At 40.0% G+C, this 144179-nt stretch overlaps 2 protein-coding genes and 1 long non-coding RNA gene across 4 annotated transcripts; 1 reads left to right on the top strand and 2 right to left on the bottom strand.

Annotated features, from left to right (window-relative positions):
• Positions 1-35302: 35302 nt before the first annotated feature.
• On the bottom strand, positions 35303-66739 carry SLC30A10 (solute carrier family 30 member 10). 2 transcript variants are annotated; one of them, XM_043486109.1, is made up of 4 exons: positions 66289-66739; positions 47611-47688; positions 38991-39230; positions 35303-36567 (listed from the first exon to the last, which is right to left on the bottom strand). In XM_043486109.1, exons 1-4 carry the CDS (start codon positions 66737-66739, stop codon positions 36080-36082), a joined length of 1257 nt encoding a protein of 418 aa, XP_043342044.1. In that variant the 3' UTR covers positions 35303-36079. The 2 variants fall into 2 exon arrangements, with proteins under 2 accessions (XP_043342044.1, XP_043342043.1); XM_043486108.1 differs by lacking the exon at positions 66289-66739 and adding an exon at positions 48326-49051.
• Positions 66740-77400: 10661 nt separating this feature from the next.
• Positions 77401-138395, bottom strand: EPRS1 (glutamyl-prolyl-tRNA synthetase 1). Its single transcript, XM_043484881.1, has 32 exons — positions 138209-138395; positions 134142-134226; positions 130842-130941; positions 129843-129999; positions 128396-128535; positions 127034-127128; positions 123081-123207; positions 122168-122360; positions 120562-120733; positions 119931-120164; positions 118952-119036; positions 118476-118535; positions 113617-113727; positions 110329-110465; positions 109089-109296; positions 108522-108634; positions 107330-107447; positions 105955-106311; positions 99279-99512; positions 94656-94918; positions 92689-92740; positions 92008-92217; positions 91494-91566; positions 90178-90257; positions 89819-89920; positions 88628-88783; positions 87935-88132; positions 87295-87468; positions 84616-84776; positions 81911-81989; positions 78563-78627; positions 77401-77763 (listed from the first exon to the last, which is right to left on the bottom strand). The coding sequence occupies exons 1-32, from the start codon at positions 138252-138254 to the stop codon at positions 77613-77615; spliced, it is 4536 nt and encodes a 1511-aa protein (XP_043340816.1). The 5' UTR covers positions 138255-138395; the 3' UTR covers positions 77401-77612.
• A 329-nt stretch (positions 138396-138724) lies between these two features.
• On the top strand, positions 138725-139299 carry LOC122451857. The gene is made up of 2 exons (XR_006272520.1): positions 138725-138783; positions 139062-139299. It is a non-coding gene; the product is annotated as an uncharacterized LOC122451857 (long non-coding RNA).
• Positions 139300-144179: the final 4880 nt, after the last annotated feature.

Raw genomic sequence — 144179 nt, 5'->3', positions numbered from 1 at the left:
CTTTATTAAGATGTAATTGACATGTAACATTGGGTAAGTTTAGGGTGTACAACGAGATTTTATCTTCTTAAATATTGCAAAACAATTACCACCATAGCATTTGTTAACACCTCCTGCACATCACATAGTTATCATTTCTTTTTTGTAGTGAGAACATTTAAGATCTACTCTTTTATCAACTTTCAATTATATAATAAAATTATAATTACCACATTGTAAAATATATCACCAGAATTTTTGTCTTATAACTGAAAGTTTGTACCCTTTGACAAACATCTCCTCATTTCCCCATACTCCTACCAACTCCACCTCAGCAGTCACCAATCTGCTTCGTTTCATTCAGTTTGGTTTTCTTAGAGTCCACATATAATGTGATATCATATAGCATTTGTCTTTCTCTATCTAACTTATTTCACTTGGCACAATGCCTTCAAGGCCCATCCATGTTGTCACAAATGACAGAACTGCCTTCTTTTTATGGTTGCAATATTCCATCATATATATGTGTGTGTTATATATATATATCCACCTGTTCTTTATTTGTTTCTGTATCAGTGGACTCCTGAGTCACTTCCTATCTTGGCTATTATAAATAATACTGCAATGAACAAGGCTGTGCAGAAATCTTGAGATAGTGATCCTGTTTCCTTTGAATATAAACCCAGAAATGGAATTGATGGATCATATGGTAGTTCTATTTTTTATCTTTTGAAGAACCTATACACTTTTTTCTATAGCTGCTATGCCAATTTACATTCCCATCAACAATGCATAAGGTCCCCTTCTCTCCACATCATCTCCAACACTCATTATCTCCTGTCATTGACAACCATTCTAACAGACGTGAGATGGTATCTCACCGTGGTTTTGATTTTCACTCTCCTTATGATAAGCGATGTTGAGCACTTTTTCTCGTGTAACTGTTGGCCATTTGTGTATCTTCTCTGGAAAATGTCTATATAGATCCTCCGTTCATTTTTAATTGAATCATTGGGGATTTTTTTGCTATTGAGTTTTATATATTTTAGATATTAAGCCCTCATCAGATAAATGATTTGAAAATAATTTCTCATTTCATAGGTTGCCATTTCATTTTGCTGATTGTTTGTGCTTTGCATTAGCTCTTTGTGTTTTGGGTATCATATCCAAAAAATTATTACCAAAACCAACATCAAAAAATTTTTTCTCTGATTTTCTTCTAGGAATTTTCTGTGTTTTTAATCTTACGATTAAGTCTTTAATCCATTTCAAGTTAATTTTTTTAAGTGGTGTAAGTTAAGAGTCCACTTTCATTTTTCTGCATGTGATTATCCCATTTTCCCAAAACCATTTATTGAAGACCCTGTCATTTCTCCATTGAATATTCTTGGCTTCCTTGTCAAATATTAGTTAACCATATGTATGAGAGTTTGTTTCTGGGATCTTGATTCTGTTCCACTGGTTTAGATGTCTATTTTTATTCCAGAACCAAACAATTTTGATTACTGTAGTTTAGTAGAATGCTTTGACATTTAGGATGTGTGCTGCTTCCAGTTTTGCTCTTCTTTCTCAGGATTGCTTTGGTTACTGTGAAGCTTATGTGAAACAGCTTACAAATAGAACACTCTATTTTATGGCGATATCAGCTTAACTTTGATCACTTAACTTACCCCTTCACTCTCCCCATTTTTATGTTTTTAATGTCACCTTTTATATCTTTTTATACTGTGTACCCATTAACAAATTATCATATCTATAGCTATTCTCAATACTTTTATCCTTTAATCTTTATACTAGAGTTAAGTAGTTACAACATATTCATTGGAAGGACTGATGCTGAAGCTGAAGCTCCAATACTTTGGCCACCTCATGTGAAGAGCCGATTCATTGGAAAAGACCCTGATTCTGGGAAAGATTGAAGGCAAAAGAAGAAGAGGGTGGCAGAGGAAGAGATGGTTGGACAGCATCACCAACTCAATGGACATTAATCTGAGCAAACTCTGGGAGATGGTGAAGGGCAGGGAAGCCTGGCATGCAGCAGTTCATGGGGTTGCAGAGTCAGACGCTACTTAGCAACTGAACAACAAGTAGTTACTGAATTTCACAACATGCTGACCTTTACTAGTGTGCTGTAGATAGACATTTTCATGTTACTTTTAGTATTCTTTCATTTCAGCTTGAAGAGCTTTTCTTCCTGCATTTTTCTATAAGGCAGGCTTAATGGTGAAAAATTCTCTCAGCTTTCGCTATTAGGGAAGTCTTTATCTCATCTTCACTTTATATCTCAGCTTCACTTTTGAAGGACAAGTTTGCTGGGTAGAGTGTTCTTGGTAGGCATTGTTTTTTCTCCTTTTTGTTTTCCAGTAGTTTGAATTTATCATCCCATTCTTTCCTGACTTGAAAGGTCTCTGTTGAGAAATCCACTGATAACCTTATGGGAAATTCTTTTGTATGAGAAAAAAAATTTTTTTTCTCTTGCTACTTTTAAAATTCTGTTTTTGATTGGAGAGAGTTTTATAATTATGTGTCTTGGAGAAGTTGATTTTGGATTGAAATTTTGGAGTGACTTTTTAGCTTCATGAACTTGGATGTCCAAACCTCTCCCCAGATTTAGGAATTTCTCAGCCAATTTTTCTCTAAGTAAGTTTTCTACCCCTTTCTCCTTCTCATTCTAGGACTCAAATAATGATTTGCCAGAAGTAAATATATGCTTACAGGGTAACAATTCAACTTCAAATCCTTTCAATCCATAAACTGAACTGAGGTGATCTAGATTGCTAATGCCCCCTAGATAACTAGAAAAGGCAAAATGATATCTTCTCTGTAGGACGATAAGATTAACCTAGCTTCAAATTATTGACACAAATAATTTTGCCATGCAATAGAGAGCATACGATCAAAAATAAGCAGACAAACAAGGAGACAATATGATACGAACAAAAACCAGCAGGAAAAAATCAGACAATATAAATAGATCAACAGGGACTCCAATTACTAGGTTTCCAGACACAGACTTTAAAATAAATATGCTAACAACGTTCAAAGAAATAAAAGACGTTAAAAATTTTAGCAGAAGATAAGAAAAATATGTATGTACATAAATAAATGAATATTCAAGAATTAGAAGGTAAAATAATTGAAGTAGATGGATAAAACAGCTGTTTAAATATATCTTAAAAAAAGAAGCAGTAAACTAGCACATAAATCAAAATATTCAGAATAGAGCACAGAAAGATAAAAAGATGGAAATTACACAATAAAACAAGAGGTACATTGGATGCAATGAGAAAGTTTAATATATGAATACTCATAATAGAAAAGGAGAGGAAGAATAGAACAGAAGCAATATTTGACAAGATAATCACTGATGGAAAACTACAAATGATATGAACTTCAAGCAGAAAAAAAAAAAGAAATCCACACAGTAAAGCTGATGAAAACAGATGATGATGAGACTAGGTCAAGAGAAATATCTGAATATAAAAGGGAAAGGAAAAAGAAAGAAAAAGGTCAGACAACATCTGATATTTTTATAGAAACAACAAAAGCCAGAAGACAAAAAATACCTTCCAAAAGAACATGACTGCTGACCAAGAATTCTATACCTGCTATAAAGACTCATGATGAGGTTACAGCAATTAAAACAGTGTGGTACCAATCCAAGGATAAAAAAATGACCAATGTAATAGGACAGGGTCATGAAACAGACCTACATATGTAAACATACTTGATTTATTGCAAAGGGGACATTGCAGATCAGTGGGGTATCTTTTCAATAGATGGTACAGAGTCAATTAATTAGGCACATAGAAAAAAATAATACTTAGCTGCAACCTCACACTCATTATATGTATATATAAATTCCAGGAGAACTGTATATCTAAATGTGATTTGTCAGACAAAGTTTTTTGAAAATACCATAGGAGAGTCTTTGTGCTCTTAAGGTAGAAAAAGCTACTTGAACAGCACACCAGGGACACCACCTCTACAAAAGGGGAATAATTGATCAATTGAATGGCATAAAAATTAAGAACTCCTGTTAATCAAAGACATGAATGATTAAGAGGTTAAAAAGGTAAGCACCAAGTGGGAAAAGATACTCCTAGCACATACGATTAGGACGACTGTAGTTGTTGATTGTAAAGTGATGACATTTGTTTACCCACTCCTTGTGTCCCTTCAGCCTTCACATCTGCATTTTAGCCACTGACAAAGAAGGGGGACAAATTTTGTACTGACTACTTCTCCATAGATTCCATTTTCTAAAACTTAAACAAGGCTACGTTGATCTGAAAGGGACACTGGGAATGTAGTCTTTGCTCTGAGTATCTGTGTGCCCAGTTAATATTCAGGGTTCTACTAATGAAGAGAAAAAGGAGAATGGATACTCTGCTATGGTTTTGGGTTTTGTTTTTAATTTTTGGCCATGCTGGATTTTTGTTACCGTGTGAAGGCTTTCATGGGCTCTAGGGCATGCGGGCTACAGTAGTTGTATTTAATGGGCTTAGTTGCCCTGCAGCATGTGGAATTTTTCCTGGACCAGGAATCTATCTAATCCATGTCCTTTGCATTGGCAGGCAGCTTCTTAACCACTGGACTACCAGAGAAGTCCCCTCTGCTATGCTCTTAATTAGAAAGATTCCTTCCAATGAATTCAACAGTGATAAGATCTGGGTGGTTGACATTAATTTCTTAAGACTCTGACAAGCTTCAGTTCTTTTTCACTTTCCTATTTTTCTCTATATGTTTTTACCAGATATGAAACCATTATAAACAATCTTGGGAAAATCTATTTTTCACAAATTATAATTGGCTCATTGATGTAGATCATAAGCCAGTTTTTGCAAATGTACTGAGCCTGAAAAATATTGATTTCTACTTTGGGAAATGTTCTGAAAAGAAGAAATGGATGCTTACATTATAATCTGCTTCAGCAGTCAGATTAGATTCTTAAATTGGTGTTTCATCTTTGGGTGCTAATCTCAAGAGCATGGAACTAGACCTGCATATTGGATGTCCCAAGAGCCTTCTGGAACTAATAGTTTAGCAAAACCAAATACACAAGAGAGAAAGTTGGGAGTTCCCAGGAACACTGTACAAAGAGTGCTCCAGTGTCTGGATATCAAAGCAAAACCCTTAACCTCAAACATAAAAGTCATAGAAATTTTTCTCAGAAACAAATACAGAACTCCCTTTCATGATATTATAAAACCAAAGTTCAAGACAAATTTAAATACCTAATAAAATATATTTCAAGAAACACACATCATTTTGCTGACTTATTCCATGCTAAATATCAACTCACAATAAAAAAATGACAAGGAAGGAGAAATTAAGGCAATCTAAATATTTTGAAAGCAAGTAGAAAACGCATCAATTTTAAGAATGACATTGTTTTGATTTTATATATGTATAATTTGTCAGTATATGTTATGTAAGTCAATCAGGTTGTATATTCATGAGTAGGCTAGGGTGTCTGAATGCCTGGGTTTGTTCCTTGGCTCTCCCACTCAGCACTTGTTTGGGGGAAAATTACTTACCTCTCTGATTTTTACTCTTCTCAACTTAAAGTAGAGGGAAAAAAAATAGGTAACAACAATATCAAGTTCACGCAATCATTTGGAAAATTCACTGACTCAGTCTTGCAAAATGCTTGAAACAGTAATGATAAATGTTAGATATTATTATTGTACTTATTCAAAGATCAATACCCAGGCCATATCTAAGACCAATTAAATCGGAACCTTTAAGAATGAAACCCAGACATAAAATCTCCCCAAGTGATTCCAGTGTGTAGTCAGGGACAGTGGTGCTATGACCATGAACAGATTGTACTATAATTTAAGGCTTCAGTTAGAAACTTATGTACTAATATGTTAGCAATCTTATCTCTTATGGCTATAATTCCTAGGGATTTTTATTTTCTTTTTATTCATGTGGGGGGGCGGTGATTTTCTGTGGTTTCTGGTTTTTCTGTAGTGCATATATTATCACTTTATGAAAAATGTCATTTTTAAAATATACTTACCTATGAGAGAAGAGGAGGGTGGGATGAACCAATGAATGACAATGAACAGTATTGTCATATGTACACTACCATGTGTAAAATAGCTAGCTAGTGGGGAGCTACTGTTTAACACAGGGAACTCAGCTCAGTGCTCTGTGATGACCTAGAGGGGTGGGATGGGGGTGTGGGAAGGAGGGAGCTCAATAAGGAGAGGATGTATGTACACATGTAGCCAATTCACTTCCTTGTACAGCAGAAACTAATATAACATTGTAAAGCAATTATATTCCAACGATAAAACTTTTAAAAATAATAAATATATTTACATATAATATATAAATAAATATACGTATATATATATATGTACCCGCACACTTGTAAGTTATGTGCTAGCTGCCAACACAACATCCTTGCACTCAAAAATTGTGCAAAATTGAAATCCGATGCACAAAAAGAAAATTGTGAAATAAGGCCTATATCATAAATGCCAGAAGTGAGATTCAAATAAAGCACTACAGGAGTTCAGTTCAGTCGCTCAGTTGTGTCCAACTCTTTAAGACCCCATGAACAGCCAGGCCTCCCTGTCCATCACCAACTCCCGCTGCTGCTGCTGCTGCTAAGTCGCTTCAGTCGTGTCCGACTCTGTGCGACCCAATAGACGGCAGCCCAGCAGGCTCCCCCATCCCTGGGATTCTCCAGGCAAGAACACTGGAGTGGGTTGCCATTTCCTTCTCCAATGCTTGAAAGTGAAAAGTGAAAGTGAAGTCACTCAGTCATGTCCGACTCTTAGCGACCCCATGGACTGCAGCCCACCAGGCTCCTCCATCCATGGGATTTGCCAGGCAAGAACACTGGAGTGGGGTGCCATTGCCTTCTCCACACCAACTCCTGGAGTCCACCCAAACCCATGTCCACTGAGTCAGTGATGCCATCCAACCATCTCATTCTCTGTCGTCCCCTTCTCCTCTCGCCTTCAATATTTCCCAGCATCAAGGTCTTTTCCAATGAGTCAGCTCTTCACATGAAGTGGCCAAAGTATTGGAGTTGCAGCTTCAGCATCAGTCCTTCCAAAGAACACCCAGGACTGATATCCTTTAGGATGGACTGGTTGGATCTCCTTGCAGTCCAAGGGACTCTCAAGAGTCTTCTCCAGTACTACAGGAGTTCAGAGAGAAACAACACTTCAGGGCAGGGGGTCACTATCAGCTTCGTGCAGCTTCTGGGTGAAAGGAAGCCCAGTCATTCCAGTCACAGAGACAAGGTGAGCAGATAAGGGCACAGAGGTAGGAAAGAGAAGCTGAGGATAAAGAAAGAGCAGATAATTCAGTATGACTAACACAGAAGGTGAGAAGAGGGCCATGACGAAAAAAAAAAAATAGGGCTGAACAAAAAGATGAAAATAGTTCACTTGACCATTAAATCAGAAGCTGAGACTTTTCCTATAGACTTTGGGAACATTTTTTTTTAATTTTTATTTTATATTGTAGTAGAGTTGATTTACAATGTCAGGTAAGTTTCAGGTGTACAGCCAAGTGATTCAGTTATACATATACATATATCCATTCTTTTTCAGATTCTTTTTTACGACAGGAACAATTTGAGGGATTCTGAGGCCGGAAATGGCACGATAAACTCTGTTCTTTGTAAAGATAATTCTGGAAACTTTGCACAGGGTGAACAAAAAGCAGACATGAACATCTGAGAGACCAGAGATATGACAGACTGTGGAGCACTCTGATGCTACCGGGTATCACCACCTCTTACTTGTCCCCTTGCCTATCCTGTACCCAATCCTTGGTCTCTCCCCTTCCTTGCCATTATTTTATAAAAATGTGACACCTGTTCACCACCTTCTAATCTTGCCATCATCCTAGAGAAATAAAGCTCTCACTGTTTGCAGATGACATGATACTGTACATAGAAAACCCTAAAGATAGTATCAGAAAATTACTAGAGCTAATCAGTGAATTCAGCAAAGTTGCAGGATACAAAATCAATACACAAAAATCACTTGCATTTCTATATACTAACAATGAAAAGTCAGAAAGAGAAATTAAGGAATCAATCCCATTCACCACTGCAACAAAAAGAATTAAATATCTAGGAATAAACTTACCTAAGGAGACAAAAGAACTGTACACAGAAAATTATAAGACACTAATGAAAGAAATCAAAGATGGCATAAACAGATGTTCCTGGGCAGGAGGAATCAATATTGTGAAAATGACTATACTACCAAATGCAGTCTACAGATTCAGTAGACTGCAAATTACCAATGGCATTTTGCACAGAACTAGAACAAAAAATTTCACAGTTCAGATGGAAACACAAAAGACCCCGAATAGCCAAAGCAGTCTTGAGAAAGAAGAATGGAGCTGGAGGAATCAACCTTCCTGACTTCAGATTATACTACAAAGCTACAGTCATCAAGACAGTACAGTACTGGTAGAAAAACAGAAATATAAACCAATGGAACAATATCAAAAGCCCAGAAATAAACCCATGCACCTATGGGTACCTTATTTTTGACAAAGGAGGCAAGAATATACAATGGGACAAAGACAGCCTCTTCAATAAATGATGCAGGGAAAACTGGACAATTACATGTAAAAGACTGAAAGTATAACACTTGCTAACACCATAGACAAAGATAAACTCAAAATGGATTAAACACCTAAATGTAAGACCAGAAACTATAAAACTCTTAGAGGAAAACATAGGCAGAAGAACACTCGATGACATAATTCAAAGCAAGACCCTCTATGATCCACCTCCTAGAGTAATGGAAATAAAAACAAAAGTAAACAAGTGGAACCTGATTAAACTTAAAAGCTTTTGCATAGCAAAGGAAACTATAAGGTGAAAAGACAACCCACACAATGGGAGAAAATAATAGCAAATGAAACAACTGACAAAGGATTAATTTCCAAAACATACAAGCAGCTCATACAACTCAATACCAGAAAAACAAGCAACCCAATCAAAAAGTGGGGAAAAGACCTAAACATATTTCTCCAAAGAAGACATACAAATGGCTAACAAACACATGAAAAGATGCTCAACATCACTCATTATTAGAAAAATACAAATCAAAACTACAATGAGATATCACCTCACACCAGTCAGAATGGCCATCATCAAAATGTCTACAAACAATAAATGCTGGAGAGGGTGTGGAGAAAAGGGAACACTCTTGCCCTCTTGGTGGGAATGTAAATTGATACAGCCACTATGGAAGACAGTATGGAGATTCCTTAAAAAACTAGGAATAAAACCACCATATGACCCAGCAATCCCACTCTTAGGCATATATCCTGAGGAAACCAAAATTGAAAGAGACACATGTATCCCATTGTTCATAGCAGCACTATTCACAATAGCTAGAACATGGAAGCAACCTAGATGCCCATCGACAGATGAATGGATAAAGAAGTTGTGGTACATATACACAATGGAATATTACTCAGCCATAGAAAGGAATGCATTTGAGTCAGTTCTAATGAGGTAGATGAACCTAGAACCTATTATAAAGAGTGAAGTAAGTCGGAAACAGAAAGATAAATATTGTATGCTAATGCATATATATATAGAATCTAGAAAAAGGGTACTGAAGAATTTATTTACAGGGCAAAAATGGGCCTTCCCTAGCTCAGACGGTAAAGCATCTGCCTGCAATACGGGAGAACTGTGTTCCACCCCTGGGTCAGGAAGGTACCCTGAAGTAGGAAATGGCAATCCACTCCAGTATCCTTGCCTGGAAAATCCCATGGATGGAGGAGCCTGGTAGGCTATAGTCCATGGGGTCCCAGTCAGACACGACTGAGCAACTTCACTCACTTAATGGAGAAACAGACATAGAGAATAGACTTAAGGGGGAAAAAAAGTTGACATCTGTTCACCACCTTCTAATCTTGCCATCATCCTAGCAAATTCCACTGTGCAGTGGATTACCCATCTGGATGCCCATGTTTCAATTCATGATTGAGTCTAATAACCTTCAGCTGCATTGGATAGCAGCCACTCACTCTTATAAACCACCCTGTTTACCGGGATCCATTCCATCTCTGCAGTCTGAGACTTCAATTGCCCACTCTTTGATATTTATCTTTTATTCCCTATCTACACCCATCTTGCCCTTTCAAATAAATTATGCCTTCCCCTCTGGTCCTCCCTAATTCTTCTCTACTTCAGAGCAGCTGTGCAAATTTCTGCCACTCTCCTTAAGCCTCACCTCATGGCTACACCTTCTTGATGGAAGTCCCCCAACTTCGGAATGAAACAGAGACCACTACAGAGGGTATCTCTCAACTTATTTTTCATCAGCTACTAATTCACCTATCTTTTATCTTCTCCTCTTTCCTACTTCAAGATATTTTTCCTCCTAAAAAAATGGATAGTGTTATTCCCATTTTGGCTTCCCTGATAGCTCAGTTGGTAAAGAATCCGCCTGCAACAGAGGAGACCCTGGTTCAATTTCTGGGTCGGGAAGATCCGCTCGAGAAGGGATAGGCTACCCACTCCAGTATTCTTGGGCTTCCCTCATGGCTCAGCTGGTAAAGAATCCACCTGCAATGCAGCAGACCTGGGTTTGATCCCTGGGTTGGGAAGATCCCCTGGAGAAGGGAAAGGCTACTCACTCCAGTATTCTGGCCTGGAGAATTCCAAGGGATCAGAAAGAGTCAGACATGACCGAGCAACTTTCACTTCACTTTGCTTCACATTCACATTTTACATTCTAGGAAACCTAGGAAACATGGTTTCCTAGGAAACCATGCCCAAGGTGACCACAACTAAGCTGTTGAGAAGCTGTTACAGGGAGCCAGGTCTCTCTGGTATTCATCATCAGCCAGGGATATGGAAAATGAGGAATGAACTAAAGAGCCCTGCTCTGCAGGTTGTGCTAAGCTTCTGGAAACAACATAAATATCGTGCACAAGTTCTCATTACATGAGAGCTTTTATTATTAGAGTGCCTTGGTGGGCTGGAGGTTGGTGATGTTACTGACAAAGTTAAGGAGGTCAAGACGAAGAGATGATTTGGCATCAATGGACAATGAGATTTGCTTTTAACATGTTGAGTTTGAGAAGCTGATAAGACCTCTATCTGGGAATGTTCAATAGAGCTCTAGTGCTTAGGAAAATAATGAAGTGTGGAGATAAGATTTGGAGCCATTCATGGGGTAGAAACCATGACATAATCAAGTGAAAACAAGGACAGAAAGAAGGCAGGGGATAGAGAAACCCTAGAAAAAGAGATGCCACGAAGACACGGAGGACAGGTAATGAGAAAGATTAGAGCAGCATCGTGGAAGCTGAGGAAAGAGTTTAACTCATCAATGACCTGAAGGCATGTCATTGAATTTCTCTGTAACTTTCCCCTCGTATACAAAAGGTGAATAATAACTTCTGACACTGTAGTGTAGGTCACGCTTTGCCTTGTTGCATGCACGATGCCATATGTCAATATTTTATACTTTATCCAAGAGTACTTTGCAAACTATAAGGTTCTGTTCAGATTTACTATTATCATCAATGGTAGTCCCACAAAGTTGTCTTAAAATAATCCTATAATTATTCAGTCTCTTGCATGTATAATTCAGTTCGGCTTGGTTTCTTGCCTATGTAATTCTCTAAATGGGACTAATTCCATTATACTGATATCTTAAGAAGAAAGAAAAAGCCCTTGCTGATCTATTAAAATCAATTTACATGTGTAATCATTTAACTTGAGCTGTGCTAATGGCCACTTTGCATTAGCGTTCAAGGGCTCACTTGACATGTAGTTTAAAAAATAATAATAATAAACAACCTTAGAAAATGAAATTATCCATCTTATCACAATTTTGTGTCCCAGTTGCCCTATATTCATCAACTGGCTGAAGTCACCCCTCCATGAAGTTTTCATCCATTAATACCGCCCAGGCTGTCCCCTCTGCCTCTAAAAAATAATAACATCTGTACCACTCATTTGACAAGACATCCTCACTCTAAAACATGCAGATGCAGTAGATTCAGATCATTTGCCAAATGGATAAGTCAAAGATGAGATAAAACATTTTCAACAAATGGAGGCAGTAAGAAACTAAATCACCATTTGTTCATGGGAGATATAAGGCTAAATTTAAGGGACTTCCCCGGTGTCTTCCAAGGACAAGGTCTCAGAGGTGGGATTCAAGCCCTCCATAGAGGGTCCCCTGAGCTCCTTCCACTACCTTCTTTGCCTCCTGATTCCCCAGTCAGACACCTGATCACAGACAACTTTCACATTCTATACATAGTGTCACTGGCAGAATGTTGTGTTGTTGTTTAGTCAGTAAGTCATCTCCAACTCTTTGTGACCCCATGGACCAAAGCCCGCCGGTCTCCTCTGTCCGTGGGATTTCCCAGGCAATACTGGAGTGGGCTGCCATTTCCTTCTCCAGAGGATCCTCCTGACCCAGGGGTCAAACCCATGTCTCCTGCAAGTCTCCAGCTTTGCGGGTGGATTCTTTACCACTGAGCAATCAGGGATTCATTAAACATTTTTTTTTCTTAAAACAATAGACACTTATTCTTTAAGAGTTCTGGAGTCCTGAAGTCTAAAATCAGCATCACTGGGCCAAAAGTGAGGTGTCAGAAGAACCAGCCCCTGCTGGAGGCTCCAGGGGAGAATCTGTGCCTTGCCTCTTCTCAGCTTCTGGAGCTGGCCAGCATCCCTTGGCTGTAGGTGCCTCCCTCCAGTCTGTGCCTCTGTAGCCACAGTGCCTCCTCCTCTTCTACATGTAAAATCTCTCTCTGCCTCTGCCTCCTTCTTTTACAAAACCTTTTATTTTGTATTGGGGTGAGAAGGAAATGGCAACCCACTCCAGTATTCTTGCCTGGAGAATCCCAGGGACAGAGGAGCCTGGTGCGCTGCCATCTATGGGGTCGCACAGAGTCAGAGTCGGACACGACTGAACCGACTTAGCAGCAGCAGCAGCAGGGGTGTAACCGATTAACAATGTTGTAATGGCTTCAGGGGCACGGCCAAGAGACTCAGTCATACATATACACGTACCCAATCTCCCCTAAACCCCACTCCCACCCAGGCTGCCACATAATATTCAGCAGAGTTCCTTATGCTGTACAGTAGGCCCTTGTTGGTTATCCATCTTAAATGCAGAAGGGTGTACATGTCCATCTCAAACTCCCTAACTTTTCCTTCTCCCCGTCTTTTCCCCCTTGCAACCATAAGTTCTTTCTCTAAGTCTGTGAGTCTGGGATTCATTAAGTATATGTTTACTGAGGAAACAGTTGCAAATACTGAATCACTAGGGGAAAAAATTTATACTGTAAATTGACCAAATGGAGGAAAGAAGATTGTCTGGTCAGATTCCACCAAAGTTACCTTCACCTTTACTCTTTCTTTGGCTTTCTCAAAATTATATTAGTTTGAACTTTGTATCTTATTCAAAGAAGTTTCAAAATATATTGAAGTTGAAGCCTGATTACTAGATTATATAGTTAAATTGAGAGTTATGACTAATGCAATTCTCTAAAGATTTCGCAACTGGTAGAGTACTGGGTAATAGGACTTCTTACTATCATAATTTGCTATAAATTAATTTAATATATCCATATAAGCAGACCCAGCAGAAATCAGTCTTAGCCTAAGACCTAGTTCAATAATTTCTTTTTTTTTAACAATGCACCAAATGTTTAATTTCTCTCAGTAGCTCATATGCAAGGAAATAATTTCTTCTGAAAAGTGTTTTCTAAGTTTACTACTGACTATTTATAATTCAGCCATGTTCTCTGACTCAGTTAATAAGTTCTGAAGTTTTGTTGGGTTTTATAAAAATCACAGACCCTTTGAGGACCTGACTGATAAAAGCTACAGATTCTCTCTGCAGAAAGTTTATACATGAACATATGTACAAAACTGGGCAAGGACTCCAAGAAAAGCCACCTGTGGACCTTTTAAGAAGCCCGTGCACCAAAATTCATGAAATTTCATTTTCAGTTACTATAGTAACTGAAATTATTATGGCTATTCTCAAAATGCCTAGCAAATCAATCTTTTTCCTTAAAATGCAACTACCCTTGTATTAGTCATAGAGGTTTAATAATTTGTGAAGAATATAATGGCCCTATCTTTACCAAATGCCATTGTAATCACTTGGGTAAATAGTCTGGAGCCATCTGTATTATTCTTTACAGGATAATGGTTTCAAAGTTGTAAAATCTGGAAATATTTCACCACAAGAATGCTGCTGTAGGCATTTCCCACTCTGAACCTCAGTTATATCTTGCAGGTCAAGATCTTCGTTTTATGATGATACATGTAGTGAACAAACCGATTCTGAGGCTACCCACATGTAGACTCATAGACCTGGAATGGACCTAGAGAGGTCACCTTCATCTCCCACTCTTTTCTCTTCTGATGGAGATGCAACCCCTCATGCATCAGCCCAGCTCCAATCAAGAATGTACTCTCTTCCTGGCCATAGTTACCCTGCATTCTGTGCTCTTTCCATTGGGCAACCTGGCATCAGTGAAATTCACCAGATTGACCCTGTGTTGGTCACTGGTGGGGAACAAATGAAAGGGCCCCTTTCTTAAAGCACTTGGGGATCATAAATGTCAAGTTGCCAACTATGAATGATCAGCAAAGCAGAAGACATGGAAAATATCAATGTATCTTTTCAAACACTTACCATGCATTAATAGCTATTACTTCATTTAATTTCTCATGTTCACTGATCTTGACGTTGTATGGTTAAAAAATTGAGATTTTTATGAAGAAGGAAGGGAATTAATATGTGTTAAAACCTATGGAGACCTAGTGTATAGTAAGCACATGGAGTTCTGCTCAATGTTATGTGGCAGGCTGGATGGGAGGGGAGTTTGGGGGAGAATGGATACATGTATATGTATGGCTGAATCCCTTCATGGTTCACCAGAAACTATCAAAATATTGTTAACCAGCTATGCCCCAATACAAAACAAAAAGTTTTTTTAAAAAAAAAAAAAAACTTATGATACAGGATTATTTTATATCTTTTCCAATGTTTTAATAGAGGTTAAGTGATGTGTCTAGAAAAACACACAATTGATCAATAATAATCTAGCACCTGCAGGTTCTCTGAAGCCAAAGCCCACGAGCTTTCCATTACATGGAAGCTTTTGAGTTTCAATCATTCAAAACCACTCTCATGACTTCTGCTAAAATCTTGTGCCATGTACTCTATTACTTTCTTAGAGGCAGCCTGGTTTCATGATTAGAACACAGTCTTGAAATCAACCTTCCTAAGTTCTGATCCTGGTGCTGCCTCTTACTTGTTTTACGACTTTGGACAACTGACTTGACCCCTGCCTCTTTCCTCATGGTTATAATAGCACCTACCTCAAAAGACTGTTTTGAAGGTTAAATGAATTAATATATGTTAAAGCACTATACTAAGTGGTCAAAGTCAACTCACATTACTTCAGAATTTTCTTTAAATCAGGCATTTGCTACTTAACAAAATGTATTTCAAAGGAGAGTTTTTATAACACAACTATGAACCTACAAGTTTTAAGTGATAGTTATAATTCAAGAAACACTCCAACCAATACACAATATTAAAATAAAAGGTGTTTGTTCATGTATCACCTAAAATAATTTCCTAGATCCTGTTTTAGGAATATGGTTCCACACCAGGTTGTTTGCCACCCATGAAGAGAATATAGGAAGTTGAGTTTTTAAAGCTTGAAATCAATTGTAGAGAACGGTTTAAGCTTCCTAGATATAGGGGAAATAAGATTTAAAAATAAAACAAAATAAATAAATAAATAAATAAAACCAAAAGATAGAAGTGAAATGTAATAGAGCAGATGCCAAAACCATCTAGCAAAGGAAAAAAACAGCTTTTGCATGCCTTCTATTTCCTTGGATCAGCTATCTCCCGTGGGGAAGACATCCTGAAAGAACACAAGTGGCCTTCAGAACAGACCTTAAGCCACGCTTCTGATACTCAAGTTACAAAGAGGTCCTGTGTGAGGGAGCTACGGGGGGACAGGAGCCCAGAAAGAATTCAGTGCAAGAACATAAGGGAAAAGGATGTGAGATAAAAAGTCTTTGGACAAAGGAAACAAGGGGAAACTGAAAGGAAATAGAATTAGCCAAGAACATAACTGCAATAACTCCTCAGGTGCCACAGATGTACAAGCAGAGAAGGACACCAAAGCAAAGTAGCAAGACATATTCAAGATGCTCAAGAATAAGACAAAAACTTCAAACATGAACCATGAGACCCCAAGATAGACACACTGGAGATCATTCACCCAATGACCTCATTTCACAGAGAGAGGCAAGAAGGTCCAGGGGAAAGACTTAACCAAACTCTGGAGCCCAGCCCAGGGTCCTGTCTCTAAGTTCATACCCAACATCCAAAATGTGACACCAAAATAGAAACCCATTCTTTAATTAAAGGATAAAAGAGAATGCACTTATATGACAAAGGAAAACCTAAGACATGACTCTTAAAGAGACGTTTACTGTTCTTCTTTTCAGTTTTTTGCATCTCCAAATGGAATTTACAATAAACTCAATTGAGAACAGGCTACACAAAGGCTGAAAGGATAGAGTTAAAAGAAAATAAATACAAATTCAGAAATAAAGACAGAAATATGGAAAGAAGGAAGAAAGGAGTGTAGGGAAAGGAAGGAGGGAGGAAGGGCATAGAACTACAGGGTGAAAGATAAATTTAAAAAGTGTATTTCTGTAAAAACCTAACAATCCACATCCCAGAATACTTTAAACATCCAGACAAAATAAATCGAGGGCCTCTGGCACCTGTTAAAAATCTGTTAAAAACATAAAAAGTGAAGAAAGTGCTGAGGGTTCCTAATATAATGCAAAAGTTCTACTATTCCCCAAAATCTGTTTTGCTGTGAAATTTTATACAAGAACTTTACTATTTAAGTCCATTTTCCCACCTATAAAATGAATAGAATTCCAGCATACCATCTTACATCAGAATTTTAGGATGAGATGAGGATTTATACAGAGTATTCAGCCTCAAGTATTAATGAGACTCTGAAAACCCTTGACATAGACAGGCTTTTCCCTGACTTTTACAAAATATTTTTGTTCTCTTTCAATATGAATCCTCAAAAAATAATTTTGGGTAGATAGAACAACCTATAGCAGCGGTCCCCAACACTTTTGGCACCAAGAATCGGTTTTTTATTGAAAAAATTTTAATTTTTTTTATAGAAGTTGAAATGAGATTTTAAAAAATTAAGAAGGAATGCCCTAATAAATATTTTTTGTGTAGTTGTTCAGTTGTGTCCGACTCCTTGCAACCACCTGGACTGCCGCCCACTAGACTCCCCTGCCTGCAATTCTCCAGGCAAGAATACTGGAGTGGGTTGCCATTCCCTTCTCTAGGGGATCGTCCTGATCCAGGGATCAAACCCAGGTTTCCTTCATTGCAGGCAGATTCTCTACTGTCCACACCACCAGGGAAGCCCAATAATTTTATATACATAAAAATAAACCTATGAAGAAAATACCAAACATAGACAGTAGTCATCCTATTATAATTGCAAAAAAGTAATAAAGATGTATTATTTCATGTTATCATTTGCTTGCTAGAAAATATTCATGAGCTCCTTCATTTTGGAGACAACCTTGTAGACTCATTTTGAGGTTTTGTTTTTCGTTTTTCTTAAACAGAAAAACCTCATACTGCTAGACAATTTTTCCTGAGCCAAGTGTGCAGTGCCTCTCCAGTGTTAAGACCTGCAATTGTTAACTCTTGGCTTTCAGGGCCCATCCACTCACCCCAGGCTTTCTGAAAGTGCAAGACTTCAAAGTAACATTTCAATGCAAATGTAGGAAGCTTTGGTTCACCGGTGGGGGCTGGGTTTTGTTGAGTAAATATTTCGCAAGCCCCTCTCCCAACATCCAGCCTTCTATGACCTCAGCAATTCTGGTCATTCCAGGACCCCTGGAACGTTCCATAACCCCTGCCCTCACTTCGTCCTGGCTGTTCTCAGATACACAAGTGCGTACACAATCTCAAGGCCAAGGTTAATTTCCTTCATTTGCTTTTATCTAAAAATGTCCTTGCAAAGAGCTCTAATTCTTGCTGTGTCAACTTTTTCTAAGACCCAGCTCCCTCTTTCAAAATTACCCCCACAGGAGTTGGCATGCAATTACCTTGCCCTAAAATCCAAATTGTTGCAGATGTTGAAAGGGAATACATTATCTTTATGTTAGAATTTAATGAAATAAGAATTTGTAGTTAAGCACAGATTATTATACATCTAACATACTTATATGTTTATAAAGAAAAACACCACAGATAAAGAAGAAAAACCACAACTAAACTGCAAGACATGACTTGCTTTCTAGAAGCCTGGATAAGATCACCATGAGATGTTTGTTGGTTAACTTCCTAAGGAATAAATGCTCAGTCACTCAGTTGTGTCCAATTCTTTGCAATGCTATGGAATGTAGTCCACCAGGCTCCTCTGTCCATGGATTTTCCAGGCAAGAACACTGGAGTGGGTTGCCATTTCCTACTGCAGGAAGGAATAAATAGTGCATTTAAAAACACTTAAAAGTCCAGAGTTTTTGCTTTCCCAGCAATTCCCAGTGCAAGCCCTCTTTTATGACAAGGCAATTATGAATTCTAATGAACAACTGTTAGATAAGACAGCTAACTAAAAGACACCCCCACATTTCAATGTCAATAATCAGGGCTCTACAGTAGTCATTCATTCTGATCTACTGCATTTCACTCCGTTTTCTAGCAAATGTTTGCCTCCAGAATTTCCCCAGTTGCCTTTTCTCCTTCTATGCTGTGATGTCTCAAGTCCAATATGCTGAAGAGAATTCAGTAACTGATACTATAAAGGAATTACTAGTGGATACACATGACATCAGGCCAAATCATACAGACTTGATCTTTGAGGAGAAAGGTTTGGGTATGCTGGCTGGAATACGTCTTAAGAGGAAGAACTGCCCTCCATCATATTTAAGCCAAGAAGCTGCAATTACACCCAAGTTGTACAATCCACCCCTGAGCTAGATGCGGCAGTGGATTACAAAATAGGAGATAGGACAGGGCAGTGAGAAGGGCCAAGGCGCCGAAGTCGAGGAGAACTTGGTTCTAACCCCAGCTCCACAAAAACTGAACTGAGTAAATCATTTAAGCTCTCTGAGCTTTATTTTCCTCAGCATAAAAGAGGGAACTGACTTTGCAGGCATTTGTGGAGATTGCAGGCGTGCTCAGTCATTTCTGACTCTTCGTGACCCCATGGACTGTAGCCCCACCAGGCTCCTCTATCCAAGGGATTTCCCAGGCAAGAAAACTGGAGTGGGTTGCTATTTTCTTTCTCCGGGGGATTTTCCCGACCCAGGGATCAAACCCACATCTCTTGCATCTCCTGCACTGGCAGGTGATTCTTAACCCCTGCGCCACCATTAAATGAGATCATATATACACGTCAGGGATTCCCAGGTGGTGCTAGTGGTAAAGAACCTGCCTGCCAATGCCAATGCAGAAGACGTAAGAGACGTCGGTTTGATCCCTGGGTCCGGAAGAGTCCCTGGAGAAGGTAGTGGCAACCCACTCCAGTATTCTTGTCTGGGAAATCCTATGGACAGAGGAGCCTGGCGGGCTAGAGTTCATGGGGTCACAAAGAGTCAGACACGAGTGAAGGGACTTAGCGCACATACATGTGAAGTGCCTGGCACATAGAGGGGCTGAGTCAATCTTATTAATCTGAAGATGCATTCTATATTGTCAAGGAACAACTGTTTATTTGAAGATATGAGACATATAATCAAATATCAGTGAGATGAATCAAACATCTATAAAATAAACACTATCTTTCAATAATTTTTTCTGATATTACGTAAGTATCACATATTCATTAGAAAAAAATAAGAGGAGCAAAAAGTATAAAGAAGAAACACTTTTAATGGCATGAAATCCAAACACATAATACCGATAAAACAGTATTTAGATTTAATGCTTTAGATCTATAAATTTATATAAAATTTATAAATTTTAAATCTATAAAGATTTAGATGCTTTTCTAAAGGAAGTAAAATTCATCATTAGGGAGAGTATATATTTAAGTTGATATAGTCATACAGTGGAAAACTATATACCTAATTATGTCTTAAATCAGAAAATAGCAGAATATATTGTTTGTTTTAAAAAGCAAATTGATGATAAATGGGATAGAGAGCATGGAATTAACAGATGCACACTACCATATGTAAAATAAACAACAACAATTTACTGTGGAGCAAGGAAACCATATTCAATATCTTGTAATAAATGGTAATGTAAAAGAATAACAAGAATATAGATATATATCTATATATGCATATGTGTGTGTATAACCAAATCACTCTGTGGTACACCTAAAACTAACGCAGTACTGTGAATCATTATACTTCAACTTTTTTAATGAATAAAAAGCAGGTTAAAGAAAAAAAAATAGTTTGAAATGGTTATTTTATTAGGCATGCTTTCCTCTGAAGTTTGGGATTATTTCAAATACTTTATACATACTTTCACTATTTTGTTTTATGACAATTTAGTAACTTAAACAATAGCTCTAAGAAAGGCAAAAAGACCATATAAAGGGAGGTGAGAAAGAAGCAGAAACACAGATATCAAGAACCCCCAAATAACATGGAAGCAGCCTAAATGTCTATCAACAGAGGAATGGATAAAGAAGATGTGGTTCATAAACACAATGGAGTATTACTCAGCTGTGAGAAAAAATGAAACAAGGCCATTTGCAGCAACATTGATGGAGCTAGAGACTGTCATATTGAGTGAAGTGGTTAGATAAAGACCAGTATCATGTAATATCACTTATATGTGGAATCTAAAAAAATAATACAAATGAACTTACAAAACAGAAATAGAGTCATAGATGTAGAAGACAAAAGTACAGTTACCAGGGGATAAGATGGGGAGGAGTAAACTGGGATTGATATATACACACTAGGCTTCTCTGGTGACTCAGCCAGTAAAGAAGCCGGCTGCCAATGCAGGAGACACAAGAGACATAGATTCAATCCTTGGGTCAGGGAAATCCCTTGGAGAAAGAAACGGCAACCTGCTCCAGTGTTCTTGCCTGAAAAATGCCATGGACAGAGGAGCCAGGCAGACTACAGTCCATGTGGATGCAAAGAGTTGGACACGACTGAGCACACACACACACACACACACACACACACACACACATACATAATAGATAACTAATAAGGACCTGCTGTATTGCACATTATATATACTACTGTGGGCAGGAATCCCTTAGAAGAAATGGAGTAGCCATCATGGTCAACAAAACAGTCCGAAATGCAGTACTTGGATGCAATCTCAAAAACGACAGAATGATATCTATTCATTTCCAAGGCAAACCATTCAATATCACGGTAATCCAAGTCTATGCCCCAACCAGTAACACTGAAGAAGCTGAAGTTGAACGGTTCTTTGAAGACCTACAAGACCTTTTAGAACTAACACCCAAAAAAGATGTCCTTTTCATTATAGGGAACTGGAATGCAAAAGTAGGAAGTCAAGAAACACCTGGAGTAACAGGCAAATTTGGCCTTGGAGTACAGAATTAAGCAGGGCAAAGGCTAATAGAGTTTTGCCAAGAGAACGCACTGGTCATAGCAAACACCCTCTTCCAACAACACAAGAGAAGACTCTACACATGGACATCACCAGATGGTCAACACCGAAATCAGATTGATTATATTCTTTGCAGCCAACGATGGAGAAGCTCTATACAGTCAGCAAAAACAAGACCAGGAGCTGACTATGGCTCAGATCATGAACTCCTTATTGACAAATTCAGACTTAAACTGAAGAAAGTAGGGATAACCACTAGACCATTCAGCTATGATGTAAGTCAAATGCCTTATGACTATACAGTGGAAGTGAGAAATAGATTTAAGGGACTAGATTTAAGAAAGATTTAAGAAGAGAAATAGATTTAAGGGACAGAGAGCCTGATGAACTATGGACGGAGGTTCATGACATTGTACAGGAGACAGGGATCAAGACCATCCTCATGGAAAAGAAATGCAAAAAGGCAAAATGGTTGTCTGAGGAGGCCTTACAAATAGCTGTGAAAAGAAGAGAAGCAAAAAGCAAAGGAGAAAAGGAAAGATATTCCCATTTGAATGCAGAGTTCCAAAGAATAGCCAGGAGAGAAAAGAAAGCCTTCCTCAGTGATCAATGCAAAGAAACAGAGGAAAACAACAGAATGGGAAAGACTAGAGATCTCTCCAAGAAAATTAGAGATACCAAGGGAACATTTCATGCAAAAATGGGCTCAATAAAGGACAGAAATGGTATGGACCTAACAGAAGCAGAAGATATTAAGAAGAGGTGGCAAGAATACACAGAAGAACTGTACAAAAAAAGATCTTCATGACCTAGATAATCACAATGGTGTGATCACTCACCTAGAACCAGACATCCTGGAATGTGAAGTCAAAGTGGGCCTTAGAAAGCATCACTATGAACAAAGTTAGTGGATGTGATGAAATTCCAGTTGAGCTATTTCAAATCCTGAAAGATGATGCTGTGAAAGTTCTGCACTCAATATGCCAGCAAATTTGGAAAAAAGCAGTGGCCACAGGACTGGAAAAGGTCAGTTTTCATTCCAATCCCTAAGAAAGGTAATCCCAAGAACGCTCAAACAACCACACAATTGCACTCATCTCACACACTAGTAAAATAGTGCTCAAAATTCTCCAAGCCAGGCTTCAGCAATACGTGAACCATAAACTTCCAGATGTTCAAGCTGGTTTTAGAAAAGGCAGAAGAACCAGAGATCAAATTGCCTATATCCGCTGGATCATTGAAAAAGCAAGAGAATTCCAGAAAAACATCTATTTCTGCTTTATTGACTATGCAAAAGACTTCGACTATGTGGATCAAAATAAACTGTGGAAAATTCTGAAAGAGATGGGAATACCAGACCACCTGACCTGCCTCTTGAGAAACCTGTATGCAGGTCAGGAAGCAACAGTTAGAACTGGACATGGAAAAACAGACTGGTTCCAAATAGAAAAGGAGTACGTCAAGGCTGTATATTGTCACCCTGCTTATTTAACTTATATGCAGAGTACATCATGAGAAAAGCTGGGCTGGAAGAAGCACAAGCTGGAATCAAGATTGCCAGGAGAAATATCAATAACCTCAGATATGCAGATGACACCACCCTTGTGGCAGAAAGTGAAGAGGAACTAAAAAGCCTCTTGATGAAAGTGAAAGAGGAGAGTGAAAAAGTTGGCTTAAGGCTCAACATTCAGAAAACTAAGATCATGGCATCTGGTCCCATCACTTCATGGGAAATAGATGGGGAAACAGTGGAAATGTCTACATACAACTAACGCACCTTGCTGTACAGCAGAAACTAATACAACTCTGTAAATCAACTCTTGGACAACAAATATTTAAAAAAAAAAAAAAACCCAAATAACAAAGGACACTATCTTAGGATGTGAGCATTGAGGCTCCAAACATCTGTTTCAAACCTGATGGCCTGAAGTACGTGGGTGTGAAAGTGCAAGTTCAGAACACTGTAAGGAGGAGATAGGAGGCCAACACCATTGACTCTTGGAAACCACAGATATCTCACCCAGCTCATTCTTTGCCTGGAAGCACTGAGCACTGAAGTAACCTGCAAACTGTATATCAGAACCTCATTTGCATGTTGGTGTCAAAGGATAAAGAAAATACCTGCTTGATGGGGTGAAAGGTGAACCACACTTCATCATGTACATCCTTTCATTCATTCATGTGTTGAGAATTGACAGATAGATACCTGGGTATTTTGGTAATAGTCTGGCCACTCAAAAGCCATGGGACCTTTAGGTCACACACATGAGCCAGACGCTCTCTAGGCCCGATTATTTGATACCATGGTCTTGTTAACAGTGGACGTGATGGTGCCAGTGACATGAGAGAATTTCCTCGGAATAAACACAAAGGAAGAAATACCCCTAAGCATCTGGCAAGTCTTCTAATCATGATTTTTAAAGAATCTTTTTTACAGTAGTTCCCTGTTGATTAACTATTTTAAATATAACAGCGTGTACATGTCAATCCCAACCTCCCAATTTATCCCTTCCCCTCACCATTTGCCAGTAGTAATCAGATGTTCATTCTTAAGTCTGTGAGTCCGTTTTTTGCAAATAAGTTCATTTGTATCATTTTTATTAGACTCTGCATATAAGCAATATCATATGTTTGGTTTACTTCACTTACTATGATAATCTCTAGGTGCATTCACATTGCCACAAATGGCATTATTTCATTCTTTTCAATGAGTGTGTAATATTCCATTGTGTGTGTGTGTGTGTGTGTGTGTGTGTGTGTGTGTGTGTGTGTGTGTGTGTGTGTGTGTGTGTGTGTGTGTGTGTGTGTGTGTGTGTGTGTGTGTGTGTGTGTGTGTATGTATATATACATACATATACACACAACATCTTCTTTAGCCATTTTTCTGTTGATGGACATTTAGGTTGCTTCCATGTCCTGGCTATTGTAAATAGTGCTGTAATGAGAATTGGGATGCATGTATCTTTTTGAACCATGTTTTCTCTGGATATACGCCCAAGAGTAGGATTATTGGATCATATGGTAGCTCTATTTTTAGTTTTCTAAGAAACCTCTGTATTGTTCTCCTTAGTGGCTATACCAGTTTACATTCCCACCAACAGTGTAGGAGGATTTTTTAATAGTCCCGTGACACAAGGAAATAAAATGGTGCGAAAGGAGAAAGTGCATTTGACTCAAGTCCTAAAATGAGGCAGTCATGGAGGCAGACATAGAGGGGCTCAATAAAAACAACTAACATTTAAAAATGTTAGCCCAGTTCTTTGCTGGGCTTTCCAGGTGGCACAGGTGGTAAGCATCTACCCCACAACAAAAGACACCAGGGTTCAATCCCTGGGTTGGGAAGGAAATGGCAACCCACTCCAGTATTCTTGCCTGGAGAATCCCACAGACAGAGGAGCCTGGCGGGCTACAGTCCACGGGACCACAAAGGGATCACTTTTTGCCAGGAACACGCAGGATCTCATTTAAGTTTCACAACTCCCATAGGAGTAGGTGTCATACCTCACATCAAAAAGTATGGAGGATACTGACACTCCAAGAGGTGAAGTAACTTGCCCAGCGTCATACAGCGTCTCAAGGACCTGCTAACCAGGATTTAAAGGCTCACAACCTGCTTCATTAAAATGCACCAACAAATATACCAAGTACTGAAAACACAAAAAAGAGACAAGCAGGTCCCCTGACATCTGGAACTGACACAACTCGGCCCTGGTGTTGCTAGGACTGGCCGGGTCCTCCTCACAGCTAAGCCGGAGTGTTCTGCTGAACACCATCTCTCAAGATGTCAGCACCAGACAAGGGGGCGCTCTGCACTCTTGTCTGGGTGCATGCTCAGATGCTGTCATGTCTGACTGTTTGCGACCCCATGGACTATACCCCACCAGGCTCCTCTGTCCATGGAATTCTCCAAGCAAGAATACTGGAGTGGATTGCCGTTCCCTCCTCCAGGGGATCTTTCAGACCCAGGATCAAACCCGAGTCTCCTGCATTGGCAGGCAGATTCTTTGCATTCTTGTTGTAGCTCAGATAAAAACAAGAACACTCTGCTAGCCATAGAGATACCATTCTTCCCCCTGCCCAGGATTATGAGTGGCTGCTCTTCTTTACCAATGAAACCTGAAGCCTGACTTCATTCCTCCCATCTTACAGACAGGATATACTGACAGCCAGTGATAGAATTATCCCCCTTGCTGGCAGCAAAGCCCCAATTCCTTGAATCCTTCCCCAGATCACCTAACAACCCAGGCGCTGTAACAAATCCTTGTGAACAGTCTCTTGCTAAGATGCCTCATTGTTTCCCCATGGTGGAAGTTCTCCCTGCACTGAGCATTAAAACCCATTTGTTTTATGATTTATCCCCAGATGTGTCTATGGCTGAAAGGCAGTGACAGACCTGGAGAGGGAGTCCTCACTGCCTTTGAATGGAACCTGGACCCAGGACCCGCCATAATGTTCCTGCTGAAGATGCCGCCTTGTTTGGGAGGTGAGGTCCTGTGGAACTGGACCCTGGTATTCCACTGAAGCCCTTCAGCATTGGGTCAGTTTCACTTTCTTAGGAATAATGTGCCTTGGGATTTTTCAGTCATGCAATCAAGTCTATATGGTTCTCTGATGAAATAGTGGAATCTGGCCTCTGCCCTCGAGACATTTAACATCTAATTGGGTGCAGACATCCAAGGTCAGTCTACAGTATACATTTTGGCATTTCCACTATGAACAGTGAGTTCAAATAGAACTAAATCTGGAAACCTTACTTATTAAAGTTGGTAGTTTAAAGAAGGCCTAGCATTCCTAAGAGCATTTAAAGATCTGGGCCCTGTGCCGGGCACTCCACAGGGACCACCGTCTCCTTTAATCCTCCCAACAATCTCATGAGGCAGGAATTATGACTTTCTCCACTTTTACGGTGCATGAGTGTGCACGTTCAGTCGTGTCCGACTCTTTGCAACCGCATGGTCTGTAGACCGCCAGGCTTCTCTTTCCGTGGGATTTCCCAGGCGAGGATACTGGAGGGGGCTGCGGTGCTGCCCTCTTCCAGGGGCTCCTCCTGAGCCAAGAATCAAACCCGAGTTTCTTGTGTCTCCTGCTTTGGCGGTCAGATTCTTTACCACTGCCCCACCTGGGAAGCCCCAAAGAGAAGGGGGAGACTGAGGATGAGATGGTTAGATAGCATCATTGACTCAATGGACATGAATTTGAGCAAACTTTGGAAGATAGTGGAGGAGAGAGGAGCCTGTCTTGCTGCAGTCCGTCGGGTCATAGAGTCGGATATGACTTAGCAACTGAACAACAACAACCGCTTTTACAGATGGTAAAAATGAGGCTCAGGGCACTTTTTAAATTCACAGACCATGTGCTTTCTGAGGTTAAGCAGCTGGTGGAACAGGGTTTTGATAGCAGGCAGACCTCAGAGCCAGAATGCTCAAACTCCAAGCTATACTTCATAGTATACGTTAATTTCTATAATAAAATCTCTCTGTAAAGCCCTTTTCTATAACCTAGATTGGGTGAGGCCATGGGCCAGATCGTGTTTCCACAGTTAGGGCTCTGTAGTGCAAGTTTTGAAGATAGAAAGCAAAAGCTATAAAGCAAAGCTTCATGCATTGCTCCTTCTAAAAGCATCATATTTGTTTTTTCTGAATACCTTTGACCACCAGATTGCAGTCATGCACTCATAGCCCAGCATGGGTCCCAGTTTTCTGAGGCAGATAGGAGACTGGTTATTATCATCACGGCTGCAAGCCTCTATCACCACTGGCCACTCTGAGAATTTACTCCTCCCTCCCTTGAGAAAACACAGGCAAAAAACACCCAGCCGTGTGGTTATAAATCCCATGAAAAGTGACACTTGCATCCCCAAGCCTAAAAGAATGGGTATAACGTGCCAAACATTTTGGCTCTATATTGGAGCTTATTATTATGGCCTCTGTGACCATGTGGCTCAAGCATGAGACAAAGGAAAGTCCACCACCTTTTGTGTCACCAAAAAATAAAAATTAGTGAGATCACGGCTCTACTTCCTCTACACAGGATACATTCATTCCAGAGTGGGCTCCTGAATCAGGACACTAGGAATGGAAAGGTGGCCGTCTGCCATCCACAGAGAATCACCCTTTGGGGTAAAGTGACGAACTAACATAGCAAAGGGAGGAATCAGAAAAAAGAGAGAGAGAAAGCAAGGAGATAGCTTGACAGGCCTAATTCAAATCTCAAAAAAAGTGAAAATGTCTTTTTAGGATGAACAGAGCAGGCTACTGTGTGATATTCACTCCTCAACTCATACAGACCTCCATTTACTAGTCCACAAGGAACACCCTCACCCTCTCTCATGCGCTAACTTCCTTAGTTTATCTTGGTGCTCTTCTGGTCTGCTGAAGAAGATAAAGCTTGCCAGGGGGCCCAGGGGATAGAGGGGCTTCAGTGACAAGCTGAGGAGTTGGTCCTCCTCCTGGAGCGGAGAGAAGGCAAGAGGGTCACGGGAAGTTCAAGGTGCCAGGAAGCTGGTCAAGAGTCTTTTCCAACAGCACAGGTGTGAAGGGATAAAGTCACACCCAAGAAACAGGACAGGAATACAAAAGGAGGGGCTGTGTCGAGTACTTTGAAGGGAACAGAAACTGAATGTATAGACTGGTTAGACACAGGATGAAAGGGAAGGCAGCATCCAATGCGGCAGCGAGGTTCCAGTTGGTTTAGAGGAAGGAGCATGGGGGAGGCAGGGATCGTGGGCAGAATGCTCCCACTAAAACCAACAGAAGAGCTGACTGTAGAACTGGGATAAACTCGTGGATAAAGAAGATGTGGTGGACTACTACTCAGTCATGAAAAAGAATGAGATAATGCCATTTGCAGCAACATGGAGGCAACTAGAGATTATTATACTAAGTGAAGTCAGAGACAAGTATCGTATGATATCACTTATTTGTGGAATCTCAGATATGACACGATGGAACCAATCTATGAAACAGAAGCAGATTCACAAACAGAGAACATACTTGTGGTTGCCAGGGGAAGGGGGTTGGGGAGGGGTGGAGTGGGAGGTTGGGGTCAGCAGATGCTAACTATCATATATAGAATGGATAAACAACAAGGTCCTACTGCATAGCACAGGGAACTATATTTAGTATTCCATGATAAATCATAATGGAAAAGAACATTTTAAAAAAGAGTTTATATGGGTGTATAACTGAATCGCTTTGCTGTACTGCAGAAATTAACACAACATTGTAAATCAACTATACTTCATTAAAGAAAACAGAACCGAGATAAACTCCCAGTAAATGTGGAGTGTCTGCAGATTCCCAGAGAACATGCCCAGGGAGTCCTTAGCAACAGCTCCCACAGCTTAAGATCCTGGCCGGGGCAGGAGATAAGATAGCAGGCCCTTTGAACCCTGAACACAGAACAGTATTGAGCATGGTGGGGAAGATGTCTGCATAAAATCCCTTCTCCAAATTCTGTTCCTGTCATTTCCCCAATCTGCCACCCTCAGCCTCCCTGCTATAAAAGCTCAGAGCCAGTTGCCTAGAGAATAAAGTCTCAGTTCTCCAATGTGTGGTCCTCTCCCTCTTTCTCCACACGCTGAACTACTCCAAGGCCAATTTCAGGTGGACATCTTCTGAGCAGTTGCCCTGGACTCTTCATTCTCTCTTCTTCACTTTTATCCGTGTTGATTGTACCACTGTTGAGTGCCATTTAGCTTTAAATGGTGTTTAACTGACAAAATGGGATAACAGAGATGAGAGGAGGTGGGATAAGAGAAGGAAGGGTATGAACTCCTACTTGAAAGCATAACAAAATAAAATCCATTGACATTTAACTCCATTCTTACCCACTGGATCTCCAAGACTTCTATAACAACCCTGTGAGGAAGGTAACACAGGCCTTCCTCATTAACCTCACTTATAGATAAGAAAACTGGAGGGCAGTGAAGCTAAATGATTTGTCCAAAGCCTCCAACCGGGAACACCAAGTGTAGAACCTATTCATTCAGATGCTTATTCACGTATTTATATATTTACTTATTTACTCATTCGTGTGCCAGGTACTGAGGTACTGTTTTAAGCACTGGCAAAAAGGGTGAAAAGCACAGTGGTGGGTTATACAAAGGCTTATTCTAGTTGGAGAGACAGAAAATAAAAAAGTAATATGATGTTACTAAGTGACAGTGCTATGAAAAAGCATTAAGGAGGGTAAGAGACACAGAGAGAGGTGGGGTCCTCTTTTAAATGGAGTGGTCAGACCTTAACCCTGGGGGTCCAGTGGTTAAGAATCCACATTCCAATGCAAGGGGGCACAGGTTGTATCCCTGGCTGGGGAATCAAGATCCCACATGCTATGCTGCCAAAACACTAATTTTTAAAAAAATCTTTAATGAAGTAGTCAGAGATTCTACAGCCTGAGCCCTAGAGTGCTGAGTACTCTCACCTCTGCTCCATACTGCAGACTCTCGTTGCTGAAGGAAGCTGATGGTCATGTAATGTTCTATAAGCCTCTCCTTTTATAAATGTTGCCCAGGGCTTAGCATGTGCACATTTGAGTACCAGAACCCCTCCAGCACAAGATCCCCCCACCCCCCAGACATCCAGGCTATAAGGCAGTTCTCTTTAAAAGTCCGCAAAGTTGGACTGCCTGTTTTGGCTTCACATATAGACTATAACCTCCTTAGAAGCAAGAAGAACTTACACATGGTTTATAATAAGTATATGCTGATTAATCAGTTGATTGATTGATAACATAAAAGCAATTGAAAGAAGTGGAAGACTGCTCCCCTGATTCAACAGTCACATAGTTGCCAGTCAATTCACTGGGGAGATTTTCAGATCGATCAAGGTCTCTCCCCAGAAAGCCTGACCTCTCACCATTTCCTAAATCACAGGAGCTCCTCTCCTACACAAACCCACTGGGTGGCCAGGGTCAAACACTAAAAAACCAGATCAGTCCAGGTTACCAAACTAAGGTAGCTGGATCAATTGGTGACATTTCTGCCAAGAGTGGAGGGTAGCAGAGGGGTGTGAAGAAGAGAACAGAGAAATGGAGACAAAGAATTAGTCCCAAATTATTGAAATCAATCCAACAAGCTACTGTGTGGGAAATGGACTTGGGTAAGTGACAAAGACAAAATGATTCAGGTACTTTGAGTTGTCTACTTTTCACAAACATATCTCGGTCCTGTGTTTATTTTAAAACCTTTTTATTGACAGCACCATTGAACATCTTTTGCTTTCAAAGGTATGCACCTGTGCATACATCCCTGGGGACTTCACATGCAATTAGCAATGACTTATTGAAACTGTATATCTTAAAAGTTTTAATAATTCCCCCAAATGTGACAATTATACTTTGGCAAAATCACCTGTGAGGACAGAAGGAAGACTTCAAGCAACAGAACTCCACAATACTGTAACATAATTTCAGACCTCTAGGAAGGAGTCATTCTCCCCTGAAAATCAATGTCCTTTCCAGATTATTCCCATCAGAATTCAGAGCAGGTTCAGTGTCTTGGCTTTGTACCAAAAGGAGACCACTGATCCATCTAGCAATATGCAAGAAAGTTCCATGTAAACAAAAAAAAGTCCAGAAAGAAATACCTGAAAAATCCCATTAAAAAATGACATCTTCATTAGCTAAATTCCAAATTCCTAAGAACATTCAGATGACAGTGAAGACTAGAGGCTGATGCAAGTTTCATTTGAGCAGCCAGTTTCCAGATTCAACAACTTCATTTCTGTTTTATTCCTGTGGCTAATCACATGCAAATACACTCAGAAGCACAGATAGGTGATAATTTATCAAGTGAACAACAGGGCTATACAATAGGCATGCTTACTCAGTCTTAAATAAAAACCCAAACTAGGTCATGTTTCATCATTGCTTTTAAACCAGTCTTTTTTCACAATCTTTAATTGCAAGAGTGTGAAGATACATTAGATCTGGGATAATTTAAACCAGGAGATGTATTTTGTCCTCTTGGGGAAAAAAATGGATATGATTTGGCAAAGGAGTAAATGAGTCATGAACAACAAAACAAATTGTTTTAACACCTGAATTTGTCATTAGCCCTAAGACGAGCTGTTTGTCAGGGACCAATAACAAAAAATATCAGGTTTAAAATCAGTGGAAAATTAAGCACGTTAACTCCAAGAATCAATCATGCTGATGTGCCCTTCTCATTTGGCAGTGAGTCCATCAAATTGAGGATAGTCAAAAGTTGAAGAGATCATCACAGAATAGTGAGAGCATTTTATTCACTGTTATATGGTATGAACTGTATAATCAGATAGGTAAAGGCTTTATTTTTTCCAAGTTGTATTTTTCTTTAAATATCCAAATTCCTATATAAAGATGACTGTATTTTTACAGTTTGGTCTCACCTTTTAAAATTTTTTTTTAAACAGCAAATTCTGCAGAGTGATTATATTAAAAGGATTGTTGGACCCTCGAAGGTCTTTCATCCACAATATCCCTCAAGAACCCTTAGGTTAAGTCAAAGGCTCAGAACTAGGGGCTATTCTGCTTCCTGGGAGACCTGTGGCAATGTCTGGGAACATTGTTGGTTGTCACAACTCAGGGGGACATTACTGGCATCTAGTGGGTAGAGGTCAAGAGATGTTGCTAAAAATTCTACAAGGTACCAGACAGCCCCACACAACACAGAGTTATCCAGTTCAGAAGGTCAAGATTGGCACAGCTTACTAGGGACTTCCCTGGGAGGTCCAGTGGCTAAGACTCTGCATTCCCAGTGCAGGGAGCACGGTTGGATCCCTGGTCCGGAAACTAAGATCCGGCATAAAAAAAATTAAAAAAAAAAAAAAACTCTTACTACCTCAAAAGGCAGCTGCCTTATTATAATCCAAATCTACCTCAGTGATCTCTTTGACATTCAAAATATCCCTTCCAACTGAACTTTTCAGTTCCTGATTTACCTCCACTAGAGACTGGCCAGTTGGTGGCCAAAAAGAGAAAAAAGGGGAAAAAAAAAAAGTAGCTAAGTATGGAGAACATTCTAAATTCTTCCTCAATGTCTCCTTATTTTATTGAACAAAAAATTAAAGGGATAATATTTTTTTCTGTCAACAATGGAGCCTGATAGCCCAATGAACATTCATAGTGGCCAAATACAAGAAAAAAATCAACCTGTTTTCAAAAAGAGTTGAAATTTGGGAAATAAAAGCAGACATGGTATTTCCTACAACTAGTGCTGAAATAATGTGGAAAGGACTTTTTCCATAGAAATAGGAGGCAACGGTTAAGTGTTGCCTTGTGTCCCCAGGTTAGTGAGCCTGATCGCTGGTTCTGATCTGACACCCAAAGGATTCCTTAGATGCTTAAAAAGTTATTTTCAGTTCTTAGGGACAAAGAGGAAATTTTTCTGGAACTAACCTAAACACACAGCAATGCTAAACTGGGTAGCAGGATTTTTCTAATCTCAGAAAAAAAAGAGTGTTGTTTAAATCCACTGTTCCTCGGGCACCACGGTCAATAAGCAAAGGGAAAAAGAAAACTCTTGCACTGCCTTGGGAGAAGTTAAATGTAGGCTAAAAGGGAGAGTAAAACCCAAGTAAAAATACCATAGAGCAAGCATCACATGCCTGAGGTGGCAAATGCTAACACTTAACCCAATACAAAAATATTGCACTTAATTAGCTTGTTTGGACATTATTAAACACACCAAGCCAAACTGTATTCCATAATTTGGCATGTTCGTAAGTGTCCATCAAGATAATTTCCTGAGGTTAGATTTAATTATGTTGGAATTAAGAGCCTTTTCCTTTGCAGACAAATACTTTAGAGATTAATTAAAGAATATTACTTGAATGTAAACTAATATGCATTCCTTTATCCAGCTGCACAAAAACTATAAAGTGATATTTTTCTCTTTTTCATGAAAGCAGAATGATATGAAATCAAATTAGACCTTCAAATCTGGAAGTGAAAGACAGATTTCTTCTTTGACTCCAATTAATGTATTCCAACCAACATTTACACAAGAGAATTTGATCCACATACTACTGTGGTGAGTTTCACAAAGAATCCCCGTTTTGTGTGAGTACATGCCATACTTTTAACATTAAAAATAAAGATGTCTTATATTTACTCTCGTTTTAGCTACTAAGTCTACATACACTACAGTATATACCATGTGCGTGTGTATGTACCATGTCACTTCAGTCGTGTCCAACTCATTGCAACCCTATAAACTGTAGCCTGCCAGGCTACTCTATATAACACCATTAAGTATATATGCTTAATAAACTTCTAGGGATAAAAACATATTTAGGCATTTTTATATTTATGTAATTCATGGCCAATTTAAACTCAGATAATGAATTTAACAGGAATAAAAAATTTCCTGTTCTACTGACCACAGTTGCTTCTTTACTTCACCTTTAGAATTTAAAACAAAGACACAGATTTTTAATGGTGTTTGTGCTGAAAAATGTGGGGGCCTTTTCTGTTCCCAACCCATAACTTCTTACAAGAACTGTGCAGATTCCAGACCATGCAGACTCAACGCTTACAGTCTAAAGGATGATCTTTCTCAGTCAATTTTGCAACCCATCAAAGAAGATTCTAGTTCTCTAGTAAGGCACCTCCCATTTACTTATACCTATTTTGAGACCGTTGGTTAAAACACTGCTGCCTAAACAATTTGTTAAACATGTGACAGATGTTTCTCCAATACTAACATAGGTCGATTTTGGAAGCAAATCAGATTGTAATAAATGTATTTGAAGCTTGGTAATATGGGTCAGAGAAAGAAAGATGTAACCTCCTTGAAACACATTAAAGGCAGCAATTTAATAAATGCTTGTTTCTCCCTTGGACACACACTTTTTAATCAAACTGTTAGCTGACAACTATAATAAATATCCTAAAATATATCTAATTAGAAGAAAGTCAATCTAGCTTATTTGGCGGGTGAGAATGCATACTCAGTGTCTTATATTCTTCTATCCTGAGAATGCTCATTTTCTCGTGGTAAATGCTACATAGATCAATGTGATCATATAAAAGAAAACACAAGGGAAATTTGTGTAAATAAGCAAATCATTAACAAGCAATAAATGATATCAGTCCCAACTGGACTGACTCTAAAAGACAGTATTTAAGTATTGTGTCATACTTAAAGAAGTAGAGATATTCCCATACTTCCAAGTGAAAAACACAAGCATCTTATATACTTAAACATTTGAAGCAACCTATAGTTGTAGTTTATTTTCTTGGGCTCCAAAATCACTGCAGATGGTGGATGAAATTAAAAGACACTTGATCCTTGGAAGAAAAGCTATGACACACCTAGATAGCATATTAAAAAGCAGAGACATTACTTTGCCAACAAAGGTCCATCTAGTCAAAGCTATGGTTTTTCCAGTAGTCATGTATGGATGTGAGAGTTGGACCATGAAGAAAACTGAGTGCCGAAGAATTGATGCTTTTGAACTATGGTGTTGGAGAAGACTTTTGAGAGTCCCTTGGACTGCAAGGAGATCAAACCAGTCAATCCTAAAAGAAATCAGTCCTGAATATTTACTGGAAGGACTGATGTGAAGCTGAAGCTCCAATACTTTGGCCACCTGATGTGAAAAACTGACTCATTGGAAATGACTCTGATGCTGGGAAAGATTGAAGGCAGGAAGAGAAGGGGACAACAGAGGATGAGATGGTTGAACGGCATCACCGACTCGATGGACATGAGTTTGAGCAGGCTCCGGGAGTTGGTGATGCACAGGGAAGCCTGGCATGCTGCAGTCAATGGGGTCGCAAAGAGTCGGACACGACTGAGCGACTGAACTGAACTGAACTGAACTGAACTGAATAGTTGTAGTTCACAGCAGAAAGTCTTTTTCTCACCACTTCCTGAAATGAAGAAATCATCAAATTCATTTTCTTCCTGGCTTTCCACATCCTCCGTAAACATATTCTAACGCTCTGAGAATATTTTCTACCTTACTAGGTATTCATTTTACATTCATTCAAAAATGAGTCAAAGAAAAAAAACTTCTGCCACGATAGGATTACCTAACTTTTCTCTTTTATGGTCTCCCAGTGGAATGGAAAAGAATATAGCTATTATGGTTCTTGAGTTGTTTTTGACGTACTTGGCTATGAGCTCACCTGAGAGTCAGCTAGAAGTTCTAGTCAATTTAAAACAAAAAGCTAGTTTGAATCCTGCGTCCACAATCATTGAGTCCCAGCCTTCAATGTCCCTGATGTGTGCACTAGTGCATTTGCTTCAGAAAATAAATGTTCAAACAAAACTGTTGAAGAGCAGCATGAAACACCTAGGATAATGTAAAGGAGTTCTCGGTCACATAACAATTAACAGACCAGTTCAACTAGCATCCCAAACCACCAGTCGCTTACGCAGCGTGCTCACTTCGAGTCTGGTCAGTGCCTACAGCCGTCAAAGTTCTTCCCACAAGCCAAGCGAGTGGTTCCAAAGTGCCTCGTCTATATAGTCTTACTGATTGGGCACTAGATTAAAAATGTGTGCTGTTGACATAATGTGAGTCCTCCTGAGGTTTGCCAAGAGCTTGTCCATGATCTTCAAAAGATACTTCAATAGCCACTTCGGTGGTCTGTAGTCTACCAAGGCCATCACTCTGGGACATGTCCAATGGGGGACAGCCATTGTGCTCCGCACAGCCATTGACATGGGCCAGGGGCAGGGCCCCAGGGGGACAGCACAATTGCTTGGCACAGCTCTTGGCGATGCAAGGGAAGCTGCAGAGCAGCTGCAAGTCCTTCTGCTCCAAGGGCTCCTTCAGGTCCGCCTTCTCAAACTGCATGGTCACATTGTGGATTCCAGCACTGTGGAAGATTTCTCGAATTTTTCTGTTGGCATCTTGATCTCCCCCATCCTGCTGATACTTGATGTGCAGAGTGGCAATGATCTTCCCACTTATAAGCTCCCAGATGTGGACTTCATGGACACTGCTAATTCCAGGCACAGCAGAGAGCTTACTCACTAGAATAAGGAAGAGAAAACAATAGCCTAGGTGAGGGCTGTAATTGGACATGGAACCACTGTGGGACAGGTAGGGTCCCTTTACGCCTTCTCACCAGCATGATGTCATTATTGCGAATAAAGAAAGGAAAATAGCTGTACCTATATGAGCACATTTTCCCATAATCTTCTTCTTCCTCTCTTGAGTTCCTCCAACATACAGGGTTAGTCCATAAAAGGCAATTCAAGAAAATAAGTTTCACAACAGCCCTCCCAAAATGCCCAGGTTGTTGAGTGTACAAGGCATTAAGTGCTCTGATAGACTGGCATGGGAATATAAAATAGGATGCCTTTTTTAAAGGGAATTTGGCAATATAGATCAAAAACTTTTAGCAGCAATTCTAATACTAGGAACTTAACTGAAAGGAAACAACCAAATATGTACATATGAGAATGGTTTGGGCAATACTTTTTGTGTTAATGAAAAAAAAATGGAAACAGCAAGGAAATAGTTAGCCAATTATGTGACAGATGGTGACATAGTTGTGAAAAAGTAAACTGCATATTTAAGGATATGAGGAAAGGTTTATAAGGTATTTTTAAGTGAAAAAGCCAATAGCTGGACCATATATGTGGCATGATCTTTTCCCCTTTTTTTTAATGAAATGGTGTATATACACATACAAAAATTTTTAGACAGATAAAGTCTTGTTTCAGTGAATGACTGACACAAAAATATTGAGTGTTAATTTCTAGGTGGTAGGATTATGAGAGATTTCTATTTTCTTATTTAGGTTCTTCTATATTTTTCATACTTTCTAGCATTTAGAAACATGGTATTGAACAGTGAATCCAAGCAACCTATAGCCAGCTAGTCTGAACCCCAGTTTAGTCATTTACTACCTACAGGACCTGCATGACCTTACCCAGTGCCTCAGTTTCCTTATCCAGAAATTAAGATAATCACAGTACCTCATAGGATTATTTTAAGATTAAAATGAGTTAATATAAGCAAAACACCTGGACAATATTACCTAGCATGTAATCAGTGCCATTAAAGTGTTGCTATTGTTATTAAATAACAATTTAATAATTGTTATTATTAAAATCTAATTTTAATATTAATATATGCTTTATATATATACATATATATGTGTATGTGTGTGAAAGTTGCTCAGTCACGTCCAACTCTTTGCGACCCCATAGACTACACGGTCCATGGTATTCTGCAGGCCAGAATACTGGAGTAGGTAGCCTTTCCCTTCTCCAGGGATATATACAGACACATATACATATATATATATATATACATATATATATAACTTTGTTAAAAGGCAATAAAAGAATATATATCATAAATTGCCATTGGGTTGGCCAAAAGTTCGTTCAGGTTTTTCCAAGAGATGTTATGGAAGAACCCCAAAGAACTTTTTGGTCAACCCAATATAGGTTTATTTTGCTTTATCCATGAGGAAACAAGCCCCTGGAAAGAGCCTCCTTCACCTCTGTCCTCCCCAGCCTGCAGCACTGCATGGAGATTAGGCATGCAGAACAGTCACACTGTAAATCATGCCTCGAGAGGGAAAGCCTAGCCACGGCAATACAGTGTATTAAGACCCATCAAATCTAATTTCAGCTAGTTGTCATGAAATAAGGTCTTCCAATTCTCAGCCACATAGTGGGCCTGGGCTTTAGTTCATGTTCACTGTCTCACTGATGAAGTAATGATAGAAAAATAGCAAAGATTCATGAAAAAAAAATTGTTTTCCTATAAAAACATTCTTTCTATTTAGAAACACTGGAACTAAAGCTGTACATTCAGTTTCTCACCAACACCTGGAGAGCTCCCATTTAGACATTCTACAAGATCTCTAAAAATGTTATTCTCAGATGCACATAAACTGAAGTGAGAGCTTGACCTTCTGTTTGAGCAAAGCAAAGAAACATATTTCACTACTGAATGAGTGGATTGAAACATGATCCATTTTCCTGTGTTTTAAGACACACACTGACTTGCATGCCCGCAAAAATCAACTAACTAGAAAGCAGGATCTAGACTATGAAGGAATGATTCATATTTTCAGAATAGGGGGAATAAAAATCAAGTCCTGGGCAGAGTGGCCTTATCTGAGTTAGAATAAATCCCTGAATGAAGGTCAATAAATAGCCCAGGAATATTAATAGGGACTGCCCAAGGAACACATACTCAAAAACTCGTGGTAAGTTCAGAGAACGATGGGCTAAAAAGGACCTCTGGTTCTCAGAACTGCGAGTCATCTTAGTAGCTGAAGTCATCTACAAAACACAGAAGGATGTCTCAATTGCATAGTGATTTAAAATATTTCAAGATATATAAATCAAACGCTGCTCTGAAATAATGCTGGTGCTTTGGCCTGAAGAACATTCAGTGGGCAGCGGTTTGAGATCAGAATGGCATGACTTACTCAGCTCTTCCATGTTGACGCCTTTGGGGACCATCTGCAACAGAATGGCAGCGGTCTCCTTGATGAGTGGGAAGGCAGATGATAAAATGATGATGACCATGACGACAGTCAGGCTGGGGTCAATGTAGCACTGCCAGTTACATGGGTCCTCACGTTTCAGGGGAAGCACATAGAATATGATGGCCGTGATCACCACCACCACTGACCCCAGGGCATCCCCCATCACGTGCAAAAGTACCCCTGCGGGGAAGAAAGAAAGACCAATCAAGCCCAGATCCACGTTTGGGAGCTGCGTGATACTCAGTGACTTGGCTTCCCAGCTCTATGAATACCTGTTGCTACATTTTTTCTGTTCTGTTAGGACAGCAGGCTGGATTAGAAAGCAAACACAATGACCATTGCATCACAGAAAAACAAAACCCCAGACCACCATCCCATGACCCAGAGAACCCGGAATAGCCTAGGAAGATTCTGAGCTGCAAACACCTGCGGGAAAACAGACTGGGTTAGTTCAAAGTGCCACATTCCCTTCCTTAAATGCATTTGCCTACTTTTTACTTAGCCTGTGGTCACTTAAACTGCATGGGGTCTAAGAGATCCTCCGGAATGTCCCCACTAAAGAACTCTTTATCTCAATAAAATAACATTTAAATTCTACAGATAATAACAAAAATTGGGGTTGCCTTTACTTAAGGGAACCACTTTGAAAAGCTTTAATTATGATACAGAAAACATGTCATCCCAGCAAAGAAGATCTAAGTGTCCAATCGTTTGTTGGACACTGACCAAATAAACTGTGCTTAGTCACTCAGTCCTATCTGACTCTTTGCGACCCCATGGACTACAGCCTGCCAGGCACCTCTGTCCATGGGGATTCTCCAGGCAAGAAAACCATAGTAGGCTGCCATACTCTCCTCCAGAGGATTTTCCCAACCCAGGGATCGAACCCAGGTCTTCCACATTGCAGGTGGATTCTTTTTTTTTTTTTTTGCAGGTGGATTCTTTACTGTCTGAGCGACCCGGGAAGCCCAGACTAAATTGGAATTTAGTGAATTAGGTGAAGATTTGTCAGAAGGATTATACAATATAAACATAACGCTTTTTGGGTTTGGTTTTTTCTTTATTTTCTGTACATCAGAATCTCTCTCTTCAAAGTATGGTTGGCAGCTTCAGCATCACCTAGAAGCTCGTGAGACATACAGAATCTCAGGCCCCACTTCCAATCTTTTGAGTCCAATTCTGCATTTTAATAAGGTCCCCAGGTGATTCAAATGCAGATAAAAATTTTCAAAGCGCTTCTCTAGAAGAAAGCATATGAACTAAGAAAGATCTGCTCTGTCTCTCGGTGTCCCAGATTCACTCAATAGAATTAATAATGATCTAAAATACTAACAAACTCACTCATGACTGCGACTGAATCGTTCCACTTAGAAGAGGCTAACTCTTCCTCTTGGCAGCTTCTGAGTAGCATCATGGTGTCAAATGACATTTTTAAAACATACCAAATGTAAATTGTGGCAACTTCTCCCCCACCAAAGAAGTACAAGAATAAAAGGAATCCCCACATCTCCTTCAGGCTGAGTGTTTACTAATGATAATAGGATCCTGATTCAATAAATACAGTCCAATTTTTTAATTCTGTGCCCACTCTGTCCACCCCACCCCCACAGGAGTGTCTTACTTCCCAGTCCCTGTCCTCAGCCACCAAGAAAAACTCAAAATGTTCCCAAGAGTTGGTCTCAAGAAGAAACTGAAGATCAAAGCTTTAACTTACCCCAGGGCAGTACGAAACACTACCATAAAAATATGAAGACCAATTATTGCCTTTATGCACTCAACATCATTTTCACTGCCTGAGACCGTCATTCTCTTTTTTACTCTTCATTTAGACTATAAGTAACATAAGGGTGAGGGTTGTACCCTAAATTTCCTTTGTTTATATTTTAGCACTGGAGGCATACCATCTAGACACTTAAAAAGTATTTTCTGGTTAATTAGGCAGAGCTCTCACAATACAAAGTAACTTCTGCCTCTTAGTAAGAATAACTGTAATGATAGCCAAGATATACGCACCAGACATTGTTGCATGCTGACTGTATTGATATTTATACATTAAGTGCTTTGAGGACTCTCTGAAGTGGTTAGTCTCTCCATTTTACAAATGAGGAAACTGAAGCACAGAGTAGCTAAGTGACTTATCCAAGATCACACAGCTGAAACATGTTTGAGTGGGGATATAAGTCTGCATAGTCTGACTAGAGAACCATTACATATCCTGCCCCATCTAAGTCCCAGATTCCAGTTTCAGATTCTCCTTCTGAGAAGTCCCACTACCAGTTCCTAAGAAAAAAATGTTCAAACTTATTTTTCACATAATCCACAGTAAGAACCCTATTTTGCATCCTAGTCCAGGCACAAACGTACACTGAAACAAATATTTCTGGGGAAAAAAAAAAACAAAACCTGTCCTTACACAGGATTTATTACTATTTTTATATTTCATTCCATTCTAGTTCATTTTCTAAATGAGGATCATACTCTACTAAATTGATTTTATGACCCAAACTATTGTGACCTTCTGTTTGAAAAACTGCTGACAGCAGCATGTCACTAAATTTCTGAGACTGGTCACAGTGGTGTGTTTTCTGGCCTCCCACGCAGAAATGGTCTTTATCTTCTGGGGACCACAGTCCACTGGCAGGATTCTGAGATAAGTGGATCAGTAACTTCTAGAGGGAGGACTATTCCCTATGATGGGAAATCTCAGGAAAGGCTTCTCAAGAGACCGGCAAGCCTCCAAAGAGGAGGCAGACTTCAAAAGGCAATGATGTCCCAGGCAGGGAAACTCAGACAGAATGTGTTCCAAGCACAGAGCTGGAACGAGGCTGCAGACGAAGACTTGTAAGGCAACGTGAGAGACAGACCTGACGGTCTCTCTTTATGACTCATGGACCTTGTGAACATCAACCTCTTACAGCAGCAAGATTCTCACTGGTGAACAGGGGATGGGAATAACATTCGCCTCACTTCCCAAAGAAGCTAGCTCTGAAGAGGACATCAAACAACATCTGAAAACCCACTGAGAAGTAAGCGCACTATTTGTTAAGGGAATCCTCTGTGCTGTTCCAACCAGCATGTATTTCTCACAATAACACAGTGATGTCCACACTGCTATTACCCCCCTTACATAGATAAGGAAACCGAAACTCAAAGAGGATACTGGGCTTGCCCAAGGTCACCCAGCTAGTGAAAGGCAGAGACAGAACTCAAACCAGACCTCCCTGCCTAAACACTTCCCTCACCCGCTCTACGAGTGAGGTGAGGTGTCTCACCATTAAATAATGGTGGGACAGGCTGGGACCTGAAACCGGGGAGTCTTTGTTGCAGTGCTTGCAACTGGACAAAGGCCTCCTCCAGCAACAGAATACAAAGAAACTATAAGGGACTAAAAATAGCTGGGTGTATGAGCAGCTGGGGCAAATTACGAACAGCAAGATAGAAAAAGACCAAAAAGCCCAACTTCCACTTCTGAAGCGCCTGGAGCAAAAGCAGGGTGCTGAGCATGCCCCCAGCACACATCACTACCAAAGGGGTGGGCAAACCGCCTAAGGACGCCACTTCTCCAACCCAATCCCTGGCCTGGCCCTACCTTCACCCCATATAGGGAAACAGCCAAACTGTTACTTGTTCTCACTCACCCCCAACCCCCCAAAATGCAGGAGACGTGGGTTCGTTTCCTGGGTCCAGAAGATCCCTTGGAGGAGGAAATGGCAACCCACTCCAGTATTGTTGCCTGGAAAATTCCATGGACAGAGGGGCCTGGCAGACTATAGCTGTGGGGCTGCAAGAGTTGGACATGAATGAGCAACTAAACAACAGTAGATTATCGGAGTGCCTGCAGTTTGCTGAGCACCCTTGAATTTCTTGTCTGGCCTCTAATCAATTTTTATTGATTAAGGAGGCCAAGAACCCCAGTCGGTAACAGTGGGGAAGTAGGGGAGACTGTTAAAGGGTAAGGGTGAGGCAGTAAATGAGTGAACAGATGGACAGAAACGTCTAGAAAGGAGCATTGGCACCGGAACAGCAAGTCCTTGAATGTCTGCAGTGTTAGGGCCTCATTCTGGATGCAATAAAGGTTTCAGAGCAGATTCTGCTGAGACCTCGTCTGTGATTCAGAAAGATAGATCAGGCAGTAAGTACTGTCCAAGAGGCAAAGATTGCCACCTAGTAGACAACCCAATCACCTGATTAGTCACGGTGCTCACAGGTAGCTTTGCAAAACCAGGACCCTTAGCCCTCGCTTGCTGTCTTTAGATAAAAACAAAACCAAATCACTGGCATATAGCCTGGAAACTTGATATAAGTTGATGTGAGTCCCAGCACATATCAGTGGTGCTGAATTTATTGAATGACTGGAAACACAGTACCTTAGCACTGGGCATTAGCAAGTGGCTGAGGAAAGATGGGAGATCTTTCTTAATGGGTAAAAAAAAAAAAAAACCACAAGAATTAAAAAGAAGCACCTCCTCAAGAGGGAGGGGATATATGTACACATAACAGCTGTTTCAGGTTGTATAGCAGAAGTCAACACAACATTGTAAAGCAATTATACTACAATTAAAAATAAAATAAAAGAAATACTTCATCCCAGGAGATTTCTTTTCAAAGAAATGATGTCAAGATTGTTATTCATCCATTTATATTTTTACTGAAATAAAAAGGGTTGATTGTCTTTCCGATACCCTGTTGCAGTTTTTCTTAACGGATCATGTTTGAGCCTAATAAATAAAATCAACCACAACAAAGGGCACTTGTTTCTCTGATGAGAATTTTAAAGAAAAGTGCTTTTGCTGTGCTTTGCAGCAGAAGATGGGGTATGCTTTTTAGAAGGCATTTTTTATTCCATTGAAATAAGAAACTCAAGAAATAGCTTTTGCCATACTATTCTTAGAAATCAAAACCAGAAATTTACCTAAATGTCCATTTACCAAGAATGGATAACTACATGGTGGAATACTCACACAACAGAATATTGTAATGAAAATGAATGATCTAGGACAACATTCAACAATATGGATGAATCATATGTAATGTAATGCTGAGTAGAAGAAGCTGGGAAAAAAACTGTACCGACTATAAGATTCCATTCATATAAAGTACAAACGCAGGTACAATGAATCCACGCTGTTACAAGTCAGAATAGTGGTGACCTGGGAGGGCAGCCAGTGACTAGACAGGAGCATGCGGGGGACCCCCTGGGGTGACGGTATCTTCTGTTTCTTGATCTGGGTGTTGTACATGGAAGTGTTCAGTTCACTAAAATCCACTGATTGCATATTTATGATATGTGTACTGCTGAGTATGTATATTATACTTCAGTAAAATTTTTTTTTTCTTTTTTTTTTGTTTCAGTAAAATTTTTAAGTTAAAAAAAAAGAAGTGGCTTTTGTTCACAAGACTTCCCATCAGCTGTTTGTTCCCCTGAGTGTCTGGGAAGGACAGTCTTGCTTTCTAAAGCAGTGACTAAAATGTCAGAAATCTAACCATTCGGTGGACTGTGGACACTGGAGAAGCCAGCCACCCTGGTGGAGGCCAGAGGCAGTGCGAGGTGACAGAAAGAGCCGGAAACGTGAAGCGGAAGCCCAAGATCCCAGCCCTGCCTCCACTGTTAGCTGGGGTGACTTAGGAAGTCACCAGAATCTCTGGTCCCTTTTGCTCATCTGTAAAGTGAAGGCCACAGCATCTATTTTCCCCAAGGCCTTTCCGGATATAACACGCTGTGGTCTTTCCCTGAATAAGGACACAGGATTCAAGGTGAGGCCAACCTGCTCCTTGGCCTGAAATGCAGAGAGGCTCCTGTTAACCACAGCCAGGCGCTGAGCTCACCTGGACCTGAAGCAGCTTAGGTTGGAGCCCAGCAATTCCACTCACCGCCTGAAGCACAATAGAATCCCTCTCTTCAGGTTGTTCTGATGCTAAGTGACCCATTCACGAACGGTGCCTGAGAGCAAGTGTGCCCTCCATAAAAATGTTAGCTCCCAGATATCTCAGACCTCCCAGAGGTCTGAGCCCTTACACAATAACCCCATGAAATGGGTACTACTGCTATCCTCATTTTAAAGATGAGGGATTGGGAGGCTGAGAGAGGTTCAAAAGTTGCCTGAAGTCATCTGGTTCTTAAGCGGCAGAGCCCAGACCCAAACCCAGGCAGCTTGAGCCCAATCCCAATCTTTCCTCCTCTGAATTCTTTATCTCTATGAGAGCTACGGGTGCATTTTGTCAGCCCTTGTGGACCATGGGGCTCAGCTAGGTACGGCAAGGCACTTCACCACTGATGTTTTTCTACCCAGGAGTTCCAACAGCTGTGGAGTGAAAATTAGCAGGATCATCCAAGTTTCCCTTACATATGTTTCCCAAACAAGGTCACAGTATCTACTGGGACCTACTCTTCATTCTTTGCTACTTTCCACCTACCTGTTCTCTTTCTCAGTAACATAAGATGAGGATGAATAACCAACAAGCTCACATATGTGGCATCTTAAAAAAGCTAAAAACCAAGCTCACAGATACAGAGAACAGATTGGTGGTTGACAGAGGTGGTGGCGGGGGGCGCAAAATGGGTAGATGGAGTCAAAAGGTACAAACTTATTATAAGATAAATAAGTCCTTCTGTGGGAGAATGCAAGGGTGGGATGTTTCGAGAGAACAGCATCGAAACATGTATATTATCTATAGTGAAACAGATCACCATCCCAGGTTGGATGCATGAGACAAGTGCTCCGGCCTGGTGCACTGGGAAGACTCAGAGGGATTGGGTAGAGAGGGAGGTGGGAGGGGGGATCGGGATGGGGAATACATGTAAATCCATGGCTGATTCATGTCAATGTATGACAAAACCCACTACAATATTGTAAAGTAATTAGCCTCCAACTAATAAAAATAAATGAAAAAAAATAAACCCATTATGATTAAAAAAAAAGAAAGATAAATAAGTCCTAGAGGTGCAATGTACGTCATGGTGATTATAATTCATAATACTGTATCCCATATTTGAAAGTTGCTAAGAGAGTATATCTTAAAATTTCTCATCAGGTGAAAATAAAAACTTACTATGTATAATGATGGACATTAACCATGCACTGCTATTAATCTGTTAACATTTATACTGTGGTGATCACTTCACAATATTATATAAAGATCAAATCATATTATATACCTGAAACTAATGTTATATGCCAACTACATAATTAAAAAAGAATAAAAACAGAATGTGCTTTGAAAAGGTAAAGTGCTATGATGGTGAACTCCATTTTAAAAATTCACTAAACTATATATATATATATAAACCAAACCTAAAAAAATAGGATAAATTAAAGGATTATGAGTTTTCACCATAGATTCTCTTTCCAAAAAGAATCACCACCACACTTTTTAGAAATTCCCCTATTGCAGTTAACTTTTTTAAAAACTAATTCATTTAGAAATGTTTAAGAGCTCATGTGTTGCTATTGTTCTTTTCTGCTTTTCCCTCCAGATTCATTCTGGATATCACTTTATAAAACAGATATGAGATTCTCAGAACTGAAGGTGTCTTCTGTATTACTTGTTTTTCTTTGTAATATTTACTTCTAAGCCCCACTTCCAGCTTCCTCAAACCAACTAAAGATAAAGGGTTGCATAATCTTTGTTCTGGCTTCCCTGGTAACTCAGACTATAAAGAAACCGCCTGCAATGCAGGAGACTCGGGTTTGATTCCTGGGTTGGGAAGATCTCCTGGAGAAGTGAATGGCAACCCACTCCAGTGTTCTTGCCTGGAGAATTCCACGGACAGAGGAGCCTGGTGGGCTATAATCCATGGAGTTGCCAAGAGTCGAACACAATTGATCGACTAACACTTTCGCTTTCACTCTTTGTTGAAATTCTCCGTCAGTTTGGGGATTGACCCTTCTTGAATCTCTCTGAAGAAAAACATGTGCTCAAGAAGTTGGAGAGGGGAGATGTAGTATACCACGTTAGTGTTCGGTGAGAAAGTCACTTTTGAAGTCTCAGTGCTGACCTTCGCTATGGGTCTATGACCTTGAGTTCATGGTAGAGAGATGCTAGTGATGTGCCTTCCTTCTGTCTCCCCAGAACCCCCACTTTGGACATGGAGGTGGAGATTCAAGTGAACCAACAGACAGACCCATCACAGCAGCATATTTCTGGCCAAAATAAGTGAAGCAATGAGGGTCACTGAGCAAGTTCACTTGGGACATGACCTTGGATAGATCCCACCTACTCTCTTCCAACCTTTATCAAAATGATACTCAATTCAAACAGGCTGTGCTTTATGTTCATAATACCCACGGGCAGGCAAAATGGAGCAGGAGCAAGCCAGAGGTCTGGGAGACCCTGGAGCAGGCAGCATGAGCATTAGCCTAAGTAGAGCAAGGATAAATCATTAGCAACTCTGTCTCCAGAGAATCGATGCCACCATTAGGCAAGGGACCAAGGTCATAGTCTCTACATGTAACCCGCCAACTTTCTAACACACCTATGAAAAGGCAAATAGAAATGAAGAGTTCAGCGCAGTTCGTATGTAACAGTGAAAAAGATTTCAACTCAACCCCATCAACCCTACCTCTGATATTCAGGGCTTCGGACTTTTTCTCCTTTTTCATCGTCTCTTCTGGCTCATTCTGGGTGTTCAGGGAATCACCTGCATTCAAAGAAGAAACCTCGTGTTGTGTATAAGTTCTACAAGCAAAAAGAACCAATGGACTCAAAATACAGTTTTGTTATTTTCAAATCCTACTACCTTCCCAGATTCCCGCCTCTCCAAACACGCAGCCCAGGGAAGCAATTTTGGCCTTCAAATGAGCCTTGGAACTGGCCGCTGGACTTCATTCACACTCCCATGCGAGTTAAAGTTTAAAAAAAAAAAAAAAAAAGAGGCATGGGAACCCATCCTCATCCCCCCACCCCCCCCAAACCTTTAACTCGCAAGGGGACTGAAGGATGCGTAAAACGGGAGGACGAACAAGGTGCAGATAGCGTACAATGGAGGGGGAGGGGTGCTATCTGTTGCCCAATAGTAATAACTGATCTCCAAGGAAATCAATACTCCTATACAAGGAGACTCCTATACAAGGGGGAGGGGGGAAGAGGGGCCCTAGGATCCAGGAGGAAAAAAAGAAATTGTAGGAATATGTTCAGCTAGCGGCAGAGACCTAAAGCCGGCCTGCAGTGGAAATCGATTACTTTGAAGCAGGCAGGTATAAAAGAGGGCGAGGAGGAAGGGACCGCGCGGGAGGAGGGAAGGGCAACGCGAGCCAGAGGATGCAACCGAAAGGCACCTGCTACGTTTGAGAACACGGTAGCCCCCTTCTCATCCTTCCTGTCCACCGAGGCCACGCGGAGGGTCACGGCCGAGTCGCGGCCGGGGGCGGGCAGGGCCCCGGCGTGCCAGCCACACTCGGCCCCTTGAGGATCCCCGAAAGCGCCGCGGGTGCCGCCCCCGGCCGCGGGCTGCGGGTGCAGCTGCTGCTGGCGGCGGCGGCGGCCGCCGCAGCAGGCGAACCAGGCGGCGCAGTCCTGGAAGATGAGCAGCCCCACCACGTTGACCGCCAGCCCCAGGGCGCCCACGATGAGCACCAGCTCGGGGTCATCGATGCGCTCGGGCCGGGCCAGGCGCAGCACGGCCTCCACGAAGATGGTGAAGCAGAGCGCGGTGAGGAAGACGGCGTTGCTGAGCGCGCCCACCACCTCGGCGCGGGCGTAGCCGTAGGTGGCGCCCAGCCCCCCGCGGGGGCGCCGGGCGATGTAGCCGGCGCTCAGCCCCACGCACAGCGAGATCAGGTCCGAGAGCATGTTGAAGGAGTCGGACAGAAGCGCGATGGAATTGCCCAGGTAGCCCGACACCAGCTCCGCCACGAAGAAGGCGACGGTGAGCACGAGCATGAAGAGCAGGCGGCACGTCTTGCCGGAGTAGCGGCCCATCCCGGCCCGGCCGGACGCCCCGCGCCGCCGCCGCCACAAGTGGGGCGCGGCGTCCTGGACTCCGCCGTGCCCCGGTCCCCGCCTCCCGGGCCGCCCTGCCCGCCGGCGCCCGGGGCTTCTTATAAGGCGGAGGCGGAGGCCGGCGGCCCCAGTCCTTGCACGTCCAGAGTCTAAAGGAGGGGCCGGGCGGGACCTGCCCCTCCCTCGCGGCTCGGCCTCACTTGGCACGTGGCCACCGGCCAGTGACTGTGCGCCTAAGAACGGAAGTGGGCAGAGAGGGGGGCTGCCCGAAAGAGGGGGCGTGCCTGCGCGGCACTCGCCACAGACACCCCCTAAGCAGCGGTGGGGTTCACCCGACGACCCGCTTCTGCAGCCCCTCGGGTCACCCGGGCCGTGACTGTTGACTCAGGGGTAAGGACCTTGACTGCTGCGGGGTGTGTCGGCAGTGGTGGACGTGAACACCTTCGCGTACATGCCCAGACACCAATTCATTCCCCACTGACCCGGGAGCGCCGACCTGTCCCCCACTGCCCTGCTCGTGTTTCCTGCCTTGCATTGCTGAAGTTTGAGCTGACTCGGAGCTCCCACTCCACTACCACCGTGGTAGAGCTATTTTATTCCTCTCTTCTTGTTCACAGCCCTCTTAGAGGGCACGTTGTCCCTTCTGTCACCCCTTCATGGCCCAGCATCGTCCCTGTCACCCTTGAGGATCTTGGCTCACAAGATGAGCAGCCCTGGGGGAGAGCACAGATCAGACTTCTGTGCGTCCCGCCCTCCCACCCAGCGCTCAGAAAGGCAGTTTCTTTGTCGTAGGTGCAGGTCCCTGGGCCACCAAAGAAGCCAAGGTCAGCCCCCTCTGTGTTCTTGTGTTCTCCGTTGGAAAGAGTATCTCCACACCCCGGTGGGTCCCTCACAACATGACCTCATACTCAAGAGTTCAGTGACTGACCTACGTGAAGACTTATTCCAAATAGAGCCTTTCTGTTGACAACAGGCTGTAGTCCAAGTGAAGAGAACCCAGAAGAGAGCTGTCTCCTGGACTCCGGGAGAAACCAAGGATGGGTGTCCTGGAAAAAGGGTGTTTGCTCCTGATCAGTTCAGGGAGTGGGGTAGGGGAGCCCTTGCAGGTTTCTTGTGTTTCAATGTTATACCCTTCTCTCCTTCTGAAAAAGATCTGAGGGTGAAGTCTGATGATCACTCTTCTCCCTCCCCCATTCCCCAACTCCTGAACTTTAACCATTGATAAACACATGCAAACACACACGTCTGGTTTTGGCTTGGAAATGAATACAAATGTCTCACTCCAAAAAAGCCACAGAATCCATTCACGGAACATTCTAATCCTAGTTCCATCCATTGCCTTAGCCTTGTAAATCATGATCTTGTCTTTTAATGGTCCCTGAGGGTCCTTAAAAATCATGCAAAAACCTCCTGAATCTGAGCGTTCCACCTAATATCAGGTGAGCCTCGAAATTCTAAATTCAGGGAGACTATTATGCATTCCTTTCCCACCTCCAGGAAAATATCAGTACTTTGAGAACTGAGGAAATTGATCTTTCAAAGTCTTCTCTAAAAATTAATCTTAAAATGTTCAGAAACTTAAAAGCAGTAAGGAGATACAGGTCAATGAAAGTTTTGAAGCTGAGTGGCCTCACACAAGTTCTTTAACTGTCCAGGCTAGTTTTAACTACTGTAAAGAGGGAATAATAATAGTGTATTCTCATAGGGTTATGAAGATTGAATGGGTTAGTAGGTATAAAGTGACTATAATAGTGATAATGTAACAGATTATAATAGCAAGCAGTCAATAAATGTTAGTTACTAATTTAAAAAAAAAAAAAAGGAAGAAAAAGAAGGTGTGGAGTGAGGAAGAAGAGACTGGGCAAAGGATAGAAGAGTGAAGTGATCCAGAGGGCCACACTAGTTCAGTTCAGTTTGGTTGCTCAGTCCTCTCCAACTCTTTGTGACCCCATGGACTGCAGCACACCAGGCTTCCCTGTCCATCACCAGCTCCCTGAGCCTGCTCAAACGCATGTCCATCAAGTTGGTGATAACATCCAACCATCTTATCCTACCTATGTCGTCCCCTTCTCCTCCTGCCTTCAATCTTTCCCAGCATCAGGGTCGTTTCCAATGAGTCAGTTCCTCACATCAGGTGGCCAAAGTATTGGAGTTTCAGCTTCAGCATCAGTCCTTCCAATGAATACTCAGGACTGATTTCCTTTAGGATTGACTGCTTGGATCTCCTTGCAGTCCAAAGGACTCTCGAGAGTCTTGTCCAACACCATAGTTCAAAAGCATCAATTCTTCGGCACTCAGCTTTCTTTATAGTCCAACTCTCACATCCATCATGATTCCTAGAAAAATCATAGCTTTGACTATACGGACCTTTGTCAACAAAGTAATATCTCTGCTTTTTAATATGCTGTCTAGGTGTGTCATAGCTTTTCTTCCAAGCAAGCAAACTTTTCTTCCAAGTCTTTTAATTTCATGGCTTGCAGTCACCATCTGCAGTGATTTTAGAGCCCAAAAATATAGTCTGTCACTGTTTCCACTGTTTTCCCATCTATTTGCCATGAAGTGATGGGACTGGATGCCATGATCTTAGTTTTTTGAATGTTGGGTTTTAAGCCAGCTTTTTCACTCTCCTCTTTCACTTTCATCAAGAGGTTCTCTAGTTCTTCTTCACTTTCTGCCATAAGGGTGGTGTCATCTGCATATATGAGGTTATTGATATTTCTCCGGGCCATCTTGATTCTAGCTTGTGCTTCATCCAGCCCAGCATTTCACATGATGTACTCTGCATGTAAGTTAAACAGGGGGACAACATACAGCCTTAACGTTCTCCTTTCCCAATTTGGAACCAGTCTGTTATTCCATGTCTGGTTCTAACTGCTGCTTCTTGACCTGCATACAGATTTCTCAGGAGGGAGGTAAGGTGGTCTGGTATTCCCATCTCTTTAAAAACTTTCCACAGTTTGTTGTGATCCACATATTCAAAGGCTTTGGCATAGTCAATAAAGCAGAAATAGATGTTTTTCTGGAACTCTCTTGCTTTTTAAATGATCCAGTGGACGTTGGCAATTTGATCTCTGGTTCCTCTGCCTTTCCTAAATCTAGCTTGAAGGAGTTCATGGTTCACGTACTGTTGAAGCCTGGCTTGGAGAATTTTGAGCATATTCTCATATGAGAATTGAGAGTATATTTGCATAGGTATTAGTAATACAGCACATGTAACAGAATTACTAACTGAGGCATACTCTAATGTGAGAAGAGTGATGCCCAAGTAGTGCAGACTATGAACCCCCTGAGACATGTAATCTATGAGAGCAAGCCAAGCAGTCACCACCAAAGAAGCAGCCTTTTGGACATAACTTGACAGTGCTAACACAGACCCCAGTGACTGCACTCCTCTGTCATTCACAACTGCAAGAAAAACCTTAGAGCAACAGGACTACATCATTTGTGCCTATTGCCCAGTCATTCCCCTAACCAAAGGCAGATAAGAAGAATTATGTCATTGCCCCAGAGGGCAGTTGATGGAACCTGAAAGCCAGCGACTGAGTAAGCATAGGCGGGAGCTGTAGTGCCCTGCCAGGGCCTAGTTCCTGACTTGAAGAAAGGCTAAAGGCTAAGGGTATCAACCAAAAGCACTTAGGAAAATGTTTTGACTAAATAACCATAACTACATTTGTATATGCATGCATTTGTATATATACACATATAGTTGTGTGTACATATATATATTGTGTTGTTGTTTAGTCGCTAAGTCATGTACAACTCCTTGCGACCCCATGGACTGCAGCATTCCAGGCTTCCCTGTCCTTCACTAACTCCTGGAGTTTGCTCAAACTCACTTCCATTGAGTCAGTGATGCTATTCAACCATTTCATAGTTGTGTGCATGTATACATATATAAGAGGCTTCCCAGGTGAAGCTAGTAGTAAAGAACCTGCCTGCCAATGCAGGAGATGCCAGAGACGTAGGTTCAATCCCTGGGTTAGGAAGATCCCCTGGAGGAGAGCACCAATTCACTCCAGTAATCTTGCCTGGAGAATTCCATGGACAGAGGAGCTTGGCGGGCTACAGTCCTTGGGTCACAAAGAGTCAGACATGACTGAAGTGACTTAGCATGCATGCATGCATACATATATATAGTTGGTGTCTGTGTATATATACAAACACATCTGTATGTATATAGGTTGGATATAATCTAACTTAATCACCAAAAATTTAAACTGCATCTTACAGTTATTATAAATCATGAGGTTTCTGTAGTTTTGTTCATTGAGTTCTGATTCTCTGCCCAACCCTGTGCTGAAAACTTTATAGTCATTATCTCACTTCATCTTCATAAGAGCCCCATAAAATAAGTACAGGCAGACTTCAGATATACTGCAGATTTGGTTCCAGACCACCTCAATAAAGTGAATATCACATAAAGTGAATCACAGGAGGTTTGGGTTTCCCAGTGCATTTAAAAGTTATGTTTAAATTGTACTGTGGTCTGTAAAGTTTGCAATAGCATTATGTCTAAAAAAAATGTATATACCTTGATTAAAAATGTTTTATTGCTTAAAAAATTATAATCATCACCTGAGCCTTTACTAAGTCATGGTAGTAACATAAAGATCATTTATGACAGATCACCAAAACAAATACAATAGTTATGAAAAAATTTGAAACACCTTGAGAATTTCTATAATGTGACACAAAGACAAAAAGTGAGCAAGTGCTCTTGGAAAAATGGCACCAATAGACTTCCTTCAATGCAGGGTTGCCACAAACCTTTGATTTGCAAAATACGCAATATCTGTCTTCCAAGCACAATTAACCAAAGCACAACAAAACAAGGAATATTTTATGCAAATACATGTCTGCATTTACTTTTTAAGTCAGGAACCTAAAGCCCTAAAGATTTTAAGATTTCTGTAACATCTTATGGTAAAACACAATAATTTATTAGCCAGCCCAATAAATTGCCAAAGATCGCACAATCTGTAACTGATAGAATAGAAATACTGTCTAGGCATCACACTCTTCAGTGTAGTTTCCTTGCCCCCACATTATACTAATTTGATCATTCTTAACAGTTCTTTTGTTCTAAACAAATGAAAGAACTTTTTTTAAAGTTCATCATCTACTGGTACAGAACTTGATGTGCTACAATTCATAAAGTCTGATTATGACACCCTAAATTCTTTTACATTGGTGTTTAACTCAGAAACTAAAAAGACTATTTTTTTTAGAAATTGAAAAAGCAGCTGTTATTGTTTTCATTTTTCAGTTCTCCTTCACAAGAGAAGATGCTTCCTTCAGAGAAAAGAGCAGACATCTTGTCCAAGGTACCAAATTCTTACTCAAAAGAAGAGGTGGCTCTTTTTCTGCACAGCACCTGTCTTCAGACTGCAAATACATCATCAAAGGATGGCCCTTTCTCATCATCAGCCTGGCTCCAAACATGCTGAGCATATTACAAACATGATGACTTTTCAAAAGGAAATTGCTTCTCCAAGTAGCTGAGGAATCTTATGTACAAATCAGTTCTTCATTGATGAATTTATATAATACGTGTATTTGTAACACTTTGTAACTCAAAGGTATTTTTTTGTACCGAAAAGTATGTATTTCTCTTCCATGAAGATTTTTAGAATACATTAAAACTTAAAAGATGCTTTAATTGAGGTGACTTTTTTTAAATGATAAAGGCATGAGACAAAAAAGATAAAAATTAGGTAGTGGTCCACATCACTTTGGGCTGTTGATAGGGAGAAACTGTCAACATCTGCGTTATAGCCCATGAGAAGGAAGCAGCTCTGATATGAATTTAGAGCTATGCTATTAGCCTGTTGTGAAGATGGAAATGGCAACCCACTCCAGTATTCTTGCCTGGAGAATGGACAGAGGTGTCTGACGGGCTACAGTTCATGGGTTGTAGTTAGAAACGACTACACAATTGGACACGCAAAAAGTTGGACATGACTTAACACACACACACACACACACACACACACACACTGGCTCAAGAGTGAGCCAGGCAAGGATTTTAACCTTGGCAAATCAAAGCTGCTTATCACCTACAGAAGAATGACTGTTGTTATAGATGCAAGGATATTCTAATGGACCTTCACAAGCATGAGTTTTTAAGACTGTTTTTACTTATGCTTCAGCCTTATTGTGCAAAGAAAGTGAGACAGAGAGAGTAGTTCACTTTCAGAAACTGCAGGGAAATTGCACCAGAGGAAGAGAGAGCTTTTTTCAGGCTAGACAGATGCAAAGAAGAAAAGGAGATGCACATCTATCTAAATATACTTAGAGGGGATTAGATTAGATCGGACTGGGAACTAGAAACCAAAGATATCTTTCAGAGACAGGAAGGCAAGACACCAGCTGGCTGACTGGCATTGAGGAATGCTCCTCACCAGTCCCAGAGGGAACCAGAGGCAGGGAGCTATTCAAAGTCATCCTTAGAACAGACTTATGGTTGCCAAGGCTGAGGAGGGGGATAGACTGGAAGTTTGGGTTAGCCGATGCAAACTATTACATATGAGATGGCTAAAGGACAACGTCCTACTGTGTAGCAAAGGGAACTATATCCGATATTCTGCGACAAGCCACCATGGGAAAGAATATGAAAAAAGAATGTATGTATATGTATAACTAATCACTTTGCTGTACAGTAGAAATTAACACTATTGCAAATCAACTGTACTTCAATAAAATACTTTTTTAAAAAAATAAAAAATAAAAGTCTAGTTTGTTTTTTTTTTTAAGTCATCCTCTTAAAGCTGCTGTACCATCTGAAATAAAAGCAACTGGGGAATCCAGCAATTATCCTATGTCTGTCCCATTGTCATGTGCTGGGGATGTGGCGGTCAAGCCCTTTCTTTATTTCTTTAGTTCATAGATGTTCAGATGGAGAGGATACCTAAAAAGCCCTGAGGAGCCTCACTTGCCCTCACCTTGAGTAAGAGCCTGAACATGAAGTGGATGCCCCACGGGATAAGACGGTAAGGCTCTGGGGAGCAGTAAGTGATTTTGCATATAGAACGGATCTGAACTGTAGTTGGAGGACAGACTATGCAGAGCGTTTTTTCCAAAGATGGCCAGAACGTTATCTCCCATTCACCACGTTTTCTCACAGGCAGACCTTGATGCTCCTTCCATTCAGAAACAGGTCTGAGGGCTTGACACACCTTCCATCTTCTCACCTGCTTGTATCCCATACAATCTGAGTTTGGGGCAGAAAAGGCATTGAGACATCTACCTTGTTTGATGGGACACTCATGGTTGAAACCTGAGCCACCACAGACGATGTCTTGAGGCGATGCTCTGTGAGGAAACCAAGCCACACAGTGAGGGCCTGTGTCGGTGGTCCAGTAAGCAGTCCTTTCAGCCCAAGAACCAGACATACGGTGATGCAGTCTCTGGCCATCACCTCGCTACCCTCAGCCTTTGACTCTTCCCAGCTGAGGCCTCAGACAAGCTGTTCCCACTGTGTCCTTTCCCAGTTCCTGCCCAGAGAATCCTGAGTATCATATCATCATGTGATTGTTGTTTTACGCCACTATTTGTGATGGTTTGTCACATGGTTAAGTAGAACAAGGAACCACCATGTAAAGATTGGCAGAGCTATACAAAATTTCTATACAATTTGGAGCTATTTGAGAGGAGAAACTAGGAAGACTAGCTTAGAATATTTAAGGTATTATTGGGCTTCCCTGGTGGCTCAGATGGTTAAGAATCTGCCTACAATGCAGGAGACCCAGGTTCGATCCCTGGGTTGGGAAGATCCCTGAGAGACGGGAATGGCTACCGACTCCAATATTCTTGCCTGGAGAACTCCATGGCCAGAGAAGCCAGGCAGGCCACATGCCATGGGGTCTATTATTAGACGTGATTCAAAGCAAAACGGTTATCATGGATGTGGGGGTTTGCCTGCGTCCTGCGGGACTGGTAGGGAACAGACAGAACTAGGACACCTAGGACAGGAAAAAGGAGGATGAGACACACTGGAGGGGATCAAGGCAAGAACACAATAGTGTGAGTCCACGCCCAACTTAGACTTTGGGCTTATTTGGAAAATGCTTTTCAGGTGAGATGATCCAACTCAAAGAGAGGTGAGAGTTGAAGAGATTTGTTTGGAAAACAGCTGCTTTTGGCAGGCCCCTAAACACTGACTTCATTTCTCTCACTGTGATAAGGGGGAAAAAAAACTATGTTGGAAAAATAAATGCCTGACCCAGAAAACAAGGACCAAATAAAAGGGGGAAAAGTCCAGCAAAAACACCAGCCTTATGTGGAGCAGAGAAAGAAAAGGAGCAACGTGAAAAACTTGATTAAACCATGAAACCATGAACAATTCGACTGAGCCTTCTGTGAGAAGAGCAGGAAGAGGGGAGGGAAAACCCTGGAAGCCCCTCCCACACTTCAGAACAGAAGACAGAAGATCAGTCAAGGGCTGTGGGAAGACAGACGCTGGAGGGTCGGAAAGCAGGAGCAGGGGCCACAGAACAAGCTTCCAACATTCAGACAGCTTCAGCTCAGAAATCTACTGAGAGCGACCCTCAGGCTGAAGCCAACACAGGATGGAGGGAGAAGCTTCCTTAGGAAGCAAGTCACAGGCCTAGCAGCTCTGGAGACGGTGGTGGCAGCAGCCCCTGAGACAGGACTGAGAGTGCAGACGGGGCAGAAATAGGAGCTGGAGAGGGAAACGGAATCCAGGGGGTTGCTGGCTTGCATTCTTCATTCCTTCCTTCCCCCTCTTTCTCCCTCCCTCTCTCTTTCTCTCTGTCTCTCTCACGCCACCTGGAGCCTCAGAAGTCTTTAAAGCCTACTCTACAGGTAGGCAGGAATATTTTAAACATTGCTTCCTGGAAAAGGAGGCAATGTGTTTTCCAGATACAAAAACCTTGGTAGCATAACTAACCTCCTGTTGTGGGGTCTGCTGGCAAAGCCAAGTCCGCTGGCACATGCTGACCCACCTCGGAGAGAAGCAGAAACCAAGAAGACTCCATGGAAAGGAATGTCGATTCCAAAGGGCGAATGTCAGTGGCCCTTTCCTCTGACACTGTTGAGTCTCTGCTATGATCCTTGTAAATGGTAATGAGGGCCTGGCTTATATTAAGTGCTGAGTTCTGGGAACTGAAGTTTACCTTTATTAAGTGCTCTAGCTCTGGGTTAATACCATGTGATTCTGTCAAGCTTTTTGAACTCTTTAAAAAGTGTGGCAGGACATTAGGAAAACACTTAGAGGTCAGACAATGAAGCGAAAGCCAACATCCAGAAAGGTAAGTTGAAGCCAGAACCTGACTTAAGGATGTCTGCCCACCAAAGACAAAGGAACTCGCCTTGGATTTTAACAGCCATGTGACGGGGTATGATGTAAGAGACAAAACTGAGATCCAGGCACGGTGAGATCAGAGATCCCCTCACAAAGCTCAATCCTTTGGTAAAAGGTTGAATCAAAACGAACAATAAAATAAACACACAAAAACTCACTGCCTCAAAGGAGACAGCATGAAAATTTGCATGTTTCACACGTGGTTTTGGGTAGAGAGAAAAATATCCCCTGTGGAAAGTTGGAACTATCCCCTGGCCTTCATGTGGGAATGCAGTCTAAATTCTCACTATAATTATCATCCTCAAGCAAAGAATTTTTTAACTGCCCCCCAGTTTCTAATGGTTTCAGGGACCCAATGAAAAGTAAATCTTCTGTGGGAAAATGTATTTACAATCTTCCTCAAAAAATTCCCTCAAAGAAAGTTCCATTTATCATGAGTTCACAATAAAACATCAGGAAACACACAAAACATGAAGAAGAAAACCTCTTTGAGAAAGGTAGCAAAAATAATAAACAGCAGAATCTAGCACTCAAAAGTTGCAGATGTTAAGAATATAAGATGCAGAAAATAAACTGAGCATATTTAATATATGGGAATAAGGGAAGGTATGAAAAGTAAAAATAAAAATCAAGGCACTGTAGATGAAAAATACATTAATTGAGATTAAAAACCCAATACAAGGCACCCCTACTCCTCCTAGCCAGAGAGTTATCTTGATGCTATCATTTCACATCACTCTGCAGTCTCTAATGAGCAATTCTTAACATTTGTGGGGCCTCAGTATTCATTTAACTAATATACTTACTGTTCTAACCCATTTTAGTCATTGAGGAGATGGGTTTCAAAATTACCAAATACGGGACCCAAGGATTATACCCAAAGGAAAAAGTGGTTATTTTAGGAGGTGCAGGCCTTGTGAATACCAACATCAATACTCTCCTGATAACGGTCCATCTAGCCCGTCAAGGGAAGCCCCCAGTGAAGGTCATGTAAAGCTGGAGAGTCCTAGGGGGAGATGCTTTCTCTGGTCTTATGTTTCCTTGAGGGGACCGCCATATTGGCTCTGACTCATCCTTTCATTCCCTCTCCATGAGAGAAGTTACTCTTAGGGTGAGATGGTCTCCTTTTAATGGTGGGTTGAGTGAAAGTCACTCAGTCGTGTCCAACTCTTTGCGACCCCACGAACTACACAGTCCATGGAATACTCCAGGTCAGAATACTGGAGAGGGGAGCCTTTCCCTTCTCCAGGGGATCTTCCCAACCCAGGAATCGAACCCAGGTCTCCCACATTGCAGGCGGATTCTTTACCAGCTGAGCCACCAGGGAAGCATTGGTGGGTTTAGCGGAAGGAATAGAAGCCTGGCTCAGCCCCTCCCAGGCTTTATCCTCTGAACAATCTGCCCCTCAGAGTGTCCATCCTCTCTGCTCCTGGGCCCACCTCTATGCCTCCCATTGTTGAGCTGGGCCCTGAAGAAGATGATGGGTATGTTTACTGCTGAGATAAGTATTAGGAAGCTATTGGGACATCAAAGGTCCACCTTCCAATTCAGCCTTTATCAAAAACAGAGCCACAATTTTTATTGCCATCTGACTGTCTTTGCTCCCTTAGCTCTCAGTTAGTTCTAGGCTCATGAGTGGACATTATTTATTGGCCCCATAAAGTCCCAGCAATGTCATCAATCAACTGGTCAGGAGCTGTACAGCTGGTTGCCAGCTCCCCTCTTTTCTCTCCTGCAAAATCTCAAGGTGGTTTCTTCAGGGTAAGAATTAGACAGAAAACAGATGGTCTGTCCAGATAGTTCCTCCTTCAACCTGACTTCTTGGCTGCTCTTCTACCTAAGGAGTCAACCACTAGTTCTCATTGGCCTGAGTCAAGGACTATCATTTTTTTTCTATTGTCTATTGGGCTGATACATTTTTAGAGTTGTCACAGCAGACAATGAACAAGAGCCCAGATATACTTCATCAAAAATTACTTCATTCGAAATTCTCTGGAGACAACTTCTCAGATGTAGACAATAAATATCAGGACACAGACTGTGGAAGACATTCTTCTAAGAAAAAGGAGTCTCCAGATACCATTGCCTCTTACAAAAAATGATGACAAGACTAGTATTTGTCATAAGCATCAGAGGCAGCTATACAGAATGTGATTTATATAAATCACAGTGACTACTGTCTCCACAAAAGAGCAAGAAGAAGGCAAAAAGTAATAAATATATTCTTTATATCCTGTAAGCATCTGACCAAAAGAAAAAAAATAATAAGCTTACTTTTACTCCACTTTGTTGGAAAAGTAAACTGAAAATGTTTAAAAGGCAAATCATCCTGAGTTATAGATACATATATACATGTAGATGGGCTTCCCAGGTGGCGCTAGTGATAAAGAACCTGCCTGCCAGTGCAGGAGATGTAAGAGACACTGGTTCGATCTCTGGGTTGGGAAGATTCCCTGGGAAAGGCATGGCAACCCACTCCAGTATTCTTGCCTGGAGAATCCCAGGGACAAAGGAGCCCAGTGAGCTATAATCCATGGGGTTTCAAAGAGTCAGACACAACTGAGCACATGGCACATGGCCAGAAATGGTGATGAATCTATATGGATCATAAGGATGAATAACAGCAATCCACTGTGGGTGTTGGCCCAGGATGAGTGTGGCTGCCAGTCTATGGATGAGGAGCAGGCAAGGACTTGTCCACCAAGGGACTAACTAAAATACGACCTTTATTCTTGTCTCTTCAGCCCTTGGACAATCACTGTCAACCACCGCCACCAAGTGCCATGTTGAGGAATTTACACATAGAATATACTTCCTTGACAATGTCCTGACGAGACAGATAATTCCCCACTTTACAGATGAAGAAACTGAGGTTTACTAAGTTGAAGTGACTTTCTGGAGATCAGTCAGCTACTGGAATTAGGATTCTACCTCTGGAAGATTGATTTACACTTTTGTTTTGGCACCAAGTCCTAATCACTGGACCACCAGGGAATTCCCTGATTCGTACTTTTTGACATGCCATTTTGTGATTATTTCCAAATAATTTTTCACTGTTCGTTATTTTTTTTCTTTCTTTGGTCAAGTAGAGTAGGTTTATAATTAAAGCCCTAGATTTAGCCTTGTAATTCTTTGTCCGCAACCATTCACTCACTGCATGGTTGTGGTCCTTGACTCTATGTTTTTGTTTCCTTATCTGAAAAAGGCAAATACCAAGTATTCCTTCTTGCTAATTATTTCACAAAACATATAATTCTCCAAATGTATGTGATACACTGCTGGGCTTATCCTCCTTCACTTTCACGGCGCTTGACGACTCACAGATATCAAGAAAGAATTTGGTTTTCATTAAGATTTAACTCAGGAGTCAGTCAGAGTGGTCTATGCATATTGAATGAATATGGCTGAGAACAAGGAACGGGCCTCTTTATCTTCTTTTTTTTCCTTCAGTTGAATTTGATTTCACGAATGTGAAACAGCACATAGTTTTCAGTCTCCCTTTAATCTTTCTTACTCATTCCCTGTAACTGACCCAGAACCCCATCCCTGGGCAGCAAGAGAGGTGAGAGGCTAAGCAAGCTGGCCTGAATGTACAGAAAGAGACCTAAGGTAATCTGTGAAGCATCTGCTCTAGGGGAGATGCCGTGATCTGTGACAGGTGTGTGTACACTGAATGCTCCTGCGGAAGTGAATTGTTCAAAACACTTGGAAAACAATTATGTCAGATATAGACAAATGGCAAAGTAACAGCTTCTGGGAATTAAGCATCACGCTTCCTAAAATCATTTAATAATTATTGTAAATGCCCGATCATTCCAATCTTGCCTCCAAAGTAGAAAGAGAACCAGGGAACCAATACCTGGAAAATCTTGCCCCTTCCAGTTTGAAAAGCCACCTTCCCTTGTGCAGTTTCTGATCTCTGACTTATTCCGTGGTACCTGCTACTGGGAGGGAAGCAGCCGATTCCTCCCTGCCCCTCCTACACCCTCAGAGCCCTGCCTCCTTTGCTTGTTTCTGGATAAAATGTGCCCTTAAAGGAAAACAAACCCCATTTGCTTTCAGTGTCTACCGGACTGTCCGGGTGAAATGTTCCCATCAGGCTGTAGCACTCGGACTTAATGAGAAGCTTGGGAAAGCAGCCAATCAGCAGCCTGTTAAAAGCCTCCCCAGCAACGAACTTCGCCAATTATAGGCTGTCACTGCCCCTAGCAGGTTGGTTGGGGAAATATAATGCCGGAAAGGTGATGAGAGAGAGTGGCGAAGAGAGAGGGAAAGAACAGAGTTTGGAAATCAAAACAAAATTTAAGTAAATAAATTCACAGGGAAGGCACTTGCTTAAAAAAAAAGTTTAATAATAAGTACATATTTCAGACCTAAATGTGTCATTCATAAATTGTGTAAATCGCAAGCCTATCCTAGACAGAGCTGCACAAAATCACCTTTGGTTTAAAATAAAAGCCAGCGTAAAGCAAGTGTTGGTTGCTCAGTCATGTTCAGCTCTTTGCAACCCCATGGACTGTAGCCCGCCAGGCTCCTTGGTCTGTGGAATTCTCTAGGCAAGAATACTGGACTGGGTAGACATTCCCTTCTCCAGGGGATCCTCCCAACCCAGGGAGCTAACCTTCATCTCCTGCACTGCAGGCAGATTCTTTACTTTCTGAGGCACCAATGTAAAGCAAAGTATGGTTCAAACACAAGTCAAGGAAAAGAGAGTTCTGTCTGTTAAATTTTAAAGAAAACTCAAACATGAAACATAATCGAAAAGAAAATGCAAACATAAAAGATAAGGTGAAAGTCAAGGAAAATCTAATAAAGTAAACATGGAGTAGGAAAAACTGCAAACAAAGCAAATTTCATCCCTAAGTCTAGAGAAAGAAAGTAGTGGGTACCCTGTATTTCCTAGGATCTGAACTGACTTGTTTTCACTCCTCTTCCCTTTCTTCAAATACATTTATAACTCTCTTCCTCCTAATAATCTCACATATATAGCCATCCAAATTTGAACCTTAAACCTGTTTGTTTTTTTCTTTTGTGCTTGCAATTTTTACTTTTTTCATTTTCCTTTTTCTTTAGCTAAAAATATCTGCTCCACCATCATTTTTTCCTGTTGGGGATGGACTCTCAACTGGCTAGATACTGGTATAAGGCTTCCACAATCCCAGTCTCAGCTTAGTCTTCCAGACATTCTTTAGTCCCAGGTGATTTTTTAAATTTCTGACTCCCTCTGTCTGTCCAATTCTTCAACCTATCTTACTCCATGAATACCAGAGAGGTTTTCAAGTCTTAACAGTACATACATTCTGTTTTGTTCACATTTAGAATAAATTAGTGGTCTTCTTTTTACCTTTCTATGATCTCAGACATAAAATATAACTGGTATCAATTCCTACACCAGATAGATAAAACAAGCAAGTAAAAGATCCACAGAACTGAAAGAGACTGAAGGCTTGCTAAGTAAAAAATTCTTTTTGATCAACACATTCCACCAAAATAAAGTGATGGATTATTTGATTCTGATCACTCAACCAGGAGATACCATAGTTCTTTAGTTTACAGGACTTCCAAACCCGTTAAGTTAGAATTTTGTATATATAAAATCTTATTCCTAAATTTGGGTTGAATCTTTTGAAATCAAGAATCATTTTTTCTTCATATTTTATACCAGGAGGTCCTGGTATAAATCTATATGTATGGATTAATCACATTTTTTTTAGACTAGGAGATAATTGGGTTGATGTCAGTTTATGAGATTTATCTAAGCCAAATATTGACTCTTGAAGTTTATTTAGCTAATTTGAAGGATATTAAAATATATGTTTTAGGGAAAGTGATAAATATGTAACTCAAAACATAAATGCTATGACACTAAATAGCTATCCTAAAATCACTAGGAGGATTTAAACACTTTAAAATTTCTAAGAGAATAATTCAGCAATACCAAAAGCTAACCAAGTAATAATTCTAACATAGAACATGGACCTAAAGCATTAGCTACATGTGTGTGTAGTACCCAAAACAATAATTTAAATATAGAATATGAATCTTAAAGCACCACTATACATATGTATAGTACCTATCATTATAATTATTTAAAGAAGACTATTATACAGCATCAAACATTTCAAAAGGAGATAGATACTCTAGAATTAAGACAGTAGAAATCCATATGGTCAGGGTAAAATACTTGTCTTTAAGCCTCTTCTTATCTTAATATGAACATAAACATTAGAAATCACTGCTTCCCAGACAAGAGCTGAACTAAGATCTACCCGATAATAATTCAGTTTATAAAAATAGAACAATAGTTATCTACCAATTTTCATGTTGGTCAAAGAGTCAAACTCTTTGCCTACAATGCTTTTACTATATGCAGGTAAATATCATATGTCAAAAGTAAAGAAAAAATTAGAATTAAAAACACAAGGTAAGTTTAGCAACACCAATACTAACCATTGATTTGATCAGCTTCCTTGCCTTAAACTTATACTTAGCAATAAATATTATTTTGTTATATCAAATATGTGAATTTTATGATCTTGAACCTCCAGTACAGGATGACTGATGTAAACAAGGCATATGATCTCAAGTTAACTATTATATTTTACAAAAGATGAGCCCCTAACTGATTCATTAAATCAAATAAAGATACAGACTCTAGTTTCTTGTCTGTTCCCTTTTATACTTAACACATACTATAGATGTTTTCAAGATGCATCTTCTACTAATAGGAAAATTTAGCCAGAGATAGAATATAGGACTGCTCCCAGCTGGGAAAATTCACAATGGCAGGAAAGACAGGAGGAATACAATAAAAAATGCAAAGTCTTACTCTGAGGTCCCCCATTGAGTTACATGACCCTCTGACTAGTGAGAGAAAATTTTTCAGTGTCAAATAAGAAAAATCTTGAAATTTCTTAAAATCCAGATAAGCAATTAGAATTCAACTGCTGGATGATCACATAATTCAGACTTGCATTGTGATTTCTTTAAAAAACAATAGTCTATACCAAGCGCCTATTAAGTGCTAAACACTTAGAATCCCATTGAGTCCTTATTGACTCCAGATTACAGGTGGGCCCACAGCCAGGGGAAGTAATTTGACAGCTGCCCTGTAGGAGAACCGTGATTTGAACCCGGTCTGTTCACGCTATAGGACTTCTTAAAAAGCACTGAAAATTGCTCTTCTGCAAAAAGCTTTTAACATATATTTTAAAAATTCCTTTTGTGGCACTAAAGAAACATGGGTCCATCTAAAAACTTATCTTTTGGGTTTCACGTTTTTCAATGTATTGTTCTGAGATTTAATTTGATCTTTTGACAGATAATCCAATGAGTTTGGTACCCACTCCTAAATTCCTTCTAAAGATTTACATGTAAATAGCTTTCCTTTTTCTCAAATAAGACAGATGCCTACGATAAATACAAATATTTCAATTCAGAAATAGAGCTAAGTTTACTAGATCATCTTTATTTTTCCTTTCTGCATTTTACATCACATTCCTTGAATATATTCTTAAGAGGCTATCTACGCATCCAATGGTTTCTGAGCCTTTGCTCCAAGTGGGCTGGTTATGAAGCCTAGTAGTTTTCGCACATTTGAGGAGGGAGAAAATTAAAATATTATTTTAAAATCCAAACACAGCCCTGTCACATCTGGATAAACAAAAGGGAGTCCCTAATTAAAGGAGACAGCTTTGCATGGCAAATTCACTTTCTGGCAAAGGACTCCCTCTATGGCCACGGTTTATCACTCTACCTGTCTGCACATTTTTCATCCCCTGTTACTAAAAAAGACCCCTAGGTGGTCAGCTGCCACCCGGCTTATAAGGAACTTTGGACTGGAAGTGACGCTTTGGAGAAAGACCTTTAGTAAAGTTCGGGGAATGAATGGGCCTCACTCCACAGCACCCCCAGGGGCCCCCAAGAGAGCACCTGGCCGGACTCTGACCAAACTACAACATCCGAGGAGGCGCTTACCTGCTTCGGCGTCTCCCTGGGGCCCCCGCGCCGCGCAGTAACAGCAGTCCAAAAAGATGACATAGTTGAGAATATTGAAGAGCAGCCCGATGACTCCTGCGCTGAGCACCAGCAGCGGCGTCTCTGTCTTCTGCGGATCAATATACCTTTTGACAGCTTCCACCAGGATGCTGAACATCAGGGCCACAGCGAAGACGGAGTTGCCAAACGCGCCCACGACATCAGCCCGGAGAAAGCCAAACGTGCTCTTCCGGTGCTGCTGTATGCTGCTGGCCCTGATGCCGAAAAGCCCGATGATCATGGAAACCAAGTGTGAGAGCACCGCAAACGCATCGGAGGTCAGCGAGAGGGAGTTGCCTATGTGGGAGATCACTAGCTCCATCACGAAAAGGAGGATGCTCACCACGCACATGAGGATTAAACGGAAACTTCTCCCTGAGTATCGCCCCATGGCGCTCTGCTGTCCCTCTCCTTTTCCTGGGAAGGCTGAGCTCTTAGGGGAGCTGATGTAGAGATCACAGCTCCTGGGGAGCTCTCCCCTTCAGCCTTTCAGCGCCTGTCATATTTGAAAATCACTTTTTACAGGCTGCTATAAAGCCATAAAACAGTTTAAAGGGCAATTAAGCAAGAGATGTCACGTGAGCGGGGACTTATGGAAGAAGACACCGACTTCCAGATCAGAACTGGAGGGGCCCCTGTTGCTCATCTGTGTGTATCATCACAAAAGCCGAGTCTCTGTGTCTGAATCATGCACAAACTCACGCATGGCTATGGCCTTCCTAGATTCCACACTCCGTGTTTGCAATAACCGCTGTGGCATTTTACATAAACAATCATATCTTGTCAACCTGGTGTGTGAGTGGCTTTGAATTCTGTTTACTGCATGGAACAGGGAATATTCTAGGGGTCACTAATCCAGAGATTAGGGTTACAGTAAGTGAAAGCCAAAAAACAGCTAAGGTGATTTTTTTTTCTTCTGCCTTGCCCACTGATCTGGAATAAAAAAGCACCCCACTTCCAAACCCTTTCCATAAATAAGACAAGAAAAACATTCTTCATGTTTAGGAAAGATAGAATACCTTTGAAGGAGCTAAAGACATAATCCCAGTTAGTTTTAGGAAGAAAGTCAAATTATAATGTCTTGATTTAACTGAGGTAAGAAGACATTTTTACTTTTAATCTTATCTTCTGTCACTTATAAGCCTTAAAGGTTTACCCATTCCCAAATATCTAAAAGAACAGTAGCTGCTATTGTTTTGAGTAGACTGCCTTTAAAGAAATGCAGATTGAAATGACTATACCCAATCCTAACTGAATTTGAAGTCTGACTGTGATGGCTAATTTTATGTGTCAACTTGACTGGGTTTGCAGGTGCCCACACATTTGTTCAGACATTATTGTGAGTGTTTCCATGAACGTGTTTTTGGGTGGGACTAACAGTTGAATCAGTAGACAAAGTAAAACAGATTGTCATCCTTAATGAGGGTGGGCCTCATCCAATCAGTTGAAGGCTTGAACAGAACAAATTGGCTGACTCTCCTGCAAGTAAGGGAAGATTCCTCTGACTGACTGCCTTCAAATTGGGGCATTGGCTTTTTTCCAGCTTTCAGGTTCAGACTGAACGTTCAGCTCTTCCTGGGTCTAGAGCCTGTGGGTCTTTAGACTAAAACTACACCATAGGTTCTGCTGGGTCTCTGCTTGCCATGTTGACATTGGGACTTTCTCAGCCTTCATAATGGCAGGAACCAATTCCTTTTAATAAGTCTCTATTTATATACATATCCTACTGGTTCTATTTATCTGGAGAACTTAAGACTAATACACTGGTTTTGACTAAAACATGACTACTTAAATGTAGCCCTAATAATTTCCTCGGCCTCTCATAAATCATTGCCAATTCAGCTGCTATTCTAACAGTGAGACTTCTGGACAACCAGATTGTGATCATTACTGCAGTCAAGGTGACATGAAGGTTTTTGGCCCAAAAGAATGATGCTGCAAAGTGAGATGAAGGTAAAACAAAGGTGACAGCTCTAGGAACAGTGTGGGAGCAAGAGGTGGAAATGTTGTCATTTGGTGAATCTATTAGACATCCAAGGTGAAATGCTAAGTAGAGAATTGAATAAGGGAGTCTGGAGTTCAGAGGAGATGGGGATAAGCTGGGAATACATGAACTTGAGAGTTAACAATACACGGATTTAGAAGTCAAAAGACGCCCAGAGATAACCAAGGAAATGAGAGGAAATACAAAATGAAAATACAAGTAGATAAGAGAGAAGGACCAGAAAGTTGAAAGGGAAGTCAGGAGAGTACAGTATTCAGGACTACTGTATTCAAGAAAGAATGTGTATCAAAGAGGAGAGAACTAGCTGAGTCAAATGTTGAGAGGACTGGAAATGATGACTGGATTGAGCTTTATGGAGGCCCCTGGTGACCTCAGCTAGAAGGCAAACATGAAGTGGAAACCGTGACAGATTTTATTTTCCTGGGCTCCAAAATCACTGCAGATGGTGACTGAAGCCGTGGAATTAAAAGATGCTTCTTGAAAGAAAAGCTCTGACAAAAAAAAAAATGAAAAGCTATGACAGACAGTGTATTAAAATGCAGAGACATTACTTTGCCGACAAAGGTCCGTCTAGTCAAAGCCATGGCTTTTCCAGTAGTGATGTATGGATATGAGAGTTGGACCATAAAGAACACTGAGCCCCAAAGAGTTGATGCTTTTGAATTGTGGTGCTGGACAGGAGTCTTGAGAGTCCCTTGGACTACTACAAGATCAAACCAGTCAATCCTAAAGGAAATCAACCCAGAATTGGAAGGGCTGATGCTGAAGCTGAAGCTCCAACACTATGGCCACCTGATGCAAAAAGCGGACTCATTGGGAAAGACCCTGATGCTGGGAAAGATCGAAAAGGAGAAGGAGCAGCAGAGGCTGAGATGGTTAGATAGCATCCCTGAACTCAATGGATGTGAATTTGAGCAAACTCTGAGAGATAGTGAAGGACAGGGGAACCTGGCGTGCTGCAGTCCATGGGGTCGCAAAGAGCTGGACACGACTTGGTGACTGAACAACAGCATGAACTGGGTTCAAGAGAACAGAGAGAAGAAACTGGAGATGGCAAGTACAGATAATCCTTTCGAGGAGTTTTATTGCAAAGCAAAAGGAATATGGAGACAAGAAAGGGTATTTTTAGGTTGGGGAAGGTAACAGCACATTTTTAAGCTGATGGAAAGATCCAGTAGAGAAAGAAGATGTGATGATACATGGGCAGAGCTGCTGAAGTGTCACCATCGAGGCGGCCAGAGGGGAGGAGTTTTAGGGCACATGTGGGGGGGCTGCCCTCTGCTATGAGAAGAATGTTCATCTGCCTAAATAGACATCTCTCCGAAGACATCCAGATGGCCAACAGGCACATGAACAGATGCTCAATATTGCTAATTATTAGAGAAATGCAAATCAAAACTACAATGAGATACCACCTCATACTAGTTCAGAATGGCCATCGTTTAAAAATCTATAAATAATAAATGCTGAAGGGGGTGTGACTATTGGTGGGAATATAAACTGGTGCAGCCACTATGGAACAGAGTGTGGAGGTTCCTCAAAAAGCTAAAAATAGAATTGCCATATGATCTAGCAATCCCATTCCTGGGCATATATCTGGACAAACCTATAATTCAAAAAGATACATACACCCCTATGTTCACAGCAGCATTATTTACTATAGCCAAGACAGAGAAACATCCTAAATGTCCACTGACAGATGAATGGATAAAGAAAATGTAGTATATATTATACATACCATGGAATATTAGCCATAAAAAGGATGAAATGCCATTTGCACCAACATAGATGGATGTAGAGATTATCATATTAAGTGAAGTAAGTCAGAAAGAGAAAACCAGATACCAGTTATCACTTATATGTAGAATATAAGAAAATGATACAAATAAACTTATTTACAAAACAGAAACAGACTCACAGACATAGAGAACAGACTTGTGGTTGCCAAGCGGGAGAGAGTGGAGGGGAAGGAAGGATTGGGAGTTTGGGATGAGCAGATGTAAACACACATAGGATGGATAAAAACAAGGTCCTACCATATAGCACTGTATGGGCTACCCTGGTAACTCAGCTGGTGAAGAATCTGCCTGCAACGCAGGAGACCCCAGTTCGATTCCTGGGTTGGGAAGATCCCCTGGAAGAGGGCATGACAACCCAACCCAGTATCCTTGCCATGGAGAATCCCCATTGACTGAGGAGCCTGGCGGGCTACAGTCCATGAGGTCACAAAGAGTCAGACCTGACTGACTAAGCACAGCATTGTATAGCACAAGGAACTACATTCCATATCCTGTGATAAACCATAATGAAAAAGAATATGAAGAAACAGATATAACTGTCACTTTGCTATTAACATATAGTAGAAATTAATGCAATGTGCGTGTTAGCCGCTCAGTCATGTCCAACTCTTTGTGATCCCATGGACTGTATGTAACCCGCTAGGCTCCTCTGTCCATGGAATTCTCCAGGAAGAATACTGAAGTGGGTTGCCATTTCCTTCTCCAACATAATATTATAAATCAACTATACTTTAATAAAACAAATGATAAAATAAATTTTTTAAAAAGGCAATGGTTCATCTGAAATAGCAGAGAAGGTGAAAATGTGGACACTTGAGTGGGGAAGATGTGGTGGGGGTTCTTGTGGGTCTCTTTGTATTGTCTCTATCTTCTTAGTGAAACAGACAACATGGTCAATCAAAAGTCAGAAAGGGGAAGTACTGAAAATCCAAAGGGAAAAAAGCTCTGAAATAATTGTTCAGAAGACTGAGAAAATGAATGAATGAAGGCAATACAGTACAATTACATATTTGTGTGCACACAAGGTCGTACAACTCTTTGCGACCCCATGGACTATAGCTCGCCAGGCTCCTCTATCCATGAAAATTTCCAGGCAAGAATACTTGAGTATATTTCCATTTTCTACTCCAGGGGACCTTCTTGACCCAAGAAGCTGCATCTCCCCTGTCTCCTGAATTGGCAGGTGGATTCTTTACTACTCTGCCACCTGAGAAGCCAGTTACATATTTAGCACATGTAAAGTAACATCAGTGTTAACATTGTCACCAGTCTGTTAAACCCCAAGCTCCTCACTCATTCAACAGGTGTTTCTTCATCACAGAATTTGGTTTTGGTGACCCTATTACATGAGACTTTGTTGTTGTCGTTCAGTTGCTAAGTTGTCTCCAACTCTTTGCAACCCCATGGGCTGCAGCATGCCAGGTTTTCTGGTCCTTCACTATATCCTGGAGTTTGCTCAAAACCATGTCCATTCAGTCAGCGATGCCATCTAACCGTCTCATTCTCTGTCGTCCTCTCCTCCTGCCCTCAATCTTTCCCAGCATCAGGGTCTTTTCCAATGAGCTCGCTCTTCACATCAGGTGGCTGAAGTATTAGAGCTTCAGCTTCAGCATCAGTCCTTCCAATGAATATTCAGGGTTGACTTCCTTTACGATTGACTGGTTTGATCCTTGCTGACCAAAGGGTCTCGAGTCTTCTTCAGCACCACAATTCGAAAGCATCAACTCTTTGGTGCTCAGCCTTCTTTATGGTCCAACTCTCAAATCCGTTCGTGACTAGTGGAAAAACCATAGCTTTGACTATACAGGCCTTTGTCAGCAAAATGATGTCTTACACTGTCTAGGTTTATCATAGCTTTTCTTTCAAGGAGCATCTTTTAATTCCATGGCTGCAGTCACCATCTGCAATGATTTTGGAGCCCAAGAAAATAAAATCTGTCACTGTTTCCACTTGTTCCCCATCTATTTCCCATGAAGTGATGGGACCAGATGCCATCATCTCAGTTTTTCGCATGTCGAGTTTTAAGTCAGCTTTCTTATTCTCTTTTTTCACCCTGATTAAGAGGCTGTTCAGTTCCTCTTTACTTTCTGCCAAAAGAGTTGTATCATCTGAGACTTATTTAATAGAATCTTTTTATATCATTTCAGTACTATTGATGTTCCAAGCTCTTCAATTTTTCAGTCAGGTTGAACAAAGCCACTGGTTTAGCATCACCGACTGAGCCGCAGACACGTATTTGTGCCTGTTACTCTAAGCCCGATGGGGTGGCACAATGGGATGGACTTCATTCTCCAGCTGTTGTCATCCCAACGACAGGGTTGTTCTCTGTGCTACTCTTGGCAGGGATCATCTCAGGATGTGTCTGTGTCACTGTCAGTAGGCAGTGACCTCCCACCGTCAGTCCATCTCCTTGTCCACTTGACAGCCTGATTTTCCATCTAAAATAGAACAGTTTTGAGATGAAGCCAAGAAGAGGAAAAGACATGTTTGATTTCACTCTCCACTGTCTGCTCTAACACTTTTTACATTGCAGGCACTCAATTTATTAAAGAAATAAATGGCTAGCGCTTTGTAGACATAGTAAAAGTGACAAAGAGCCAAAGATGTGTTTGAAAGTAACAGGGTAGGGGTAGCTGTCTCCCCAAATTCTTGAATGCTCCTGACAGCCACTGAACACCATAGTTATATGTTTTGGTTGTTTAGTTGCTACTTCGAGTCTGACTCTTTGGCAACCCCATGGACTGCAGACCTCCAGCGGATCTTCCCCACACAGGGATCAAACCTACATCTTCTGCATTGACAACCAGATTCTTTACCACTGAGCCACCAGGGAAGCCCTTCAGTGTAGGGAGAAAAAGGTTTTTCCTTCTATTTACAGGGCAGCAATGGAGAGACAGACATAGAGAATAGACTTATGGACATGGGGAGAGGGTGAGATGTATGGAAAGAGTAACATGGAAACTTACATTACCATCTGTAAAATAGAAAGCTGTATGGCTCAGCAAACTCAAACAGGAGCTCTGTATCAACCTAGAGGGGTGGAAAGGGGGGTGGGGGAGAAGGGAGGGAGGTTCAAAAGGGAGGGGATGTATGTATACCTATCGCTGATTCATGTTGAGGTTTGACAGAAAACAGCAAAATTCTGTAAAGCAATTATCCTTCAATAAAAAATGTTTTTGCTTTCCGCAAACTAACATAGAAGACAATGACTGCAACTTAAATACAAAAGAAATCTACAGTTAAATACACAGCTTTATACATTTATCTCATTCATGTATCAGTGAAAAATCACCAACTATCAAAAAAATAGGAAAAGTTATATAGTTATATAACAGATGACTAATATTTATAACAAAAACCAGATATAAGTAGGGTGGTATATCCGGACTCTCAAATCATAATGCCTCTTTGCTTGTCTTATGGAGTGTTCCAATGCTGCTGACCTCGCCACTAGCAGCCAAATGAGTTGCTGTCCAATTTTCATGAAGGCTTCATGTGATTTACTGACATAATTAGGAACTATTCTAAACACACTATCATAGATGAACTAGAGTTTACTAATATGGGATCTACACCAGAAATCACAGCGAGCAGTGTCTGCAGTAAATATACCTTGACCTCTTTATTTTCTTTTTGAAAACCATGAATATTAGGCACATGATCACTTTCCTGTCAGTCATGTATCTAGCTAGTGACTGCAGTCTGCCAGTAAAAAATAGTGATCATTTCTAAAAGGATATTGTTTGTAGACAGGTTGACACACCTTCTTGAAAAGCACCACTGAGCTTAAGATATTTGGATGAGTTTTGATATTTTAGCTGAGCCTCAATTTAAGAAAACAGCCAATTTATCACACATAGATTTGGGGTTAAGGATTCCTTTCCTAACATAACTGCTTACTGGAGAGTTCCTTTAAATAGTGAGCATTTCTTTAAAACAGCAAAGGTCAAGCTTTTCTGTGATTGGTTTTGTGCATATGAAACTTCAAACAATAGCATGGGACCTATCTATCTGTGTGTGAGAGATGCCCACCGCCTCCAAAATAGCCAAGGGCCACAGAACAAAGTGTGGTTACAGTCTTTGATCTACTTTTCAGGCTTTTGTCAGGGACTGGCAAAAACAAACAAAAAAAGTACTTTGCCCTTCAAAGCAAGGGTCCCCAACCTCCCAGATCTAATGCTTGATGATTTGAGATGGAGCTGATGATGTAATAACGAAAAGTGCACAATAAATATAATGCGCTTGAATCATCCTGAAACCATCCCCCATTCCCTGGCCCATGGAAGAATTGTCTTCCACCAGTCCCTGGTGCCAAAAAGATTGAGGACTGCTGCTTTAAAGTATTTATTAATTTGCAGACAAAAATCAAACTCCTAGGCACCAAGGTAATTACTGTTAACGAAAGCTATATATCCCAGGAGCAACTTCCAAGTGACCCTGCCTCACTGTTGTAACTAACACTAGCTTTTATTATGTGCCCAGTGTTGTTCTGAGCACTTTATGAGGTAGAGTAACTCTGATATAGACTTCTCTCCTTCATCTGAAGGAATAGAAAGTTTATACAGCTACTAACAGTAGAAAACCAAGATAAAACATCCTGAACTGCCATATATCAATAATAATTCTGAGTACAAAGTATGGCTCAGACACCTATCTCATTAAGCAAGGCATCTGGAAGCATGTTCTATGTAATCTGCTTTCCTCTGGTAATTTCTTACTTCAGGATAGCTTTGCTGTGTTCTCATGCACAGTAGATACTTTGAAAGGATTTGCATATGTTTTTCCTTCTGCCTAGAATGTCCTTCCTCTTCTGTTTATTAAAATTCTACTCACCCCTCAAAGCACAGCTCAAACTTCAAGTCCTTTTTGGAAACTTTTCCCTTTACATTTATCACCACCAAGTGGGATAACATATTGGGTGGAGCAAGGCTCTGAAATAAGGAGATAAACCAAGTAGACAAGAAATGGGCAGGTGAAGGTGGGATGTTTCGAAAGAACAGCATGTATATTATCTATGGTGAAACATCACCAGCCCAGGTGGGATGCATGAGACAAGTGCTCGGGCCTGGTGTACTGGGAAGACCCAGAGGAATCGGGTGGAGAGGGAGGTGGGAGGGGGGATCGGGATGGGGAATACGTGTAAATCTATGGCTGATTCATGTCAATGTATGACCAAACCCACTGAAATGTTGTGAAGTAATTAGCCTCCAAGTAATAAAAATAAATAAATAAATAAATCAAAATGACTAAAAGAAAAACAAGGAAAAAAAAAAAGAAATGGGCAATGAAAAGCACTGCAGGCAAAAGGCCAGAAGAGAGAAATAGTATGTGGTTTATAGGGAATCCCAAATAGTTAGGTTGCAAAGGACTCTACTAGACTGGTTGAAAAGGAGACTAGACAGGTGGGCTGAACAGAAAGAGACTACAGTTTATTATTCTGTTAGTGATGGTGAGCTATGAAAGGATTTTAAGGGGAAAAAAAAAGTCTCAACATACTGTAGTTTAGGGAAAAAAAAAAAACAAACACCACCACCACCTGTGGGAATGTGGAATAGTCTGGCCTGGAGATGAAACTGGAGGGCAGCAGTGATCAGTGTAAGAGGTAACAGGTGAAAAGGTGACCTTGATCTGTGAAAGGAGGGACCCAAGAGACATCAGAGGTAACAGGAATAGGTTTCACAGCCAACTGAGTGTGGCTGATGGGGTGCTGGAGATGCCAACTAGGAGGACTCTCGGGGTTCTAGTTTAAGTGAAAAGGTCCATTTTTGTAATGCTAATCTTTCAGGCAGGAAATACTGTATGTAGGAGGAACAGGTCTGGGAGCAGAGTGAAATGAGGTTTTTGCGACAGGTTGACCTGAAATGTTGATCCAACACTCAAGAACACCCAACATGCAGTTGGGATGGAGGGCTAAAGCTCAGTCTTGGAGAGAAAACTGTTCAGAGTCATTATCCTATTATTAATGCTATTTGAAACCACAGGATGAGATGAGGCTGATTAAGGAACAGGCGAGTACCCAGGGACTTCCCTGGCAATCCAGTGGTTAAGACTCCACCTTCCAATGCAGGGGATACAGGACAGATCCCTAGTAGGGGGGCGAAGATCCTGCATGCCTCTCAGCCAAAAAAAAAAACCCAATACACAAAACAGAAACAATATTGTAACAAGTTCAGTAAAGACTAAAAATGGTCCACATTAAAAAAAAAAATTCTTAAAAGAAAAAAAGGGCCAAGTATGGACACAGCACACCGATGTCTTAACAAGCAGGCCAAGGAAAGGAAGCCAGTGGAAGACACATGACTGAGAAAAAGACGGACTTTCCTGGTGGCACAGTGGATAGGAATCCGCCTGCCAATGCAGGGGACACGGGTTCTATGCCCAGTTCGGGAAGGTCCCACGTGCTGCAGGGCAACTAAGCCAGTACACAACTTCTGAGCCAGTGCTCCACAGCCCACGAGCCACAACTACTGAGCCTGTGTGCCGCAACTACTGAAGCCTGCACACCGCAGAGCCACACACCACGACTACTAAAGCCCACGCTCCACAACAAGAATAGCCCCCGCAGTGAGAAGCCTGAGCAATGCAACCAAGGTCAGCCTCCACTCACTGCAACGAGAGAAAGCCTGAGCACAGCAACGAAGGCCCAGCACAACCAAAAAATAATAACATACATTTTTAAAAGAAAAGAAAGAAAGAAGAGCCAAAAGCAAGAGGGCAAATCATGAGAGTGATTTTAGTGGGGGAAAAAAAAACAACAGCAACGTTTTCTAGCAGCAGAGTTAGAGCAGTGAGACGTGGTAAGACAAGGAACTAAGAAGTCAGCTTCGGGCAGAGGTGGCAGTGTGACCTCTCTGAGAACAGAAGCGTGTGGGGGCGGTGGACAGGCGCAGAAGCAGGGTGAGCGAGTAGAAGTGCAAAACTGGAAGTAGAGATCAGGCGGCCTTATTACTAGTAAGTCATGACTGGTGTTTTAGAGACCCCACAGTAACCAGGAAGAACAAGAGGAGACAGAAGTTCATGAGAAATCTCTTTTGGGACATCTGTGGTTGTAGTTCACTTTTTAAACAGAAAGATTAAGGGTAATTTTAAATTCCAAGGAGTTACGAACAGGAAGCACTCCAACAAGGAAGAAACGGGAAATTGGTGGTGCAAGGTGTGAAACAAGAGGGCTACACGGAGCAGAACAGTTAGAATAACTGTGGCACATAATTAAGGTATTTCAGAAACAAATGAATACATGAAACAGTATTAGTTCATGATATTTATTACTGGGGCTGGTTACAGAAAAATCTTTTATCCACTGTTGATTTAGGCATAAGAATAGGTATTTGTCTCGTGTGACTTCCTTTTAGAACTTCTATTTTTAAAAAAATCATAAAACTGTCTCTATCTGGGAAGATTAGTATCAATTCTTTTTTTAAAAAGTGAGGAGGGTTGGAGCTGGGGTTTCGTTTCATGCCTCAGTAACTACGACCGAACAAGGTGTAGTACTTGGCAGGGTTCTTTCCACACAAGCACTTGGCTCCCGGCGGCAGCTCACAGAGTGGTTTGAAGGGGATGCACAAGCTTTTAGCTCCCATCGACGGGGCACCAGGCTCAAGATCTTGATCCCTGAATTAAAAACAAAGAAAAACTCCATTTATTTATGCCATACATTTTTTTTGTTTGTTTTCCATTTATTTTTATTAGTTGGAGGCTAATTACTTTACAATATTGTAGTGGTTTTTGCCATACATTGACATAAATCAGCCATGGATTTACATGTGTTCCCCATCCCGATCCCCCCTCCCATCTCCCTCCTCACCCCATCCCTCTGGGTCTTCCCAGTGCACCAGCCCCGAGCACTTGTCTCATGCATCCAACCTGGGCTGGTGACCTGTTTCACCCTAGATAATATACATGTTTCGATGCTGTTCTCTCAAAACATCCCACCCTGGCCTTCTCCCACAGAGTCCAAAAGTCTGTTCTGTACATCTGTGTCTCTTTTTCTGCTTTGCATATAGGGTTATTGTTACCATCTTTCTAAATTCCATATATATGCGTTAGTATACTGTATTGGTCTTTATCTTTCTGGCTTACTTCACTCCGTATAATGGGCTCCAGGTTCATCCATCTCATTAGAACTGATTCAAATGAATTCTTTTTAATGGCTGAGTAATATTCCATGGTGTATATGTACCACCGCTTCCTTATCCATTCGTCTGCTGATGGGCATCTAGGTTGCTTCCATGTCCTGGCTATTATAAACAGTGCTGCGATGAACATTGGGGTGCACGTGTCTCTTTCAGATCTGGCCTCCTCAGTGTGTATGCCCAGAAGTGGCATTGCTGGGTCATATATGCCATACATTTCTATTCTTTTTCATTGCAATACCTCATAGGTTTTATCTGTTAAAACATAATTATCTTACCTAGCAGTGGTCTTTTTGATCCAATCTTCACAATCCATTTCCCCACAGAAAGGAATCTGGACAATCTAATAAGAACAAAAGGTTCAGTATTTACAACTCCTTCTATTCTACAAAAGGAACATTTGAGCTCTGTATTAAACCTGCAAGCAAAAAGGACAGGCCTCCCAGCCCTTTCCAGGCCATGACACCTTGCAAACCTGCTAAGAACTTTGCTCAGAGATGCCCGAGATAGGAAAGAAATGTTTTCCACTATCCCAAACCCACACTTCATGTAACATCTGCACATAACAAAGACATCTTTGTAATATACTTAAACTTAAATGACCAAATAAACTGGCTGCAATATAGTGCTAAAGAGAAGGAACAAAAAGTGAATTTCAAATCATCCTCATCTCAAATCTGCACTGCCGCCTGCTCTACCTGGCTCCATGGTTATCCGGAGGATGGAGAGGACAAACAGTAAACTGATTTTCAGTGAAAGAAAGCGTCAGTCACTCAGTCCTGTCCGACTCTTTGTGACCCCATGGACTGCAGCCCACCAGGCCCCTCTGTCTATGGGATTCTCCAGGCAAGACTACGGGAGTGGGCGGCCATTTTCTCCATGGGATCTTCCTGACCCAGGAACGGAAAGCCAGGTCTTCTGAATTGCAGGCAGATTCTTTACTGTCTGAGCCACCAAGGAAGTTCATATAATTAAGTATATAATTTTAATTTTATATAGAAATAATATAAAACTAATTATTGGATACATAAATTAATAATGTAAAATCTAAATGTAGAAACTGTGCAATGAAAACAGAAGAAAAAACAAACCTACAGATATAAGAGCCGAACTAACAAAGTTAATTCCCTGTATTGAAACTTACTAAATCATTAGCATTTACACAGACAAAAAGCATGAAAAAACTGTACATTCTTAAAAGTATTATTTAAAATTTATTCTAAAAGACAGAATGGGGGGAGAACTTTAATCAGTCTCTAATTATGCAATGATATAAATACTAATCCAATTACAAAGACTGCAATAATAAATTTAAATTTAGTTTCTTAGAAATTTTATTTTTCTTAATGTACAACACAAAGCTATATTTTTTATAACATTAACAAATTTTATAGGAGTCTTATTTCTTTGCACCAAGGGAAAAAAAATCACTAAGACTTGAAAAGGTATTTCTAAAAAAAATTTTTTAATTTAAAATGGTAAAGCATGTAAACAAATTCAACCAAAGTTGTCATTAGATGCATTTGGACTCATAAATGATAATTTTGTGAAAAACCAAAAGATTCAATTCTTTTTAGCCTCAAAGCTTTTGATAAGATCTGAAATTTCTTATTATTTATGCACATAATTCATTAATGTGAAAGAAGAATACACATTTTTAGGCAATTTATTCAGCCATAGAAAGGTTTTTACCTTTTTATCTTTCATTTTTTTCTACATCTATATTTTAAAAAGACAAAATCTTTTGCAATATATAGTGTCTGGAACTCTTCAGCAGAAATGTTACTGATGAGAAATAGTAATGTAATAATAGAAATAATGATCAACAGATTAAGGATATATTTATGTCAACAGTAAGAAGTATATGTTACATATAAATGACATCTATTTTTCATTTGATTAAGACCACCTCCTTGGAAAAATTTACTAAAATCAAGTCCTACAAATCAGATATATTAGAAAAAATTTTTTTCATTTATACCAACAAGGGAGGGTTGTTGTTATATGAAACTCTCACTTACATTCAAGTTCCAAAGATCCCCTCCTCCTTCTTCCCTCCCAGTAAATCCAATTTTATTTACCACAGCTTCAAAGCTTGCTTGACAGTCAGTCAACATAGCTAAGCTGACCAACAAGAGGTGAGATGGGAGATGAAACCGACCACTGAATACCAGAAACAACAGCTGCTGTGGTCTCTGTGTGATCTTTGCACACACAACCAAAACACTGTATTCTGGCTGAGGACAGGTGTTGAAATCTCTCCAACAGCTTATCCAATATTAGAATATGATTCCACTAATATCTGCTGAGATTCACTTCTTTGAAAGCAACGGATTAACTGATAAGTTACTCTATTGATTTATTAACTCTTATGCAATGTCTTTAATAGACTTTACTGTAAGAATGACTACCATATTTCTTTAATAAAGGAAATCATAAAATTCAATACTTTACAGAACAAAAAAATTATGAAAATAAGTAAATAAAGCACAGTGGAAGAAAAAATATACACAGTGTCCATTCTTAGGCAAAAAGGCTAGAAGAAATAGAAATCTGAAATATGTAGTTTGAAGTGAAGTGACAAATGATGGAAATGAGAAAGGTGGAAGATTACCAAGGCAATAAACCAAGAATAATAGAAGGCTAAATACTGCAGAATTATAGATCAGAAGGGGACTTTGATACTATTTTGTACTTATTTTTCAGAGTAGTAAACTGACAGACATATTAAGAGGATAATGATCACAAGCAACTAAAATCCTGTCTTATACCCTCAGGATGAATTTTTTAAAAAGACACAGAGAAAAAGTACATTAAGCTGAATCAGAAGAGAGACCCAAATTCTAATACTAGGCCTGCTGTTGTATGGCTTGGGGTAATTCATTTAGACTCTGGCCCATGGCTTTCTCATTTATAATCTGGGGACACAGAACAGGCTGTATAAGTAAACATGTATACCAGAATACTAAAGTTCATAAGTGATTCATTCCAGTAATTGATAATTTTACAAACTGAAACTTCTTCTCTATGAAAACTAAGTTTTGGCTGGGAACATCTGCATATACAGAGCACACAAAACTGATAAAATCTTCAAGAGTCATTAGAAAAACCCATGCAGTTTTATGGAATCCAGTAGTACCCACTCATTCTCAAAAACAGGCTTAGAAATGAGTAATATTTTTCACTCATTATTCAGAACGATCAATCAATTAAGATCTGGGTAAGTATATACAGTGAGAGATCAGAAACAGGCATTCCTTATTTTAGGAAACCACCCATTACACTTCTGAAACTAAAACAATGCTTACTTTAGGAACTTAAGCTGAGAACACGAAATGAAATTTTTCAATAATGAAAATATCAGGGGTCATACAGAATGAAACTCATTCAATGAGCCTAATGAACATGAGAGAAAGCTTTTATAAAATCAGTTCACAGGGTTATCCAAAAATGACAGAATATTTTTTGCTGTAGGAAAGTCAATGGAAAACAGAGGCTGAATAATATATAAACCTTTTGTGTGACAGGCTTTGAAAAAGGGATTAACATGAAACATAAATTCAATGAGTCTTAAAATACCACTCACTGAAATACATTTATATTAAAAATCTTCAGAGTTCTCTTACCTTCCCAGAATCGAGCTCCTTCTGGAAGTCCTCCATGGTGTCAGCCACAACCATATGCGTCTTCAGGTCTTCAGAAGCCCTATCAAGTAATCAGAATACGTATTTTTCCTCCTAATAAACTCAAGCACGCATTAGTCCAGTTGCGTCCCACTCTCTGCAACCCCAGGGATGGGAGCCCGCCAGGCTCCTCTGTCCAGGGGATTTCCCAGGCAAGAATACTGGAGTGGGTTGCCATTTCCTTCCCCAAGGGATCTTCCAGACCCAGGGATCAAACCCGCATCTCCTGCGTCTCCTGCACTGTCAGGCCGATTCTTCACCACTGAGCCAAAGGCTACCCAGAATTAGAAGTGAATACGTATTTTCTCTTACTAATATGGCGAAGTTTTTTTTAATGCCATAATTTAATGGAAGAATAACAACTTGGAATTTAAAAGAATTCAACATGAACCTCAACTTTGTCTCCAGCAGTGACATTCAGTGAACTTCATCACTAGTTATTAGTTAGCTCATCACTGCATTATTGGAAACATTAACAAATTTGCCAAGCACACACAGGTAACAATTACTTCTGTCATAGTCATTAAATATCTACTGATCAACACTGTAACTCCTGGCTTTACCACTTAGTACCTACCAGAGTCTAGGTTATCATTTAAACTTCTCTGGTCTTAGTTTTCCCTTCTACAAAACTGGAAAAATACTTATCTAACTACCATATCAAATTGTTGTGAGAATCAAGCACAAAGGCATGAAAATGTTTAAAAAAGGAAAAAAAACACATAAATATACATTATTCAAGCTATTTTCACATACTCTGTAAGTCTTTTGTAAGAACCTCAGGTTCCAGAAATGAAATAAATATTATTCTCTTCCACACTCAAAGTCACACATCACATGAGGAGCACTCACGGGTGGGGACCAGTGAAGAGAAGGCATATTTTTCTTTTCTGAACCTCAGGGCTAGACTGTGGGAACCCTAACCATGACTGTTTGCTGTCCACCAAATCTGTTTCCCTTTCTTCTGACTTTTTTGCAGTGAGGTGGGTGGGCCCAAGTGACCAAGTTACAGCCAATAAGATACAGAAACGAGTATGCCACTTTCAAGGCTAAAGCCTTAAGGAGGGGAAAAAATGCACTATTAATGCAAGCAACTTACATTAATAAATTTACTGAATTAAAGTGTCAATACACAGATATAAAGAACAGACTGTTGGACTCTGTGGGAGAAGGCGAGGGTGGGATGATTTGAGAGAATAGCACTGAAACATGTACATTATCATATGTGAAACAGATCGCCAGTCCAGGTTCAATGCATGAGACAGGGTGCTCAGGGCTGGTGCACTGGGATGACCCTGAGGGATGGGATGGGGAGGGAGGTGGGAGGGGGGTTCAGGATGGGGAATGCATGTACACCCATGGCTGATTCATGTCAATGTATGGCAAAAACCATGACAATATTATAAAGAAATTAGCCTCCAATTAAAAAATTTTTTTAAGTCAATAAAGTCCTGTTTTTTTAGCCATTAAAGCAGTGTTTTTTCCAACCAGGGGTGTATATCTGGATCACACAGAGCATTTTAACAATACAGGTGACCAGAATCTATCTTAAAATTAATGAATCAGAGTCTCCAGGTATAAGACCCAGGTATTTTTCTGTTCCCAAAGCTCTCAGGTGACTCTGAAGAGAAACTCTGGAGAATAGTCACTGTGCTGAGAGCACTATTCAGGTGACAGCAACAAGGACAGGCAGCTTTCTAATCTTGCATCTCTGACAGTATCTCCTGCTCTGAGTGCAGATGAACTTCACAAGAATTATGCATTTGTTGGCCAAAAAATCCATGAAAGTCATCCTCAAGAGACGTATTATCATTCGCATTTTAAGGCAAGCCAGCCAACAAAAGCAAGTTCATTTGCCTACTACCATCACATAAAAGCACCAAAGCCAAGGCTAAAACTAGTTCACTCCTTATGTGCAAGATTTATTGAAGATGAACATAAATCAGACACAGGTATTAGAAGATAAACAAGCAAGGTGCAGGCACAATCCACCCCCCCGCCCCCACAACAAACTGAGCCTCTATCCCCAGTGGCCACAGGTCCACCTTCAGGTGGACAGAAAAGAAAATAAGGTGCCACCCATAGGCCACCCATCTTCTAGTGTCTCTGCCTTGAGATCTGTGATTCTAAAAGTCCCCTCTCCAGAGGTCAGGGCAGCCTCAAGCCTTCCCATCACCTCCAGCCCCCTTCAGGAGGTTCTTAGCCTTGGTGACATATCATCACCATCAGGGGGTGTATACTACTCAAGGTGCCAGGCGCCCTAGGCCAGTTAACACCTCTCCAGGAGGGTCCCAGGCACAGGTAGTTTTGAAAAGCTCCCCAGGTGCTGCTAATGTGTACCCAACAAGTGTGAATCAGTGCCTCTGTCCCTCAAATCTGATGTATCATAAAAGCCTGGATCTAAAATGAACCCAAATCAGTCGAAGGGACAGATAGTCCATCACTCCAAACCCAATAGGGAGCAGAATGCATACATAAAATAATCACAATACAAGTCAAAAAACCAAAGAGAAAGGCCAATTAAGAACTATGGGAGTTCGGAGGGAAAGATGACTTCCCATGGGGCCAATCAAGGATTCTGTGGTAGAGATCTCAAAGGCTGAGCACAATGAGAAAACAAGAGACACAAGCAACTTTAAGGAACTGACCGGGTAAAGAGGTTAACGTGGATGTCTTCCAAAATAGCATGAAGCTTCGTCTCAGCCTCATTTTCAGCAATTGTCAGCTTTTCTCCAGTGTCTCGTCTGACAGCTACAAACTGACAGTTCTTCATATCACGTGGCCCAACCTCAAGTCTAATCGGGACTCCCTAGAAAACAAAAAAGCAGTGAAAAATGACACATGCACATCTCCAATTGAATAAACAGACTGATATCATGGCTTTACCTACTATAGATCATAAATACCTGAAACACAAAGACAGATGCAAGCCATTTTTAAGAGAAGGTAATATTCCTGATATATTTCAGAAGCCTATTCCAATGAGAAGGCATAAACCTAAGGAAAGAAGGTGGGCCCAAGTGGCTCTGAGCTGGAAAAGTTTAATGGGGAAACACGAGGGCAGTTGTCCAGCTTGCGGTTCCTAACTTCTCTCACATAACAGCACACGTGGAAAATCACACTTGCATGGCACACGGGGGTAAACACAGTAGGCTCCTTGGCACACCCCCGACTCATTCACGGCACATGGCATGCTTTGGTGGCAAGGCCCTGGCTCTGGCTGCTCTACCTTGAGCATCAGAATTACCGAAGGACTTGTCAAAGTACACACTGCTGGGCTCTGCCACCCGAGTTTCTGATCACCATAGGTCCAGCAATGGGGCCCGAGAATCTGTAATCCTATCAAGTTCTAAGATGGTAAAGAATCCATCTACAATGCGGGAGACGTGGGTTCTATCCCTGGGTTGGGAAGATTCCCTGGAGAAGGTAACTGGCTACCCACTTCAGTATTCTTGCCTGGAGAATTCTATGGACAGAGGCACAAACATGGGATCACTGACAGGCTACAGTACACGGATCACAAAGAGTCGGACATGACCAAGGGACTTCTCACTTCACTTTCATCAAGTTCTCCCGTGATGCTGAGCTGCTGGTCCTGGGACTGCACTCTGAGAACCATTCCCCAGGAGCCCAGGGTTTTTACAAAGGAGCTTAAGGAGCATATGCAGTTTAAGCCTTGTGGATGTTCAATCCTTGTGAATCCACATAATAAGTTTGCTCTGAGTGGATTAAGGCTTAAGAGAGATCCCACTTTTAGGGACTAGAAATTTCCTGACAAAACTTTAACACACTTTTCTTTTTTGAGTGAAGGATCCTCTATAATCGTTTTGAATTTAAGTTAGGAGCCTCTCTACACAGTTCAGCTGATCAGTCATTCCCCCAAACCAAAGCCAAAGGAAAACATGTAAATGTTACTCTAGAAAAAAATGATTTACCCCTACAGAAGACTCACTTTATAAAATAACACCACTCTGGAACAAAATACTGTATACTTTCACATTATTTTATTGTTTCCCTTTATTCATCCAATGTATACATGTGTTAAGAAACAGTGTTAAGTGCAATGAGATTTAAAAAGATGAATAAGAGAGATCCTATCCTCAAGAAGCTTCATGTTTTGCAGGGTAATTAAGAATTGCATACAAATAATAAAAATCAGTGCAGAAAATCAGAAAATCAAAAGTGGGAGACTACCCTCAGGAGGAAGAGAGAAGAAAAGTCACTGGAGAAGGCAAAAATTAATGAGCAATCATCAAAACAGAAGAACGTTCTATAAAATAACTGACCTGTATTTACAAAAATGTAAATACCATGGATGACAACGAAAAGCTGAGGAACTACTCCTGATTAAAAGAAACTAAAAAGAGATGAAAATAAAAATGCATTAGGACTACATTCTATCCTGGGCAAGGGAGAGCCAGGACAGCTCAGAGGAATGTAGAGGAGAGGCCCACAAGCGTGGACGACTATTTTTTACCTTTCAGTCCAGTTAGTAGCAAGGGATAGGTTTCTTTTTGGTACCGTGGGCAAGTACAAATGGGTTTAGACAAGGTATTACTGCAATCACACACTTGCTATTTCCAAGTAAATAAAAAAGACTGCAATTAAAGGGAAATTTACACAACTTTAAAGTCTTTATTAAAGGTAGGAGAGTATGTGAAGGAAAAAATATATCACAAAAGGAAAGCAACATCAATATAACTACTATCTCTCAGCACAGATTTATCTGAGGGGCCATTTAAAACTAACAAACAGCTAAAAGATGAGCGACTTTGGGGACATGCGTTGTTAATACTGAATAATCCCAGTATGGCTAAGCTTGCATATTTGAAAACTTGAACCTGCAACCTCACTACCTCTTCCCATCCACTGCCTGTAATGTGAGTTTATAAATTCTTGACTCCTAACTGCTAGTTCTAACAAGATTTCCTGTTTCATCATTAAGAAAAAAATCCCAGAAGTTTGAAAAATGGAATAAAGAATACTGATCACCTATTAATAACTGTGCAATAAATAAAAGTTAAATCAAAAACATTAAATCAGAATTTATACTAAATATACAAAGTAAAAATTAACAAACCACTGTGAAACAACGTGGTGTGAAATTACTCTCTGATTAGCTGCACCAATCACAGATGTTAACAGCTGATGTCCATGCACCACGATTCTGATAGTCTTACTATTGAAATAATTCTTGATATAAATGTTTTAGTAACAACCATAGGGGGGTTGTTAACCATAAACAAGGTCTTCAAGATCATTTTTATTCAAAACACAAAAATGCAAATTGGGAGAGTGGGAGTAAAATATGCAACTTAAGACTTTACCTTGAGTTCCCAGTGATTGAATTTCCAACCTGGTGAGTAATTATCTCGCAAATCAACTCGAACTCGAATATTGACACTGAGTAACCGCCTTCGGTAATCATTGCATTTTGCAATTAGAGCATCTCTGTCTTCTTCAGAAAGTGCATTTGTGATGCCACAGGGAATAACCATCACCTAGAATCCAGCACATCACAAATTTATATAAAGCAGCATCATACAGAAGTAATGAAGTCACAATCACCACCTACTACTCACAAATCAAAACCTCCTAGTGACTGTCAATCTTCACAGAAATCAACTTCTGCGGTTTCTAATCTACACAGAACATCTAGCAACGAGCTGCATATTATTTGTCCATAATAAATGCGTTTTTGTTTCTCATTTAACCTATCATAAATCATTTCAAAAAATAATTTCTAGAAGTTTTATAAAGTAGGTAGAAAATTTTAAAGGGTAGAAAACAATAACATGAATAATACACATAGTTGAACAACACCAAAATCTAGATTGTATTCTGTGTTGTTTCAGTATTAGCAAAACCTACCTGAATGACATTCAGAAAAGCACACTTTTAAATTTTCTTTACTAAATAAGGCTTGAATTTTATGAAAGAAATAATGAACAGGAGTACTTCCCTTACCTGAACACAGGCTACACGGGGTGGCAACACTAGCCCCACGTTGTCCCCATGGACCATGGTCATCACACCGATACTTCGCGTGGTCAGGCCCCACGAGTTCTGATAGGCAAACTGCTTCTCTCCTGCTGTCTTTGGATCTTCAAAAACGATTTCAAACATTTTAGAGAAATTCTGTCCTAAATGATGTGATGTTGCTGCCTAAAATAGAGAAACACATCTTTTAACAACCTATTTCGCCTTTGAAAATTACTATTAAGACCACACACCTTAGCCTGGTACTAGATCTGATTCATCTTCCCTGATTTTTTATGTTAAATGAGTTTTTAAAGCATAACTGATACAAAAAAAACTAAGATTAGTAAAAAAAGAAAAAATTCTACAGAATTAATACAGAAGACAACTATTATACCTCTTCTGCTGTGGGCAGACCCTTTCATAGGAGTAACTTTAATTACAAAGGTTTAAAAAAATATATCCATGCTCTGGTAATTCAGGATACAAGCTTGACTTAACCGACATCGGAGATTCGGGGGAATGGGACAGATTGGCCTGAAATTATAATACGACATAGAAGCATGTGATATATTGATTTTTGTTTTTAGAGTCTACTTCTCTGATGGCAGAAGAAATTTATCAGATCGGCCCATGGCTATGCTTTCAGTCACCTAGGAGTCCTTTGTGGCAGTCTGATACCTGGATAGCTCTTCCACTGGCAGATATAAATGCTTCCAAGGTAGTGGTGTAATCTCCTCCTGCAAATTTCTCCTTTTCAGTCTTTCTTCCCTTTACAACAGGAATTGCCAGGAGTTCTTCATATACCTGAGCATATAAGTCAAGTATCTGCAAAACCTGTAACATGTTAAATGTAAAAGTGTTTAAAATTTATGCTATGTTTACTGGTTATAGATCAATAAAAACTGTACTATTTAAAACTAACTGTGGTGGGGAAAGCACTTCAAACAAAAATCTTTTTTCTTGGAAGGGTTAAAGCAGCCATTGTGAATTCATTAAGAGAGACAAAGCAGAACTCAAAGAGACGGAGCATTTTTCTAAACTAACTTTTATTGGAGTATAACTGCTCTTCAATGTTGCATTAGCGTCTACTGCAGAGCACAGAGATCAGCTGCACTATCCCCTCTTCTTCCTTCCCATTCAGATCACCACAGGGCACTGAATAAGGGCCCCTGGGATATACAGTAGGTTCTCATTAGCTATCTGTTTTAGAATAATTTTTAATGTACATAAACTTAGAATATAAGAGAAAAATGAATGCTTATGAAAGATACACAGTAACCTAGGTGAAGACATCCTGAAGAATAATTAATTTCACCCATGATATTATAATAATTTCTTCTATACACTGAAGTCCAAAACTGTTTTCATCTGAAAATTTAAAGCAGTACATTTTCTAATAAAATTTCAATAAGCAGTTCCTTAAGTTCATGCCCAGACAGTAAAGAATCTGCCTGCAATGCAGAAGATCCAGGTTCAGTCCCTAGATCGGGAAGATCCCTCTGGATAAGGAAACGGCAACCCACTCCAATATTCTTGCCACGAGAATACCATGGACAGAGGAGGCTGGTGAGCTAGTCCATGGGGTCACATAGAGTCAGACATGACTGAGCAACTAACATTAACACATTTGAATTAAACTGTTTTTAATTTTAAGAGGTGATATGTAAATTTTAAGGAACAAAACAATTTATACCAGAAAGCTGTCTTATAATGTCACTTTGAGATCAGACCAAATTTCAACTTCGTTATTTACTGAATGATTACTACTATGTAGATAGCACTGCATTACTTACAGCTGGGGTGGGGGTAGGCATGTATAGTCTGGACAAAAAGTCAGAACAGAATTAATATGGAACACAACTTTTATACCTCTTCTGCTGCCTCTTCAAATGTAGCAAAGGCACTGTGCCCTTCCTGCCAGAGGAATTCACGAGTACGTAAGAAAGGCTGAGGGTGCTTGAACTCCCAACGCTGGAAGAGGCAATAACACAGTTTGATAGTTAGAGCTTTTCAATTTTTAGTGACAACTTTATGTGGTAAGTAATGAGAAATCCCAATTGTGATCCAAAATATCAGTATTTCAAAAATGCTTTCATATTCCCAATCCTTTGAATATAAAAGTAAGAAAAAAAAATGTGTGTGTGTCTTTTTTGGCTAAGAAAAAGAAGAATGACTAAGAAGAATGGCTAAGAAGAAAATGACGAATTGCAAGATGGGTGTGCACCTACCACCACGCTGCACCACTGGTTGAGCTTTATGGGCAGGTCTCTGTGGGACTGCACCCACTTCGCATATGCAGGATACATTACTGAAAAGACACAGGGAAGCATGGGCAGTTAGTCATTCCCCTTGAAGGCTGGTACTATTAAACCAGCAACATAACAGGAACTAAAGCACTGTATCTGTGCAGGTGAGGGAATGGTATTGTATTTCATAAAATGGATTAGTCAAGGAAAAACTTGACTGTACTTTATGTTCTTCACAATGAGATTTACATTTAATTCGACAACTTCTCAGTGTTTTGTTTCTAAAGACTAAGTGAAGATCTTACAGTAAATACTATGTTCTATATTAAGTTCTTTGCATTCATTACCCTGTTCAATCCTCACATTCAACCCACAAAATAAATATCATCTCAATACTGAAAATGTGAGCTTAGAGAAGTTAAATAACCTGCTAAATGCAGCAGCTACCAGACTTTACATTAAATCTATCTGATGTGCCTACCCAGAGTCTGAAAGTTCGTGCCATCAACTACTAATTTAAGTGAAGACACTTGTCTTATCATAGCCTATTCAGGATTATCTACAATTAGTAAAACAAAAAGAAAACTTTGCCAATCTGTCATGTGAAAAAAAAAAGTTGCTGTCATAATTTTAATAATGCATCATTATTAAGAGTATCACTAAGAGTATCAAATAAAGAGCAAATAATCTCTAGCTCTAAAGATGGATAACCACTTTGGAAGACACTGACAGGCCAAAAGGCTTGAACTTTCCAAGTGGTATTCCCATTTGTTACATGTAGTTTTAGGAAAACTATTTAACCCATCAGAGAGCTTTTTTCTTTAATCTGCAAAATGGAGATAACAGTAGCTGTCTCTACTTTCCTAACTACACCATTGTGAGAATAATACAAAGTATAAATGAAATCACTTATCAACCTATAAAAACCCTATATAAAAGTAACACGAAAATGACTAAGTCAATATGGCATAAAACACTAGTGTTTGCAATTTTATAATCAATTCCAAGAATAAAACTCCATGGGAAATTCTGAAAAATTATAGCATGAAATTAAAAATGATACAAGTGGTTTAAAAAAAAAAATTTATCTGGATGACAAAGAGCTCCACAAAGCATACTGTCAGAGAACAAAATTCTATGCCACTCAAATCTGCACTCATCTTTATCAACATTCATTACACTTTGTATATCATCAACAGGAATTATAAATATCACAAAATAAAAGGTGAAACTCAACTCTGGAAGCTGTCTCTAATGTTCAATGAGCTTTTCTCCTGTGTTCCAAGGCCCACCCTCACCTGTTTCACTGGTAGGACGAATGGCAATTGGTTCTGCCAACTCTGTTTTGCCAGATCTTGTCACCCAAGCAACCTAGCAACATAAAATCATTTTTCATACATTTTTTTAAACAGCACTTTAGAAAAAGAACCCACAGATGTAGGCAAATTTCTATTTCAAGTTTTGCTATATCAATTAAGCAAGTTAAAATAACCACTACTGTTCACTGTGAGAAAAGGTAGATATTTACTGTCTTTATAACTTTTTATATTTTGTAATATAAAATCATAATAATTTTATAATTTATACTGTATTTGTAATTTTTACTGAAAGGTAAAAGCCGGTTAATTAATGTAACAAAAAGAATCATGATTTACACTGATGAAAGAAATATAACTTTTTAAAATGGCTTCACATTTCTCTAAGTTGACTGCTGTAACCTGTCTTTTAAATTACTATTCAAGTGTGAATTGAAAATATACTTTTGACTTTATAAGAGAAAGCTACAAAAATAGAGAAAGCGGGCTAATTTACCTCAGGGGCAAAGTCAGCAATATGATTCTTCTCTGTCTCTAATGCACCTTGAGACACAAACATGGGGAAATAGCAGTTTTCAACACCGAGTTTCTTGATCTCAGCATCAAAAAAGTCCTTGATGGATTCCCAAATGGAATGTGCCCAGGGACGAAGGATATAGCAGCCACTTACATCATAGTATTCAATCATTTCTGACTTTGTGATGACCTTTTTAAAAGAAAAATACATTCTATGAAGCCTAAACTGAACGAAAATTACAGTGTAAGTGCCACGAGTATGACAGTCTAGCTTCAAGTCTGGAGGCTTTCCCTGCTGGTGCATCCTCTTCATGTGCATGTAAGATGGATCTTTCTAGATCCTTCTAAGAAACACAAGTGCTCTAAATTCATAAGACCTGAATTCTAAACTTGCTTCTGCTGTTTTACTGTTTTGTTACTTTGGACTAATACTTTCACCTCACCAAAACACAAAACAAAAATAAAATAATGACTATCTCATAGATCCACTTCTCGGTTCAATACTTTCTGTGAGCATGCTTTGAAAACTGACATGTTTCACGACTATACTATGGATTACTAAAGGCATTATACATTATTACTCTGTATCTGGATTTTAGAATCTAAATGTAAGTGGCCTTTGAGAAATTTAAAAGAAGTAACCAACTGAGCCCATACTCACTTGAGAATACCAATCTGCAAGATTGTCTTCTTTTCTGGCCTCAAGACCCAACCTGTAGATATAAAAAATAAAATATTTTTATTCTATCTTCATCCAGCAACTGCTTTGAGGCTGAACAGAAATAAACCCCAAAACTTCAAAATGGCTTGTTTTTCTTCAGTATGAGTTATTTCTATGTTTGTTATCTCTTCTGTATTCATCCCTATATTTTTATCCTAGAAAATAGTTCAGTCATTTGTTAAAGGGTAGTGTGATACTGTCCACAAAAATTAGGAAAGCTAAGCCTAACAAAAAGCTATGATTTTAATGCAGACGTTCCTTTTACAAAGTTCTTTATAAGTTACCTTATAAGTTCTTTATAAATTACTACTAATTTGTAGTAAAGACAGGACTTATTCTCACTAAAAAATAAAAAGAAGTTTTTGCCAATCTCAATGCAGATAAATTAGAGTAACATCAGTGTCTCACTGTATATAACTTGGAAATAGTAAGAAAAACAATGGCTACATGTATATACATGTCAATACACAAATGTGTATATGTGTGTGTATATCCTTACATGTGCTATAAGTTTTTTTTTTAACTTCAGTCAATAAAAGTCACAGAGATAGATGCTTCCAAAGTAAATTAAATCTACAATAAAAAACTATTCTAGGCAATAATCTTTTTATTGAAACACTGACAATTATTCAGCAAACTGCAGTCTTAAAATTCACACAGAAAGTCTACCCAGGAGTTATGTCTTATAAAAGGTCCATCTTTTTAGAGTTTATTGGCTTACTGGCTTAAAAGCTGAATATATTTAAATTTGAATTCTCCATTTTTCACTTTGACACATTCAGCATAATGTCTACATGAAGTCTGGCCCTTTCACAAGCAGTCAGAAGGTAAAAGTGAAATATTCTGTTCTCGCCTCTACTATTCTATAATTCTGATCACCCAGTCGATGGGCAAGAAAAGTCACAGTTGTATTCTCTTGTTTAAAGAGACCTTTTGTGTATGCCATGAGAGACGAGAGGCAGGATTTGAAATTCAGCTCAAAAAATCTTAACACCAAAGTATCTCTAAGTAGTAGCTGCTAACACCAGCTTAGCTCAGGTTTAGCTTCACGAGAACCTCACATAGAGTTCACTCTAATTCTAGGACAGGGATAATGGAGCAATCTTATTGTTCACATGGATTGGAAATATCGAAACACCATCTATTCCCCAGTGGGTGTCATCTTTAAACCAGGTTTGTTTCATATTTAACCAACCATTTTAAAAACCTATTTCAAATGAAGTTCTCATTTAGTCCTCACAAAAGATTTCCATTTGAAAAATCTGCTGAAGTACAAAATGGTATGTATAATTAGGTTAACAATTGTGTTAAAGGGAGGAAAAAGAGGAAAAAATAACATTTTTGCTGTTCAGTCGCTGAGTTACGGATAGCCAACTCTGCAATTCCGTAGACCACAGTATACCAGGCTTCCCTGTCCTCCACTGTCTCCCGGAGCTTGCTCAAACTCATATTCATTGAGTCTGTGACGCTACCCAACCATCTCATCTGTCGCCCCCTTCTCCTTTGGCCTTCAATCTTTCCCAGCATCAGGGTCTTTTCCCAAAATGTATGTATTTGTTTATACTTGTGTAAGCAAATGAAAATCTCTTGGTGGATAGAGAAGAAACTAGTGACAGTGGTGACCAGTCCATTACGGTGGTAGGAGGAACTGGGGAAATAGGGAAAAGCATAGGAGTGAGACCTCACTGAACTTTTTATACTCTGAGATTCCTGAACCAAGCAAATGAATGTGTTCCCATTTAAATACACAGAAAATGAACAGAAGCTATCTGCTGACATTATACATTTAGCATTCTCCAATTTAATGTGATACTCAAACTAACCAAAAAAGAAGTTTTTTTCAATAATTAAGAGTTGAAATCGTCTAAAACCCTGCTTCCCTTCAACTGAAGCTTCCGTTTCATTACCTGGTCTGCTTCTTCGGCCCCTGTCCTTCGCCTGCTCCGTCTGGTGACTGCCCACTTGCCTGGTTTTTAGAGGGGTCTTTCTTTTGGCTGTCATTTTGCTTCTGGGGCTTATTCTGCTTTTCAGATTTATTTTCTTTTTCTTTCTTTTTCTTATCTTTCTCCTCAGTCCCAGTGGCAGAGACAGGCTTATAGTCTACTCCTGTCAGAGACCTGTACTGTGCTTTCAGCTGAAGGAGTTCTTGTACGGCTGTATCTACTTGATCCTTTAACAGAAGAGGAAAAAGAGAAGAGAGCATTTAATTCCAATCGCTATCTAAGCACCGATGTCCAATGCTTTACAAGCAGATCTGAAAACACAAAGGCAGAGGGGTATGGGCTAGAGGTGGAGGATGTTAAATATACTAACTACTGAAATGAATAAGAGAACATGATAAGAAGGGACAGAACTGGAAAACAGTTACTAAAAAACTGTACTATAATTGCTCTGTTTAAAGAATATATAGTCACTAGCCACATGCAGCTACTTAAATTTAAATTTAAGCAAAAACTTAAAATTCAGTTCCTCAGTCACAACAGCCCCATTTCAACTGCTCAACAGTTGCAGAGGCTAGTGACTAGGGTACTGGACAGAATTGTTAGAGGACATTTCTATCATCTCAGAAAGTTCTACTGGAAAGCACTAGATATAAAATGTATTCTGCAATTTAATAAGAGTCTTTAAATGACTTAAGTTGAACATTTCACAATTATAAAAATGACAGTAATCAAGCTTCTATATCACTGGTTAAACTTTAAAACCTGTAACGACTGTTTTCCACTCATGTGAATTTGTACCAAAAAATCCTCCTCCTATAGTATAAAACGACGAGCACAAACTACACCAAAAGTTCAAAGTAAAAGTTGCCATCTGAGACTGACAGAGCTCTAGGAGCATGAGTCACACAAAGAGTGCGCATCAAGGGTCTCCACTGTGCCAGGCACTGATAGATACAGGTCTCCAGTCTTACAGCCGAGAGAGACAATAATTAAAATATAGAGTATTTAAGTTGTGGATGTGATGGGTGATGAAAGTGAAGTCCAATACTGCAAAGGAACCTGGAATGTTAGGTCCGTGAATCAAGGTAAATTGGAAGTGGTCAAACAGGAGATGGGAAGAGTGAACATGGACACTTTAGGAATCAGTGAACTAAAATGGACTGGAATGGGTGAATTTAACTCAGGTGACAATTATATCTACTACTGTGGGCAAGAATCCTTTAGAAGAAATGGAGTAGCCATCATAGTCAACAAAAGGGTACAAAATGCAGTACTTGGATGCAGTCTCAAAAATGACAGAAGGATCTCTGTTCATTTCCAAGGCAAACCAATCAATATCAAAGAAATCCAAGTCTATGCCTCGACCAGTAACGCTGAAGTAGCTGAGGTTGAACAGTTCTATGAAGACCTGTAAGACTTTCTAGAACTAACACCCAAAAAAGATGTCCTCTTCATTATACAGGACTAGAATGCAAAAGTAGGAAGTCAAGAGCTACCTGGAATAACAGGCTAATGTGGCCTTGGAACAAAATGAAGCAGGTCAAGGGCTAACACAGTTTTGCCAAGAGAACACACTGGTCATAGCAAATACCCTCTTCCAACAACACAAGAGAAAACTCTACACATGGACATCACCAGATGGTCAATACTGAAATCAGACTGATTATATTCTTTGCAGCCAAAGATGGAGAGATTCTATACAGTCAGCAAAAGCAAGACCAGGAAATGACTGTGGCTCAGATCACAAACTCCTTACAGCCAAATTCAGACTTAAATTGAAGAAAGTAGGGAACCACCACTAGACCATTTAGGTATGACCTAAATCAAATCCCTTATGATTATACAGTGGAAGTGACAAATAGATTCAAGGGATTAGATCTGAGAGAGTGCCTAAAGACTATGGACGAAGGCTCGTGACATTGTACAGAAGGCAGTGATCAAGATCATTCCCAAGAAAAAGAAATGCAAAAAGGCAAAATGGTTGTCTGACAAGGCCTTACAAATAGCTGAGAAAAGAAGAGAAGCTAACGACAAAGCAGAAAAGGAAAAATATACCCATTTGAACGCAGAGTTCCAAAGAATAGCTAGGAGAGATAAGAAAGGCTTCCTCAGCAATCAATGCAAAGAAATAGAGGAAAACAATAGAATGGGAAAGACTAGAGATCTCTTCAAGAAAATTAGAGATACCAAGGGAACATTTCACGCAAAGATGGGTTCGATAAAGGACAGAAATGGTATGGACCTAACAGAAGCAGAAGATATTAAGAAGAGGTGGCAAGAATACACAGAAGAACTATACAAAAAAGATCTTCATGACCCAGATAATCACAATGGTACGATCACTCACCTAGAGCCAGATATTCTGGAATGCGAAGTCAAGTGGACCTTAGGAAGCATCACTCTGAACAAAGCTAGTAGAGGTGATGGAATTCCAGTTGAGCTATTTCAAATCCTAAAAGATGATGCTGTGGAAGTGCTGCACTCAATATGCCAACAAATCTGGAAAACTGAGCAGTGGCCACAGGACTGGAAATGATCAGTTTTCATTCCAATCCCAAAGAATGTTCAAACTACCGGACAATTGCATTCATCTCCAACACTAGCAAAGTAATGCTCAAAATTCTCCAAATTAGGCTTCAACAGTACGTGAACCATGAAGTTCCATATGTTCAAGCTGGATTTTGAAAAGGCAGAGGAACCAGAGATCAAATTGCCAACATCCACTGGATCCTCAAAAAAACAAAAGAGTTCCAGAAAAACATCTACTTTTGCTTTATTGACTATGACAAAGCCTTTGACTGTGTGGATCATGACCAACTATGGAAAATTCTTAAAGAGATGGGAATACCAAACCACCTGACCTGCCTCCTGAGAAACCTGTATGCAGGTCAAGAAGCTAAAGTTAGAAATAGAAATGGAACAACAGACTGGTTCCAAATCGGGAAAGGAGTACATCAAGGCTGCACACTGTCACCCTGCTTATTTAACTTATAAGCAGAGTACATCATGCGAAATGCCAGACTGGATGAAGTACAAGCTGGAATCAAGACTGCCGGGAGAAACAGCAATAACCTCAGATACGCAGATGACACCACCCTTACGGCAGAAAGTGAAGAGGAACTAAAGAACCTCTTGATGAAAGTGAAAGAGGAGAGTGGAAAAAGTTGGCTTAAAGCTCAACATTCAGAAAACTAAGATCATGGCATCTAGTCCCATCACTTCATGGCAAATAGATGGGGAAACAGTGGAAACAGTGAGAGACTTTATTTTGGGGGGCTCCAAAGTCACTGCAAATGGTGACTGCAGCCATGAAATTAAAAAACACTTGCTCCTTGGAAGAAAAGCTATGACCAACCTAGACAGCATTTTAAGAAGAAGAGACGCAACTTTGTCAGCAAAGGTCCCTCTAGTCAAGGCTACGGTTTTTCCAGTACTCGTGTATGGATGTGAGAGTTGGACTATAAAGAAAGCTGAGCACCAGAAGAATTGATGCTTTTGAACTGTGGTGTTAGAGAAGACTCTTTAGAGTCCCTTGAACTACAAGGAGATCCAACTAGTCCATTCTAACGGAGATCAGTCCTGGTGTTCCTTGGAAGGACCGATGCTGAAGCTGAAACTCCAATATTTTGGCCAACTGATGTGAAGAGCTGACTCACTGGAAAAGACCCTGATGCTGGGAAAGACTGAGGGTAGGAGGAGAAGGGGACGACAGAGGATGAGATGGTTGGATGCCATCACTGACTCAATGGATATGAGTTTGGGTCAACTCCAGGAGTTGGTGATGGACAGGGAGGCCTGGTGTGCTGCAGTCCATAGAGTCTTAAAGAGTTGGACACGACTGACAGACTGAACTGAACCTAGACAGCATATTAAAAAGCAGAGGCAGCACTTTACCAACAAAGGTCCATCTAGTCAAAGCTAGATGGTTTTTCCAGTAGTCATTGTATGGATGTGAGAGCTGGATTAGAAAGAAAGTTGAGTGCCGAAGAATTGATGCTTTTGAACTATGGTGTTGGAGAAGACTCTTGAGAGTCCCTTGGACAGCAAGGAGATCAAACCAGTCCATCCTAAAGGAAATCAGTCCTGAATATTCACTGGAAGGACTGATGCTGAAGCTGAAACTCCAATCCTTTAGCCACATGATGCAAAGAACCGACTCACTGGAAAAGACCCTGATGCTAGGAAAGATTGAAGGTGGGAAAAGAAGGGGACGACGGAGGATGAGATATTGGATGGCATCACCGACACGATGGACATGAGTTTGAGCAGGCTCCGGGAGTTAGTGATGGACAGGGAAGCCTGATGTGCTGTAGTCAATGGGGTTGCAAAGAATCAGACACAACTGAGCGACTGAACTGAACTGAAGTATTATGTCAGAGAACAGCAGAGTTCCATGAGCACGTCCAGTCAACCCTAGTTGGAGGGAAAAGGATCAAGAAACGACTCCCTAAAAGGTAAGATAAAAAAGTTGAGAACTGACAGTAAGAGTAGAGGTTAACCGAATTTGATGAGCAGAAAGCGTTCTAGACAAAGAAAGTAGCCTGTAATGTACAAAACAAAACACACAAACGTTAATACCAAACCAACCTTAGAAGCTTTTTCAGCTTTAAGTTTTCGAACTACTTCTCCTTGAGAAGCTACTTTGTCAAAAAGTAGTTTGGCTTCTGGTGTTTCTGGACCACTAGGCTCAGAGCTTCTGGGTGGACTTGAATCTGAACTTTGAGATGATGGGGGCTGACCAGGCACATACTCCTTCCCAGTTTTTTCTTTATACTGAGCTTTTAGGGACAGTAAGCATTCTACAGCTTCATTTACTTTAGCCTGTGAGAAAAGAGGAAAAAAAGATGAATATTTAATGCTTTCTGAAATTTCTGAAAATTTCAATTAGTATTAAAAATCATTAATTACTGCCAAAATATCCCTGTAAATAGTCATGTTGAAGAAACTCAAGCACAAAGGAGTCAAGTAATCAGCCTAAAATAACACATCAAAGCTAAAGAAAAGTTAAAAATATAAGTAACATAAATCTATATACAAATCATAAAAATAAGCATAAATGTACATACATGTTTAATACTGTAACTTTTTACTTCATATATGTAAATAGACAAAGTATAGAACATCCAAGCAAACTGTCAGTTTCCAAGTCCTGGGACTGTAAATAGTGGAGTCAGAATTTACAAAATCAGAATTTAACTGTACAAATTCTTATTTTCTTCAGCCCATTAAACAGACACAAAATATACCATTAGAAAAAACACACAGTATGAGCTCACCTAAAGAATAACTACATCACTCTTAAAAATTTACAATGAAATAGAAAGTGTATGTTGAGGTTTTAGATACTCACTTCATATATATATCAGCCTCTGATACTTCAACTTAATTATGATGAAAAAGAATGAAACACTCAGCCAAAATAAAGATTCTTATGACTTCAGCAGAGGACATCAACACAGGCCAAGCTGGACACCTCACCTGAATAGAGACACCACCTAACCACAGACTATACTACATACTTATACTGTATACTCTACAATGGAAAGGCGAAGTATCAATCAAAATAAAGGAAAATGCCTCCCAACTAGCTTATGCAAGTTTTACTGCTATATTCTAACAATGCTCCAAATAGCTAAGAAGAACCCTAGAGAAACAGAAAGAATGCTAAGATGGGGTCAAAGGGATGCAGGAAGAACCCATATATCTTCAAAGAATTTGCATCAACAAAATAGCAAATGACATTTCCTTGTCCAGCTATTTATAGTAAAATTTTGCTGCCTGTTACAGCACCAGGCATCACAGAGGAAGATAAAAGGAGAAAATGCAAAGAGTAGGTTGTCTGATTTGTATTTCTGACCTGTCTCTTGTTTATACTATCCTTAGAACTGAAAGTGTTTTCAAAGCAAAGTCTACCTGTCCTAAGAAAAAAGACAGAGTTAATGAGACACACAAGAATCGAGAAAAAAAGAATCTTCCATCAGCTAAATGAAAGAATATAGACAAAAAGTTAAGGGACTTCCGTGCAACCATTTCTACAAAAAGAAACCTCTTTGACAGAAGTTCCATTTTACACTTTACGCAGGTGACTACAGTTTGAAGTCAGATGGCACACATTTCACAAAGGAAAAAACCCTTGTGTGGCAAAGGAGAAAATCAGGATGGGTAAACCACTTCATTACTGAATGAAATATTCTATAAGAGCAAAATTATATATACCTAGATCCTCTCCAATTGGGAAACGGAACATTCTAGATATCTAAACAATCTATTCAGGTTATCTTTCAAAACAGGGTGAAATCATACTACTTGCTATGCAGTCTTTTCTGATGATTTAGAAGGTAACCAAAGATTCTTAAGAGATACAGAATTAGTAGCATAAAACATAAGTCACCATCATTTTATGGCCTATTTACTCTGTGCCAGATAACGATGCTAAGCACTTTTCATGGACCATCTTATTAATTCTCCAAACAATCCTTATCCATTTTATGGAAAAAAAAAAAAAAAAAGCTTATTAGAAAGATGAGGGACCATACCCAAAGTTACACAATAAATGGTAGAGTGAGAATTTTAATCTAGGGTTTATTCTAGACACAGGGATCCCGAAACTCCAGAATCTAATGCCTGATGATTTGAGGTGGAACTGATGTAATAAAGTAATGTGCTTGAATCATCCTGAAACCATCCCCTTGACCCCCTAGTTCATGGAAAAATTGTCTTCCATGAAACCAGTCCCGGGTGCCAAAAAGGTTGGGGACTGCTGTTCCAGAGTCTTGACCTTAAGCACTACAGTGCACATCACATTACAGAAAATAGGAGACAGGGATCTAAATTTAAAAGGCAATTTTAATCCTGCTAACATGCCACAAAAACTGCTTTTTTAAAAGAGATCCATGATTGTTACTTGAGTATGTCTCACAGAATGAGAAAAAAATAATTTAATATTTTAGTTTTCTGCATTAAAAGACATTTACAAAGCAAACTTGAATGATACTACTCAGTACACGACTACACAACAGCAGAATGTAATAAGCACTTGTTAATAGATTTTAAGTCTTTAATGAACAAAGACTGCTCTAAACTTACCTAATGTGCCAATACAGACAAAAAAAAGTTTTCAATAAATAACTGCTGGTGGGAATAAATGAGAATGAAAACAGCATACTGAAAAATCTTCAGTAAAGGTTTAAGATGGGAATTTGAGGAAGTAAAAATGACCCTGAGAGTAGGATGTTAAAATATGACTGAAAATGGACAAAGTGGATGAGAACACAGCTGGCTGGAACATATGAGAAGTACACAAAATGTTTTTGCAGCAGCCACTAGATGGAAACATTCCCCCATGGGAAAAGGGGGGAACTTTAATAAAAAGCTAACCAATTTTAAAATAGTAAGAACAACAACAAAAATTAGCAAGAACAGAACCTTTCAAAGTGGCCTTAGCACCTCAATGATCAGTGGGAAAAAAGGTTTAAAAAATACTTTCTAAATACAAGACACTAAAAATAAATAAATAAATACAAGGTACTGTGAATCAAAATGCTGCAACTGCAGAAGTGAAAGGTGGCCAGCACCTCCACCACATAGGCGAGGTTTGACAAGACCAGACAATTATGAATTACTTTTAAGAATTTTTTTTTATGAGAACCATTTTTTAGGCCTTTATTGAATCTGTTACAATTTGCTTCTGTTTTTTATGCTCTGTTTTTTTTAACCCCGAAGCATATGAGATCTTAGTTCCCCGACTGGGGATCAAACCCACAAACCCCGCACTAGAAGGTCAAGTCTTTTAACCACTGGACTGTCACAGAAGTCCTATGAATCATTATTTATATTTAATGTAGTAATCATCTGATTTTGCTGCCATTTATTACTCCAGTTTTAAAAATCCTCAACTATAAAGGTTCTGAAAACTTCTAAGGCACAGATCAGAAAACTTTTTCAAGTAAAGGGCATGGGCCAGACAGTAAATATTTTAGGCTTTGCAAATCTGTTGCAACTCTTCAAATCTGGAATTATAGCACAAAAACGGCTGCAGACAAAATATGTAAACTAGTCAGTGTGGTTATGTTCCAGTGACATTTCACTCACAAAACACAGGTGTAGGTCAGTTTGGCAAGCCCTGTCCTCAAGTGTCACAAGTATTCCATAAAAACTTTGATTTACCAGTTCCTGACTCCCATTTCAAAAAATATTGGGTTGGCCAAAAGATTTGTTCAAATTTTTCCATAAGATGTTGTTTAATGTTCAAAACATTTCACTCAGATTTCAGACCAGAGATATCTGTTCAAAATCAAAACTTTATTTTTTGGACCTGCAGCTTTAAAACTTTTAAAAGTTAAAATGTAAAATGTGAAAAGTGACCTTAACTATTAAAGTAACTCAGCAGTCAGAGCTATGAAATCTTGGGTGTATTCGTGAATTTCACCTCTCACGCTATCTGCTCAACCCACCACTTTAACACAGACGCCTACTGGGCAGGAAGAAGAGCAAAGAGGAGCACAGGGTGGACGGGAAGGGGCACCGAGGGTGAACGTGAAGGTGTCTATTCTTTGCCCACGTTATGCTAATATTCTGCCTCCATGCCTAAAGGTTCTTCTACACAATCACCAATCTGGTCGTGAAGCAGAAAAGGGGGTGGGAGAAACAGAGAAAGAAACTCTCATGGAAACCTGTAACTGTAAAACCTCAGCTGACTACATTCCTTACTTTAGTGGTAACACGACATGGTTAAAAAACTACTTCTGTGGGAAGTGGAATGATTAAGAGGCTTAGACAAATCAATGTAAAACCAGCACAGGCTTGCTTAATAAATAGTAACAAACTAGTAAAACCATGACCCCCCTCTGGTGCGTAGAAGCCTCTAACTGGAAATAACTTGGAATCTAGGCTTTGCAAACTTCACAAAGTTACTTTTATATTCACAGTCACTGCAGGAAGCAGTTTCTCATTGGTTACTAAAACAACAAATAAAAAAAGGAGCATTATTTCAATATTATTGGACAAGGTTGTTGTGAGGATTAAAGGCAAAAATAGCATCCATGCAGACTGCGCTGTGCCAGATGAAGTCTATACAACATTTCCATTCCCAGTAACTGAGTTGCTAGGAAAAAGAGCAATTGACTACTTTCAGCATTTAGCGGAAAATATATATATATAAAAGTAACATTTTGAAATAGATACGGTACACTGTAGGCATTCAATAAATGCAGACTAAACTACAGTGAAGTAAGAAGCAGTACCACACTTACCATTATCGAAAAATATGTAGTCAAAGTACCTCCCCAATTTCCAAAGAGACTTAGGTGTTTTTTTGCCCCACAGGCTGACTTTTCATAAAGAGCTGTTCAATGGATGTAGTCCACTAACCCAACAAGATGGGAGACACAGTTGGCTGTGACGCTAAGTACTGAGTTGGCCAAAAAGTTCATTCGGATGGTATGGACCACTTTGGCTAACTCAATATACTTGCTGCTGTTGTTACTACCCCATACACAAGCAGCTGACTAAAAATCAGCCCAGGATATCAATGTATTCTACTAAGAATGAAGGAGTTTAAAGATCAAAGCCCTTCCCCTCAACTTACATCTAGAAAGGGGACCGTGCTTAGTAAATGAGATATACAAAGAGTACAAAATGCTCCTAACCTCACCACAGGACAGGAAATAGCAAGAATTTTTTTTTTAATACCAAGGATTTATATCTCCAACCATACACCTAGCAGCCTTTACTCCTTGAAGCAAAGCTGTTTCAGAGCATCACAGCTCTGCAGAGCTTCAACAGGCTAATTAAAGGGAAAAGCTTTCTCACACTTCACAGTGAGAAAGACAGGAAAATATCAGTAATAACTGCTGGTCAAAGCCCCAAGATCTCCCAAAAGCATTTTCTCTCCTCACCAGAAGGCAACGGTCCACAGAAAGACTCCTAGGGTACAGGGTCTCCAGTCAGAGGCAGAAAAACTTGTTAACGATGTGAGGAATTTACAACCTCCAATCACTCATTCTCCAACCCAAGCCCAGGACGCTGATGAGACAACAGATCCCCAGGAACACTTTAGAACAAATCTCCTCCAGTCACGTAAGTCAGGCCCGGTGGTTCATCACATCTCTCCATGTTCATGCCACAGCCCAGATCTACAGTTTTTGGTAGCTTATCCAGTTACAGCATTATTAAATTGATCATGTTTTAGATCTCATTACTTTCTGAGTATAGAACTATATATCCTGATTGTTAAACATGATTTTTCTCTATCACAGATGCCATTCCTTTGTCTCTTATATTGAGAAAGCAATCCTGTTCCAAAATCAGTGCTACCACCCACTTGGCTAAACGTCTTGCCTAAAGATATCATTGAAATAAAATGAAATGTATTGCTGTTTAGTCACTCAGTGGTGTCTAACTCTTTTCCACGTGCAGACTTTAGCCTGCGAGGTCCCTGTCCATGGGATTCTCCAGGCAAGAATACTGGAGTGGGTTGCCATTTCCTTCTCCAGAGGATCTTCCTGACCTTGGGATCGAACTCATGTCTCCTGCATTGGCAGGTGGATTCTTAACTACTAAGCCACCATGGAAGCCCAATGAAATGTATACTTCAGTCAAAATGTGGTATCACTTGAGGGCTCCCCTACAAAAAATCTGAAATAGTCACCGACAATTCCTTATTCCCTGCATGCACCCTGAACTTTTGCTTGTGCTATCTTCTATATCCAGTCCCAGGACAGCAGCATCAGTATCACCTGAACAACTTTTTACAAATGCATAACCTCTGCACACTGGACTTACTGGAGCTGACACTCAACAGGCAGAGCCCAGCAACCTGTGTTTGAGTGAGCTTCCAGTCATTCTGACGTACAATAAAGCTTGAGAACCACAGACCTAGACTTAGGAGTACCTCCTCTGAAAGTCATTCACCTTAAAGGGCTGCTTCTACTTCAGGACTGGTTTCGATATTCTTTCTGACTGTTTCTTCCTTCCCTGCCACTTACAGCCACAGACTCTTCTAAGAGCAATTTACACATACCACCCAGGATCACAGTCTGTGTACAGTTCTTCCTCAGCCCCGCCCCCCCTCTAGATGGTCAGGTGTGTCTCATCAATATTTCCAGAGCCTGGCACAGGCATGCATCAGTAAACGTTGACTATTACACCAAAATACTGAATCGGACAGTCTATACACAATACATCTTATGAGAAAATGGGACTGGCCAGATTGCTGGACCTCATAAGGGTACTGACGTGTCTAAACTCCTTCCAGGATACTGACCTTAGGGGCTTTCTCGGCTTTCAGTTTACGAACCACTTCTCCTTGGGCAGCAACTTCATCATACAGAGATTTACTTTCCAGAATATTTGATGATGATTTAGAAGAAACATTCTGTCCTACTGCAGCAGGAGGATTTCCAGGCTTATATTCCTGGCCAGTTTTCTCCTTATATTCAGCCTTCAAAGCCAAAAGCTGTTTTACAGCTGCATCTATATCTTCCTTTGTGGCTTTCTTGGCTTTTAATTCACGAACCACATCCCCTTGGGCAGCGACTCTGTTGTAAAGGACCAAGGAGTCCTCAGACGTAGCACAAGTACTCAGAGAAGGAGCCGATCTTGTCTTAAGAGGTGTAGATGCCTACAGACACAGAAAACCAAAAATAAAAATATTAATTTGTGTTAAATATCTTTACACAAAATTTTATCAAACTATTTTATAATATTTTAAGCTAAACACAAAATTTTTAAATGCTAATCTCTTTAAAAAGTTTAGGGAATTCCCTGGGGGTCCAGTGGTTAGGACTCTTGTGCTTCCACTGCAGGGGACTTAAACTCAATCCCTGATCAGGGAACTTAGATCCTGCAAGCCACGTGATGCAGTCAAAAATTTTTTTTCTTAAAGTTCAAATGAACAATCTCATTCCTTTAAAAAAAAAAAGTATCCTAATAAAAAGTAACAATAATAAACAAAGGCAGAGGTACACAGACATTCATGATGCCCTTTTCTCAGAGTAAAAACCTGAACCTGAATCGTTACCATTAGGAGACTATTTAAAGAAATGAGAAAGTGAAAGCAAAAGTCACCCAGTCGTGTCTGAGTATTTGCAACCCCATGGACTACACAGCCCATGGAATTCTCCAGGCCAGAATACTGGAGTGGGTAGCCATTCCCTTCTCCAAGGGATCCTCCCAATCCAGGGATTGAACCCAAGTCTCCTGCACTGTAGGCTGATTCTTTACCAGCTGAGCCACAAGGGAAGCCCAAGAATACTGGAGTGGGTAGCCCATCCCTTCTCCAGCAGATCTGCTCAACCCAGGAATCAAACTGGGGTCTCCTGCATTGCAGGCAGATTCTTTACCAACTGAGGTATCAGGGAAGCCTAAGAAATTATAACACACCTACCAAATCTGAGAATAAACCACTGCTAGTAGCAACATACTAGCAGTATAACCCTGAATTAGTTGTTAACACTTAAGGCTTTTACTTTTTTAAACGGTTAACATTTACAATTTGCATACTTTTCTATATTTATATATATATATATATATATATATAAACACTTTATTTAAAAGCAAAGAAAAAGAAAAATAAAGTCTAAATCCCAGGACAGAAAGATCACTGATTAGAGACATATCCACAGAAGTCAATTACTTGCCTCATTCTTTGTTGTTTCTACTTTGGTCTTTTCCTTTGACCCAGATGTTGGCATTTCCTTCGTATGTCCATCAGGAATGTATATTAGAATGCATGGGGCTTCTATGCAACTATATGGACTAAAAAGAAAATGAAGGGACAAAAAACTTTATCTTAACAGCAACTGCATTGCTGGATTAATTCAATGGCACTGTTAATGCTTTGCAAAGTGTAAGTAAACAGTCTATTCTCTTATTCACATCAGAGTTTCTTCAGAGTAGTTTAAAAACAAATATATAAATAAAAATTGACAGTGCTAATCATAAACTTTCAATTTATGAATTTTCATGGATATAAACCTGCTAAATAAGTCCAGGACAAAGGTATATCTACTTTGGCCACCAGAAATGGCATTAGTGGATATTTATGTCTCACTCTTTATTTAAAGGAGATGCATCCACATACCACAACTAATATGCTTATAAACAGAAGAATTTCTATAAAACATTTATTTTATTATAATTTCTCAATTCTAAAGGGTACAGTAATTAGCAGAATCCACCACCCCTAGGACCATTCACATGCAAAGAGAAAAAAAAATTCAAATTTTGTAGTAAAGGCCACAGAGTAAAAATAAGAGAATTTGGTAACAATAAAATCCTATATATCTCTTCAGTATATTTTAATATGGACTTACTGAGATATAATTCACATACCAGAAAATCCACCCTTTGAAAATATACAATTCAATGGCTACATAAGTACAACCATCACTACTATCTAATTTTAAAACATTTACATCACCCTAAAAAGAAAATGTACTCTTTATCATTTTCCAGTCTCCCACTCCTCTGTGCCCTGTTGCACTATTTATATTCTACAATATACCTGATCAAAATATACAATAAAGAAAAGGTAGTTAAGTTGTAATTTAATCCAAAGATAACACTGAAATTTTTTCTTTTTATTTGGACCACACAAAGATGTATTATAAAATGGTTCAGTTTTAGAAGTAAAAGTTGTTAATATTACACTATTTCAATGTTAACACTTGTTACAATAAAGTCTGAAAAAATAAATACAGAGTAACAAATGAAACAGGAACAGAGAATAATGTCCGTTACATTATTTTAGTGGCATTTAAACTTCTGAAATATTATTTACTCTAAGAACTTAAAGCATTTTCATTTAAATGTCTGGTTACATTGATTTACCTAACGGGTTCATAAGGTTGATCACATATGAAGAAGCCTCTTCTCTGGAGTTGTATAATGTCTCCTTTTTTCAAATCCTTAAGGCAGGGATCCCCCAGCATTAGTTCTTCATGCTGTAAAGATGATAATAGGCCAAAATACACTGTCTTAAAATTATGAGAGCATTGGGCTTTTTCCTGGTGGTACAGTGGGTAAGAACCTGCCTGCCAATGCTGGAGACACAAGAGCAATTCTTGGTCCAGAAGATTACACATGCCCGGGAGCAACTAAGCCCACGTACCCAACTGCTGAGTCTAGAGCCTGGGAGCCGCAGCTGCTGAGGCCACGTGGCACAACTACTGAAGCCTGTGTGCCCAGGGCCCATGCCCCACAACAAGAGAAGCCGCCACAGTGAGAAGCCCATGCTCCGTGACTAGAGAGCAGCCCCGGCTCACACTCACTGCAACTAGAGAAAAGCCCTCACAGCAATGAAGACCAAGGACAGCCAAAAATAAATAATTTTTTTTTTTTTAATTCTAAAGAAAAGTTAACATAGAGGGAGATGAAATAGGGTTTCTTTTAGGCTACCTTACTGTTTTTGTTGACATACTGCTTAAAGTCCTCATCTTTTCCCAGCACGGGCTTCGTGATCAAGTGCTCATAAGTAACACAGATTGCTGGGACAGGAAGAGCATGTTCGGTCTCTGCAAGCCAAGTAATCTTAGTGGTTTTCTTGTAATCTTTGTTCTCTAAATTCAATTTTGCATCAAGAGATACAATTTTGCCTTCTGCATTTCTAAAAATAAGATTGAAAAGCAGTTTCAGAAAACAAATCTTCACTGTCATAAGTGCATTATTTTGTTCTATGCCTGTAATAAATAAGGAATTTTCTTTGGAAAAATTTCAATCAAACACTTTTTGAGTTTCTGGTAGGTACCAGACATGAACTAGTTAAGAGATGAATAAAGTATAACCCCTGCTATCAAGACAGTAGTATATGCCAGACCCACAAACATCCAATAAAGAACATGAACATGTTTATGAATCTTAAAGTCACCTGAAGTAAAGCATTAAAAAAGCCAAAATACTGTTTTCAAAACATTCAGCAATTACTCGAAATATATGTAATGAAGGGACAACTGAGATTTCAGAGTCTACTAAATTAATATTAACATACTATGTCCCACTATAATAACTGGCAAGCTAATTAAATTTAAAGTAGATTTTAGGATAAAGAATGCTATATATACAAATTCTGTCCCAAGGATCTCTCCTATCATGCAATTGTATACTGAGAATTAGATAATAAAAGGGGGGCCCTAAATAGTAGAACTATTTTCTATATCTACATGTAGTCATTTTCAGGCTTCCCTGGTGGCTCAGATGGTAAAGAATCTGCCTGCAATTCAGAAGACCTGGGTTTGATCCCTGGGTTGGTAAGATCCCCTGGAGGAGGGCATGGCAACCCACTCCAGTATTCTTGCCTGGAGAATCCCCATGGACAGAGAAGCCTGGCAGGCTACAGTCTACAGGGTTGCAAAGAACTGGACAAGACTGAGTGACTAAGCACAGTAGTCATTTCCAACATCACAAGCAAAAGGTACCCTGATACTCTATAAATATACTGAAACATATACGGGGAAAACAACTTAATGTGTCCAGAATTTGCAGCATCTATGCATGGGGAGGTTTTTTTTTTTTTTTTTTGCATGGGGAGATTTGATAGCCAGCTTCATGAATGGGCCTGAATTAGGTAATCGTCAATAAATCGATAAACATCACACACTTCTCTCCCATATTTATTTGAAAACAAACAAAAAGTTCTTACTTGTGTATTTTAGTAATGTTGATGTTGCCCCAGTTTATAAATGTAACCATCTCACCCTCTGACAATGTCTCTGCATCAGCACCTTCGATGAAAACCTTAGAGCTGTACCACACAGGCTTCAAGCCGACATCAGGATTCTGATTAATAAAAAAAGAGAGAGTGTGTTGGTTGAAACATTCAACTATTGAACTCAGTATGCAAATTTATATTCATTCATTTTATTTCTTCACATGAACAGAGGTCCTCTGTATCAATCTGATTCCCAGTTAAATGACCCTGGGGCAGATGCCTGCACAATAATGTAATTGAGTCAGATGAGGTGGTCTGCCCCAAGATTACTTCCAGCCTAAAACACTCATTCTTTGTTTTTAGGGCTGAAGCAGTACTTCTCTGTGTCCCTCCAACCAGAATCTGCTTGGCTAGACTCAAAAATCTCACTGCTTTTGCAGCAAAGGGGAAATAAAGTAATTTCTCATCAGTGGCTGTAGAACATTACAGGAACAGATGTCATCCTAGCAGGAAACAACAGATGTTTCACATTTTAGGAGACAAATTTTAAGGACAGCAGTATACACGTTAAGAAAGATAAACTTTCTGCCATTTCAGTATATATTATATGAAGAGAAGAGACATGGGGAATAAAAAGAATGCTACATTGGTTAAATTTCAGATTCGTGTTTGAGCAAAATCAAAAGAAAAAAGTATAAGAAGATCCTTCAAATAAATCTTAAATAACCAGTGTTTAATAACTGTTCATTGAATGAACCAATGCCCTTGAGGAATATCAGTATGCTGTAACAACTTATGCTATTCTGGGCTCAGAACAGAATACTGATAGGCTAAATATAGAACATTTTGTGAGGAAAATGATAATGAAAATTCCACAGGTCAAACTGGGTGGTACACTCATCAATGCTTCCTAATCAATTACTTAACTATTACCTATTCTTTATTACTACTTCTTCTGTAACTATTAACTAAGCTATCTGACTATAACTATCAATTTAACAAACAAGCACCCTTAAAAGCTTTATTATCACCATTTTGATTTTAAAACATTAAGTTAGCTCCACATTTAAGCTAACTGTAGTGGGCGATATGACCTATCAGGAACCACCATTCACCTGGTTGAACCAATCAGATAAAAAAGGCAAAGGTAAAGCCAAATCAATCAATCACACACAGAGAGACATGCAATCCCCAAGTCTTATTAGGCATATCATTAAACAAAGTCTTCAAAATTAAAAGCTAATGTTATACAGAGAAAGGCAATCATAAAGCTACAACTTAGAACATTTATAGCTCTCCATGAAGCATATTCCCTGGAGAAGGAAATGGCAACACACTCCAATATTCTTGACTGGGAAATCCCATGGACAGAGGAGTCTGGCGGGCCACAGTCCAGGAGGTCTCAAAGAATTGGACGCAACTGAGTGACTAAACAGCAACAATGAAGCATATTATCTTGTATGTGAGTTAGTCTATGAGCATAACATAGTTATGAGTAGATTAGTGTATGACTGAGTTAGTCTACGGACATAAGCTTCATTATTTAACAAGGATATTTATAGACAACTCACAAAACTGGAACAAAAGTATCTATTTTTGCTTCAAGATTATCAACCGAGCAGTCATGACCACGTGAGACAACAACCATGGCTCAACTAGGAGAGACTGTCTGCTACTTGTATGTAAGGTTTACAGTCACAATGTAGACAAACAGGTACCATTTTCACTTCACGGATATTTTCAAAATCAGAGCCAATGGTTGTATGATAGACTCTGGACACAGCTGTGATTCAATACTACTAGGTCAAATGTTTTGGCTTAAAGGCAAAGGTAATAGTGAGCAACCCAGTTAATAAAAACTGTATCTCAGCTTTCACACAGAGATAAGAGCAAGGATTATGTAACATCTCCAGGAAGAAATAAATTCTTGTTATACGCTAATGTGCTATTTCTACAAAATAAAAAATAGGCACCGACTGAGTGTAACGGTTCTGCGTGATGTGCTGTGGACAGGATTAACTCTACTACTAGAATAAACTTCCTCAGTGAGAAATCCACAAAATCAATTACTTTTCAATTAGTGTCAAATTCTCAAACAGCCCATACAGTCCAACATCAAGAAAACAAAAACGCCAATTTAAAAATGGACAGAAGCAGCAAACAGATGTTGTGCCAAAGAGAAAATGCAAATGGCCAACAGGTATATGAAACGATGCTCAATATCACTAATCATCAGGGAAATACAAATCAAAACCACAATGAGATATCACCTTACACCTTTGAGAATGGCCATCATCAAAAAAAGAACACAGATAGCATATGTTGGCGAAAATGTTGGAAAAAAGAGAACCTCTGCACACTGTTGACGGGAATGTGAATTGGTACGGCCCCTGTGGAAAACAGTATGGAGGGTTCTCAAAAAATTAAACAGAACTACCATATGACCCAGCAATACTCCTGGGTATATCCAAAATAACCCAAAACACTAACTTGAAAAGATACACGCACCCCAATGTGCATAGCAGCATTACTTACAATTGCAGAGATATGGAAGCAACTTAAATGCCATCAACAGATAAACGGATAAGAAATGTGGTGTGTACATGTACACGCACGCACACACACACACACACACACACACACACACACAGAGGAATACTATTCAGTCATAAAAAAGAAAAGATTTTGTCATCTGCAGCAACATGGATGGACATGAGGGGCATCATGCTAAGCAAAATAAGTCAGATAAACAGGTCCAGGACAGGACAACACAGGGGTGAGGGAGTGAAAGGTACAAACTAATAGGTGTTAGAGAAGCTCAGGGAGGTACAATATGGGGAATACAGCCAATATTCTCTAGTAACTGTAAACAAAAAAAGTTAGTCACTCAGTCGTGTCTGACTCTTTGCGACCCTATGGATTATAGCCCATCAGGCTCCTCTGTCCATGGGGATTCTCCAGACAAGAATACTGGAGTGGGTAACCATTCCCTTCTCCAGGGGATCTTTGCAACCCAAAGATCAAACTCAGGTCTCCTGCACTGTAGGCAGATTTTTTTTTACCATCTGAGACACCAGGGATGCCCATAAATAGAAAGCAACCTTTAAAAACTGAATAAAAAATGTAAAAAAACTTAAAAATCAGTGTGAAATCCTGACAAATGATGCTGGATAGAAATTATCCCCAAGTCACACTATTGCCACCTCAGCACATTTTCCCTGTGATTATCCTGCTCCTTTTTTAACAGACAGGACATCACTGGTGAAACTGCAGGGAGACCTTTGGGTGTTTGGCGACTTCCTTCATCTCCTCCTGGGCCTCGGGGACGTTCACTGGGACCACCTCTTTCTTCAGTAATGCAACGTATCGTGGAGCCACTGGGTCAATAACCTGCAACAAAGGCATCCTTGTGTTAAAACAGTCACACATTTTTTTAAAACTTAATCAATAAAATAAGAAATAGCACAGGACTACTAACTGGTATTCTTTGTTACTGCATTTACTAATTTTTGGTTTACCTGCTAACTGTTATCTAATGTTTAAGCTCTCAAGTAGGGAAAAAAAAATAATCATAAGCAAAGACTACCTGAAGGATTTAGAGTTCCTCTCCAAGAAAAACTACCGACAAGTGAAAAGAAACCAAAAGTTAAAGCATAACATGAGAAGAAAAATTTTGAATATAACTTTTTAACTCTGGTATTAGAAAGCAAAATTATCCTGTGGGATGATATAGCAATCCTACAGGTAAATGTGATACTCCATTTTGTATTGTTAGAGAAGACTGTTGTGAAGGAATAGAGATATTTTCTATAAGCAGTGTTAGGCGACACACCACCATCAAAAGCAAATTGCATTAGGTCACTATAATAAGGCAATTATACAGATTAAAAGTAAACGCGATATTTCTCCTGGTCTGCATGCTATATACATATATATACACACACACACATATATATATGTATATATACACACACACACATATAGGGACCGCGGTGTTCCCAGTACCTAGCAAGGGCCTGGAACATACACGAAATGGATACGTATTTACAGGTGAAATGAATGAATGGTGGTAACGACTACATTCTAACTTCCTCTACCACCAAAACAGTAGCAGCATCCCCTTCTGGATCTGATGCATTTTTCTCACTTCCCTATTCAATTTAAAATTATCCATGATGACCAATCACAACAGCAGTACTTAGATAAAGCATTTGCAAGAAAAATGTAGACAGAAGCACACGACGAGTCAAATAGCTAAGTAAAGTAATAAAAGTCGCTTTTTTCCCATTAAAAGGAGGCAGGAAATAGTGGTATGGCTAATTAAACCTGGTTCTGCTTGAGTTTATATTGGGTTTTTTGTTGTTGCTATTGTTTGGCTGGTATTGTGCTGTTGTTGATTGCTTTGAGAGCATTTTTCTGCTTCTCTGTAAAACTCTGATGTACTTAGAGAAAAAACCATGTGCAGAGGGTCAGAAAGAAAAGTTTGAAAAGCCACCTAACTTCACCTTGATTGCTACTCCTTACCTGCTTGTATTAACATTTCATGCCAGTACATCAGCATCAGCCTCCTTCTAAACTTACTGTTTCATTCTATCCTTCCCTGAGGTTTTAAAGTTATCCTTGTGGGTTAAGGGGTTCCTTCCTTCAGCATCTACTGGGTTAGAATGATCACAGATTTAATTTGTGACTACTCAGTTTAGTACTTAAGCCAGTAAGATACAATTTCTCCTTTTAAAGCTGTTAAATCTAGCTGACCCAACCTGAGAAAACTCACTTCAGTTCAGTGCAGTTCAGTTCCTTCAACTGACAAAGAGCAGAAGACTGTTTCTCACACTTGACTAACAACGATCACTTAGGTAGGGCACTGGCTGGCATGCATGCATGCATGTATGCATGTATGTATGTGTGTATTTATTTATTTACTAGCTGTGCTGGTCTTGGTTGCCGCACAGACTTTTTCTCTACTTGCAGCAAGCGGGGGCTACTCTCTAGCTGTGGTGCATGGGCTTCTCACTGTAGCAGCTTCTCTTCTTGCTGGGCACAGGCTCTAGGGCATGCAGGCTTCAGTGGTTGCGGATCTCAGCCTCTAGAGCAGGGCCTCAATAGTTGTGACACAGGGGCTTGGCTTCTCCACACGTGTGGGATCTTCCCAGACCAGGGATCAAACCCGTGTCTCCTGCATCGGCAGGCAGATTCTTTACCACTGAGCAACCAAGGAAGCCTGCAGGCACAGATTTTTAGCCACTTAACCCCAAAGGACTATGATTCTAATGGTCTGAGGTCAAGTCTAGAAATCTGTTTTTAAACAAGCATTCCACAGGATGGTTAGGATCAGACAAGTTTGAGAAGTCTTGACTAGCAAATTTTAAAGTCTTAGGATTTCCCTGGCAGTACGGTGGTTATGCTGGACTCTATGCTCTCAATGCAGGACCTACAGGTTCCATCCCTGGGTGGGAGACTAAGATCTTGTATGTCACACAACATAGCCAAAAATAAAAAATAAAAAAATGTTAAGTCTTTTTCAGTCTAAAATTGCACACAATTCTCAAAATCTCTGGATCAGTGGTTTCAAATTACTCCAAAGAGTCGAGTCTCTTCCTCTGAAGGTGAGGGTTCTGCACTAAGCCCAGAGTATTAAGAAAAGGTGTGATATTCGGTATCAAGGCCCCAGAATCTTCCCCCAGTCAGCTCCAAACCCCTGGCAGTCAGGCCTTCACACTTCTGGCAGCTTAACTGAAAGAAATTCTTCTGGAAAAACTGCCTAGTCCAAGAGATAAGTTAGAAAGTTACTGAAATGGAGACTTCTCAACTAACTGGCCCCACCAGACTAGCTTACAGTGAGGTACAGCTGACAAGCCTAGTCTTCTCTTATGGCTTCCAAACCCTCTCTCAGTCAATGTGTTAAAGATGAGCAGATAACCAAGGCTCACCAGATATCTGAGAAATGCCTTTAATATCAAAGAAAAACCAAAATAAACAACCTGGAGAAAAGAGATGTTACATGGGGAAAAAATACCATTTGATAATATTACAACCATGAAATAGGAACAGGAAGTAGTTATTCTGAAAATTCAGAGCACAAAAGAGAAATCTTGGAAATAGGAGAGCACGAATGAAAACCTCAACAGAAGCTGATAAGACAGGGCTGAGTACAACTACCAGAAAGGAGAGGCAAAAGATGAAATGGAAAATAAGAGAGAAAAGAAACTAGAGAAATAGTCCAAGAGGCCCAACATGTGCTCAAGAAACATTTCAGAGAGAAAACAGACAAAACAGTAGAGAGAAAAAAAAAAAAAAAAATAGACTTCAAGAAAATTTCCTGGAACTGAAAGAATGAGTTTTCATTCCGGAAGCCACATGTTCTTCCAATGCATATGAATGAAAACAGACCCAGCCCAAGGCACATCACTGTGAAATTTCCAAGTGAAGAAGCTGATCCTGTACACTGTCTCAACAATCTTCATCCCATGCTCCCCTTCCCAGGGAGCCACAAAGGATATAGTACAGCAAAGCAAAAAGGCAATCAAAAGAAAAGGAAGACCCATGAACCAGGTGACCCAGCTTAGAACAAAAACCCAGGGAATTTCCAGGGTGAGGAGGAAGAAGGACCTGTGAAGACGGCGGGGCTTCAAAAGTTAGCAGTTCTCTCATCTGGGTCAGATGTGCGCAGCCGCGAAGGCCCTGGCAGAGAAGTCTCCAGGGTGAAAAAATACCTGAGGCGTGTGAACATTCTGGCAGAAAATTTAGACAGCTTGTGGAGAGTCGAAGACAGGATGAGAAAATGAAATAAATGAGGGAAACAAAATGAAACAATTAGCCACAAGAAAGCCAACAAGTTATGAGAAAAAGCAGACCACTTAAATTCTCATCTTCCATTGTGGTGATGCCTAAAACAAACAAACAAAAATCAAGAAGGAGCAACACACACATCATTTAGAGATACGGGCAATCAATACCAAAAGAAATTGTCTGAAAGAGCTGAATGTGATTTATCTAAGGAGAGAAAATAGAAGGAAAGATAGGGGAATATGGTGTTCACTTAACAGACCCTACAGAATTATTGGCCTGTAGTGAAATGTATTTCTCATATTTGAACCCAAGTGGACATGGGTTATTAATGTAACAAATACCAATGTTAACTTTGCCTGCTAATTTTGAGTGTATTTATTAGTAACTGCAGCAACAGAAGAAACCAATTAATAATTCCCTTATGTACCCAAAAACTGACTAAACACAAAAGACTAAATAAAATAAATTCAAGACACATGCGAGACAAGCATCTATTTTTTGAAGCAAGGCATCAGCACAATCAAGCAGCAATACAAATTTAAAAAAAAAAAAAAGAATTTACAGAACACAATCACAGAAACCATAGTTTAAAACATGGCACTTTAATGATTTGCCTTATTATAGTGTCTAAGCATCTGCTTCCAATTAACAATGTCAATATGCAGTATTCCTCATTTGACTTTTATTCAAGACAGTTTTTTTCTTAAAGCTAGATTCAATGATACACAGGAATTATAATTAACAAACCTTTGATATAATTCAACGAAACATGTAACTTTAAAACTACGTCCTCTGAGTACACAAGGGAACAGAATAGAGTTAGCCAAGTCTTCCCTTTGCCACTAAGAAAACTAGAGGACATGTTTTTTCACTAGGAATAATGCATTTTCAGTGGGTTTGTATAAGCAAGTCCCTTATATAAATGTGATTGTGCTTCAAAGCTGTATAACATCTCAAGTTATAACATGTAATATGCTAAAAGCTATGTGCTAAATAAGTAAGGCGAATAAAAGCATTAAGTAATACCTTCTTACAGAGAGCTCGCAGCTTGAAAGCAGAAAAATGAAATGCAAAGTGTTCAAAAAAGATTCAAGGAAAAAACTATTACCATTCCCTAATACTCCAAGTTTGTTCGTTTTGATCATTGTTACTTGTTTGGTATAGTTTATAAGCTTAATGCACGTTACATGTTTAAAAAAGTAAAACATTCCATTTTCCTGAAAATCTGCAAAATTACAATATTCTTCACAAAGTTTTCACTACTATGAGCACACGAATGAATTCTACATGTATTCTATTATTTAGCAGTTAGACAAGAGAAAAAGAGGACCAAGAGTCAAAACATGTACCTTTTTGTTAAATGCCCAAATTTTGTCCCATTCCATGTTCACAACTGAACGTGAAGAACCCTGGAAAAACAATTTAAAAAATGGCTTGAAGGGCAAGAAGTATTAACTAGAATATTTACGGTAAGCAAGCTAGAAAATAAACCCAATCAATGATTACAAGTTTACTTCCACTGGAATATAAAACTGAAGCGTGTACAAACCAACCCGGTTACCCTGAACAGTTAAGCGTCAACAGTCACATACTTCACCGGGTAGAAACACCACAGCTGCCTCTGTCCAACCTTAGCATAGGAGTTTAGGACATTATCAGTTTTCCACTATTATTGGTGTTTATTTTATTTTTTTCAAAAACACCCTGCTCTTGCATTGTAAGGAACAAGCAAGGAATAAACAGAACAACAGGAATAAAGACCAAAAGGATAGTAAACCCTTTAGGAAATCCAAACAGAGAGGCTGGAAAAGAAACCCTAACTCACCTGGGCAGCAATGAACTGTTTCAGCCCTTCCACCGTCATCCCTCTTCTCAGCACACCACGAACTGTAGGAAACCGGGGGTCATCCCTGGGAAACAGGCACGTTTTAAGAGCCCAGGAGATGTTTTCAACATGTAGGTGCAGAGAGTATAAAATACCTTTCTGAATATTATGTTCAGTTTGTTAAATATCTGAACTAAGAGCTGGTTATAATAATTAGGCAGAACACTAATTACTAGTCAATTATTACTAAGTAAAATAAATGGTACTACTGGAAACAGCAAAAGCACATTTGAAAAAAGACACATAGGTGACATCTTCAAATACAGAACACCCAAGCATTACAACATTCTTATTTGCTTTTCATTTAGCAAACATTCAAGGTCTCTATTCTACATATGACCATGAGACACAGATAAGAGATGGTTATTTTGGCATTCATGTCCAAATGCAATTTATAAAGTCTTCTGGGCTGTAAAAAATATACATGTTGGTTAATTAATATTCTGTAGAGATTTGCAATTTTCAATAAGTTTGCAATATCACCCTTTGTATGGGGCCCAAGGTAAACTTGCCCTTTAACAAATTCTGCTCCAGAGTAATTATTTAAAATTATACATTATTCAATATATACTTAATATGTATCACTATTACATGATGCTAATAAAAACACACACATTCTAGCTGATTCGGGTTAAAAAAATATTCTTAGGCTTGTAAGTATGTTGACTCAACTGACAGACTTCATTCAGAGATTTTCAAACTTTTTCTAGTCCCAAACATGGGCACTCCATGTTTGCAGCATTAAAACAAAACGGAAGAGTACCTGAGAAACTGGATAAAAGAAAGAGAAGGACCAGAAACCCAACAGGTATACCCATTTCAACCCTCCCATTCATCCTCCCCAAACCTCCAAGCAGTTTAAAATGAGTGACACACCACGTCCTTACTTCCTCTCAATTCTAGGTAACAGCAAACATACCATCCATCTACTAGTCCTTCATTGACAAACCACGTGAGTTTTCTTTTGGACAGTACTGTGTTGTTGAGATTCAGCCGACTGTATTCCCAAATAAATGGTTTTCTTATGCCTAAAGCTTCAATAATCCAATAAAACTGTTCATCTCTGTCATGGTATTCTGTTGTTCTCAGGGCATGTGTAACACCTTCAATGCTGTCAACTATGGGGCAGGCAAAATCATATGTCGGATAAACACTAGAAAAAGAGTATTTTTGAAAATCAGTAAAGAATTTTACCCTTTTCATCTTAGACATTATAAGCAACAATACTAAAACATAATTCTTTACAAAATAAGAATTTCTTAAAACAATAGGTGTTATGAGTCATAATACTCAAAGTACATCAAAACTTTTTATCAGACTTTGAGGACAATGAATCAGTTACTCAACATTCAAACAAACAAACAAAAAAGCTAATTTGCAATTTAAAAAACAACTGGATATTGGTGCCGTGAATTCTATAATCATATTTCTGTAATAGCAAATGTATACCATGGAAGGAACGTAATGTTTACATTACATCTCCGTGTTTACAGAGAGCCTCAAAGCAAAAGCACAGAAGCCACTGAGCATAATGAAAGCAATACACCTACTTGTATTTATTTCCAGTTCTCGGGTGTGGCTGAATCTTGCAGCGATAAAGTGTCGGGTCCCTCATGCACCCATTGTTACTACTCATGTCAATTTTTGCTCGCAAACAACAGGACTGGCCAAACTGGCTTCCTTTTTTCATTTCTTCCCACATTTGCAGATTCTTCTCCACAGCTATAAAATGAGAGTTATACTACAGTTTACTTAATTAGCATTACTAATCTGGTTGAAAATAAATTATTTTAACAGTCTTCTAATTTGATACAAAATTTTCACATTCTGATTTTATAAGCACACCCCACTAGTTTAAAAGTACTTAATGGTTCCAGTATCTGACCAAGTGAAAACATTTTTTTTTTTTTTTTTTAGTAAAGAAGTCCCACAAAACACATGAATACGCTCTATTTCAGAAGCCAACACATTCCACTAATATAGTACTGGTGAAGGGTAAGAGTGGATGGCTGACACCTGAAGGTTTCTCTTATCCAGTTCTCCCACGTCCCCATCATGGCACAGCTGGCCAGCCCCTCCTCAAATTGAACACTGGATGTTTGAAGCAGAAGCATTCTATTCCTTTGCCACCTCATGCCCAGCGGACACACTAGTCTGACCCAGACCAGGTTCTGGTGCTGCAGCCCATGTCCATCTAAAGAACACAATTTGGGCCAAGAGCCTGAGCTAGTGGGCTTCCCAAAAGCACCTTTGGCCATTCCACTGGAAAACAGGCTACTCTAAGATTCGGAAAAAAAAAAGAGATGACAGAAAACAGAGAGTGACAGAAGTTTATCCTAGGGGGGAAAAAATCTCTACATATCCCCAGTGACTACAGTCTTATCTATATTAGGACTCATGTGCCTCACATGAGTAAGAAAGAACTGTTAAACAATGATTCTTTTGTGGAAACTACTGAAGATACAGGGGACGCATTATCAGCTCTCAAAGAATCAAGTTAGGTCTAAAAGTCCAGTTGCTACTTATTTTTGAAAATGTAAAGAAATGTAAAATGGGGAGGTGGGAGAGAAAGACAGACTTCTGTAACAATTTGAGTTTACTACTATACTTCCTAAATGTAACACTCAAGATGTTCTGCAACATAATTACACAATAAAAATACCCAGACTCAGAAGCTCAGGAATAAGTAATAACAAACTTTTTTTGTCAAGTGGTATTTCAGACACAGGGTAGCATGAAGCTTACATAGACTCTTCACACTTACAGGCTGACAGGAAGATTTGGGAACGGCTAACATTACCATCAAACATTCTAATTAGAAAGACTAAATATTTAAATTGAGAGAACCACAAAAAGTTGCAGAAGAAATCATTCACATGGACTGAGCAGCAATGCAAAAGACTACAAAAAAAAAGAGACTACAGGTAACAAGCGAGACCCTGAGACCACACACACTTCACATGCACTTGTGATGCAACTAAGTAACAATCTAAAGATGGCAGAGAAAGGGAAAAGATTTCTAAGAGATGAATTAATGTATGAAACATATTCCCAAATGTGTTTCAAAATCTTTCATTAGAAAAAAAAATTTTGTACTGATGAAGCGGAATACAAGAAGAATATCAATTAAAATAAAGAACACTAAATAAGCCTTACAGTTTTTCCTATGTTTGGATTCTATCCTTTGCTCACGCTCTGCTTTCATCTGCTCAGCAGGAGTATCATCGACATAAGCCTTCCCTTCCTGAATTAGCTTCTCTGCATATTTCATTATAGTTTCAAAATGATCCGAGGTGTAAGTAAATTGATCTGGTTTGATATGCAACATTGCAACATCCTCCAATATAACCTGCAGTAGAATCCAAAATAATCATCAGTTTATCTTTTGTTATTTTCTTGTGTATTTTCAATCCTTGATACTGCATTTGGACAAATGTAATAATACACCATCAGTCTTACAGAGCCTGAAAATGGTTGTGGAAGTTGTATGATATTAGACCAGAAAAGAAAAAGAAAAAAAAAAAAGAGAGAGAGAGAGGGAGAGAGAAATTCGTTATACTAGCCTCCAAGTTCTCAGCTGAGAAAGCTGATCTCATGGTGCTTTCCATTTATTCTGGAAAAGCTGATTATTATTGGCAGTGTTGACAATTATTCGCCCTCTCTTTGAATATAATACAGTGCTTCTAAATAGACGATATAAGAGGCTAGGAAACCATCACATTTTCCAATACCTACTTAGTGCTTGCTTCATTTATAAAACTATATGACAAAAAGGAAACCTGACTCTAGAAACCAATTCATTTAAGAAAGTGATACTTGTAAGAAAATGTAGCACTTAATTAAATTTTATAACAGTTGAAGAGAAAAAAGATAAATTGAAGTTTGAAGTTTATTCATATGGGAACTGAATAATTCTTGGTTTAAACCTCAGACAAATATATATTTTAACAGAAGAGCAAAAAAAGAAGTTATGAGAACAAAATTTATTTTCACACCATGAAGCTATCAGGTCACCCTCTAATTTTAATTAACTTTACTGACAAAGGGTCATCACTACACCTTTAATTACCTTCTCAAAATCTTCCTTTTCTTTTTCAGGATTTGTGTCATCAAATCTCATGATCAGTTTCCCTTTAAAGTTAACCTGGTAGTGCTGGTTCAGAAGAGCAGCTTTTGCATGCCCAATGTGTAAGTAACTAAAACAAAAACATTTTACAAAGAAACTCATTAACATGTTTTAGCTAAATTCTTAAACTTAACCTTTTCGAGGAGATGAGAACTAAACAAAAATCCTTCTAGTTGGTATTCCAGTCTTATGTTAGTTGCTAACAAGAAATACTGTAATAGAAAATCTGACCCTGAGGAAGGGAAAAAAAAAAAACTACAACATTTAGTAAATTACTGTAAGAAACAACTTCATATGTAAAAAGTCACAAAGGAGCAAGTTATTTACAAACATTAAACCTTAAGGCTAATCTCCATTTTCCTTTTTTACTGAGGAACGAAAGGTAACTAAGTTACAGGAAAACTGCTTCCAAAAGTACTGCAGCGCTACCCGGCAGTATGTCTCTTTAATAAGACCAGATGCGGTTGAAAACTGGACACCTGCTCTCCACACAGAAGACAGAGGCCCCTCTGAGGATGCCACCGTTGCTGTGATAATTAAATAAAAAAGCACATGAGAATTAGGAAGCCTCAGGAAAGCCAATTCACTTTTTTCTAGGCTTCTGTTTTCTCAGAAGCCAAAACAAAAAGATTTTAACTAAATGATCTCGAAGGTTTCATCCAGTACCAACATTCCACGGATCACAATCTATGAAAACAGTATTCTGTTCTATGGGCAGTTGACCATCACATAGAATAAAACAAATTAGAGGCATGGTTAATAATATTCACATATCAACATCCTCCTCTATCAGTCAAGTGGGCAATAGCAACATTCTATACCATGACTTTAGAGAATACTTCTCATCAGTAATAGCAGCCACAACTGCACCATTCCAAGTCACCTAATTTCATGCACACCTCTGATCTCAACTGACGTCAAGAGAGGAGGGAAAAGTACAACTCCTTGTATGTCTTTATATCATTTCTAAAATCAATCATTTTTAAAGATACTCATGCAGCATTCTAGATCAATGATTCAATGATAAAGGGTTTATATGCATAGGTTAATGCAGACAAGGACAATGCAATGCATTTAGGATTATTCAAAACTTTCTGCATAAAATAAAGCACCAAAAGTGGCAGCCCAGATAAGACCCTAGAAGAGAAAAAGGACATTAGGGAAAAACTAATAAAATCCAACAAAGTATGGAGTTTAGGTTAACAATATATCAAAATTGGTGCATTAATTTTGACAAAGGTAATGAGAGATGTTAACATTAGAGAAACTCAGTACAGGTACAAGGGAACTTTTTTTAAAAACTATTTCTGTAATATTTCTATAAATCTAAAATTATTCCAAAATTTAAAGTTTATTTAAAAGCAAAACAAAGGAACGTGAGTTCTGAAAATGAAACAGAAATACTTTGTGCAGTTTTCACTGAAAGTGTTACACCCCATAACATGTTATGAAGAGGAAAAAAAAGACTAATAATTACATATAATCTTAAGAGGGGTAATGAAATTAAACTATTTTCTTAAAGATATTGTTTCTGAATCTGGGGGACTTCCCTGCTGGCCCAGTGGTTAAGACTCTGAGCTCCCAATGCAGGGGGCCCAGGTTCGATTCCTGGTCAGGGAACTAGATCCCACATGCTACAACTAAGACCTGGTGCAGCCAAATAAATGAATAAATATTAAAAAAAAAAAAAAAAAAGATATTGTTTCTGAATCTGAAATGTGTACAATTCTAACCTGCAAAAAAGCAAACAGGACTATGAAATATTCATAAGACAACTAACTGGCTCAACAGACAACCTGAGACCTAAAGAAAATAAGTTCCACGCTGCATTTAGTGAGTACTGATGCTATATTGGGCTTTTCCCACGTAACAGACATAGGCATATAATTTTAGTCATATGGACTCTAGAGTCAGACAGCGTAGGTTTGGATTTGGCAAGCTGCTAAAATCTCGTATGAATCAGTTTCTTAAACCATTTGTAAAACTGGAGATAATAACTGCCTCTCTCACAGGGCTGATATGATTAAATAAGTTACTACATGTAAAGTGTTTGCTAAGTATCTGCACATAACAGGTGCTATCTATCTATGTGTTAGATAGGAATACAAATAAAAGGCAAAATTTAAGCCTTCTGGCCTTTCATGAATGACACAGGAAAAAAAAGATGAAAAAACGAATTAAAGACAATCTGTTTTGCAGTATGAGGGGATATAATCAAGATTTTGAATGTTTCTAAGCCTGAACACTGACTTGTATTCCAAATCCCCAAACTGTATTCAGCCAAGAACATGGACTCTGAAGCTGATGTAATTCAGAATAAACGTATTTTATACAGTAAATGGCAAAATGCAGAGCTCACTATTCCAAGTGACAGTGACAGAAAATATTAAAAAGCTCAAAAGGTAGAAATGTTCAAATAGTGTAACTATGGCTAAACAACTAACTTTCATCAAACTGTTCAAGTCAGCACCCAACAGGACAACCCTGACTTCTCACGTCAAGAACACAAGGGCAGGGTACTGCGTGGTGGGGACCCAGGACGTCTGCAGGAATTAAACAATGTAGAATAAGGACTATTTACGACTGACTCCATCAGTCAGTCATTTAATGATCCAGTCTGTGTATTTTCCAGAACCATTATTTGCCTTTCATCTCCTTCTGACTTATCCTTTATTCACCTCCTAAATCAGCAAAGAGAAACTGTGGAACTCTGAAACTGGTTTTGCTATTAATGACACGTATGAAAGAGTTTGGGAAGAACTACAGTAAGAACAGCTAAAATAGAACTGTTTCCTTATCTGCCACTTCCTTTTGTCTACTTACTCCATTTAGCACAGATGGGTAAGAATTAGGCTATAGAATGCAAAATCTCAAATTCAACAAAATGTGGGGGAAAAAACCCATCTGATTTATAAAATACGGCACAATACTTTCTGAGGGGCTAAGCTTCTGAGGCTAACTGCTTCGGTTGTGTGTGTGCGCTTAGTCACTCAGTTGTGTCCGACTCTTTGCAACCCTTTGGACTGTAGCCTACCAGGCTCCTCTGTCCATGGGGTTTTCCGGGCAAGAATACTGGAGTGGGTTGTCATTTCCTTCTCCAGGGGATCTTCCTGACACAGGGATCAAATCCGAGTCTCCTGTGTCTCCTGCACTGTAGGCAGATTCTTCAACTGCTGAGCCATTGGAGACTCCCAACTGCTTTAATAAAAGGCGTTTTATTAAATTAGCATCACTGGCAATGTTCTTTCATAAAGCTTGTCCAGCATGATTCACAGAGGCTGACGCATGTGCAAAGGCAGACACCGTTCAGCCATAGGGGGTGCTGGGCAAGGACCCAGGCAGACCCACTCCAGTGGCTCCAGCCAGAACAGCCCTTTGCCCCAACCAGCTATCCGTATATTATTTTCTGACTGCCAAGAGTGAAAAGGGTTTTGCCTACTAATAGTAGAAAGAAATGAGTAAGACTGGGCTTTTCAGGACTCCACCTGCTTTATTTGGGAAAAAAATAACTTAAATCTACCATAACATCTGATAACTGAAAGGAGTGCTGAGAGTACAAATACAAACCCGTGTTAAAGGACACCCCCAAAAATCTCAAAATGTAAATATAACTTCCCTTTCTATTAACGGATATTTTTCTACTTAAAATTAAAACTCTGCCTGGAATGAAATTAAAATGCTCTCTCTCCTACTGATTTAATAAGCTAAAACTACAAATTTTTATAAATTAAGTATCAATAATTGAACAACTATTAAGACATTTAGAATTTTAACTCCAAAAATTAAAATCTTACTAATTTTCTTCTATATATTAACCTACTGATTTATAAAATATTTGGTAATTGTCTTAAAGCTTTTCTACTAGATGAATCCAATTGTAACTTATATTTGCTTACCCACTAGCCTCTGGAGGAAATCTGACTGTAACCTTCCCCATCTCAGCACCTGGAAGCTCAACAAATTTCCCAACATCTTGCTTTTTCTCAGGAACCTGAAAAGCAAAACAACAACAACAAAAATAGTTAACATGGTTACATGTTTAAGAATCAATTCACTGAATAAATACTCAGTACCCACTATGCACCAAGCACAGTTATGAGGAAAAACTGACTAGATTATTGTCCCTGCACTTGGAGACTCAAAATCAGTTGAAGTCAACCAACAGCATTTAAAGTCATCAGGAAAATGCTTAAAAAGAGGCATGAACCAAGCTGGACCGCAAAAAAACAAGTGGAAGTGTATCCGATGGAGAGTGTACAAGGGAAGTTATTCTAAGGGAAGGAGTAACAGCGCAGCTAAGACTCGAAGGCGGGAGAGCTGTGCCCTGTTAGAACGCATGTTGGGTGGGCAGGCGAGACCCTAGAGAGGTGACTAAGTCCAAACACGAAGGTCCTTCTAATGCTGGCTTTTATGTTTTAGGCAGGGGAATCCTCAGGACTATGGAGCTACTTCTCTCTATTTTCTAAAACGGTCCCTGGGACACTGCAAAGGCTCAGCTAGAAAAGAGACCAAAGAAGAAGTTCAGTGATGAGCCTATGGTCTTAAAACAAGCAGGGGGCAATGAGGTGTCAATAAAAACAACAGCAGTGGAGACAGAAAATCAATCTCTAGATACGAGAAGTAATAACAGAACCTGCTGACTAATTAGAGGTGGACAGTGGTGAAAGCAGAGTGAGGATTTTTAGCAGAAAAACTGACATGACTCTAGTGTTTTTATACAAGCAGACAGTAGTTTTCAAATTTTATAGCATCAGAAAACCTTGAAAAATTAACTTGACCACACATGCGTAGTATGTAAAACATATCAAACCAGAGCAACTCTAGCTGGAGAAGAAGACCTTTTTCTACTGTTCTCTATGTTACATTTTCCTACAGAATCAACAAAAAGGCTCTACAGAAGCCCAGGACTCAATGGTCACAATGGTTCAAAAACCAGAGAACAGAAGACCTGCGAGGAAGAAAAGATGGTATAGCTATAAAATAGTGAGATTTTAGTAACATGGACTTTGGATTTCCTAAGGGATTTCCTAGGGGACACACACTGGATGATCACAATCTTGTAGAAATATAATTATGAAGATTAAGGCTTAATATAGTCAAGCAGGTGAAGACAAGGCAAGATTCAACAACAGCAGATTCTTCCAAGAAGATCCTTTTTAACTGATGGGGGGAAAAAACTATGAACATAATTTTCTTCTCAGATTTAGGATCTCAGGCAGACAAGATGTCAGCATTTAAAAAAAAATTTAAAGGCTTACCACTTTAGCTTTGGTCGCTGAAACATTCCACTTGGTACCTACTGACTGGAAGGCCTGCTGGGCTTCAAGAAAGCCAAACCAGCGTTTTACATGAACTGGAGCTTTGTTCTGTCCCATCTGTTCCCGCCACACAGCATTTCCTATTAGCAAACATAATTTTAAAAGCACTCAATATATCAGAAAAATCAAAAGCAAAGTTCTAGTCATGGTTAACTTTAGTAAATGAGATGGCTTAAAGCTGTGCTTCTATAATGAAATTTTAAAAATCCGGGTCTATATGGCAATGATTTCTAACACTTGACATATTTTAAGAATTCACAAATATTAATTTAAAATATTTTTTCATTTTAATTCCCTAGGATGAATCCTAAATCTTGCCTTCACCACCGCCACACACACTAGGCCACATTACATTCCATAATTAAGAAAAGCTTGAAGTGTATCACCTACAGAAAAAAAATAAAAATCAAGATCAAGAAGTAGCTCTTTTCTTCAGATGTAATATCAAAAATGGTACTGAAGGAGTTTATGCAACTCTTTAGCATCACAAAGCTACCTCTATAAGATGCTACCTTCCTTTTATGAGTATTAATTCAAAAAGCAAAGTAGATAAAAATGTCATAAACCTACAGATGAAAAGTTGTAACTAAAAAAGTCCTTCATTTTAAGTTGGTTGTTATTATAACAGTTTAATTTAGAGAAAAGTTTAAGCCACCAAAAAGGTACAGAGAGGCAGTTACCTGGCAGTCTGCACATTTACTGCCAAGGGCACAGGTTCAGTATCCCTGGTCGGGGAACTGAGATCCCACAAGTAACATGGCACAGTCAATAAAACTTAGGGAATATTAACAAAAAAAAATCCTCATATAACCCAAATTTGAAAAGTGAAAATGAAAGTGAAGTCGCTCAGTCACGTCCGACTCGTTAAAGAGAAACATTCTAGCATATTTGTTGCAGGGTTTTTTTTTTCTTTTAAATAAACTAACAAAATTCAAGCCCTCTTTCTATCTCTCAATCAACCCCACATTCTGATCTGTTGCAAACCACTCATAGAGGATGGAAAAAGTGACCTCTCAGAGAGACAACTCCAGCTCACCCTCCTCACCCACATACTGAGCAACCAGAGACAAAGTAATTGGAGTCAAGCAATAGCTGAGGCAGGAGGGATGCTGACATAAACGATGAGGAGCAAGGACAGTTCCACAGGCAAGAGAGGAGCTGCGGGCAGCTAGACAGGGTCAGCCTCCACGGAGAGCAGAGGATGGGGAATTCTTGTGACTGGCTAGGAAGAAAGTAGCCAGGGAGGTCACTCCTCCATCAGAAAATCCTAAGTGACGGCCACCAGGTAGACAGACAGATGTTCATATACACAAAAATATGTGTACTCCTGACCCAGAAAAATATTAAATAATTAAAATAGAAATTCTTCAAGAAGAATTACTGATACCTTTTAGGGTGGCCCAGACACATAAATCTGCTAAGCTCAAGGAGTTTCCAACTAAGTATGTTCTCAGAGACAGACAATGATTGAGTTCATTGACTGCAGAAGTAAACAAATCACATGAAGACAATTTTGTGGCACTGAACTCCAACCAGTGATCAATCTGTGAAAAGAAATGCATCCCAGGGTTTAGACTTAAACAAACAAGCAAACAAACGACTTCAGTGAGAACCGTGCCTATCTTATCTCAATCAAAGAATTTACCATTACGTGGATTTGATTGTGATTGTCTGGAGGCATCTAAATTGGCACTTAAATACATATTGTGCTATTTTTCTATATTTTCTCTTTTTTCCCCCAGGAATGTGAAGAGGCACTTCAGGGAAGAAAAAGGAAAATATGAGAACTGGAAGCAGCAAGGAAGGACAAGCCTGACTGAACCCAACAAATGGTACCCAGCCAAACATATTTATCCACTTGCAGAATTTAAAAGTAAATACTAGGAAACTATTCTTTGTATTTTGAATTTTATAAGATTCAGGAAAGTTAGAGCTGAATGCAAACAGGGAAAAAAAAGGCATCTCAAGTGCCATATTGAAAGATAATCTACTATTGCTATAGCTAATTAAATAAGGCATATACTTAAAAAGAAAAATGTGTATGACCCTGGGCCCATGTAACTTTTCAAAGCCTGCTGCCCCATTTGTAAAGTAAGAAAGCTGCATAAGATAACCTATGCAGTCACATCCAGCTATGAAATTCTAGGACTCCAGGAAGAGGAAGAGAGAACTAAATGACCCAAAAGGACAGTTGGTATGGGGGTGAAGGTAGAAACTTAGGAGCAAAGACTTTCTTTCTGAAAATAAAGTCAGATGAGAATGCCTAACGAGGTCTATGATTAATACTGTTACTATCCTATACCCTTAAATAGAGTAACAGTCCAAAAGAGCGAAAGCCTAAACCAAACCAAACCAAAACACACCCAAGAAAATGTTCCTTCCTTACCTCAGTATGTTCCAACAAGTTAGAGCCATAGAGCCCTGCTGTAGTTGCAATTCTAGCCAAGTAGCGAAGTATGGAGTTTGTGTCTGTGAACACCACATTTCTGGAATATAAGCATGAGACAAAGTATCACCGTGGCTCTAGCAAACCAGTAAGTCATGAGACATGTGAAAAGTGTAAAAATAGAAATCTTATATATAGCAAGTATTTTCTACTATAGTGAAAAAAAATAGATTTAGTTGGTTCTAAATTCTATCAAACACTAATTTGTTTTGAGATGTTCAGCTAAATCCAATAATTCACTTCAGTGAATTCACTCTCTATATGGTGTTTTGTTGGGCTTTTTTAATTAATCATTTATTCTATTTTTGGTTACACTGGGTCTTCGTTGGTGTGAGCGGACTTTCTCTAGCTGCTGTGAGCAGGGACTGCTCTTCGTTGTGGTGTGGTCTTCCCAACGTGGCGGCCTCTCTTGCAGAGCACATACTTGTCACATTCAGACTCAGCAGTTGTGGAGCATGGGCTTAGCTGCTCCTCAGCATGTGGAATCTTCCCAGACCAGAGACTGAACCCGAGTCTCCTGCACTGGCAGGCAGATTCTTGTCCATTGTACCCAGGGAAGTCCTCTATAGGATGTTTGATCCTTCTCACTATTAGTTTCTACATGTCTATTCAGTGGTGAAAATACAAAAACATAATTGGGCTATCAAGAATAAAGTGATTTAAAATAAATAAAGGCAATAAAGCCAAGGATATGCTGTTATAAGGAAGCTAGTTTTATCAAATTCCAGGTAAACACAGCAGATCAAACCTCACCAAAACTGTTGTGTAAAATGTTTAAAAAGACACAAACCCAAAAAAAAAAAAGGGAGAGAGAGACTAGGGAGAAGAGACAACAGCAATAAAATTTCAGAAGCTAGAAAGCAGATGGAGTTAACAGGCCTGAAAAAACTGAATCTTAACTGGACAATGGACAAAGCTGAAAACCAATCCAATTTAAATTTCAGGATCTTCAAAAGACTTACAAATCAATAAAACCAGGGACTAAAATGAGGAGGCTTGGTTAAAAGTCTATTTAAAAATTAGCCAGAAACACAGATAGCTCCAACCCCTATTCTCTACAGCTGGGCTACCCTTCTTGCCCAGTCCTGGCAAAAACTGGAGCTTTATTCTCTAAAGATGAAAACAGAGGGTCTCTCGACTTGGGGGCAATGTGGCACAGTGGCAAGCTGGGCAACAGAGGTGACAAGAGAATAAACGTACACTGGATGCTGAGATTCTCAGCCTTCGTGCCACCCTCAGCTTCCAAAATATGCTGGTCCCAGCCCATCCTCACCTTCCAAACAGGACACTGGAAGTCTTCTCTGGACAATCTGATCTACCCAGGAGGAAAAGAACCAAGGATACTAACACCAGAAGCTCCTTCAAACGAACAGTTGTTCAGTCAGATTACCCAGAGTGAAGCTCACAAATGACCAGCCCACCTTGGAGTTCAGAACTTAGAGTCTGAAACTCCCAGTCAAAATCTTGGAAAACCATCAAGAGTTACCAAATATTTAAAGAAAGCCTGTAACTCAAAAGATAGAGACCAAAATAAACAGATGTAAAGTGAACAAATCAAGGAAAAGTTTAAAAGTGGAATACATAAATTTCCTCTGAGCAGTGAAAAAAACATATGATTATGTTTGTAATCATAAAATAAGAACAGGATACTTTACCTAGATAGTAAGTAACAGTACTCTCAGATATGAAAAATGCAACAGCAAAAAGGAAAACTCAATAGAAAAATGGGATAATAAGGTTGAAGACCTCTCTAGAAAGTGAAGGAAAATGGGGGAAAAAAATGGAAAATGAAGGTGATCCTTAAAGAAAATAAGAATACTAATCCCAACATACACATAAAGAAGAGAAAATAGAAAGTTATCAAAGAAAAAATTTTCTAATCCCCAAAAGAGGATTTCTAAGTTTCCATATGAGAGGGAGTAGCCAAGCACCCAGTAGAACAGATGAAAAATGGACTCAGACTAAAGCATATTATCGTGAAATTTCTGAATACTGGATCCTAAAGGAAGATGCCCACAAGCTTCCTGAGGTCCCACAGAAAACACAGGGATCAGAAAGATTTCAGAAGAAAGCAAAGCAAGTAACTATTCCATGGAAAAGTAAAAATTGTACATGAAAAGCAATCGTGATATGTAGCTCAGCAGTGACTCCAACTTACAGGATCCTCATGGTGTAAACACTACAGAGTGATCTAATCAAGATTCTGATGCAACCACAATGGGAGGAAGGAAGACAGGGGGAGGAGGAGGGTGTGTGAGTGAGTGTTTTCTGCATGCTGCCTCTTCTCCAATACAAGTCTTTCTGTCAGTTTATTACAGACCATTTAAACCATTTCCATATCTGCACCCTGCTTGAGGATACCCTTGAAGCCTGCTTACAACCTGGTTCAAGTCCCACGATCTGGCAAAGATTCCTTAAAAGAATCAAACCTGGTTGTGTCTAGGCCTCAGTTTTGCTAAACAAAAGAATTTTTTCCCTTCCTTTTCTTTTTAATTTTTTTCAGTGAGTTCCAAAAGAAAGAGGTAAATCCAAGGGCATGCCATCTTCCATATACCTGAGATGCAAATAATCCATCTTAATCAAGAATATACAATATTTAAAAAAAAAAAACAGAATATACAGTATACCTTCATTATAGAAAATTTTGAAAACACAGAGAAGTAAAAAGGAAAAAACACACCACAACTCCAAAACTCAGAAACACTCTTAAAGGTGTTGTATCCTTTTCAGTTTTTTTTCTTTGGAGATATGCACTTTCACATTTATTTCTTGCTTTTTTATTAACGTTAGATTATGAACATATCCACATTAGAAATTCTTCATAATCTTTTTTCACAGATGTCTAATACTCTATGCTGTGGACTTACCAAATTTATTTCCTCTTATTATTAACTTCATTAAACTTCCAATTTTCCACCAGAATTACAAAAGAATTAAAACACATGTACATAAATCTTTCTGTACATTTCCAGTTTCTTTCTGACAGATTATACATGTGATTAGATACTCTGCTGACAAATATAAGTCTCTGGATATTAATTTTTTTTTGAAATTTATTTCATTGGAGGATAATTGCTTTACAATGCTGTGCTGGTTGGATATAATTCTTTTAGAATAAGAAAGAAAAGTTTATTTCTTTTTCGGGATATTCTACCCATTACCAAGTAAAACAAGCATACAACATTTAACTCTAAATATTTAAAAAATGCTGCTGAGTACCGAAAGCAAAGATACACTTACTCAGATACATGAAGAATATTCTCTTTCCCTTCTTCAACAGAAATGCTGACGTTGTCTTTCACATGTTCCACTGCCAACAAAGCTCCTAAAAATAATGAGATGAAAAGACTTCTCTCTTTATAAACAATGCAGTATTTAAAACCTGAATCATAAAGCAATAAGGATGAGTCAACAAAACAATGTTAAGTACTGTGAAGAGTAAATTTTTTCCCCGATAGTCTGCAGATGCAAACTGCATTCTGGTCTTAGAGAAGTAACAAACCAGAAACCATTCCCTGGCATAATCCAACTGCTTTTGAAAATGCTCAGTGTCCAGCTGGGGACATGGAAATGAACCTTTCCCTCCCTCAGAAGAAAAGAAAAAATTAGAATAGTACCTTGTATAAAAGCTATTGACAGCATTAGAGGTTACTATGTGGCAAGGACTGTACTACATGCCTTACCTTCATTAACATTTTTAATCTTTGGAGTAACCTTAAGAGGTAGGCACCTTTATCTCTGTTTTATAGACAAGGAAACTGAGGTGCGGAGGGGTTAAATAACTAGCTCAAAGCCCTTGAGTAAATGTGTAGCTGTCAAGCTTTACATGCAGGTCTAATGCAGGCCAGAACTCAAATTTAAGAACGGTGTCATCTGTCTCTCAACATTATCATAAAGTTTACTAAATATGCATTAATCCTTTGTCCTTAATTTATCGAAGACAGACAACTAGCACCCAGATACTGGTTTCTAAATACCATGGTCCACCGGGAACAGGGCTGTGCTAGAGAAGGTATAAAACAAACCTGGAAAATTTCACTGTGCTGGAAACCAAGAGGTACCCAAAGAATGGTAAGAGATATGCCGAAAGGACCCCCTGGCCAGCTCGGAGGGGCTCCCACTGGCAAACAGGGCCAATTTAACCACTAAAGTAAGTAATCTAAGTTTTAAGAGTATCCATAGCAAAGAACCCTACACAGCAGATTTTTTAAATTAACTCCTATTACAAGCAACAAGATAGATGAATCTCAAAAAATTATCCTATGCACAAAATAATTTGACATGACCCAATGTATATGAACTCTGGAGAAGGGAATGACACCCACTCCAGTATTCTTGCCTGGAGAACCCCGTGGACAGAGGAGCCCGGCGGGCTACAGTCCATGGGGTCGCAAAGAGTCGGAGACAACCGAGTGACTAACACACACACAATGTATATGAAGTTCTATGAGGAAATTTTCTGAAGTGAGGGAAATATTTTACTTCATAACTGTGGTGGTTATACATTATACATATCTGTCAATCAATTTATAACTTAAAACTGGTGAACTTCAGGCATGTTCACCCAAAAATAAAAAAGAACTCAATAAAACTAATTTTGAAAATATGCTTAATTTTAAGAACAGAAAATGATGCAAAGCCAGCCAATTGTATAAAGATAATTTTGAGGCAGCCAGGGGAAACTGAAAAAGAACTGAATGTTACATAATAAAAAGAAATTATTATTTAAAAAAAAGAAATTGCTAATGTGAAAAAAACTGAAAATGAAAAATAATACAGAGTATAATCTATTGAGTATATTTTCCTATAAATTTTTTTAAATGAAAAAAAAAACTCACCAAAAAAAAAAAAATTCCAAGTAATACGTGAAGGAGTGGCAGATTGGATGGTCACCATCCGGCATCATCTTACTAATAATCAAGTTGGGCAGGAAGCACCAGTGGATGCTGAAACCAGTGGGTGAAGGTTTGATGCGGAGTGGAATGCTTACATGGTCCCAGAGCATCTCCCCACAAAAAGCTTGTTAAATGCACAAGGGATAACTCTATAGTGAGGAAAGCAGTCAGAAACCACCTTAAGTACTCAAGATTAGATCACCAGTAATGGGGAAAAAACTCAGGCACCAATCAATGGGCTGCAGTGAAGAACAACAAATCATTTCTGTGCTACTTCTGCCAAAGACATGGAGCCTGAATCTGGTCATGAGGTACCACGAGAAACAACCTTGACATTCTTCAAGTAAGTAATCTCCACGGAGGTCAAACCTATGAAAGCAAGACTAGAAAACCATTCCACATTGAAAGAAACTGGGCAGACGTGACAAGTAGGCATGAAGCATGACCCTAGATTTTGATCCTTGAGCTACAGAGGTAACGTAGGAACAATCAGTGTAGGATTCTGAACAGGATCTGGGCATTAGATGGGAGAATTGTATCGATGAGTATTTCCTGATTTGTATGCTCTTGTGAGGTCATATAGAGTTTTCTTACTTGAGAGAGATGTACATTGGTGTATTCTGGGGTGTTGAAGCATTATTATCTGCAGTATGTTCTTCAAAGGCATTGGAGGAAAAAAAGGTTCCTTGTTCTATTCTTGTACTTTTTTAAGTCTAAAATTATATTAACATTTAAAAAAATGGTAAATGCATATAAAATAGGGAAATTCTCACAATGCAATGTTTTTCTAAATGTTTCATCTAATGTTATTGACTGAAGACAGAATGTATTTGAATTAAATTACTAGGAACAATAAAATCAAAAACAAAAAAAGAGGAAGGAAAGCAAATAGAACTATATATCCTATAATTGGTTTATAATTCATAAGGACAACAAAATTTTTTAAGACCCTCCTTTCAGAATACTGAAGATATGGTTCTCAATTTCATAATTTACTAAGGAAACAGATCTATCATCTTCACACTGCTTTTCTAAGTAACATTAGTAAAAACTAGCTAATTCTTGAAAATCTACAGTGGGTCAGGAACTTGACCTACAGTTATCATTGATTCTGGCCATCAAAGGTATGTAGAAGATATTATTCCTTGTTTCTTAAACAAGGAAGCTGTGAAGATGCCAAACAAGGAACTTGCCAAGGTTCCACAACTAGTAAATGGCAGGCAGGATGGACCCAGATCTCCAGGAACCAAATGTCTTTGCTGTTAACCATGAGGTCACATTGTCTAGCACTTTCCAACTGCAGAATCAAACCCATTTCTTTTATTAGAGTTTATTGATTTTTGTGTAAGGCTAGCCCATAACTATTGGATGGGCTAACAATATGGCAAAACATCATCATTTTTAAAATATTTTAAACAGCATTCAATTGTGCTTTTTGTTCCAAAAGGCTCAAAACACCCTGTAATGAGAATGTACTGAGAAATTTCTTCAGCACGATGTGGCCAACTATATCTGGGCCTTTCAAATATTAGAAAAGTACTTGCGTGTCTATATTAAGAAATGCATTAACAATAAGAGCTCAATAAACTGATCAAATTATTTTGCGTAATTTCTCAAAGCAATAAAAAAGAAGAAATAGCTGAATGTCTAAGCTATCTATCCACAGTAACCTTGGCCACGTTGAATAAGCAATTCCAAATCCAATTTAAGATGTGTCAGGAAGATGACAAGTCCCACCTTTACTCTGACATTTACTACATCCATCGGATGTGTATAAAGAACCCCATCAGTCCGCAGTGTACTTGGGTGTTCCAGCAATTACCCTGCCACCTTTAATTAACATAAGTGCAACCTCGGTTAAAATTTTAAATGCTTCTATGATCATCCTCCTCGTTTCCTTTGAACCCAATGAAACGTGAAGAAAACTTGAGTCAAGGGAACTGACAAGCTTTTCTGAGCACGAAGGAAGGGAGATAAATAAAGATAAGCAGAGTTGGAGGAAAGCGCTAAACGAGGGGGAACGAAGTACTGGGATTTTAAGTTTTAAAAATGTTATTTCTACGTCCAGCTCTTGGTCTCCAGGGGACATCATTGCTTAAAGGGAGAGAAGAGTAAGCTAGGAGTCATCTTTCTGGGGGAGAAAGTCCAAAGCTGAGCCTCATGCCGCTCTGCCCGAGCTCACACCGCGCCCACCTCCACGCCCAGAAGCGTCTTCAGGAGCAAATCCACCTGCCAGGGACCGAGAGCGAGGGGCACGGAGCCCACCGCGTGTACATTTCCGGGGAGAGAAGCAGGCCTAACCTCCCAGACCAGGACCGCCACTGCGCCAAGCCCGGGTGCGGCGACCTTCCCCGCCCCGCTTCCTCCCTCGGCTGATGCAACCCACACAGGTCTGCGGCCGCGGCCCCTTACCCAGCGGAGGGTCTCCCGAATTCACAGTCAGACAGAGTGTCGCCATCTGCACCGGTCCGCCGGTCTACCTGTCTGCGCGCCTGCCGGGCCGCCTGAAACACAACCGACTGGCCCAAAGCGAGAAGCTGCAACGTGGTACGCGCCAGCTTGACGCTGCCGCAACCCTCACCCCTCCCCCGCGCCGCGGCCGGCGTCTTGCCGCACAGCGCAGTGCGTCATCACCGCGCGCCCCTCCCTCCGGCAGAGGGAGCTGGGGGCCTTCTAGGGTCAGGAGGGCCAACGTGGCCAACGTGCTCCAAGCCGGTGACCGAGGAGAGACACTGAAGCGGACGATGTTTTACGACACCTCGTAAAGTGAGGAAGTGAAGTCGCTCTGTCGTGACTGACTCGTTGCTACCCTGTGGACTGTAGCCCGCCAGGCTCCTCCTGTCCATGGGATTTTCCAGGCAAGAATACTAGAGCGGATTGCCATTTTCTTCTCCAGGGGATCTTCCTGACCTAGGGATCGAACTCAGGTCTCCCGCATTGCGGGCAGACTACCGTCTGAGTCACCAGGAAATCCCAAAGTGAGAAAAGTAAGTGGTGAGATGGTTTCTGCAGTGTGATGGGTGGTCACCAGAAGCCAGAATTGAAATAAACGGGCTCGTATAGTTGAGGCAGGAGGTAGCTGCGGCCCCCCCCCCCCCGCCCCCAGACACTCCAAGATGTCAATAGCAGGATGATTGAGAGAGGAGGCTGGGCCCTGATCAGGTAAAAGCCTAGAGACCACGTATTTATCATGCTCAAAATCGGGGAGACCTTCCCCTATAGCTCCTTGGAGGTTAGAAGGAGAGTGATGTCAAGCTACCCATAGGCCTCTTGACTGGAATCCATCTTTGCTGAGAGATGCACTTGCACTCGTGGGAAGATCCTGAGTTAAACCGAACACAGGCTCAGGACCAGACGAATGGAATGATTAGCCAAAGGAAACTTGGAAGAAATGCCCCACATGAATGATTCAAACTACCAAGCGGGTGCAACTCTCTTGAGTCCACCCGTGTATCCACTCATACTGTATGCTTTTCCTGCTAATAAACGTGTTCTTTGTTTCATTACTTTCTGTCTTCATGGGAATTCATTTCTGCAGAGCTGAAGGGCCAGGGCCTTGTCACTGACCATTGGTCTAGTGGCTAGGATTCAGTATTTACTGCGGAGACCCGACCTCAATCTCAGGTGGGGAAAGGAAGCCCCACTTCAAGCTGCTGCAGTTCAAAGCCACCCAAGATCATATTTGGTGCTAAAACCCAGGAATTCAAGGTAAACCTTGGGCTTCAGTCAGCTGCGACTTGAGGCCACTGACTTTCACTCCTGCTTTCTTTTTCTCACTCTCCGTTTCACTTTCTTTTCAAGACCCACAGGGCATAATTTCTGCCTGTTCAACATTGAGGATGGCAGAGGAGTCCCCCAGGCCGTGCAGATTCAAATAACACTTGTGTGACAGTTGACTCTGTCCTTTGAGACATGGTGGAAACATGATTTCCAAACGTGCAGGAGCTCAAGGGGTCTCTCTCACCCACTCTCCCTCTGTCGTTGTCCAGTATGGAAACTTCCACTACGCTTTTCCTTCCCACCTTACTTGCACAGCAGGGTCTCTTTCTCACTTCGTATCTCCACAACCTTTTAGGGAACGATTTCCTGGATATTATTCCTAAACTGTGTCCCCACCACTGCCAGACCCAGTGCTGCCTATGTGAGACAAAGTCATCAGCCGAAGCCCAGTTCTTTTACACTTCTCAGGATGAAAGGGCAAAGGATTTTGGGTTTTTCTGCTGTCTAGTGTCTCACCTCACTCAATGCCCAGAAATTTACTGTGAGAATTTCTCTGCCTCCCAGCCCTTGAGCCTTCAACCCCGTGCCATCTTCCATAGTGCCCAACTCCATTTCCTTCAAGGGTTCTATTTTGCAACTGCTGGACCCCCTTCACTCCAGGCCTTGGCAGCATACACACTGCTACAGACAGCTTATCAGGCTGGCCGCTACCCAGAAGCCCAAATTATAAACTTTGTAGATACTCAGTCACGAGGAGTACACCCCAGCGTAGGAAGACTTATCATAGGACATAAGCTGTATAGACGAGGGATCCCTCCTAAGGAAAGTCCTAGCAGCTGGTCGGCAGTGGTTCATATGTCCTCGCCTGGCCATCTGGGGAGGACACCTAAAGGTACTAAGGGAGACCAGAGGTGTCAGAAATCTATGGGATGGTAGAGGTCTGGAAACTCCATCAGGTTTGGAAGGAATTTGGGGGGCACCCTGAACCCCTTCAGGTCAAAGTCTCCTAGCAAATGTTTTTTGGAACAACAGATTCCATTTCCCGGAGGTTTCTCGGTTGTAGGTTAACAGAAAGGCTAGGAAAGGGAAAACTTAAGTTCTACTGTAACAGTGCCTGGCCTTCATATAAGTTGGGGAATGGAGAAAAACTACCTGAAGACGGGTCTCTATATTACCATCCTGCAATTGCATATTTATTGCCACTGGATGGGAGAGTGGATTGAGGGTCCCTCTAGTCAGGCTTTCATGGTCCATTACCAAAATTCCACCCTATGTGGCTCTTGTAATTCAAAACCTGGGGAACCAGGAAAAAAAAAAAACAAACCATCATTTATTTTAGATGATCCCCTTTGAAGCTCGCCCATCTCTCAGGGGGATACCTAGCTCCCCCTGCTCCTGACAGTATCCCTACTTTTCCAGATCCATCTGACCGAACCCAAACTCCACCTCCTCATGTCCCTCCATCCCCTCAGTTACCCCAGAAAGGAGAGATTAGTCCCTCTGTCCTCTCACCGTTGGAGCTTCCTATCACCCAGGATCAGGGAAATTACACTCTCTAACAGAAGTGGCAAAGGTGAAGGGACAGTCAGAGTCCCCTTTTTTAACCAACTTAGCCCAAAGCAAACAGAAACAATTTTCTGAAGACCCAAGTAGAGTTTCATGAAGAGTTTCATGCTCTAATTCTGGTTATGACTTAACTTGGAAGGATGTCCAAGGAGTCCTATCGGGTTGGCCAAAATGTCCATTGGGGTTTTTCCATACCTGAATGAACATTTTGGCCAAGCTAATACTTATTGTACTTCTGAGGAAAAACAGAATCTGGACAGCAGCCCAGAGGCTTGCTGACTAACTTGCCGGAGACCAACCTGAATATGCTCTGGGTGGAGATGCAGTCCCAGGTATAATTCCTTGGAATTATACTTCCTGGACAGGAACAGAAGCCAGGAAACTCATAATCTAATGTGTATTAGAAGGGATGAGAAAGTGTATCAAGATGTTATTTAACTGTGAGAAGGTTAAAGTAGTGACCCAGGAAAAGAAAGAAAATCCAGCCCCTTCTTTCACAGACAGCTTGTGGAGGCTTTTAGGAAGTATACCAACATAGATCCCTCCACTTTCAAAGGTCAGTCCCTGCTGGGACAACACTTTTTATCAGCCAGCCCGTCCCTGATGCTGTTAATATGTGGAAACTTCAAAAGTTAGAATTTGGCCCACAGACTTCCATGCCTCAACTCCTGGATGTGGCCCTTGGAGTATTCAATAATCAAGACCAAGCTCCAGAGGGAAAGCTGGAGAAAAGACAGGCCAGGGCTCATGCACAACTGATAGCCATTGCTGTCGGCCATATCTTGTGACCTCAGGACAACCCAAGGGGGCCAAGAAAGTCCAACTATCCATCTGGAGGTAAGACCAACAAGGAGGAATGCTACAAATGCAAGTCAACTGGCCACTGGGTCCAAGAGTGCCAGAAAGAACCCCACTCCCCTCCCCCAGGTCATGCCTAGCCTGCAAACAAGCAGGTCATTGGAAGAGGGACTGCCCTCAATCCCAAAGGGGAAGAGGGGCTCCCCCTCCTGAAATGGCCATGCTGGATGACTGAGGTGGCCCAGAGATTCTAGCTTCTTAAGGGTCCCCCTAACAAGAGGTCTATCTCCATTGAGGAGCCCCGGGCAGTCCTGACATGGCAGGTAAGAAAATCCATTTCTTAGTTGACATGGGAGCCACTTACTCTGTCTTAATTTCTCACATTGGACCTCCCTCTTCCAAAAGCTGTACTGTAACTGGTGTCAATGGAAAGCCTCACAGCCATTATTTCCCTGGGCCTCTCACTTGTCAATGTGAGCCTCAGTTGATTTCATGTGCCTTTCTAGTTGTGCCTCAGTGTCCCACCCTGCTACTGGAAAGAGATCTTCTGAGGTCAGGGCCATACTCCAGTTAGGAGGCTGCAACACTCTCCCTTGACTCTGAGTAAGACAGACCAGCCAGAAGAGCAAGGTCCTATTCCCAGCCATATCGTATAAGAAGTGGATCCTTCAGTGTGGAACAAAGAAATCCCTAGAATGGCCATACATGCCCAACCTGTAAGAATTCACCTTAGGCCTGAAGCTGCCTATCCTAACAAGAAACAAGTTGGAAGGAAAAAGGATCCACATTAAAGGAACAGATACCAGGACAAACATGGATGGAAGGCATTGGGTATATGGTTGGAGTACATTTCTGAAACAGTAGAATTGGATGGCTAGATCATAAAACCTTAAGCTTGTTAGTCTATTGTACCCCACCAGGATACACTTTCATATGCCAGGTAGATAAGAAACGATGGGCCACTAATTGCCTGCACAGTAACTCCATGTCCACACAGTATATGCTGGCAACCTTGGTTACTCCTTCCTCAATCCACTCCTTAAATGAATTTAAGTTTATTAAACCTGTTTACTCAATTAACTCTAGATTTACCTGGTGGCATCCTAGATGGAGACGGCTATTTCTTTGGGTACACCTTGTTACCATCGTGGAGGGTAGCCGCCCATCAACATGTCCTTCAAAACTTATCTGTAACTATTACCACCATAGCTAACAATACCACTGACTCTCTTACTAATTTACAGAAGTCTCTAGACTCACTGGCCAAGGTGGTATTTGACAACCATCTGGCCCTGGTTTATCAGTTGGCAGAACACGGAGGGCTTATGGCATTTGCCAACATTTCCTGTTGCACATACATTAACACCTCTTCCCAGATACAGACCGATATTGAGAAAACGCAACAGCAGGCCACCTGGCTTCAACAGACGATTAACCACCAATCCTCACTATTCAGTATGGGTGGGGAAATTGAAAGCTGTTTCTCTTAACTTGTTCTCCTGGATCCCGCAAGGTATTAGAAACTTTCTGATGGGATGTTTCCATTTTCTTATAACCTTCTTCATGGTTTCAGCCATACTGATTTATGTTAAATGTTTAGTATTTCTCTCTTCTTAAGATGGAAGGCCTCAACCTGTTGGTCCCAGGCCTGCTTCTTGGACTGAAATGTCCTAGTTGCAGATTTGCAACAGTAGAGAAGACAGCAGGGCACTAGGAAAAATATAAATCAGTATGGCCAATATGCTGACCGTATTCCTAAACATGCTTGAGTCTCTGATTTTAACAGTCTTTTACTAATTGTTAGCCCCTGCTTCTCTAATTATTTAGTTTGTTTTCTCTAGGGCATCACAGGACAATGGTGATGCAGGGACTTCAGCCACTTCCCACAGCTGATCCTGCCAAAATAACAACAGAAGCCACCTTGGGGCCCCTTTAATGAGATAGGGCGAGAGCTCCGTGACCCCAGCTAGGTAGGGTCTACAAGCCCCTTGCCAGCCTGAAGAAGCTACGGAAGACAGACCTTCACCCTTCATCTTCCCAATAAAGTTTTCTTGGGGTGTACGTCTCTCAGGGAGGATTTGAGGCAGGAGGTAGATGGGCCTCCCACCAGGGTGAGCAGTTGGAGTTCATTCCCTGTGGACAGAAACTCCAAAATATCAATAGCAGTTCAATTGAGAGAGGAGGCTGGGCCCTGCCCAGATAAAAGATAAGAGACTATACATTTCTCATTCTTGAAGTCAAGGAGACTTTCCTGGTTGGAAAGCTTGGAGGCCAAAACGGGAGTGATGTCAAACTCCCC

This window comes from Cervus canadensis, chromosome 13 (assembly GCF_019320065.1).
Source record: "Cervus canadensis isolate Bull #8, Minnesota chromosome 13, ASM1932006v1, whole genome shotgun sequence".
Lineage (NCBI taxonomy): Eukaryota > Metazoa > Chordata > Mammalia > Artiodactyla > Cervidae > Cervus > Cervus canadensis.
The sequence above is the reverse complement of the archived record's forward strand: the minus strand, read 5'-3'. Positions and strand labels throughout refer to the sequence as shown.

Bases quoted from the DNA above. Each gene is read 5' to 3' on its own strand.
- SLC30A10 (XM_043486108.1), bottom strand. From the start codon at position 48,968: ATGGGCCGCTACTCCGGCAAGACGTGCCGCCTGCTCTTCATGCTCGTG. The intron at 39,231-47,610 runs GTAGGGTTGATG...TCTTCCCCGCAG, and splicing joins CGAAGCCCTGAATATCAGAG to GGGTACTTTTGCACGTGATG. The intron at 36,568-38,990 runs GTAAGTCATGCC...TCCTTATTCTAG, and splicing joins CGTCAACATGGAAGAGCTGA to TGAGTAAGCTCTCTGCTGTG.
- EPRS1 (XM_043484881.1), bottom strand. From the start codon at position 138,254: ATGGCGACACTCTGTCTGACTGTGAATTCGGGAGACCCTCCGCTGG. The intron at 128,536-129,842 runs GTATCAGTAATT...GTTTGCTAATAG, and splicing joins TGTCTGGGCCACCCTAAAAG to GAAATGCTGTGTGGCGGGAA. The intron at 120,734-122,167 runs GTAAGGCTTATT...CTCATTTTATAG, and splicing joins ATCCAAACATAGGAAAAACT to CTGTGGAGAAGAATCTGCAA.